Below are 144,179 nucleotides of genomic sequence, written 5' to 3' on the forward strand. Positions count from 1 at the left end.
GGACTACAAAATATACTTTTATGTAATATATGAAATGGTATGGTAAAAACCATCATAATGTACCCCCAGTTACTTCTGGAAGTTTCTCAAGGTATTCTCTTATACGTACTGCAGAACACATTTCTCTTTCCTTCCTCAGCTCACATCTCTCCAACCTGCCACCAGATAGTTGCCAATAATTCTACTTAGGCAGAATGTTGGGTATACCTGTTTCTACGCTCATGGAAAAATAGCACCCAAGAGTTCCCTTTTTTGCTATTTGAGTATAAAATATTGCCTTTGAACTTTCACAAATAAGTAGTTTTATAAAATCAAATTATCTACTCCTTTGTGAAAGGCATTAATATGAATTTGCTGTAATAATAAGCTGAGTGAGGTTTAAAATTTGAAACTCTAGTAATAAATGTTTTATACCAATATTTTTAAGCCCATTATTTATTTATTTTTTATTTTTTGCCACAACCCACAACTCACATTAAGAAGGAAGGGGTAGGAGGAGGAAGCAAGATGGCTGAGGAGTAGGAAACTGCAATAGCATTCGGTCTCAGGAGTTCAGCTAGATAGGTATCAAACCATTCTGAACACCTACAAACTCAACAGGAGACAGAAGAGAAGAGCAGCAATTCTAGGAAGAGAAAATCAACCACTTTTGGAAAGAATCTTCTTTTATTTTCATCTTTACAGTCATATTTCATCCCTTCATTGTGTTTACCCTTATTTTTTTTAAAAGATTTTATTTATTTATTTGACAGACAGAGATCACAAGTAGGTAGAGAGGCAGGCAGAGAGAAAGGAAGGGAAGCAGGCTCCCTGCTGAGCAGAGAGCCTGATGCGGGGCTCGATCCCAGGACCCTGGGATCATGACCTGAGCTGAAGGCAGAGGCTTTAACCCACTGAGCCACCCAGGCGTCCCTACCCTTATTTTTGTATATATATAAGTTTTTCTTTCTTTAAAATTTTGGGAGGTAGTTTCTTCTAAGAGACCAGAATACACCCAAAATCAAGTGGGTGGCTCTGTTCTATTCACTATATATATATATATATATACACACACATATATATAATATATAAAATAATGTTATTTATTAATTTATTATTAATTTAGTAATATCATTTATTAATCATTTAATATTAATTAATAGAATGTAATATTTTATTTATTTATTTATTTATTTATTTAAAAAATTTCCCCTCCTTTCTTCTCCCCCCAGTTTTGGGGTCTCTTCTGATTTGGTTAGCATATATTTTTCTGGGGTCTTTGTCACCCTTTTAGTATTTTACTCTCTCACTCGTATATTCTTACCTGGATAAAATGACAAAGTGGAAACACTCACCATAAAAAAAAAGAACAAGAGGCAGTACCAACGGCTAGGAACCTAATCAATATGGACATTGGTAATATGTCAAACTAGAGTTCAGAATGACGATTATCAAGGTGCTAGCTGGGCTTGAAAAAGACATAGAAGATACTAGAGAATCCCTTTCTGGAGAAATAAAAGAACTAAAATCTAACCAAATTGAAATAAAAAAAGCTATTAATGAGGTGCAATAAGAAATGGAGCCTAATTACTGCTAGGATAAATGAGACAGAAGAGAGAATTAGTGATATAGAAGACCAAATGACAGATAATAAAGAAGCTGAGCAAAAGAGAGACAAACAAATACTGGACCATGAGGGGAGAATTCAAGAGATAAGTGATACCATAAGATGAAACAAATATTAGAATAATTAGGATCCCAGAAGAAGAAGAAAGAGAGAGAGGGAAAGAAGGTATATTGGAGCAAATTATAATAGAGAATTTCCCTAATATGGCAAAGGGAACAAGCACCAACATCCAGGAGACACAGAGAACCCCCCCTCAAAATCAATAAAATTAGGTCCACACCCCATCTTCTAATAGTAAAACTTACAAGTCTTAGTGACAAAGAGAAAATCCTGAAAGCAGCTTGGGACAAGAGGTCTGTAACATACAATGGTAGACATATTAGATTGACAGCAGACTTATCCACAGAGACCTGGCAGGCCAGAAAGGACTGGCATGATATATTCAGAGCACTAAATGAGAAAGATATGCAGCCAAGAATACTATATCCAGCTAGCATTGAAAATGGAAGAAGAGATAAAAACTTCTAGGACAAACAATGAATTCTGGAACACTGAAAAGTAATTTTAAAAATAAATAAAAACATTTTTTTTTAAGTTTGAAATAAAAAGAAAGAAAGAAAAAAAAACAAGCTTCCAGGACAAACAAAAATTAAAAGAATTGGCAAACACCAAACCAGCCCTACAGGAAATATTGAAAGGGGTCCCCTAAGCAAAGAGAGAGCCTAAAAGAAATAGACCAGAAAGGAACAGAGACAATATACAGTAACAGTCACCTTACAGGCAATACAATGGCGCTAAATTCCTATCTTTCAGTATTTACCCTGAATGTAAATGGACTAAATGCCCCAATCAAAAGACACAGTGTATCAGAATGGATTAAAAAAAAACAAGACCCATCAATATGGTGTCTACAAGAAACTCATTTTAGATCCAAAGACACCTCCAGATTTAAGGTGAGGGAGTGGAAAACAATTTACCATGCTAATGGACATCAAAAGAAAGTTGGGGGTGGCAATCCTTCTATCAGATATATTAGACTTTAAGCCAAAGACTATAATAAGAGATGAGGAAGGACACTATAGCATACTTAAAGGGTCTATACAACAAGAAGATCTAACAATTTTAAAAATCTATGCCCCTAACATGAGAGCAGCCAATTATATAAACCAATTAATAACAAAATCAAAGAAACACACTGACAATAATACAATAATAGTAGGGGACTTTAACACCCCTCCTCACTGAAATGGATAGATCATCTAAGCAAAATACTAACAAGGAAATAAAGGCATCAAATGACACACTGGACCAGATGGATATCACAGATATATTCAGAACATTCCATCCCAAAGCAACAGAATATACATTCTTCTCTAATGTGCATGGAACATTCTCCAGAACAGATCACACCCTGGGCCACAAATCAGGTGTCAGCTAGTACCAAAAGACTGAGATCATTCCTTGCATATTTTCAGACCACAGTGCTCTGAAGCTAGAACTCAATCACAAGAGGAAAGTTGGAAAGAACTCAAATACATGGAGGCTAAAGAGCATCCTACTAAAGAATGAATGGGTCAACAAGGAAATTAAAGAAGAATTGAAAAAATTCACAGAAACAAATTAAAATGAAAACACAACTGTTCAAAATCTTTGGGACACAGCAAAGGAGGTCCTGAGAGGAAACTATATAGTGATACAAGCCTTTCTCAAGAAACAAAAAAGGTCTCAAGTACCCAAGCTAAACTTACACATAAAGGAGCTGGAGAAAGAACAGCAAAGAAAGCCTAAACCCAGCAAGAGAAGAGAAATCATAAAGATCAGAGCAGAAATCAATGAAATATAAATGAAAAGAATGATAGAAAAAATCAATGAAACTAGGAGCTGGTTCTTTGAAAGAAATAATAAGATTGATAAACCCTGGCCAGACTTATCAAAAAGAAAAGAGAAAGGACCCAAATAAATAAAATCATGAATGAAAGAGGAAAGATCACAACCAACACCAAAGAAATACAATTATAAGAACATATTGTGAGCAACTATACACTAGAAATTTGACAATCTGGAAGAAATGGATGCATTCCTGGAGACATATAAACTACCACAACTGAACCAGTAAGAAATAGAAAACCTGAACAGACCCATAATCAATAAGGATATTGAAGCAGTCATCAAACATCTCCCAACAAACAAAAGCCCAAGCCAGATGGCTTCCCAGGGGAATTCTACCAAACATTTAAAGAAGAATTAATACCTATTCTCCTGAAACTGTTCCAAAAAAATAGAAATGGAAGGAAAACGTCCAAACTCATTTTGTGAGGCCAGGATTACTTTGATCCCAAAACCAGACAAAAAGCAGAATTACAGACCAATATCCTTGATGAACATGGATGCAAAATTCTCACCACAATACCAGCCAATAGGATCCAAAAGTACATTAAAAGGATTATTCACCAGGGCGCCTGGGTGGCTCAGTGGGTTAAAGCCTCTGCCTTTGGCTCAGGTCATGATCTCGGGGTCCTGGGATCGAGTCCCACATCGGGCTCTCTGCTCAGCAGCGAGCCTGCTTCCCTTCCTCTCTCTCTGCCTGCCTCTCTGCCTATGTGTGATCTCTGTCTGTCAAATTGAATAAAATCTTTAAAAAAAAAAAAAAGGATTATTCACCATGACCAAGTGGGATTTATTCCTGTGCTGCAAGGATGGTTCAACACCTGCAAATCAATCAACATGCTACAATACATTAATAAAAGAAAGAACAAGAACCATATGATACTCTCAATAGATGCTGAAAAAGCATTTGACAAAGTACAGCATTCTTTCTTGATCAAAACTCTTCACAGTGTAGGGATATAGGGCCCATACCTCAATACCACCAAATCCATCTATAAAAAAAACACAGTGAATATAATTCTCAATGGGGAAAAACTGAGAGCTTTCCTTCTTAAGGTCAGGAATATGAGAGGGATGTCCACTATTACCACTGCTATTCAACATAGTACTAGAAGTCCCAGCCACAGCAATTAGACAACAGAAAGAAATAAAAGGTATCCAAATCAGCAAAGAAGAAGTCAAACTATCACTCTTTGCAGATGATATGATACTTTATGTGGAAAACCCTAAAGACTCCACTCCAAAACTGTTAGAGCTCATACAGGAATTCAGTAAAGTGTCAGGATATAAAATCAATGCTCAGAAATCAGTTGCATTTCTATACACAAACAGCAAGGCAGAAGAAAGAGAAATTAAGGAGTTGATCCCATTTACAATTGCACCCAAAACCATAAGATACCTAGGAATAAACCTAACCAAAGAGGCAAATAATCTATACTCAGAAAACTGTAAAGTACTCATGAAAGAAACAGAGGAAGACACAAAGAAATGGAAAAACATTCCATGTTCATGGATTGGAAGAAAAATATTGCAAAAATGTCTATGCTACCTAAAGCAACCTACACATTTAATGCAATCCCTATCAAAACACCATCAATTTTTTTCAAAGAAATGGAACAAATAAAATCCTAAAATTTATGTGGAACCAGAAAAGACCCAAGACCCCGAATAGCCAGAGAATGTTGAAAAAGAATGCCAAAGTTGGTGACATCACAATTCCAAACTTCAAGCTCTATTACAAAGCTGTCATCATCAAGACAGTATGGTACTGACACAAAAACAGGCACGTAGATCAATGGAATAGAATAGAGGGCCCAGAAATAGACCCTCAACTCTATGGTCAACTAATCTTCAACAAAGCAGGAAAGAATGTCCAATGGAAAAAAGAGTCTCTTCAACAAATGGTGTTGGGAAAATTGGACAGCCACATGCAGAAAAATGAAACTGGACTATTTCCTTATACTACACATGAAAATAGACTCAAAATGGATGAAGGACCTCAATGTGAGAAAGGAATCCATCAAAATCCTTGAGGAGAACACAGGCATCAACCTCTTCGACCTCAGCTGCAGCAACTTCTTCCTAGAAACATTGCCAAAGGCAAAGGAAGCAAGGGCAAAAATTGACTATTGGGACTTCATCAAGATCAAAAGCTTTTGCACAGCAAAGGAAATAGTTAACAAAACCAAAAGACAACTGACAGAATGGGAGAAGATATTTGCAAATGACATATCAGATAAAGAGCTAGTATCCAAAATCTATAAAGAACTTATGAAACTCAACACCCAAAGAACAAATAATCCAATCAAGAAATGGGCAGAGGACATGAACAGACATTTCTGCGAAGAAGACATCCAGATGGCCAACAGACACGTGAAAAAGTGCTCCACATCACTCGGCCTCAGGGAAATACAAATCAAAACCACAATGAGATACCACCTCACACCAGTCAGAATGGCTAAAACTAACAAGTCAGGAAACAACAGATGTTGGAGAGTATACGGAGAAAGGGAAACTCTCCTACACTGTTGGTGGGAATGCACGCTGGTGCAACCACTCTGGAAAACAGCATGGAGGTTCCTCAAAAAGTTGAAAATAGAGCTACCTTATGACCCAGCAATTGCACTACTGGGTATTTATCCTAAAGATACAAACGTAGTGATCCAAAGGGGCACATGCACCCGAATGTTTATAGCAGCAAAGTCCACAATAGCTAAACTATGGAAAGAACCTTGATTTCCACCAATATATATATATAGATATATATAGATAGATATATAGATATAGATATAGATATATAGATATAGATATATATAGATATAGATATAGATAGATATATAGATATAGATATATCTATATCTATATATATGTATATGTATATAATGGAATACTATGCAGCCATCAAGAGAAATGAAATCTTGCCATTTGCAATGATGTAGATGTAACTAGAGGGCATTATGCTGAGCGAAATAAGTCAATCAGAGAGACAATTCTCATGTGATCTCTCTGATATGAGGAATTTGCAAGGCATGGTAGGAGGTCATGGGGGATAGGGAAGGAAAAAATGAAACAAGATTGGATCAGGAGGGAGACAAACCATAAGAGATTCTTAATATCACAAAACAAACTGAGGGTTGCTGGGGGGTTGGGGGTTAGGGATAGGGTAGTTGGGTTATGGACATTGGGGAGGGTATGTGATATGGTGAGTATGATATGTGTAAGCCTGAAGATTCACAGACCTGTACCCCTGGGGCAAATAATACATTATATGTTAATAATAATTTTAAAAAAAGAAGGAAGGGGTAGTGGATGGATAAAACAGTTGAAGGGTTAAAACAAACTTCGTTACAAATCACAGGAATGTAAAAAATACAGCACAGGAAATATAGCCAATAATATTATAATAAATGGTGACAGATGAACTAGACTTACCATGGTGATAATTTTGTAAGGAATATAAATGTTGAATCATTACATTGTATATCTAAAGGTAATATAGTACTTTATGTTAATTATATTTCAATAAACAATACCTTATACTGTGACTGAGTACGTACAGGTACACAAACATTCTCCACCTATATATCTTTATAATTAGAAGTTTTGTTGAAATTACCATGGATCCACAAAATACTCATATTATCTTCTTAGAATTAAAAAAAATTAAATTGATGTCAGCCCACCAAATTGATTTCCTTAGACCATGCTTTTTAGCAATTTTATGGTTCTGGACAAAAATGATTCTTTCAATTGTTAAGTAAATAAAATGTCTGGAGTTAAAGAAATAAATTTTGAAAGATGACCATCCATTGGTTTTTAGAAATATGTGCTAATTTTGCTGAAAATGTTAACTTTTCATCTATAGGCAGGATGCTTTTGGGGCTAGCTCCTAGTTTTTCTCTGATTTATAGAAGTGTGACAGAATAACAAAGAACTTTCTAAATTATGATTTCTTTTCTTTCTACAGCTCCCATGTGTGAATGTAAGTGTAGCGCATCATTACCCTGAGGACCTCACCAACTGGAAGTTACAGTTTTCACCATCAGCTTACCTTATCCTATTTGGTCTGGTTCTTTTCCTCAAAGAGTGGAAACTTCTTTCTTCCACATTGCTTTTGTTGCAGAGTTAAGCAAATGGCCAATAGTGGCTTTGATAAAAAATCCACAAAATGTTCCAACTGTTCATCTTCTTCTAAGAAAGGTTCATTTTTGGCATGTCCCTGTAAATCAAGGCTTTCTCCGATTTCTGTGGTGGAAATGTCCCAAGCATCAAGCATTGGCAGCTCAGAGTTTATGGTTTCCTCAGAGAGGGAAAAAGAAAACCAAGCCAGCATAGATAGTTCATCTGGGAAAGATATGGTAAATATTGAAGATTCTCTATCCCAGCATAAATTGGCCTCTTATTTCCTAATCCCAACCTCAGATTCATCTGTATCCCTTGGGGTCTTGTCCACTAATTCATTGCCTTCTTAACTATTAAAGGAACATTCTTTCTTACATAAGAGGTGAGCAAAATTGGTTAATAATTTCTTTTATGATATTTCCATCTACTACCAAATTAGTTATTTGCCAGGATCATGAATAATTTGGAATGTTATTCCAGCTTCTTTATTTTTTAATGGTTTTTGCAGAAATGAATTGGTTTTCCAGTTGGATTAAATCTGAATTTTGGGGCATTTTCTTCAACTGATGCAGAATGGGATTTATGGTTGTAGTTAAATATGGGGTGATTATTATTTAAGACAATTCCTGGTTATCTGGATGGGATATCCAATATACTTTGCAAAACCAATTTGCATTAATTACAATCTATGACTACCTGGTTGGACTGGTTTGGGTGTCTTCCACCTTTATAGAGAAGAGGCAAGGGTGGAAGATTGCAGAGAGCAGTAAGTTTTAGAAAAGTTGGGTTCCCAGTCCTCAGAGTTGCATATTTTTCAAAAATTCACCTTAAATTATTATTTCTAATTTGTATTATGGTATAGTTATTGCCATATAGGCATCTCTGAGTGTCTTGTTACTATATTGTTTTCATTCAAAGGATATTTTGTGAATGTTTGGTCAATAATTTTTTATATATAATCTACTGGGGATGACTGTTATGTTTTGAAACAAGAGTAATTGAGAAAGCTCTGAAGTTGCCTTCCCTTGTGATTTTAAAGAGTCATTAGGTAAGTTCTGTTAGATTTGTGGTGCAGGTTATCATGTAGACTTGCCTGGATTCAGGGGATTAGATTGAATGACTGGCTTCTTGTGGTCCCTTTTAGTGTAATGAGCCAATGAATCATATAGGGCTTAGAATTTGGAAAAGATAATAAGTATCATGGCACACATTAAAGACTTGTCAGATTATTGAAATTAGGATTTTTATTTTGTCAAGATATGAGCACATTATATTTGTACTACACTTGTATTATATCTTAATTTTTTTTATTCCTTTTGGTGTAAGCCCTCAAAAACCTCAAATGTGGAGAGAAAACCATCTCAACAACAGTGGAGTCGGGGCAACATTACAGAAGGAAAGGTTCCTCACATAAGGATGGAAAATGGAGCTGCTATTCAGGTACAAAGAAAGCAAAGTGAAACTGCTAGGAACGTCTAAGGCAATGGTTAATGGCAAAAATGATTTAAAAATTAGTCTCTAAGGAAAGGAAGGGAAGAGAAAATTTACGAGTTTCAAGTATGTCAAAGTCTTTACAAAAGAAAATGCAGACTATTTTTTTTTAATAGAGGACCAAATAGACTTTAATTAAAGCAGAGGGCATTTTTATTAGCAAAATGAGAACATTTTGGTCTTTAGGTCTTGCCTATTGCTGAGAGCAATCTCGGAGTCTTTGGGTAGACCTCTTCAAGACAGATGACTTGAGATGGTTTGGCTATTCATTTCTTTGATGACTGGTAGTGGGGCCAGAATTTCCCTCATGGACCCCTCCATTTTTTCTAGTCTGTGATTGGATGGATACCAATATGACTGTCCCAAGGACTCTAATTATTATGGATTGAATGTTATTATCCTTTTAGAAATTACAATGTGTTCTTTTAACATCAGATTAAAAGAACCACAATAAGAATAACTACAAGAAGAAAATTGCATTAATGTTAAATAACTTTAAAATTTTGTTTCAAGAGATATTTGACAATTTACTTGAAGGGATCAGAGAAACTTCCTGAATAATTCTGACTTGAAAAGTTTGATTTTCCACTTAAAAGGCCTGTATTTTTTTAATCCACAAACTTACTGAGTTTTAAATTTAGCTATAAGAGCTTTTATAAAAACAAAATGCACTCATTGTAAAATGGTAGGAAAATATAGATAGAAAAGTGAAAAAAATAAAAATTATGAGCCAAACAGAACCAATTTTAACATTTATTACCTTTATTTTTCCTGTGCTTATATAAGTGTTATTCTATTTTTTCTTTTCAGTTTTTTTCCTGTTTTAAATTATGAAATACTTTAAATATATATAGATTTTAAAGAAATAAACTTAACTGGTATAATTGAAGTTTTCCTCCCCCCATGAAATGGACAGGCTCATTGTAAAGTTTTTAAACACTTCAGAATAGTATAAAAGAGGAAGTTATATTCACCCCAAATTCTACTACCCAGAGATAACTACTCTCAATATTTAGATGAGCATCTTTCCAAATACCAGTGTCAGTACCCTTACACTCACACGTTTTCATAATGGGACCACATCATACATGTTTTCACACTCTACACTATATCATGGACTTCTATATCAATAAAAATAGACCTACATTACCATTTTTTAGCATCCCCTTAAGATTATTACAAATAAGAAGTCATTTTCTCCGTATTTTCGCCATGATGTAATGATGTCAGAGCAGTTGAAGAAAAAGAAAAACTAGTTATAAAGAAGAAAAACTAGTTATAAAACAGTTGGGCTATTTCTATATCCATTCCTCATTTTAAAAATCCAATTTAAGTGGTATTAAATGACTGTGTCCAGGTTGTGGTTCTGTACGTTTAAGAGGAAATGGGAGTTTAGTTTTCAAAGGCCAAAAAAGTTGGGGAGATGATTATAGAGTTTAGATCTTTTTGTTCTGTGGAAAACAAAATGGATTAATGGTCTTTTAAGTTGGGATTTTACTCAGTTTTCATAATGTGTAGTTGGGAGTTGGATATAAATACGATTTAAAAAAAGTGTTTTGTCTTATTTTAGTCATCTTAGTTTTCTGACTTTGATTCTCACTAGTAAGTAGCAGTAGGAAGAAGGAGCCAAAGTAATTATAAATCATTGAAAGTAGTGCTTTAGGGACCATCCCTTGGTCAGGATGTACCCTATGTGAGTCTAGGAATCGCCATTCAAAACACTCAAGACCATAAATCTAAAGCTCTTCCTCCAGGGTTCGACTCCACATCACCAGTCCATCCCTTCTCTTACAGGTGTATATAGGTAGAGGGTTCCTGACTGGTTGGCATGCTGACTGGATGTATTGATTAATTCATTCATTTACCAATTCACTCATTCATTCCAAATTTGCACTACTGTTCCTTTGGAATGCCTTCCTTGCTTTGCTCGGATTATAAGAAAAAAGTTCTCGGGACGCCTGGGTGGCTCAGTTGGTTAAGCGGCTGCCTTCGGCTCAGGTCATGATCCCAGCGTCCTGGGATCGAGTCCCACATCGGGCTCCTTGCTCGGCGGGGAGCCTGCTTCTCCCTCTGCCTCTGCCTACCACTCTGTCTGCCTGTGCTTGCTCTCTCTCTCTAACAAATAAATAAATTTAAAAAAAAAAAAAAAAAAAAAAGTTCTCAATGATTTGCCTTTGTTCCCTCACATGCCAACCTCACAAACTGCCTCTTTTGTAATGTTTTCCCCTATTCTCCCAGCATTTTAGCTCTGGTCTCTGGCCCCAAAGTTGTTTTGTATTTTTTTTTTTTTTGAACTTAAGACTTTATGACTTAAGTGATAACCTTGTATTTTGAGCAGATTACAAATTCTGAGAAAACAGGAAGTGTGCTTTATCCTTTTTTTGTACAAAGTATGTATCACAACGAACTATCTAAGGCAAGTCTAAGATGTTGAAGCTGAACATTTTCCCCCTTTTCCTTTCCTTTCCTTTCCTTTCCTTTCCTTTCCTTTCCTTTCCTTTCCATCCTTCCTTCCACTTCCCCCGCTATGTGCTAAGCATGAATATTTTATCTACAAAATTTCAGGGTAAGCTTTTTAAAGGAATCAAAAGGAACAGCTTCTTAAGAAGCTTCCAGACCATCGTGGGAGAAAAACATGAACTGAAGTGTTTGTAAGAGAGTAATAGTAGTGCTTGAGGACCAGAGCATATATGCTGTGAGGTTAGCCAAAATAATGGAACAGCCACCACAGTGCAGTCAGTCAGGGAACCCCTTCATGAAGCAGGTGAGTAATTTGTTGGGCATTTTCTTATGAAAGTAAGACAGGAATGTAAGCAGCGGAAGATATGAAGATGAGCAGCTTATGTATCTATTGTGCGGTAAAGGTGAAGTGGTTGCAGAGAAAGAGCTGCATCTCCAGTAAAGACTTTGGCTGCTGACCCAGCAGAGGCTTCATGTAGTGGCATTCCTTCAGCTCTTCTGTCCTGTCCTAATCCCCAGGCGTGATGTGTCCTGGCTCTGCTCTTATTAATGTTCTGATACTGATTTGGATCAAGGAGACGGACTACCCGCCCCCCACCCACCGCCCAACCAAACTCACAAGAAATGGAAGTATAAATGAATTATTTGTTTATTATTTTACAATGTGAACCAGGATGCTGGTGTTGGCAAAAACAGTGCATTCCTCTTCTTCTTCTTCTTCTTCTTCTTCTTTTTTAATAATATTAACTTTTATTGAGTGCTCAATATGTCCAACACTATGCTTTTTTTAAAAAGCTGAAATGTAGTTGAATACAATGTTATATTAGTTTCAGATGGACAATTTAGTGATTTGACAATTCTGCTCATTTCACTCTGCTCACCATGATAAGTGTAGTTACCATCAGAAGTTAAAAAATAAGTGGAAGGATTCTTGGTCTGGATAGTGTTACTATGGATGGTTTTTATTTTCTTCACAGGGCTGACTTGCATTAAAATTTCTGTCAGATATTGCTCTTTCTAAAACAAAAAGAATAAAACAACAAAAGCAATTTTTGATAGAAATAATGAAGATGAAGTGTTACTTGGTAAACAGAAAAGCAGTATTCAGTGGTTAATATGTGTTGATTTTATAGTATAGCTCTCTGAATTTAGGGATAATTTCTTTGTTGAATGTATTTTATACACATAAACACACAAATATGTATGCATTAATATTCCATTCCTCCTTTTTCTTATGAAGACATTTCCTTAATATTGTAGTTTGTAAGAGATTCATTTTTATACTTTTGAGGTTTTCCATATTTCTCCATTAGGATTTTTATCATTTTCCTCCAAAGGACATTTAACGAAATTTGTCAAAACTTATTTTTGGTTAATTAAGATGTGTTTATTAATATTGCAAAGATGTGGTATCTCGTATTTGATTTTACCCTGGAGCAGAAACCCTCTTCCCTTGGGTAGATATCTGTCACTCTTATGTGTTCAGTTTTAATACGTGATGAATGGCAGAGAGAGACAAAGGAGCTCTTATTTTTTATCCAGGAATTCTATACGTTTGGAAAAATATTGGGAAAAGGGAGCTTTGGAATGGTCATTGAAGCCACAGACAAGGAAACAGACACTAAGTGGGCAATTAAAAAAGTGAACAAAGAAAAGGTAAGACTTACTAGCAGCACAGCACTGAGGGCTCAGTGCCTGGGGCTGGGGGAGAGGGAGGCAGGAGGTCTCCACACTGACACAGCTGAGCCTGAGGGGAGCGCTGTGGCTGTTGCCTGGGGGAACTGCGGCCATTTCCCTGGCCTCGGGAAGGGACCCGTTCTTGAACCCCAGTAGACAAGCGCTGTCTGGGAAAAACAAATGAAGGACTAACTAACATAACCCATATAACCAAATAAGGGCAAAGTTTTCTGGAGTGGGCTGAAAGTGAGGGCCAATTCTCTGTCTGTGTAGTTGTAGGGCTGTGAGATGGCCTAGTCAGAACTCAGTCTCGCCACTGTCTCCTGATGTATGTGGTTCTGAACCACTTTTCTCCTATCCTTTCCTCTCCTTTGATTCCCTGTTTCCTCATGTGATTTTTTATCTCACCTGCTCTTCCAGTGTGAACCAATTTTTCAGCAACTATGAAACATACTGTTTAGTTGTAGCCACTGTATTCCTCCCTGGATCTCTCCTGGAGCGGACAATGACTGGCTTTCACTTTAAGGGAGATTCTAGCTTCTTAGACTTTACATCTTGATCATTTCATTAACTTAAAAAAAAAATCTGTGCCTGGAAAAACCAAAACACAAAATATGGTGTTTTTTCTTGGACTTGTGATGATAAATATTATATTTACAAAATGAAATAGTAAATCTTATGTATTCTTTAAAACAACTCTAGTAAATTACATACCATTTCTTCCTAAAGTTTAATAAGGTAACATCTCAAGGGAGATCTAGAGCCTTACTAGTAATCTTTAGCATCTAGACTCGTGGGGCTACATGGGCTGTTATTTTCTTTGCCCCCTTTGGTGTCAGGTTAGGGGCCAGGTTTTAGGTTTACACAGCCAGGTACCTGCTTGCAACTTTAGGAAGTCATCACCTTGCACACACATATTGATGACGAGCATTTACAAACACTAATACAGTTAAACAGATTTATACAGTCAATATATGAATTGGACAATATATGACTGCATTATATGCAGGTCAAGCCATTTGGAGAGGGAGGTATGAACAAAATGGAGACTGATGTTAGGAGAAATTGTGGTAACTTTACACATCTAGTCTAGATAAGAATTCACACCTCACGGTTACTTTTTCCGCTGACCTAGGACAACCTTAAAATGTGACTTGCATCCTCCTGGGGCGGGACATAGTGGGCAGGTGGTTTCCTACTCACTCCTGAGATAGTAACGGTAGAAGGGTAGAGGTCTTTGGAAAAGGGGAGTTTGCCCTGCGATCCATCCCTTTCCAGTCCTTTAGGAATTAGTCTGTATTCTCCAAACTTGCTGGGGGCCTGAGGAGGGGAGAGGAGGGTTAAGACCTCTCTTACCCCTTTCAGGCATGTTTTTGTGCGGATGAGGGCAATGCTTTTCTTCAGATAAGGATGTTAATTTAGATATCAATAACAGTGATGATTGGGGCGGGGGTAGTGGTGCTGAGAGTAGAAAAAGCCCTTCCAGAATTTCTTAGATGACTCTGTAGAAAATCAGTTACACCTTGATTTGTGCTCCTTGGGCTGTGCCTGCCTTCACATTTTGCCATCAGGTATGGTTAAGGGGTACATGCAAGGAGATAAAGCCAGAGTTAGACTGATCTGCAAGCAAGTGCTCTTTTTCTCTCTCTCTCTCTTTTTCAGGTGATTTTGAAGCTGAGGGTATCGGGAAGTGATACATTGCAGGGCCACATGTAGAATCTCACTGCCAATTATTTCTTATATATATAAATATATAGACTTTATATACAAGTACATATAAATGCAATCAAAACAAAACAATAACAAAGCAGAAGAAAAACATTTTGTTTTTATCTTCTCCAAATGATGTCCCTGGAAAGTAGATTTTGGTTTTATTATGCTAACATCAAAGGATGAACATGATTTTGAAGGAAATACCAAAAGGCATATTCAAAATTGGAATAATTCTGTCAGGGGGACAGAGACCATGTTGTAGTTAATTTATAGAAACAGTCCAAGAAACAGATGTGGCTTGAGGCCAAATTATATATAACTTCAAATTGGACAAAGGAAAGAAGGACCATAATTTAATCTTATCATGGAAATAAGTTATATGTTATCTTTTGAAAAAGGAACTTCTCCAGAAAATGTTGGAAAAAATGTAAAAATAACTGTAACTGTTATATGAGGTATGTAGTAGTGACATTCATATGTGAAATCTATGCGTCCTCATTATGAAAGGCTGGAAGCTCTGCTGTGAAGTTACTCGAACGGGAGGTGAACATCCTAAAAAGTGTGAAACACGAACACATCATACATCTGGAACAAGTGTTTGAGACGCCTAAGGTGAGGCTTGATCAGGGGCTGCATTTCAAAGTTGTTACTATCACAAACGAACATCGTTCCCTTCTGAAGTAACCCCTGTAGGGCACAGTTGCTCATGTCCTTGGCATGTGTCTGTCACTGGAGATTGATGAGGGCATTCTAGAGGGCTTTTATTATTGATTATATAATTAGGTGTCTGATGATTAGATTGATGTCTTTAGTGATGTTTCTGAGTGGCTTATTGCAAACAAATGCTTAGAAATGAAACAACTTCGTGCACAACCAGATAGTGATTAGAGCTTCCTTAGAGATGGCTTTCCTTTCGCTTTGGTCTTTGGTTTCTGCATCAGAGTCTTCTGGAATATCGTCATCATTTTGCAAGGTTAGCTTTCTAATAAAGTTGGCATGGCTATATCTGGCACTGTGCAGAAGATATATTATCATATGTGTTTTACCAATGTGTTTAATTGTTCTTCTTTCCTAGATGTTCTCATTCTTCTCTTTAAAGGTCTGTAATTTTCATTTTCAGTTGTTGTGAAGCCTGGGTCATATGCCACTCTGCCTCCGGATAGTTTAAGGCCCGTGGGTTTGGGTGTTTCTCTGCTTGGAGGCAGATCATATGTGGTTAGGCATGTGGACTGGCATCAGATTGCCTGTGCTTTCGAATCCTGGCTCTACCTCTTATTAGCCATGAGACTATGACGTTACTCAACCTCTCTGTACTTCAGTTTTCTCGTCTGACAAATGGGTTTAATATTAGTATCAACTCATTTGGTTGTTGAAGGATTAAATGGGGAAAATGGATATAAAGCATCTGTCTCTTTAATTGTTAGCAATTGTTCTTTGTTTCCTTTGTCGGTCTCTAAGGCAGAAATAGTCAGTTTGGGTTATGTATTATGCTTGATTCACTAGGTGTGTTTAATAACTATGAAAGACCAGTTTATCCCTTACGGGAGTAGTATGCAGCAATGGTGCCGAAAGCCTACTCCGTTCAGTCTTTAGAGTTGTTATTTTTTTAATCCCCTAACCTTCTTAGAATAGTGTTGCTCTTTATCACCAGTTTTAAGCAATTTGATTTCATATACCTTGCTATAGCTTTCCTCATGTTTCTTGTGCTTGGGGTTCATGGAGCCTCTTAGATCTGTGAGTTTATGGTTTTTCTCAAATTTAGGAAATCTTTGGCCATTATTTGTTCTAATATTTTTTCTGCCTTCCCCCACTGTGGGGACTCCAAGTACCCGTTAGATTGTCCACAGCTTACTGATGCTCTATTCACTTTTGTCAGTATTTTTTCTCTTTGTTTCATTTAACAGAGTTTTCATCACAACATCTTCAGATTCAGTCATCGCTTTTCCTGTAACATCGTGTGTGCTATTTCTCTTTTCCGATGGAAATTTGATTTGATTCTTTTGTATATCTTCCATGTTTTTACTTAACATGTTCAGTATTTACTCTTCCTTCTTAAGTATAGTTGTAATAACTTTTAATGTTCTTTCCTACTAATTTATCATATGCATCATTTCTAGGTCAATTTCGATTGACTGATTTTTTTTTCCATTATGGGTTATATTTTCCTTCCTTTTTACATGCCTGTTAGGTTTTGATTGGACACTAGGTATTTTTATATTCTTATAACTACTCTTGAGCTTTGTTGTAGGATATAGTTATTTGGAAACAGTCTGATACTTCTGAAGCTTGCTTTAAGCTTTCTTAGATGGTACCAGAGAAGCCTTTGATCTGGGGCTATTTTTTCCTTACTAAAGAAATAAGACCCTTTGAGAGTACTCTACCTGATGTCCTGTGAATTATGAGATTTTCTACTCTGGCTGCTTTGAATACAAGCTCTTTCTGGCCATGTATACGCTCTAATAATTGTTCTCTCTGTTCCTCTTGCATGGTTCCTTACCCGGCTTTGGTTGTTCCCTCATACACATGAACTGAGCAGTACTCTGTTTAAGACTTGTGGGGGAGCCTCTGCAAATCTCTGGAGCTTTCTCTATGTACAGCTTTCTCCTCTTTGGTACCCTGTCCTGTGAACTTAAGTTGTCTTGGCCTTTCTGGACTCCCAAGTCTCTTTCCTCAATTCATGGAGACTGCTGGGTTCTCTTTATATTCCTTTTCACTGCCCCATGGCCTAGAAACTCTCTCCAGACAGTAAGCTGGGATGATCATGGCGCTTGCTTTGTATGTGTCCCTTCTTTCAGGAATCATCGCCCTTTGCTGCCTGAGGTCTAATGTGTGAAGATTGTTGTTTTATAGATTATGTCCATTTCTTAAGTTGTTTCAGGAGAAAGGGTCAGTCTAGTCTCTGTTACTCCATCTTGGCACAAGTGGGAGCCCAAACCTAGAGTAGTTTGAAGGAAAAGGAAATCATCATCTGTGGCTGGTTTGTTGGTTTGTTTCTTTTTTAATGCATTGCTGGCCCTTGGTTCACCAGATCAGATCTGCCTCCTCCCAACCCCAACTCACAAAAATGCCTAGACCTTCTACTGAAGCTATCTGAAAGATGAATGGAAATTGTTACTTGATTGGGTAGGCCATGGCATTAGTACTCTGATCTACTCAGAATTTGTTTTGGTTTCTTATGAGTCTAAATGTTCTCCAGATCTACACAATTATTTCTAGTTATTATAAAGACTTCCAAAAAACTTTTATTGACATAACTTTTATCAACTTGCATATTTAAAATTGACATCAATTTATATTGTAAGCACTGCTAAAGTCACTTTTCTTTCCAAATAGTTCGCTTACTATTTTATGTACCTATGATTCCTACAGTGCTCTCGGTGGAAAAAATATGACATAGTTCAAAACTCATTTATGTGTTAGACTTTGCACAACTCTTTAGTTACTTTTGAAATTCCAAAGCATCCTGAGGTGTAGGGTATCAGAGTTTTGACTATTGGAAGACAGGGTGTTAATCTTTTGTTCCTGTTTGCATGCTTGCTGATTGAACACGGAAGTTGCATTAGTAGTGGCTATAGAATAGAATCAGACCCCAAAATCTTAAAAAACATTTACAAAAATTTAGCACCAGAGGATGGAATGGAGACATGGAGGGTAGTCTATGAAAGGTAAGAAATAAGTATGAAAGAGGCTTATATTTTAGTTGACTGTGAATCTTTTTGACTCAAGAAATGACTTGACTTTTGGAAAACCTAAAATGATCTTAATATACATCAACAGGGACAGCAAATATGGAAGAGATATTTCATCCATGGGTTTTCCCCACATAAACCTAATTAGTTACCAAGTCCCACTGTTTCTTCATCTTAAGTATTTTTCATGTATTCCCCTTCTTGTGTCCATTCTGTACGTCATACCTACACTCCATAAATAGGTCAGCCTACTACAGGGTGCAAGTTGAATCTGGTCTGCTGCCTATATTTTTATGGCCCACAAGAAAAAGTAATATTTGATGACATGTGAAATGTATATGAAACTAAAGTTTCAGAGTATGTAAATCAAGTTTTGTTGTCTTGTTTATGGCTGCTATTACGCTGTAACAACAGAGCTGAGTAGTTGCAAAAGAGATTGTATGACCTGTGAAGGCAAAAATATTTACTATCTGGATCTGGCCTTTGGAGAAAAAGTTCACTGAGCCCTGCTGCACGTTACTGTTGGAGTGTCCATTTAGAAATGCAAAACTAATCATTGCACACACCTTTCCCCCAACTCCAGACACCAACTTAAAAGACTTCAGTGGCTCCGTATTGCATATGGGAAAAAAAATCCAAACTTCTCTGCCTGACATCCGAGAGTCTTTACAACCTGGCACCAGCCTGTCTTTTGGGGCCTCACCCCTCACCACTCTACTCTTCTCTGCCCCACCAGACTCCTAATGCTGTTAACACGGAGATATTCATTATTCTTTTAACAGCCAGTGCTGTGTCAATCTTTGGAATCTTTGCAAATACCATGTGTTAAACCTTTTCTTACCCGCATCCTTTACCCATAAATCTCCATTCAGTTATCCAGACCTGCCTTTGATATCACCTCCTCAGGGAGCATTCTTTAAGCAGAGGCTTCTTTCCTCTGGAACCTCGTGCCGTTTTGGCTATTCCTCTCCTGTTAGCACTCACCACGCGGTATTGTATTTATAACTCTTCTGTGAACTCCGTGAGGGTAAGAACTATGCCTTATGCCTCCTTGTTCCTCTAGTATACTGCATGGCATGTACATGACAGTAAATAATTTTGAATGAATAGATTGATGATTTAGGTTGTGATCATATTTCTATGATATGTGTGCAATATATAATATTTTTTTAAATCCTCAACTACAAAAATTGCTCTCTCTCTCTCTCTTTTTATAAATCTATAATGTCAGAAAATGTACCTGGTGATGGAGCTTTGTGAGGATGGAGAACTCAAAGAAATTCTGGATAGGAAAGGGCATTTCTCCGAGAATGAGACAAGGTGGATCATTCGAAGTCTCGCATCAGCTATAGCCTATCTTCACAATAAGGGTAAGAAGAGGGTCTTCCAAGCTCACTGACCCCACGAATACAGGTGGTGCTTTTGTTTAAGGGTGATTGTATTCAGGGTTCAGAGTCACAGAGATGATCCGTACTGAAATAGGAGATTTCATTTGAAAATTTTTCTAAATTTTTTTCTTTTTAAAACTTTAATTAAACATAAAAAGCATATTTTAATTAGAAACAAGGCAGGTATAACAATTATGTTTTACACAGACAAGGATGAATATTTCTATTCAACAGTTTGGAAAACAGATAATCTTGTCAAATCAGAAGTAGACCGGTCAATAATAAAAATGAAATTTCAAAACACTTATATTGTTTGGAGCTGTTGAATCACTATATCATATACCTGAGATTAATATTAGAATGTATGTTAACTGACTGGAATTTAAATAAAAGGTAAAAAAAGCTATATATTCTAGCCAGCTATATATTCTAAGCCTGTATATAATATATATACATAAATATATATTAATTAAATAAAAAAGTTTAAAATTTTTATAGAGTTAATTTTTAGAGCAGTTTTAGATTTGCAACAAAACTGAGCAGTCATTGCAGAGATATCCCATATACCTTTGCCCGTACACGCACAGCCTCCACCTGTTATCAACATCCCCACCAGAATGGTTCATGTCTTACCAGCCACGAGCCCACATTGACACATTGTTATCACCCAAAGTCCATAGTTGACGTTAGGGTTCATGTTGGTGGTGTATGTTCTGTGGGTTTTGACAAATGGAGAGTGACATGTATCTACCGTTATGGTATCGTACAGAATAGTTTCACTACCTTAAAAGCCACATCTAGAAATTAGTCTAATTCTTTTCCTGTTTTTTGGTGTTATTGCTGCCGCTTTTCCTCAGGCTTCTTTCTTTCTTCAAGGTTAGTTCGTCTTACGTGTGAGTTTAACACCTTCTCATTTTACACATGAGGAAAAAGTTTGTTCCAGAGAGGTGAAGTGACACGGGGAGGGGTGGCAGGCTAGTGCTAGAAGCCAGCAGCCATTCCATGGACATTTCCTGAGCCCCTCCCGCATGTGGTGGGTCCTGGAATTAGAATGATACAAAGACAAGGCCCCCAGCCCTCAAGGAATTCAGGCTGGTGGGAGCTGGAGTATAGAAAGCAAACTGTAATTCACTGTAATAATTTCTCTAATGGAGAGCCACATAAAGCACAAGGAACATTAGGATCGTCAGTGCCTCATTTGATTTGGAAAGTCAGGGAAGGATTCACGGAGGAAAACAAAATTTGAGCTGAGGAATACAAGCTCAGACAAAAAAGAAGGGAGGGCCTTCTAGGCAGAGGCAACAATATTTGCAGGGACAGGAAACCCACGGCTTCCTATGACGCTAATGTCAGTTCTCTCAAATTAAGCTATAAATTCAGTATAATGCCAACCAAAATCTCTGCAGGATTTTTTCATGGAACCTGATAGAAATATTCTGAAGTGGGCAAGAATAGCAAAGAAAACAATGAAAAAGAAGAACAATGGAGGAAGACGGGAGACTTGCTGTGCTGTATTTATGTAAGAAGAGGTCAGCAGCACACATTGCACAAACCCATCCTGGGAGCTGTGTGAGGGAACTGAAAATGGTTGGGGAGGGTGGCCAGTCCACCGCTCTTCAGCTGTGTTTCTCCAGCAGCGATACATGTAACTTTTTACATGGAGGTAAATGATGGCTCTGGATATGAACTGAATTAGTTACTTGCAACAGAAGTGCTTGGTGCCTGATTATTTGCATGCATGTAAAAATCCTACCTGATGTCTGACATGTTTAACTGGAGATTTGGGGTCTGAGGGTTTCTGTTTGTTTTTCATTTTAACATATAAAAACTAGGAAAGTATGAGTTCATGTTATAGAAAAATATATTGAAATAAGTGTAGTATAGTATGTATACACGTAGCCAAATTGCAGTATATTAAGTGTTTAGATTGACAATAGAATCTGCATGGAAGTAAATAAGTAATCCTCTACTTGAAGACCTAAGGGTATGGGGAACCTTACTGGGTTTGTAACTACTTTTGTCTCTCTCTGCCTGGGAATGCCTGAGCACGGGCAGGATCCTCCTCTCCATTCACCAGGCCACTGGTCACAAAGAGAAGCCTTCAAGGCAGCAGGGGTTTGGGGAGAGAGGAGGGAGTCAAAGAAAATGTCTCCTTGAGGATAAACTTGTGAAGAAAAGGGATTGGAATATAAGGGAATGGAACAGGGCAGAATTATGCTTGGCCCTCCTTGAAGTTTTTAACAGTGGGACATTAATTTGTCATATATATTTATTTGTTCTATTTGTGTCCCCTCTATTTTTCCATTATTCACTATTCATTTGATTTGTTGTTTATTTTCTTGGTAGATATAGTACATAGAGATCTAAAACTGGAAAACATAATGGTTAAAAGCAGCTTTATTGATGATAACAATGAAATGAACTTAAACATAAAGGTAAGGTATAAGAAATCATGGTAAATATTTGCCTGTAAACAGTTTGATAGCAAAGTGGCAAAGTACTTCCTCTTTTTAGATACATTTTGGAAGCTTTTGAGCAGCAAAATAAGTGGCTTGTGCTAAAAAAAAATTAAAATTTTGCAAAAGAGGTTGCAACTGACAAGAATAATTTTACAAGTTAAGTGGTGCTATTGAATCTTTTTTAACGTACATATTCATTTGGATAGCCCTAAATCATTAGTTAATAGCAAGCAAACAGATGCTCTGAATTCTAATTAATTTCAAAATTATGCCTGGTAGTTTGATGTAAATGTGTTACAGATTTAGAAAAAAAAAAAAACACCTTGGCTGTGCCTTTGATATTAAATTAACACTAAAGTCTGTATTTCTCATTGAAAATTTTCCTGGGTATTAATATTTATGTCCTAAGCACAATTAATGTGCCAAGTGTTTATTCTTTAAGATTTTATTCAAATTAAGTGTTTCTTAATGTCAAATAAATGATAGGATACATTATTTATTACTTAGCACTTTAATAGCGGCTGCTTTCAAAATATATGAATGTGTTAATTTAGGAATAAAATGTTGTCTGTGAATAACTTGCTCTGTTGTAGAAGCTAAATCCCTATGTAATATAAGTGGGTTTAACAGCATTGTTGTTTTACCAAAGTAAATAAATATTCTTGAATATTTTCATTTTAAACTCTGTGAAGGGCAGAAATTATGCATGTTTTATTCACTATTGGTACCTGAAAACATAGTATGTGCTCACTTAGTATTTGGTAAATGAAGGAATAATTGCACTCCAAAGAACCGAATTAATCGTGAAACCTTTTATATATTTGAGATCTGTGTAGATTTTCTGTGGAGAAGGATACATATTATAATGCTCCAAGTGGAATAATTGTGAAAACTCCTGGAGAAATGGATTTTTCTATTTAGAAAAAATAGTGGTATCACATATTGATAGGAACATTTTCTTATTCCAGAAGTCCCTGGAAACTTTGCATTCAGTGTCTGTGGACCAAGAGCCTATCTTTGGTTGTATGATCAATAAATGTGCCTGTTTTTCTGCTTTCAGCCCAAGGCTGTTCCAACCTGAGAGACAAGACCAAGGGCACATACTGAATATTTAATAACCGTATGTGTACTGGCCCCGATTTGGAACTGAGCAGAAAGAATGCAGTTGTAGCAGCAGGCCTCCAGTGGATTTGTAGCTCTGCGGCCACTTTTTTCCCTGTTAATTTGCTTCTTGTAGTTTTTAATAGTGTAGTAATTGTTTTAATTAATAAACTCTAGAAACACAGAGGAATTCATAGTAAAGAAAAGATAGTATTTACCAGAAATAGTGTCTCATAAATAATTATAGAAAGAGGCAGCTTCTGTGAGTGCTGACAAGGATAATGATTGCATTTGTAACAGTGCTTTAAACTGGAACATAGCTTGAGTGTCAGAAAAAATAGGTAATAAACATACTACAGCCAGAATGTATTTTACAATGAAAGAGGTTTTCAAAAATAACTTTTTTTATCTGAAAAAGTTAAATGCTTTCTTTCGACATATAACTTCCTATGTTGAACTGCTAAGTTGAATTAGAAAGAATGAGCAATCAGTATCACGGGTGTTTCCTCCAGGTGGGAGAAACCAAGGTTCTCTTTGTCACTGTTCTGTTTCTTCTTCACAAAGAGGGGTGGATGGGAAGTGATAGCAAGGTCCTTAGTGGTAGTACAAGCAAAGCCCCTCCATCTGCTGGTATCTCTGAATTAAATACAGTGCAATTACAGTGTGTTGGAACTCCTACCTTTGAATGAGTAAACTCTGGGACAAGGAAAACAGGTGACTGAGTTTCTTCTTCCAGGTGACTGATTTTGGCTTAGCAGTGAAGAAGCATGGAAGGAGTGAAGCCATGCTGCAGACCACATGTGGGACTCCTATCTATATGGGTAAGTTAGTTGATTTAAAATGATCTTTCTATATAAAGAGATAGAACCATTAATGTAGATTAAAACTTGAGCAACTTGAAAGAACTCCTAAAACTCAATACCAAAAAACCAATTCGATTAAAAAAATGGGCAGATGACATGAGCACACATTTCTCCAAAGAAGACACACAGATGGCCAACAGACACATAAAAAGACACTCAACATCACTCATCATCAGAGAAATGCAAATCAAAACCACAAGAAGGTAACACCTTACACCTGTCGGAATGGCTAAAATCAACAACACAAGAAACAACAAATGTTGGCAAGAATGAGGAGAAAAGGATCCCTTGTGAACTGTTGGTGGGAATGCAAATTGGTGTAACCACGATGGAAAACAGTGTGGTGGTTCCTCAAAAAGTTAAAAATAGGAATGCCATATGATACAATAATTCTACTTCTGAGTATGTGAAGAAAACAAAGACCTAATTTGGAAAGATATGTGTACTTCCATGTTCACTGCAGCATTATTTACAGTAGCCAAGATATGGAAGCAACTTATGTGTCCATCACTAGAGGAATAGATAAAGAAGATGTGGTATGGATGAGTGGTATTACCCAGCCATAAGAAAGAATGAAATCTTGCCTTTTGCAACAACACAGATGGACCTAGAGAGTATTATGCTAAGTTAAATAAATCAGACAGAGAGGAGAAAATACCATATGACTTCACTTAAATGAGGAATCTAAAAAAATAAAACAAATGAACAAACAAAACAAAACAGAAACAGACTCGTAGATACAGAGAACAAACTGGTAGTTTAGGGGTAGATGGGCAAAATAAGTAAAGGGGATTAAGAGGTATAATCTTCCAATTATAAAATAAGTAAGTCATGGGGATGTAAAGTATGGCATAGAGAATATAGTCAATAATATTACAATAACTTTGTGTAGTACCTAGACTTTTCATGGTGATCACTTAATAATGTACATAAACATAGAATCACTATGTCATATATCTGAAACTAATATAATATTGTATGTCAACTACAATTAAAAAAAAAACAGAAAAAAACCCACAAGCAATTTGATTTTGCCCATAATTTGACTTACTGGCCCTGATCAAGATACTTTTTCTTTTCTTAGATCAAATAATCTCACTGTTTCAGCATTTTTCTCCCAGTTCTTATCTTTAAAGATTGTAGTTTTTATTGTTTTCCTTTTTCAGGCTCTTCTTATAGTTGTTTGTATCTCTTAGGTAATCATACCCCAAACTTAATTATTGGTCTCATTAACTCATGCTGAAATCATGTGTGTGTTTTGCTTCTTTCCATTTCTTATCCAATTTTATTGCCTTCAGTTGGTACATCCTAAAGCTACTGATTAAATATATTTTGTAAAGCAACAGTTTACCATTTTTCTGAGTGAAACTTTTAACAGCTTTACTGAAGTACTATTTAAATGCCATAAAAAATGTACTATTCAGTGATTTTCCTACATTCACAGAGTTGTACAGCCATCACCACAATTCAGTTTTAGAATAATTCTACCGCAGAATGTTGCCTCATGCCCATTTGATCTTCATCTCATTCCCATCCCAGCCCCAGCTAACCACGAATCTATATTTACCTTTTCTGGACATTTCATCTAAACGGAGTCATACATATGTTGTCTTTTATGTCAGACTTCTTTCACTTAGCATAATGTTTTTGAAGTATCTTCCTGTTGTATCTGTAGTCTGGCCCTTTATATTTCTGAACAGTTGTGTGTTGTATGGAGATGGCACATTTTGTTTATCCATTAGCTGATGGACGTGTAGATTGTTTCCAGTTAGTGGCTATTATGAATAATGCTGCTATGAACCACTGTGTACAAATTTTAATGTGGACACATTTTCCTTGCGTAGCTACCTAAGAGTGAAGTTGCTGGGTTGTAGACTATGTTTAACTTTTTAAAAAAATTTTTATTTATTTATTAGAGAGAGAGTGCAAGTGGGGGAGCAGAGGAGGCAGAGGGAGAAGCAGGCAGAGGGAGAACCAGGCTCCCCGCTGAGGAGGGAACCTGATGCAGGTCTCCATCCCAGAACCCCGAGATAATGACCTGAGTCCAAGGCAGACCCTTAACCAACTGAACCACCCAGACACCTGCATCTTTATGTTTCATTTTTTAAGAAACTGCCAAATGTTTTTTCAAAGTGAATGTAGCATTTGACCTTTCTACTAACAACTGTATGAGGGTTCCAGTTTCTTTGTATCCTTGTTGACTCTTGATAATTACCTTTCTTTCTAATTATAACCACTCTAATGGGTGTAAAGTAGTATCTCATTGTGGTTTTTAATTTGGTAATTTAATTTTCCTAATGACCAATGATGTTGAGCATCTTTTCATGTAGTTATTAGTCATTCATAATCTTCTTTGATGAAATGTCTATTCAAATCTGTCCCCAAGAAATGATTATATATTTTTCTCTTTAAATTTATTGGTGAAATAATTGCATTAATAGGTTTCGAAAATGTTGAACCATCCTTGCACTTTTAGATTAAACTCCACTTGGGTTAATAAACTGCCTTATTCAATTTGTCACCACTTTTCTTAAGAGTTTTGAGTGTTGATTTCTTTCTTTTGTGCTGCCTTTGTCTTTTTTGATGTCAGTGTTATGCTAGCCTCATTTAAAAAATAAAATGGCATGCTCACAAATCACTTAAGTAACAGAAGTTATCTGTTATATTAATAAACTACTAATTTGATGAGATTTCCCCGAAAAATTTTTTTGGCTCTGATACGTTTTGGTAGATTAAGTTTCTATTATATTTTCAATTTGTATTGGGTTATTCAAGTTTTCCACACCTTTGTGAGTCATTTTGATAATTTATATTTTTCTAGAAAATTGTGCATTACTTTGAGATTTTAAGTTTTATTGGCATAAATATGCATATATTATAATTTTCTGATTCTCCTATGTATCTGTGCCTATCCCCCTAATAACTCCTAATATTTTTTAAGATGGTCATGTGATGTAAGATTAGCAATATGGCCTGTAACGTCACCTGGCTAACTCAGGAGTCCAGCTCTGCCACTTAGTCTGGTGAGCCCTGGGCAAACAATTTAACTAATTTGTTGTGGTTCTACAGCTGTATAATGGAGATTATGTCATCCATTTATCAAATTGTTGAGGGTCTACTTTGTGTCAGGACTGGTCTGGGTATTGGGAATACAACAGTGAACAAAGCATAAAAATGTCATGTTGGTGCAAACATTAAACAAAATAAAAAAAGTAAAATGTCTGCTATTACCTGGGATGTTAGAGAGAAGTGCTAAGAAAGAAAAATAAAACAGGGAAGCGGAGAGGATATACTTAGGATGGTAATAATATCTTTCTTATCAGGTTGACAAGAGAATTAAACAAGAAAATATATGTAAAGTGCTTAGCACAATACCTGACAGTGCTCAATTTAAGCTCTTGTAATAATACAAACCATTTTTTTCTTGATCAAATTTGTTAGTGGTTAGGACAATTTATTGGGCTTTCAAGGAACCAGCTCAAGTCTATTATTATTTGGTTGACTTTTTCATTAATTTCTGGTTTTAGGGGCACCTGGGTGGTTCAGTGGGTTAAGCCTCTGCCTTTGGCTCAGGTCATGATCTCAGGGTCCTGGGATCCGAGCCCCACATCCGGCTCTCTGCTCAGCGGGGAGCCTGCTTCCCCCTCTTTCTGCCTGCCTCTCTGCCTATTTGTGATCTCTCTCTCTCTCTCTGTCAAATAAATAAATAAAATCTTTTTAAAAAATTTCTGCTTTCATTTTTCTGGATTCATTCTATTTTCTATTTTCTTTTGGTTTATTTTTTAACTTCCTAAGTTAAATGGTTTTAAAAAATGGTTATTTTTTTACTGGTTATTTATGTTCAGTCTGAGTATTTCTTTGCTCACTCTGAGTATTTCCTTGACCATTTTTTTTTTGCTAGACAGTCTTCTATTATTCATTTCTTAATAGTCTATCATTTTAGTTTTAGTCTTTAATCTAAGAATTATTTAGAAGTGCTTTTATAATTTTCCAGGTGGTTAGAATGTGTTTGACATTCATGGGAATATGTGGTAGTTTTCCTAGCCTTTTGGTTTTTCTGTCTGGTTTTCTTCATTGGCCTAGGCAATTGTGACTTAATGGTTTTCAACTTCTAGGAGTTTTTTTTTTTTTCTGTGATTGAACACATGGTTGGTTTTTGCAAATGTTGCACCGGATATTTAGAAAGTATGTATATTCCTCCTTTGTTGATCACAAAAATTTCTCTGCGTATGTATTTATAAAATCGAATGTGATACCTTTGTGATTTAAACTTTCCATGTTGTTAATTTTGTTTGCCTCTGTTGATTTCTGAGAGAGTTATTAAAGTCATCCACCAAGATGAGACTTTGACAAATCTTTTTGTACCTTTTAGAGATTTCTTTAGAAAAATCTTAGTTTATTGAAATATAATTTCCATATAATAAAATGCACAAGTTTTAAGTGTAAAGTTTGATGACTTTTGACAAATGCATATGCTTATAGAATCACCTCCCCAATGAGGTGACGGAACATCTCTGTCACCCCAGAAAATTCCTTTGTGTCTCTCTCTGTTAGTCTCCCACCCAGACCGGAGCAACCACAGATGATTTTTATCACCAAAGCTTAATTTTGCTTGTCTAGAGCTTCATTTAAATTGAATCAGACAGCATACATTCTTGTGTCTGTCTTTGTCTGTTCCATGCCATGATTTTGAGACTTACCAGTGTCGTATCTGTAGTTTATTCATTTTTCCTGCCGGGGAGTATACCTAGTTCTGGTTTTGTTGTTGTTGTTTTTCCCCCTCCTTGATGTATTAAGTCTTGAAACTGTTTTATCTTATTTGGGAAAAGGCTACTTTAGATTCTGTTCATACCCTCCTGTTGGCAAAAGACATCTGGTCTGTAGTTACATGGGGAAAATATATCCAAGCACCCTGAGTTTTATGCCTGCTTATTAGCTGTCTACACTGATAACAAGTGAGAGAACAAGAGAAAAGACAGATGGTTTGTAGAGCTTTGCTGACTTCCTAAATGGCTCCCTGGCACCGTTACTCTGGCCTCTGCTTCCCTGTGAGAGCTGTGATGGCAGCACACACGGAGACACCCCCTAGTCGTTAAGATGGCTCTGAGAGACTGAGGCCGCCATCCCGACCCCGCAGTGCGGGCACCCAGTGTGGACACAAGTCATAGACTTGCCCTTGTCGGAGACTCATTACCACAGAGCCACCTGAACTTTAGTGATTCAGTATTTAAAGAGTTTAAGTAGAGGTAAGGAATAATAGTTGCTTAGAGGAAAATGCTAATTATTTTTCAATGACTTGGAAATGAGTAACTCAGTTTTTTTAATTATCTATAGTTGAGCCTTTACTCATTGTTTCTTCTTTTTACTTTTTGGTTCCTTTTTGTTGCTTTTTAGTTCCTTTGACAGGAGGCAGAGGAAGTGAAATGCCATTTGCTTTTAGTAGTTATAAAAGGAGTGTGTGTGTGTGTGTGTGTGTGTGTGTATGGCAGGAGAATGAAACTCTTCTAAAATAAAAACACCTTTTATGTGGGAGGCACTTGGTAGCTGTGTAACGTGAGGCAAGTCACTTCCTATACCTGAACCTTAGTCTCCTCACTGGCAAAGTGAGCCAAATGCCTACCTAACCATCTCAGAAGTTTCTTCATGTGATTTACAGAAATAACATAATTTACAAAAAAGTGCTTTTGTAAACATTAAAATTCTATTGAAATATATACACCTATATTTCATTTTTATGTTTATATCTGTTCTATTCTTTCTTTTTCCTTAAAGAAAGATGTTTGCTCCCTAGCCATAAAGGCACAATAGACTATTCCTGAAATATCATATGTGACATTTTAAAAGCCATCTAAAAAGCCAGCCATTATAAAGTTATCTAATCATTAAAATGTGCTACCTTAAAGTAAATCGCCCCCCCCCACAACTACTTTGAGGAGATTGTTTAAAGGAGCCGTATCGTGAACACATTATAAAGTATGGAGCACAGAGTTGGGGAGTGAGGAGTACCTGGATCCTGGTTCTAGTTGGCTTTTTGATCCAGTTTTGCTGTAGGAGCTTTCTCTTTGTCTTAGTTTTCTCATTTAGAAAATGTGGAAATTAACTCATATTCTCTCATAGGAGTGATATTATTATTATTATTATTATTTTACTATAATGATTTTAACCATTTATCTTAGTTTCTCTGTGAATCCAGATTTCCACATATTGGGCTTGCTTTAAATTATATCCACTTAAGGCATATATTCGGTTCTATTTTGGGAAAAGAACTGAGATACTGTTGTCTTCTACTATAACTACACAATCTTTGCAAAATCATTTCTTAACAATTTCAGAGGAATGGAGAGTAGTACATTTAGTTACACAGTTTATGCCATCGTTCCATTAGAAGCTAAATGACAGGAGTGAGGGTACAGTGGCATCAATTGTTAAGTCCCGTACATTATTCATTTAACATCTGCTGTTGGTTCTCTTTTTCCCTGTGGGGGAATAAATTACAACACATCAGCACATTTTTCATGCTTTGTGTTTAAGCGTTTAAACTTCATTTATTGTATTATTAATACTATTTCACTTCTGCTTATTTGGCAGCCCCTGAAGTTATCAATGCCCATGACTACAGCCAGCAGTGTGACATTTGGAGCATCGGTGTCATAATGTACCTTCTGTAAGTAGCCTGCTAAACGTGCAGTTTAAAATGAATGGATGGTCTCTAACAGCAGACTAGAATTACATAGACTTTAAATGAAAACTCGACAATAGAGTTTTTAAAAAGTGACTGAAAACACAATTGGGAAGCCATTCTAAAAGCTCTCTTATTAGTTGTCAGCTAAATCCATTAGATAGTTTTTAATACTATAAACTTGTAACATACAGCTTTGCTTTTCATTGACCTCTGAATGCTGCAATACCTGGTGCGCTCTGAGCCAAGTGAAAACTTGCTTAACATCCCCACCCCTCTGATCTTCTGCTACAAACCAGGAAGTTTCTTTCTATTTTCTCGAGAGAGTCACTTATAGCCCATGGGGTAGAGAGAGGTACTGGGGCCTGGTACTTGGCTGCCCTGGGAACCGGGCGTATGTGAGGAGTGAACACTAACTGGACAGGGGTTCCGCCCAGGATCTGGGGACTATCCTATGGTTCCCAGTCCTCTTACTGCTACTGAAAACATCGCTGTTTTGGGCTCACCCTCAAGATTCCATCAAACCCCACGTCCTGTTCATTTTTCCTTTGCAGTGTCCTCACCTCTTCCTTCATTTCTCTTCACTTGTATCATTTCTCCTTATGATCCATCTTCTAGAATATTACAATGTCTGTCTGACTGTTCTCCCTGCTTCCAGTCTCCGTCCCCCATTCATCCTTCACATTGCTGTCGGGATTGTCTTTCTAAATCACAAATCTGATTGTACTGTTTTTCTGATTCACAACCTCTGGTAATTCTCCCTTGTTATAGAAGAATGTCAGAGCCTCCCGGCATGGCACAGTGGCAAGCCTCCCACAACCTAGCTCCAGCATGCCTTTCCAATCTCAGGCTAACTGCGTTTCCATGCACCTGCCATATGCTTTAGGCACTCTAGGCCATTCTTTATGAGTCACATACCCTGTATCACATGTCTGAGTCTTTGCTCATGCAGTCCCCTCTGCTTACAATGTTTTTTCACTTCTCTATTAACCTTTCTCCTGGGCCCTCCAGCTCAAACATTAACGCCTTCTGTTTCCCTAATTCCTATCTACCCCAGCGGAGTTCCTGCATTCATTATGTACATACATTCCCACACTCCACAGAGGATTTAAAGCAACAGACAAAAATGCATGCGAAACAATAACACTGAAAGAAAAACAATAATATTTCATCAGGAAAGTTGGCACATGTGTGAATTTGATAGAATTGTTCACTTTCCTGTGTTCTCATAGCACTTTTAAAAACTAGGTTATATTATTGTAATATAATTATTATTGAGTGTTTCCTTTGCTGCGCAGAAACTTTTGATCTTGATGAAGTCCCAAAAGTTCATTTTCGCTTTTGTTTCCTTTGCCTTTGGAGACATGTCTTGAAAGAAGTTGTCATGGCCCATGTCGAAGAGGTTACTGCCTATGTTCTTCTCTAGGATTTTGATAGATTCCTGCCTCACGTTGAGGTCTTTTATCCATTTCGAGTTTATCTTTGTGTTGGGTGTAAGAGAATGGTTGAGTTTCATTCTTCTATACATAGCTGTCCAATTTTCCCAGCACCGTTTATTGAAGAGACTGTCTTTTTTCCACCAGATATTTTTTCCTGCTTTGTCGAAGATTATTTGACCATAGCATTGATGGTCCATATCTGGGCTCTCTACTCTGTTCCACTGGTCTATGTGTCTGTTTTTGTGCCAGTACCATGCTGTCTTAGTGATCACGGCTTTGCAGTAAAGCTTGAAATTAGGCAATGTGATGCTGCCAGTTTTGTCTTTCTTTTTCAACATTTCCTTAGCAATTCGGGGTCATTTCTGGTTCCATACAAATTTTAGGATTGTAATATAATTATTAGAGTATGTGTATGTATTTTTTTTCTGTTTTTGTTCTCCTTGCTCCAAAGTCCCTGAAGGACAGAGAGTTTATATTATTCATCTTTGCATCCCTCATATCTGGTACCATAGTAGGCATGAAGCCATGCTCAATATATGTTTGTAAAATTGAATTAAAACGAATTGTCTAAGAGGCGTTCTGAAAAGTTAGTGGCCATTGTTCTGCCTCGTGGTGAGTATGAACATTTTTATGCTGATGCAACATTAGTTTTATGGTCATACTGGAGATTTCACTGTGCACTCCCTCTTCCAGATCATTTCTAAATATTGACATCAGAGTAGTTACATTTTCACAGTGCTGTGAAATGGAATACACAGGCAGTAGGAACTGGAAGATGTGATTGTAGCTGTAACTCAGATAGTCAACACACATCACTGCGTAGATTGCATAAAGTGTAAACGTATTCACAAAGTTTTTGATCATTGTTTTGTGCTAATTAGAATTGTACCGTGAAAATTCTGAGCCTTAGTTTTTAATTAAAAGTATCACTATTTTAAATTAGTGTTTTATACTTGTAAGAATTTCCAGACAAGTCAAACAAAATATATGTAATCTATTATTACACAATTCATGTGATGTTTGCTGCCTGCTTAGTTTGAATTTGTTGCTAAAGAAAGTGAGAGTGTAGTACACATCTAAAATTTTTTCTCCTTCTTAAAGATATAATTTTAATTTTTCTGCTTCAGAGCATGGCTGCATGTCATTGTAATGACATCTTTTTTCCTTTACAGTAGACTTTTACTTAGCTAATCAGTGCCTATTCATTAATTTGCCTGAGCCTGGTGTTCTTATAGATAATTTCTTTCACCAAGGGCACAAACATATTACCTTCTCCAGGGGGGTTATTTTCTTGTTTATCAGTTACCCCTGATTCATTTCTGCTTAATTGGACAATGATAACATACTTTCTCAAGGTGAAATTAACATGAATACTCTTCACGGGTACTATCCTCCGCTGTTGTGATTCCTAGGACATAGGCAACTGAAAATAATAGAAAGGCTTTAAGAGGCATTTTTCATGTCTTGGATTCCCTTTTTCTGGATGTGCAGAAAATTGCTGTCATAAAATTTCATATGCTGCTGATTGACCAACCATTAGATACATTTTGTGTAAATAAAATTGCAAAGGACAGAAAAAAGTGGGACTTTTTTTAAACACAGCCCTTGAGCTATAGCTGCATGTTAGTCAGGCAATGCAGGAGCAGCTAAGAAATTGGTGAATGTGCATATCACTGGTTGTTAACAGACTCAATGAGCTGGACTTTTGCTGGCCTGTACTTGTTATAATAGATAATAATTGTCCTTAAGACCATTTTTCTGGCCTTTTTTATTGCATTTTAAAACTAAACACTAGTGAGGCAAATAAAATCAGAGACAGGAGGGTCAGAATGAACTGGAGAAATAAAAAGTATTAAAATAAGAGATTGTACTTGGACAAGTAATAAGAGATTACTTACTGAAGTACAGGCTTACCAGGCTCATTGTGAAATACTTATCTCCTAGCAAGACGCTATTGCAAATGAAAAGCTCTGTTTTCCAGCCTAGGTTGATAAACTCCAAGGATGAGAGTAACTTTTTCCCTAGGAAATCATCATCATCATCATCCTCATTATCATGTTAAATATTTATCAAATTTAGATTAATTGAAAAATGTTCATGGCAAAGATTTTAAAAGAACTTTAAAATAGAACTTTAAAAATCAGTAAAAATCTAACTGCTTGGAGACTTAGAGATCATTATACTTATGTACATAATAGACTAGCATTTGGGAAGTATAATGGGGTTATGCCATTTTATTCTTTAAGTCATGAAGTTAGAAAAATATAAGAGTTGAACAACAGACATACGGTGTTGCCTCTGTGACAAGTCCAGGTCCAGCTTCTCTCTGGTCATCATTGGGAAGATCCAGTTGTTGGCTACAGTGTTGTACTTAGTTTTTGGGGTTGACAGTAAAGATAATGGCTAACATGTGTTGAGAATGTACAATGAAGAATTGAACTTGGTTTTTATGCAAGTTCTTGTAGTTTTGGACCGGATTACTTACTGAATAACAGGCTTACCAGGCTCATTGTGAAATATAGTACAATCCTTCCTTAAAAAAAGAAGATTGACTGATTGATTTTAGAGAGAGAGTGTGTACACATGTGCATGAGGTGGGGAGGGACTAAGGGGGATGAGATGGACAAGCAGACTCCACACTCAGTGTGGAGCTGTCTCTGGGCTTAGGGCTCAATCTCATGACCTGAGATCATGACCTGAGCCAAAATCAAGAGCCAGAAGCTTAACTAACAGAGCCACAGGCGCACTAATACAATACTTCCTTTTACAAGATCTTGAAGACACACGGTCCCTGTGCTACAGAATGTGCCTCAAGCCCATGTTTACTTTATACATACCGCCAATGGTTTTACTAATGTTGGTCATTATGTATGCTCAGCTTTCATTCCAGAATAAAGGGTCAAATCAGTATCATCATCTGACTTTCCTCATCCAGACTGTCTTCATTTTGTATACCATTTTTGAAGAGTTGTAGCCTTTTTAGTGGATTTTTGGCTTTGACTCAGAGCATATAGACCACAGGGTTATTCTTACTAACGTTGGTATAGTGTTTTACCGTGGATAAAGCCCTTACATGGTTATTAGACTCTGAAAATGCCCAAAGGACTCTGATAACTCAGTATATTTTCCCTTAAGTCCAGTTTGAATTATGTACCTTAAGCATCACCTTACCTTTGCTCACATTGAAGTGTATCTCCACTATTATTTGTGCATTTAAAATTACACATCCGCCTGTATTTTGGTCCTATTTGAGCTATTTAGGTTTTTCCCCATCTGGAAGACCTTTGGGTAATGTGGAGATCTGGAGATTTCAGTGTATATAAGGTCCTATCACTGATCTTGCAAAACCTCCTTTGCTCCCATTTCTACATCCAGAGAGAGATAACCATCTCTAGCTACCCTTTACTTAAATTTGAAACACCACTACTTCCAAGTCCTATGGAAACTTAATTTTTGATAGCCTCATTTTGATTATTAAAAAACATCTAAACAGAACAATTGCTTTTGTTGTAGATTATGCGGAGAACCACCCTTTTTGGCAAGCTCAGAAGAGAAGCTTTTTGAGCTAATAAGAAAGGGAGAACTACGTTTTGAAGATCCAATCTGGGAGTCCATAAGTGATTGTGGTAAGTATAGATCTGTCATTATTTACTAAAGCAAATGTATGCAAGAAGAAACTTGGCCAATAATTCAAATACTCTCAATCTCTGTTTCATCATCAAATTTACTCATAAAAATAAACACTATTTACTTGTGGAAATGGTGATCTCTTCACTGTGATTGTTGCAGTCAAAACTTCCAACAAAAACAAATTACATAATAAAAATTAAAGAGGAAATTGCTGATCATCTAGCCCATTTTTACTGTAGACCATTTATAAGCAAATCCAGGCAATAAAACCTTACTTTAGGCCTGAAACTTTATTTATTAGCCATTTATTCTGATGATATTTATTTTGTAATTGAAATCTTCCCCTCACATTATATAGACCTAATCCCAAATAGACTAGAAAATTATGGTATTAATTGTAGTTAAGATTTTCAGGATTTTCCCTTATTTGCAGCTAAAAGTGTTTTGAAACAGCTTATGAAAGTAGATCCTGCTCACAGAATCACGGCTAAAGAACTACTAGATAACCAGTGGATAACGGTACGTTACAAGATGACCTCCTTTTTTTTCTCTTTGACATGCTACCATTGCTTTTTTTTTTTTTTAATTTGGTTTTGTAGTTCGTAATCTTAAAACAGTCAATAAGTTTCATCTTCTGACAAGTTAAAAAAATTATTGGGTCTTAACACATTTCTGAATTGGGCATTTTAAACTATTAAAACTACTACCAGAGTTCTTTAGACGTATTTGTAGAGGTTTGAATGAACTCTACTTTGCTCTGTACCATGATGATATCAAGTCTGGTAGAAGAGAGCTGAGAAATGCCCATGATGAAAACAGTCTGTATATTGAAACAGTCTGTATAGATAAGTGACATAATCCCTGGAACAACAGTCCACCCTTCTTTCAACTCTTTGGATGCAAGGAATATTTGGGGACTTAGAAAAACCAAGATCTTCTAAGACTGGCCCGAAATCTTGAGTAGTTATTCATTTACATATTGTTTCCCCCATCAGACTACCTGCCTTCAGCATAGATCGTATGTCTTTTTTTTTTTTTAAGATATTATTTATTTATTTGACAGACAGAGATCACAAGTAGACAGGCAGGCAGGTGGCGGGGGGAAGCAGGTTCCCTGCTGAGCAGAGAGCCCTATGCAGGGCTCGATCCCAGGGCCCTGGGATCATGACCTGAGTTGAAGACGGAGGCTTTAACCCACTGAGCCACCCAGGCGCCCTAGATCGTATGTCTTACCAAGCTTTGTATTCCAGTACCAGAACATTACCTGGTCATAATGGGAACTTTGGAAGAACCTGCTCCTTACCCCTCAATATTTATCCTCTTTTGTCCTCTGGTAATGAGGATCCTCACTTGTAGCTGGAAACATTGTTATCTATCTAGTCTTTGTTGCTGGTTATCCCCAGTTTTTGTCAGTTATCATGATGGTGGAAGTAGGAGCAATTTTCAGGAAGTGCCCTTAAATGGGGAGCGTATGGCATTCTTCAGGCACATCTTCTTTCCTGGTGAATGGAATACAGATGTGATGGCTGGAGGTGGACTAGCCATATTAGACCATAAAGTGGAATCCATAAACAGGATGGCAGAACAACAAGATGCAAGGAAGCAGAGCTCTTAGCTCCCAGAGCTGCCGTGCCAGCCCCTTGCCTGCCCACCGCCAGACTTTTTCATAGGAGCAGGATACAAACTTCTGTCATCTTTAAGACACTATCAAATATGTTATGGGGCCTAGTACCAATTAATCTATACTCAATAACTGTTGCATGAGTAAATGATTCAATAAGTGAATAAGTCTGTAGGTATCTCTGAAAATGTCCTGGAACTGAGATTGGAGATTTCTAAAGACACATGGGAATTATTGCTAAGCAGTATTCATGTATGAAAAAATTATTGCACATCTATTATTTGCTAGACACTGTGCTAGGTACTGGAGATACCTGATGGGCTTACACTGCAGTGGCATTGTTGCAAAATGATGGCGGCTTGGATGGGGTGGTAGCAACAGAGTCGAAGAGAAATAAATGCAATACATTTTTTCAGGTGTAGTTGATGGGACTTGGTGGTGGCTGAGATGAGGAATGAGGATAAGGGAAGAATCAAGGGTGACTTCCAGATTTTGCTGTAATAGCTGCTGGGACCATGCTGGTGCCATTTACTGAGATGGGAAACACTGCAGGAAAAATAGCTTTTTATCCGGGGAAAGGTGGTGGATCAAGAGTTCCTGCTTGATATGCAATGTCTGAAATGCCTATGTGGCATCCAAGTGGAGATAGTAAATAGATAATCAAATATATGATCCTGGAACTGGGGAAGTTTGAGCTGGAGATATAAATTTGGGACTCATGAGTGTTTATTCACCATGTAAGGTCATTAGGCTAAGAGATAAATTAGAAAGAAAATAAGGAGAGAAAGGAGAAGAGGCCCCAGGACCCTGCAATTGGACACTACGATAACCAGAAGAGGAGAAGCCAGCCATGGGTGCTGAGAAGGGATGGCTGATGCAGAGAGAAGAAAATCGGGAGAGTGGTGACGGGAAAGTTAGATGAAGAATGTTTGAGAAAGTGAGAGCAGTCAGCTCCCAGGTAAATGCTGCTGAGAGGTCAAGAAGTGATGAAGAGTTTCTATTAGACCCTTGAGGGCCCAAATAAGTTTAGATACATATCAGAAACTTACAGTGATATCACTCCTCTTTTCAACTCTCTAGTTTTCCTTTGGTAATTTCTAATCATTTTTTTAATAATATTTTTTTCCCTCAAGAGCTATAAAACCAGTCTTCACTGGAAGCTGGGTTATATCTGCCCTCTTCTGTGAATGTGTTGATCTCTGAAATGATTCTGTGCAATAAGTATTTCTGGCCTGAAGTAATTGTGCAAACGAGCTAGCAGCTAGATCATTGCAAAACCATTCTGAGGAGATTTGTAGTACAGCAAAATCAAAAACTGTAAAACAGATGGTGTGCCTTAGAAATCTCTCTCTTTTCAGCATCACATAACATTCGGGCTTGGCCATTTAATTATTTGTTTTCTAATTAGTACAACTTTATTTCTGGCTTTGGTCATTTTTCCAGAAGTCTCCATTTTTGAGCCTCTTAACATTTGTCTCTATGTAGTCTTTGCCAAATGGATAGAGAAGTGACAGATAGCGTGTACTATATCGGACTACCCTAAGGAGTTCAGTGTATGAAGTTTAGAATACTGGCATTTTATAAACTTCTGAAAGGCAAAACTCTTTTCTACTTAACCACTTGAAGTCTTCCTGTAATTCATATCCCCTGTTTGAAATAATCTAAAAAGAATACATTACTTCTCTCAGTACCTGGCTGCTTTATAACCAGAGCTTATCTTTTGCAATATCTAACATGTAGTGACATTTTTTTCAAAGAGCTTTATTGGATAAAAAGTTTTTATGGTTCAGCCTATGTATTGTGCAATTTGAAATATGGTCTGTATGTGCAAAGTGTTCTGAGAAAAAGAGTCCTAGTTTCTCTAGGTACATTTAAGTGAATGGAACTTAAAATAAACACATTTGTCATCCTGATTTCAAAAGTCAAAGATTAGATGTAAGGAAAACCAGCCAAGAAATGACTTTCCTACAAAGGAAGGGTTTGATGATGACTCCCACAGCCAGGAGTGCGCCTGTGATCCTCTTGGGTCTGTTTCTTCCTTTCTGTCCTCTTTCCTCTCAACAGTGGCTTGGAAGTTTATTCCATCTTGTAAGGCAATTACAGTTGCTTCTTGGTATCCCTTCAAGTCCCCTTATGACAGCTAACAACAAGAATTTGCATGTTCAACAAGTTTCCCAGGTATTTTTAATGCCTACTTATATTTAAGAACCCAGCTATAAATTAAGGGAACATTTTTTTTTTCCTACGGCTTGTCATAAAGTAGTTTCCAGATTTGAGGTCTTTCGGTTTTATTCATACATTCAGTAATTCCTTTGACAGATTGTGTGTGTGTGTGTGTGTGTGTGCGCCTACCACGTTGTGCTAGGTAACAAAATATCATTAAGAATATATAGGATGTGGTCTCTGATATAAGGAATTTATAACCTGGTAAGAGAGACAAGCTATGTATAAGATATAATCAAGGAAGAAAATGATAAATGGCATAAGAAGACCAGAGACACAGAGGCAAGCAAGTGTAAAATCAGGAAGTTCAATCCGACTGGCAGAGAAAATACTCGAAGGAAAGAAGTGGGAAACAAACTTTTAAAAAAGGAAAAAGAATTGTGAGAGGACTTGAATCTCAGGCTAAAAAGTTGTAACTTGCTGTCATAGATGGTAGAGAACAATGTACACACTTTGAAATGAGGGAGATTATTGTTGTAGTGCATCAATCTTGCAAGGAGCCTTATTTTAAATAGGGCAACTGTTATTTAAATGTCTTTATTGATATTAACAAGTATCTTTGGATTTTAATCCCAAGGCACTCTTGGGGTTCAAAGATGAATAAAACGCAGTCTCTCCCTTCAAGTAATTTACCACAAAGTACAATGTACTTTTTTATATGGTCACACTTTGTGAAGGCACTTGTCATCAAGGTGTGGGGTCTAATCTCAGAAAGGTCTTTCCTAGTGTGTGAACAAGGCCCTTCTTCATTAATTTACAAGTTATTATCCAGGTTTTTGTCATTAGCTTTTGACCATTAGTCTTTATATATACACTCTACATAAGAGACTGTAACTTTTCTGATGCCTAATTGTGGGGCATTTTTTCCAACTGTATATTTTCAACCTAACTATGTCAAAACTCTTACCTTTATTTTACTATATTTAGTTATTCTCAAATTGTGAATTATCTTATGTATATGAATATGTCAAAACCCTATTTAATGAAAGTTTTTATAAAAATTATGTTACAAAGAAGTTCATGAACCAGGAACCTTGGAGATTTATTCAATATCCAATGATAGGTAGATAGTTAATAATTCAGTAAATAGTTATCACATAACTACTATATGCTGCGGAGGACACAGGGATGAGTCTGGTACAGCCCCTGCCCACTGGTTGCCCACAGCATAGTAGAGGGTTTAAAATAAAAACACAGGCAGTGAATGAGTATATAATAATGTGTGTACATATAAACATAAATACTATATAAAATATTATAGATTTATATATTTATATCACACATATGATGTTATATAATACATACATATTTCATATATAACATAAATGTGTATGTTATATATTAATATACAATGACATGTGTTCTATAAAGATAAAATATATATTTATATATTTTATATATAATGTGCTATCTAATACTGTAATATACAGTATGATACAATGTACAATATAGTGTTATATAACATGGTACTATATCATGTAGCAGTAGTACTAGGTTTTCAAGAAGAGAGCTATCATTCCCTTTAGGGGATTACTAAAACTATTTAAAGTGAGGGTAGTATGTGACCTGGCTCTGACAGAGTGGGTAAAAGTAGCAGTGTTATAGCTGTGGTAAGAAGGATGGGAATTCTAGACAGGAAGAACTTTACAAACATATATAGAGAAAAAAAATGTGCAAGATATTCAGAGAACATGAAGTATAGTAGTAATTCTGTTTTTCTAGAACCATAGAAGACATGTAAGGAAGGAGTGGGAAATTAAGCTGTAAAGGTAGGTTAGGACTGTTTTACTCTAGACTTTGACTTATCTGGAGGGGACTTTGTGTTTGACGTGTTTGACAGTGGGTTGCTACTGGAAGGCACTGCAGGACCTTGATCACAGCTGAACCTACTCAAGTTTCTCCTTTGTCCCTCTGACCCTGATTTTGGGTGGATCTGGATGAGGTCTGTGGGCTAGATTCTGAGGAGAGAACACCTATTCTAATGGAGTGTCCTTCCTGCGAGAATAAGAAGCTGGAAACCCCCTAGGAGTACATTTAAGTTAAAGGTCTTGAGGGAGCCTTACACACAGATTATGGCTTAAGGGCAGAAGAAGGATCTTGATGGAGAGATAGTAAATTAAGAGCCAGCGTCTCAATGGAAACAGAATGGGCATTGGAGCATGTTGGGGACAAGCAGCAAGTTGTCTGAGATGACTCAAAGATCAGCTCCATCAGTTAGTGGGCCAGTAGATGTATTGCTGGCAAGACAGAACTTCAGGAAGAATAATCTGGCAACAGTGTGTGTGCTACAGCTTGCTTGGTGCCAAGCAGAAGCTGGAGCACTGAGGTGCCTGGGCGGGTCAGTTGGTTGAGTAACTGGCTGTTGATCTCGGCTCAGGTCATGATCTCAGGGTTGTGGGATCAAGCCCCACATTGGGCTCCACATTCAGCAGGGAGTCTGCTTGAGATTTTCCCTCCCTCCCTCTTCACTTATGGCCCCCCCACTCTACCCACCCCAACACTCTCTCTGTCTCTGTCTCTCTCTCAAATAAATAAATAGATATTTTTTAAAAAAAGAAGTTGGAACACTGAAATAGGACTTGGGTGAGATGATGAAGACAAGAACTTGGGCAAAGGGAGTGGTACAGAAAGGTCTGGGAGAATCAGATGTTAGGAAGAGAATCAACAGTTTAGAGTACAAGGACCCAAACTGTTTTTCAGGTGACTGGGAAAGACAAAAACAAAGTCTAGAATTTCTGGTTTCATAGATTAGAAGAAGAGTGAGGTTGTTTTTTGGAACAGTATATTCAAATATTTATGCTTGAGTAACTCTGAAAAAAGTATTGAAAAAATGGTGAATCTCCCAAGATATTTTTAGGTAGAGCCTAAAAATTTTTCACCTTAAATTTAATTACTTGCAAAAGATAGAATTTCCTTAATATTGATAATTAAAAATAAAACTAATATTGTTTTTACATGCATAGGACATTCATCGTACCCATTTATAAAAGTTTGTGATCAGTCTCTTCTTTAACAGGAACTATAGGTTATTCATTCTTTTCTTTGAATTTCTTTTTCTATTCCACTTCTTTCACAGAATTTTATACCAATATATATTTTTGTTTTAAAGGTTTTTGTTAATAATTCTATCATTTGTCTCATTTTGAAAAAAAGAAAAGGTTCAAATATATATTTAATTTTTTGTTTTTCTTTGCTGGATTTTTAGGTTTCTAAATGTTTAAAAACTACTTAACAATGACTTATCATTATGATTATTAGTACTAATTGATCAAGAGAACATAATTATATTTTGCTGTAATTAATAAGCATCACAAATACAATTATATTGGAAATGCATCTCTGTAGTGATGGAAAGAGTTGCATTTCCTCACCCCAAATACTTTATTCATCCATGATTTACTATTACTTATTGTTAGAAAGAGACAGCATTGTTTCAATTGTACTGTTGTTTTAGCTTTTAAAGATATAGACACCAAGAACCCTATGTAAATAACTAGATAGGAATGGAAGGAGTTTCAACATAGCAGTCACTCAGCTCTTTAAATCTCTGAGTTAATTGTCAAAACCACCCAGGGAAAGGCCTGCTAGCGAAGATCTGGTTCCCACTAAGATATTGAATTAGCACAGATTACTGCATCTTCTCTGAAGATTAATCTAGAATAACTTCGGAGAAAAACCTCAGGACACCTGGATTCGGAGAACGGCATGAGAAGTCCTTGGGAAAATGAAGGATTCATTTTGAGTTGGGGTGTATGAAGGGTAAGGCAACAGCCTGGAGCCAGGACAGGATGTTAAAATAGGAAGACAAAAAAACCCCAAGATTCCCTTTTGCTTATCTTCCTTTGCCTTGGGACGTCGATGTCTGTGCCCTCACAGGGGTCTGAAGAAATAAAATCCAAGCAGCACTGAAGCCCTGTTTTGAGTGAGAAGCTAAGAAAAATGGATGAGAATTGACTGGTTTTCCACATTGACTCCTTATCTGTTGAACTCCAAATGCTAGGACTGGCGGATTGTATTTTTAGAAGTGCCTCATCCGAAGGTTGTTTCTCCAGGGAGAAGGTTGATGAGGATGAAACCCTAGACTGAGGAATAGCTTCGAGCGGACAGGTTTTTGGTGCCTAAGTTTCTTACCCCTTACTCTTCCCTGAGCTTCTGGACTGAGGACCTGGATATGACCTTAGAACCAAGCCCTGTCCTCCCAAGGAGCCAGTACTCCCTGGGGAAGATGAGATCACAGGGCAAGTTTCAGACACCATTAGGAGAGTTTCAAAGAGACAGTCTAAAATTTTAAAGTCAACAAACTGAGCATACTAAAAGAGATAAGGGAAGATGTTAATAATATGGAGCAAGAATATGAAATAATACAACAGAACCAAGTAGAACAATTTAGGTATAATAGTTGAAATACAGAATGCAACTATATAGGGTAAAGAAGTGAAATGGGTGCAGCTGAAGAATGAATTAAAAAAACTAGGCGGTCAGATTATGGCACTTTATAGAAGGAAATGGGAAGATAAACAAATTGAAAATATTAAAAAGGTAGAAAAAAAAGTTAAGATATGTGGAATTAAAAGTGCCCAAATTCCTATAATAGCAATTTGAGAGAGAAAAGTAAAAAAAGGTGAGGAGAAAATCTTTAAAGAAATAATAGAGATAAAATAATCAGAATTAAAGAAGAAAGACTTCAGCTTTCAACAGATGATAGAATACTAAATAGGAGAGATAAGCAAAACTGACAAAAGAGGTGTGATGAAATTTAAGGAAATTCAAGGCAAAAAACTCTAAAATCACCCAGAAAGAAATAGCAGAACATATAAAAAAGAACAAGAATCACATTGACATCTTACTTTTGGGGAACAACATTGGTTACAAGCATAAATAGGGTAATACTCTAAATATATTCAAAGACCAAGAACTTTAACTTGGAATTTTGTATCCATCCAAATTAGCATTCAAATGAAACAAATTATAAAAATATTTTCAAATATACAAGACCTCAGAAGGATTGACACGTAAAATACTTGGTTGAAATAATTAAATAGGAAGACCAAATCCAGAAGCTGCTACCAGAGCTATGTGCAGTTAGAGTCTTTAAATACCTTGATAAATTTTGCTGGTGTCAAAAAAGCAAAACTAAAAAATCGCAAAACCAAAGAATAAGAGGAGAAATTATCTCCGTAATAACAAGAATCAAAATGCAAAGCAATATCCATGTGATGAGCATAGAGAAGGGAGAGAGAACATTGATCCACTGAGAGGGTGTTAAATGGAAGATGTAGACATCAGATTTTTTTGTAATTTTTTAATTTTTTAATAAACATATAATGTATTATTAGCCCCAGGGGTACAGGTCTGTGAATCGCCAGGTTTACACACTTCACAGCATTCACCATATCACATGCCCTCCCCAATGTCCATAACCCCACCACCTTCCCCCTACCCCTCTCCCGCCAGTCACCCTCAGTTTGTTTTGTGACAGGAAGAGTCTCTCATGGTTTGTCTCCCTTCCGATCCCATCTTGTTTCATTTATTCTTTTCCTACCCCCTGAACCCCCCACATTGCATCTCCGCTTCCTCATATCAGGGAGATCATATGATAATTGTCTTTCTCTGATTGACTTATTTCGCTAAGCATAATACCCTCTAGTTCCATCCACGTCATCACAAATGGCAAGATTTCATTTCTTTTGATGGCTGCATAGTATTCTATTGTATATATATATATACCACATCTTCTTTATCCATTCATCTGTTGATGGACATCAAGGTTCTTTCCATAGTTTGGCTATTGTGGACATTGCTGCTATAAACATTTGGGTGCACATGCCCCTTCGGATCACTACGTTTGTATCTTTAGGGTAAATACCCAGTAGTGCAATTGCTGGGTCATAAGGTAGCTCTATTTTCAACTTTTTGAGGAACCTCCATGCTGTTTTCCAGAGTGGTTGCAGCAGCTTGCATTCCCACCAACAGTGTAGGAGGGTTCCCCTTTCTCCGCATCCTCGCCAGCATCTAGACATCAGATTTTTAAAGTGGGAAAGAATTAAAAAACAAAGAATGGGGCAAATTGAGGCAGCAAACATAAATGATAGAAACAAGTCCAAATATAAAAATAATTACAAATAAATGAGTTAGAAAGACCTATTAAAAGACATTGTCAGGTTGGATTTTAGTAGAATGTAACTAGGTACTATTTACAAGAAACACATCTGAAGCATAAGGACAGAGAAATACTGAAAAAAAAAAAAAGAAGAAGAAGAATGGAAAAGGACATACCAGGCAAACAGTAACCTGTGTCACTGAATTAAAGCCTGTCTAGCTGAATAAGTATCAGTTAATACTTTAACACAACACAACAAATCATCACTAGAGATAAAGAAGGTCACTTTATTATGATAAAAATTCAACTGAACCAGATTATATACTAATTTTAAACATGTATGCAACGAATAAAATAACCTGAAAAACATGGTATTTCAGAAGTTGACAAAATTACATGGAGAAATTGGCAAATTCTTCATTGTGGGAGACTTTTTAATGTACTTTTCTCAATTACGGATAATGTAAAGTTAATGAAAACAAAAACAAAGGTACAGAGATTTTAACAACACAGTCAACAAGCATATCCTAGTGAATACATATACAGTTCTGCACCCAACAGTTAGGGAACATATAGTTTTCTTAAGCGCATGTGGAGCATTTCTAAAAATTGATCTTACACAAGTCCATGAAGCAAGCAAGCAAGCTTCAATAAATTCCTCACAGATCATGTTCTCTAACAATATGCAGCCACATCAGAAGTCAATAGCAGTGAGAGTAAATATCTGCCTGTGTTTGGAAATCACATCACATGCTTCTAGAGAAGTCCCGGGTTAAAGAATAAATACTAACGAGGAAAAAAATGAAATCCTTAGAAGCGAATGACAATGAAAATACAACATGTCAAAACTTGTAGGATGCTGTAAAGTGTGTTTTGGCAGATGTTTGTAGCCCAAAACATTTATATTAGAAAAGAAGGAAGGCTAAAAATTAATAAACTACCTATCCAACTTAAAATTGCAGGGAAAAAAATCCAGCAGAATATACCCAAATAAAGTAATGGGAAAAAAAAAAAAACTAAGTGAAAATAAACTAGAAAGCAAAGGTAGAGGAGAAAAGATAACAAGACCAACATTTGAGTCTTCCGAAAGACCGAGAAATAGAAAAAACTTTGGCAAAAGTAATCAAGAAGGAAAAAGAAAAGACAAAAGGAAGAGATTATATATGAAAAAGAGAATTCAATCATAGGTAAAGCACAGAAAAAGGATTATGATTTAAAAGATAAATTTAAAAGTCAAGGGAATCCTACCAACAACTGTATACCAGTAAATCTGAAACCTTGGCCGAATGGACAAAATTTCTTGTTCCAGAAAAGTTTTACAGCTTCATAAAACTGTCTCAAGAATAAACAGAAAACTTGAATGGTCCTATAATTATTAAAGAAATGAAGTAGTAGTTTAAAATCTTCCATAAGGAAGATGATGAAGATTAAGAGTACACTTACCATGATGAGCACTGGGTGATGTATGGAAGTGCTGAATCACTGTATTGTACACCTGAAACTAATATAACATAACACTGTATGTTAACTCTACTGGAATTAAAATTCAAAACTATGTGTGTGTGTGTATATATATATTTTGAATTTTATATATATACACAAACACACACATATACATATATATGTATATATATGTTAAATAATAATAAAATCTTCCCTAAGGAAAACACCAGACTCAAAATTCAATGATTTTACTGATAAGTCCTTTAAGACTTTCATCTCAAATTTGTAACTCACCTCCCACCCCCAACAAGAGGGAACTTTACTTATTCAAAAAGTCTAACATAACTCTGTATACTATAGTATAACAAAACTAGACCAATGGAAGCTAAACCTGTGAAAAAGGAAAATGATCCATTTTACTTATTAATGTTGATATAAAACCTTAAACAAAATATTAGCAAATTGGATCCAACTGTGTATATAAAAAGATAACACATCATGACCAAGTTGGATTTTTGTTCAGTACACAATGATGGTTTAACTTCAGAAAAACGTCTATAAATATAAATTCCCACATTAACATATTAAAAGAGAAAAAGCACACCGTCATTTCAAAGGAAACAATAAGACTCAACAAACATTCACAATTTAAAAGGGAAACTTCTCTAACCTGATATGAAAGATTATAGCAAATATTCTAAATAGGAAATATGAGAACTTCCTTTAAAATAAAGCAGTAGTGGGGCGCCTGGGTGGCTCCGTGGGTTAAGCCTCCGCCTTCAGCTCGGGTCCTGAGCCCTGCATCGGGCTCTCTGCTCGGCAGGGGGCCTGCTTCCTCCTCTCTCTCTGTCTGCCTCTCTGCCTACTTGTGATCTCTGTCTGTCAAATAAATAAATAAAATCTTTAAAATAAAATAAAATAAAATAAAATAAAGCAGTAGTCAAAGGAAGTCAGCTTTCAATATTTTTTTCCAAGATTGTGGTTTTTAGTTAACTTGAGACAAGGAAAAGCATTAAAGACATGGGAATTGGAAAGCAGAAATAAAACATATTATTTATCGTAATATACAAATTATTAGACACATTATTTGAAATAATAGGAAAGCTGAGTAAGATAGCTGGATTTATTATTGATATATAGTTAACCCTTGAACAGCATAGAGGTTAGGGGTGCTGACCCCCTGTGCAGTTGACTCCCCAGAAATTTAACTACTAATACCAGACTGTTGACTAAAGCCTTGCTGATGACATGAACAGTCAATTAACAAATATTTTTATGTTATATGTACTATGTGCTATATTTTCATAATAAAGTGAGAGAAAAGAAAATGTTATTGAGAAAATCATAAGAGAAAATACGTTTATAGTAACCTACTGTATTTACTGAAAAAAATCTGCATATAAGTGGACCTGCACAGCTCAAACCCATATTGTTCCAGGGTCAGCATATATCAGTATAGAAGTGTATCAAATCAACACATGTACACCTTAAACTTACACCATGTTGTTACATGTCAATTATATTTCAATAGAGCTGGGAAGAAAAATTGGTATACAATGTTCAATTACATTTCTACTCACAAGCAACCAACAATAGAAAATGTAATAAAAATGAAGACTTGTAAAGCAGTATCCAAGAATATAAGATATCCAGAAATCTAACATAAGATTCCTAAGACCTCTTTGGCTAAAGTTATGAAATTTTATTGGAAGACATTGAAAAAGACTTAAAAATGAGTAAATTGTGGTGTGGTCTAACAATGGAATATTGTATAGTAGTGAAAGTGATTAAACTGCATGTAGTAATATATCTGAGGCTATGAAATTTATCTTTAAAATCATCATAGTTTTGTTAAATTATAATCTACTCATTCTAAAATATACAAATTTTAAGTATATAGCCTGATGAATCTTTATATATGTATGTATTTGTGTAACTACCAGCCAGAACAAAATATGGAACATTTCCATCCCCAACCAGAAAGTTCCATTGTTCCATTTTCCAGAGTGATTGTACCATTCACCAGTGATGTGTGAGTTCTAGTTTTGCTCCCCATCTTCTTCAATGCTTGCATTGTCATTATCTTTAATCTAGATACTCTGGTAGATATGTAATAGCATCTCATTGTGGCTTTAATCTGCATTTCCTGAATGACAGATGAAACTGGTCATCTTTATTTATGCTTATTGATTTTTGGATATCTTCTTTTGTGAAATGGCTGTTCAGGTCTTCCCCATGCCCCTCCATTTTTCTATTTGGTTTTATGTCTTTTACTTATTGATTTGTAGGAGTTCATTATTTTAGATAAATGAGTGCTCTGTGGCACACAAATAAATATATATACAATAACAAGAATTGGAAGAAAATGACTTAAGAAAAAGAACGTGGAAAGGATTACTGCAAATCCTTGCTCAAGGAGATGACTTTTGAAAAAGAATAGATCACTGGGAATTGAGGGTCTCGAAATGGATTCCCTGCAGACTCCATCCTTGCCCACACATCTTTTTGAAAGCCTTCATGTACAGCCAGGTGTACACAGTTTGAAGAATGTTCATTTGGGATATATTGAGTTTGTTTTTATTTTTCCAGCTTTATTGAGATATAAGTGATGTATAACATTGTATAAATTTCAGGTGTACAACATAATGGTTTGACATATGTATGTATTGTGAAATGATTACCACAATTAGTTTAGTTAAAACATCCATCAGCTCACATGGTTATAATTTTTTTCTTTTGATGGGAACTTTTAAGATATGTCTTAGCAACTTTTGAATATACAATATAGTACTGAAGACTCCACAACACCTCTAGCTAGAAATTCTTGGCAAGCAGTTGGAAATACACTTCTGGAACGAGGTAAGTGACTACACTTCTCAGGCTGCTTCCCCTGAAGAATAGGAATATCAACACTAACCTTGTATATTCGTATAGTTGCTACACTTATCAAAGAAAATCACTGAGATGACTTTTAGGAAAAATTTTGAAGTGGCATGCAGTGGCTTACTTCAGTGGTCATTATTATCTTGATATGCTTCTGCCTAGCACTCATCGAGTCCCATTAGGATCAGTTTGGTGGTTTTACTGGGTCCTTTTAGTTCATGTGGGTATCTGCAACTTACATTGTTTCTTTTCCTACTGTAAGGTACATTAATTACTAGTCATATAAAGGTAATAGCTGAGATTACACATGGAAGTGATTTAAATGGTAAACAAAAAAGGAAAAATAACTTTTCTTCCTCCAGTCCCTCATTCCCTCTTACTAAAGATAGCCTTTGTTAAGTCTCTATGCATTCCTTAAAAAAAAAAAAATTCTACGCATTCTGATGTATATACCTTACACAATAGGGTTCATTTTTTTAATTTTATTTTTTATTTTTTTATAAACATACAGTGTATTTTTATCCCCAGGGGTACAGGTCTGTGAACCATCAGGTTTACACACTTCACAGCACTCACCATAGCACATACCTTCCCTAATGTCCATAGCCCCACCCCCCTCTCCCCACCCCCCTCCCCTTAGCAACCCTCAGTTTGTTTTGTGAGATTAAGAGTCTCTTATGGTTTGTCTCCCTCCCGATCCCATCTTGTTTCATTTATTCTTTTCCGACCCCCCAAACCCCCTACGTTGCATCTCCACTTCCTCATATCAGGGAGATCATAAGATAGTTGTCTTTCTCCGACTGTCTTATTTTGCTAAGCATAATACCCTCTAGTTCCATCCACATCTTTGCAAATGGCAAGATTTCATTTGTTTTTATAGCTGCGTAGTATTCCATTATATATATACACCATCTCTTCTTTATCCATTCATCTGTTGATGGACATCTAGGTTCTTTCCATAGTTTGGCTATAGTGGACATTGCTGCTATAAACATTTGGGTGCACATGCCCCTTCGGATCACTACGTTTGTATCTTTAGGGTAAATACCCAGTAGTGCAATTGCTGGGTCATAAGGTAGCTCTATTTTCAACTTTTTGAGGAACCTCCATGCTGTTTTCCAGAGTGGTTGCACCAGCTTGCATTCCCACCAACAGTGTAGGAGGATTCCCCTGTCTCCGCATCCTCGCCAGCATCTGTCATTTCCTGACTTGTTAATTTTAGCCATTCTGACTGGTGTGAGGTGGTATCTCATTATGGTTTTGATTTGTATTTCCCTGAGGCCGAGTGATGTGGAGCACTTTTTCATGTGTCTTTTGGCCATCTGGATGTCTTCTTTGCAGAAATGTCTGTTCATGTCCTCTGCCCATTTCTTGATTGGATTATTTGTTCTTCGGGTGTGGAATTTCATAAGTTCTTTATAGATTTTGCATACCAGCCCTTTATCTGATATGTCATTTGCAAATATCTTCTCCCATTCTGTCAGTTGTCTTTTAGTTTTGTTGACTGTTTCCTTTGCTGTGCAAAAGCTTTTGATCTTGATGAAATCCCAATAGTTCATTTTTGCCCTTGCTTCCCTTGCCTTTGGCGATGTTCCTAGGAAGAAGTTGCTGTGGCTGAGGTCGAAGAGGTTGCTGCCTGTGTTCTCCTCAAGGATTTTGATGGATTCCTTTCTCACATTAAGGTCCTTCATCCATTTTGAGTCTATTTTCGTGTGTGGTGTAAGGAAATGTTTCAATTTCATTTTTCTGCATGTGACTGTCCAAATTTCCCAACACCATTTATTAAACAGACTGTCTTTTTTCCATTGGACATTCTTTCCTGCTTTGTCGAAGATTAGTTGACCATAGAGTTGAGGGTCTATTTCTGGACTCTCTATTCTGTTCCATTGATCTACGTGTCTGTTTTTGTGCCAGTACCATACTGTCTTGATGATGACAGCTTTGTAGTAGAGCTTGAAGTCCGGAATTGTGATGCCACCAACTTTGGCTTTCTTTTTCAATATTCCTTTGGCTATTTGAGGTCTTTTCTGGTTCCATATAAATTCTAGGATTATTTGTTCCATTTCTTTGAAAAAAATTGATGGTGTTTTGATAGGGATTGCATTAAATGTGTAGATTGCTTTAGGTAGCATAGACATTTTCACAATATTTGTTCTTCCAATCCAGGAGCATGGAACATTTTTCCATTTCTTTGTGTCTTCCTCAATTTCTTTCATGAATACTTTATAGTTTTCTGAGTATAGATTCTTTGCCTCTTTGGTTAGATTTATTCCTAGGTATCTTATGGATTTGGGTGCAATTGTAAATGGGATTGACTCCTTAATTTCTCTTTCTTCTGTTTTGTTGTTGGTGTAGAGAAATGCAACTGACTTCTGTGCATTGATTTTATATCCTGACACTTTACTGTGTCAGGATATAAAATCAAGTTCTAGCAGTTTTGGAGTGGAGTCTTTTGGGTTTTCCACATATAGTATCATATCATCTGCAAAGAGTGATAGTTTGACTTCTTCCTTGTCAATTTGGATGCCTTTAATTTCTTTTTGTTGTCTGATTGCTGAGGCTAGGACCTCTAGTGCTATGTTGAATAGCAGTGGTGATAATGGACATCCCTGCCGTGTTCCTGACCTTAGTGGAAAAGCTATCAGTTTTTCACCATTGAGAATGATATTTGCGGTGGGGTTTTCATAGATGGCTTTGATAATATTGAGGTACGTGCCCTCTATCCCTACACTTTGAAGAGTTTTGATCAGGAAGGGATGCTGTATTTTGTCGAATGCTTTTCAGCATCTATTGAGAGTATCATATGGTTCTTGTTCTTTCTTTTATTAATGTATCACATTGATTGATTTGCAGATGTTGAACCAACCTTGCAGCCCTGGAATAAATCCCACTTGGTCGTGGTGAATAATCCTTTTAATGTACTGTTGGATCCTATTGGCTAGTATTGTGGTGAGAATTTTCGTATCTGTGTTCATCAAGGATATTGGTCTGTAATTCTCTTTTTTGATGGGATCCTTGTCTGGTTTTGGGATCAAGGTGATGCTGGCCTCATAAAATGAGTTTGAAAGTTTTCCTGCCATTTCTATTTTTTGGAATGGTTTCAGGAGAATAGGAATTAATTCTTCTTTAAATGTTTGGTAGAATTCCCCTGGGAAGCTATCTGGCCCTGGGCTTTTGTTTGTTTGGAGATTTTTGATGACTCTTTCAATCTCCTTACTGGTTATGGGTCTGTTCAGGTTTTCTATTTCTTCCTGGTTCAGTTGTGGTAGTTTATATGTCTCTAGGAATGCATCCATTTCTTCCAGATTGTCAAATTTCTAGTGTATAGTTGCTCACAATATGTTCTTATAATTGTTTGTATTTCTTTGGTGTTGGTTGTGGTCTCTCCTCTTTCACTCATGATTTTATTTATTTGCATCCTTTCTCTTTTATTTTTGATAAGTCTGGCCAGGGGTTTGTCAATCTTATTAATTCTTTCAAAGAACAAGCTCCTACTTTTGTTGATTTGTTCTATTGTTTTTTTGGTTTCTATTTCATTGATTTCTGCTCTGATCTTTATTATTTCTCTTCTCCTGCTGGGTTTAGGCTTTCTTTGTTGTTCTTTCTCCAGCTCCTTTAGGTGTAGGGTTAGGTTGTGCATTTGAGACCTTTCTTGTTTCTTGAGAAAGGCTTGTACTGCTATATATTTTCCTCTCAGGACTGCCTTTGCTGTGTCCCACAGATTTTAAACCGTTGTGTTTTCATTATCATTTGTTTCCACGAATTTTTTCAATTCGTCCTTAATTTTCTGGTTGACCCATTCATTCTTTAGAAGGATGCTCTTTAGTCTCCATGTATTTGGGTTCTTTCCAAATTTCCTCTTGTGATTGAGTTCTAGCTTCAGAGCATTGTGGTCTGAAAATATGCAGGGAATGATCCCAGTCTTTTGATACCAGTTGAGACCTGATTTATGACACAGGATGTGATCTATTCTGGAGAATGTTCCATGTGCACTAGAGAAGAATGTATATTCTGTTGCTTTGGGATGAAATGTTCTGAACATATCTGTGATGTCCATCTGGTCCAGTGTGTCATTTAAGGCCTTTATTTCCTTGTTGATCTTTTGCTTGGATGATCTGTCCATTTCAGTGAGGGGAGTGTTAAAGTCCCCTGCTATTATTGTATTATTGTCGATGTGTTTCTTTGATTTTGTTATTAATTGGTTTATATAGTTGGCTGCTCCCATGTTAGGGGCATAGATTTTTAAAATTGTTAGATGATCTTGTTGTACAGACCCTTTGAGTATGATATAGTGTCCTTCTTCATCTCTTATTATAGTCTTTGGCTTAAAATCTAATTGATCTGATATAAGGATTGCCACCCCAGCTTTCTTCTGATGTCCATTAGCATGGTACATTGTTTTCTACCCCCTCACTTTAAATCTGGAGGTGTCTTCAGGTCTAAAATGAGTTTCTTGTAGGCAGCATATTGATGGGTTTTGTTTTTTTAATCCATTCTGATCCCCTGTGTCTTTTGATTGGGGCATTTAGCCCATTAACATTCAGGGTAACTATTGAGAGATATAAATTTAGTGTCATTGTATTGCCTGTAAGGTGACTGTTACTATATATTGTCTCTGTTCCTTTCTGATCTACTACTTTTAGGCTCTCTCTTTGCTTAGAGGACCCCTTTCAATATTTCCTGTAGAACTGGTTTGGTGTTTGCAAATTCTTTCAGTTTTTGTTTGTCCTGGAAGCTTTTTATCTCTCCTTCTATTTTCAATGATAGCCTAGCTGGATATAGTATTCTTGGCTGCATGTTTTTCTCGTTTAGTGCTCTGAATATATCATGCCAGTTCTTTCTGGCCTGCCAGGTCTCTTTGGATAAGTCTGCTGCCAATCTAATATTTTTACCATTGTATGTTACAGACTTCTTTTCCAGGGCTGCTTTCAGGATTTTCTCTTTGTCGCTAAGACTTGTAAATTTTACTATTAGGTGATGGGGTGTGGACCTATTGTTGTTGATTTTGAGGGGGGTTCTCTGCACCTCCTGGATTTTGATGCTTGTTCCCTTTGCCATATTAGGGAAATTCTCTCCAATAATTCTCTCCAATATACCTTCTGCTCCCCTCTCTCTTTCTTCTTCTTCTGGGATCCCAATTATTCTAATATTTGTTTCATCTTATGGTATCACTTATCTCTCGAATTCTCCCCTCGTGGTCCAGTATTTGTTTGTCTCTCTTTTGCTCAGCTTCTTTATTCTCTGTCATTTGGTCTTCTATATCATTAATTCTTTCTTCTGCCTCATTTATCCTAGCAGTAAGAGCCTCCATTTTTGATTGCACCTCAATAATAGCTTTTTTTGATTTCAACTTGGTTAGATTTTAGTTCTTTTATTTCTCCAGAAAGGGCTTTTATCTCTCCAGAGAGGGTTTCTCTAATATCTCTCATGCCTTTTTCAAGCCCAGCTAGAATGTTGAGAATCGTCATTCTGAACTCTAGATCTCACATATTACCAATGTCCGTATTAATTAGGTCCCTAGCCTTCGGTACTGCCTCTTCTTCTTTTTTTTGTGATGAGTTTTTCCACCTTGTCATTTTGTCCAGATTAAAATATATGAAGGAGCAAATAAAACACTAAAAGGTTTGCAAAGACCCCAGGAAAATGCACTTTAACCAAATCAGAAGAGACCCCAAATCGTGGGGGGAGGGAGAAAGGGGATAAAAAGAAGTTCAGAAAAAAAAATTTAAAAAGAAGACAAATAAAGAAAAAATATAAAAAAGAAAAATATATATATATTAGACTGGTGACTAGAACAGGGTTACCCACTTAATTTTGGGAGTATTTTGGTCTCTTAGAAGAAACTACCTCCCCACATTTTAAAGAATGAAAAACATATATAAGGGTAAACACAATGAAGGGATGGAATATGCCTATAAAGATGAAAAAAAAATTTTTTTATTTCTAAAAAAGGAGTTGATAAAGTAAGTTGATTGGGAGAATAAAGAAAAAGAAAGTGGAGAGAATTTGCTCGGGCTAGAGACTAGAACAAGCCCGGACCTAGATTTAGGGTATATTTTGATCTATTAGAAGAAGTTGTGCCCCAAATTTTTTAGAAGAAAAAACTATATGGATGAAAAAAATAAAGTTAGATACAATGAAGGATAAAATATGAGTATAATAATGAAGGTTCAAAAGAGATTATTATTTTTTTTTAATGAAAGTTATTGTTAAGATAAACTCATTAAAAATGTTAAAAGAGGAAAGGTTAAAAGTTTAAAAAAATTTAGCAGAAGAAAAAAATAAAATTAAAAAAATTAAATTAACTGAAAGACTTAAGAATCATGGGGAGAAAGCCATGAATTTCATGCTTTGCTTTCTCCTCCTCTGGAATTCCGCTGTTCTCCTTGGTAAGTGAACTTGGTCTTGGCTGGATTTCTTGTTGATCTTCTGGGGGAGGGGCCCGTTGTAGTGATTCTCAAGTGTCTTTGCCCGAGGCGGAATTGCACCGCCTTTACCAGGGGCCAGGCTAAGTAATCCGCTTGGGTTCGCTTTTGGGACCTTCTGTTCCCTGAACGCTTTCCATAGAGTTCCGGAGGACAGGAATGAAAATGGTGGCCTCCCAATCTCTGGCCCAGAGGAGCCGAGAGTTCAGGGCTCCACTCCTCAGTGCGCCCTCAGAGAAAAGCGCTCAATCACTCCTGTCTCCTTGGTCTCCAGCTGCGCTCCGAGCTCACCCAGTCTGTGACCGGTTCAAGGTAACCCGGAGCTGAGAGCTCACTCCTCAGTTTCGTCTTTGTAGCCGGCTTCCCCACTCTAATACCTGTGAGCTCTGCGACACTCAGACACCCCCGATCCTTCTGTGACCCTGTAGGACCTGGGGCCATGCTGACCCCGCATGGGCTTCACCCCGGTTTAGCATCTGGAGCGATGTCCCTCAGTGGGACAGACTTTTGAAAGTCCTGATTTAGTCCTCTGTTGCTCCACTGCTTGCTGGGAGCTGGCCCCCCCCACGGTCTATCTTCCTATCGCTTTGGATTCACTTCTCCGCTGGTCCTACCTTTCAGAAAGTGGTCAATTTTCTGTTTCTAGAATTGTTGCTCTTCTTCTCTTCAACCTTGGATTTTTAGGTGTTCACAATGGTTTGATAAGCTATCTAGCTGATCTCCTGCTACCTTATGTCGTCTCAGCCTGCTACTTCTCTGCCGTCTTGACTCCTCCCTGAATAGGATTCATTTTATGCAAGCTATTCTTTTCTACCTAAAATATTTTGGAAAGATTTCTTTATTTTTTAAAAAGCAGCATTGGATCCCAAATTATGGATATACTATTATTTTCTAAGTACTCCCCTATGAATATGGAACATTTAAATCATTTCAGATTGTTTCTATTACAGTAGTGCAACCAATGTTCTTATAAATATATGTTTGCATGCTATGTTATCAGATAAATTCTTAACAGTGGACTTACTGGTCAGAGAGGGTGGTATTATATATTTTGATAGGTTATTGCTAATTTACCTTCCCACAGAAAGCAAGCAAATAAGAAAGCCTGTTTGCCCACACCCTCACCAACACAGAGTATTACCAAACTTAAATTTATGTCCATCTGTTAAGTGAAGATTGGTATCTCATTGTTTTGATTTGGGTTTTGTTAATTTTGTGAAGTTTGGCATCTATTTATTTATTTATTTTACAAAGTTACTATTCCATTTTCCTATTGAAAAAATTTTATTCCTAAGTATCAACTATACCCAAGTAAAAAAAACACAAACTTATTCTTTGGAACATTATAAAATAAAGAGTTCTGGCTATTTATAAAAAGTAGAAATGATGGCCAGAAGGTAAAGACCTAGAATGTCCAGGTCTCAACTGTACTCAAGTAACAAACAAACAAAACAACCCCCCCCCCAAAAACAAGAAAACAAACAAACAAAAAACACAAGCTTATTCTTAGGAACATTATAAATAGAGTTCTGGTTATTTACAAAAAGTAGAAATGATGACCAGAAGCTGAAGACCTAGGATGTTTCCTTTTAGCTTTGTCATTTTTTAAAAAAAACAATTTTATTTATTTATTTGACAAAAGAGAGAGAGGGAGCACAAGCAGTGGGGAAAGGCAGAGGGGGACGGAGAAGCAGGCTCTCCACTGAGCAGGGAGCCCAGATGGTACTCATTCCCAGGACTCCGGGATCCTGACCTGACAGACACTTAACCAACTGAGTCACCCAGGCGTCCCTAGCTTTGCCAACTTTATGTTTCATACTACTCACCCCAGCTCATAAATATAATTCATTCATGCATTCAAAGCTACTCATTAAACACTTATTGTTTATAAAATTATGATAGTCACAGTCCTTGACAGACAAAGTATGTTAAATAGGGACATATGTTTAGGTCTCCAATTTTTGTCTCCACCTAATACTAAGGTATTAAGTCAAATCTTAGTTTTTTGTCAATGCTTCTCCATAAGTGTTCATTTTTCCATTTTTCAAAATAAAACAGTCTCAACTCTCTGTTAGTTAACCAAGTAGAAGTTTAGTAACCAGAAGGTTGGTGTTCTACTTCTGAAAGCCTCAGATTATTGACCTGTTACTGTTGCCATCTTGCCATTTACTACTTCACAGTTGATGAGTTCAGTATTTGACCCCTTATTACAGCCAGTAAAGGGAATTCAGAGGTTAGTGTCCTGATAGTGAAATGACATACACTTTACAGTGTCTGCCCTAAGAATTCTGCCCGTTTTTGTTGGTTCATTTGGAATTTCTGTTGAACCTAGAAGGATCATGACACATAGCCCTGGCGCACTTATTCATTGGTCAGTCCAAGTGTTTGATACAACTCCTCCTCCAGCTGCTGGCAAGGAAGAAGGGGGTAGTCTAGTAATTATTGACTGGACTTGAGGGAAAGTCTGGAATTGAGATCACCATTTGTGCTGTTTGATATCACACATGAATGTAGGGCGGAAAGTGTTAAAAGATTTCCAAGTAGTTGGGTGTTTCTGGGGGGATAATGTCCTATTCTGAATCCTTTCTCTTCTTCACAATCTCTTTGGAGTGAGAAATAGGGTCATTTCTTTGAGTACAAAGGCACTCTACTATGGGCATATAGAGGATCAGTCATCAAACTCGTATGTGTATTAAGTGCATTTGAAAGATTGCTAGAGATGCAGATTCAAGATAATACGGTGAATCCTTGCCTTTGTATAGTAGCACAGGACCATAAAAATAACAATGGAGTTTGAAACAGCAACAGGATCTTAATAATCATTGGGGGAAATTACAATTGTTCCATGCCCTTTAAAATTTTTTGTTAAATAATAAAAACTAACTGTTGGTTATAATACTTAGAAAATGAAAGAAAAGAAAAACTGATTTTTCTTAGTGCATTATAATTTAAAACATTAGAAATATTAAGAACTAAAGTGTCTTTTTTTTTTAATAAAAACTTAACAAAATTAGTTTAAACAGTGCTTACCTTCTTCTCCTTGTCCTGTAACTTACAATACAGAGGGGAGCACCTTTTTTTAAACTTTAGTGAGTTCTAATACTATTCTCCAAGTTTGGATACCTTCTGACATTTTATCCTTTGTGCTTTCAATGTCATGAATTATCTCTGAAAATTTTTAAAAATATCACCTTCTTTGTGGGCATCACTTTCTCCGCGGTGCCTCTCTCCTTTCTGCACACCACTCTCCTCTCATTTTATGTTCATGAGTTTGCCTGCACCAGCTTCCTTTGGTTGCATATCTAGGTTCTCAAACGGTGGCAGCAGCAGAGTTTCCAAGGTCAGCTACTTCTTCTGTTACTCCCTTGACCTTTGATTCGGATTTCACTTCCAGCACGACCACTTTCATTTATTTGCTGCACTTTCATCTTAGCTGGCAGATGGGGAGGCAAGGAGGCAACACAACTGCATACTTTGCTGCCTGTGTGTGAAGTGAGTAGCAGATGCTGGGTGGCCCGTCACCAACTGACTGTGAAAGAAGTGACAGGATTCGTCACTGATCACATTGCACATCTGTAATTTACATGGTAACTGTGGCTTGAAGAGCTGGCAGTGAAGTTTGAACTTTATGTAATTATTGTTAGTATACTGCAGTGACTGAAATTTGGTCTGTGTTGTTGGGGGACTGCGATTATTTAACTAAGTCATGATGGTTGAAATTCATGTGTATCAGGACTGTGCAAAGCAAGGACTGCCTAAACAAATAGGCTATCACAGGGTACTAATGGGACAGCATTTCATTAATAGTTACAATTTTGTTGGGTATGTCGGTTGCACAGTGGGCTCATTCTTTTTAAGGGATTTTTGGAAGTGACTTACCGAATGGAATGTTTAATTTGCTATTTATGCCCGGATGGGCTAAATTATGCTGTGGTAACAAATGACCCCCAAATCTCAGTGGTCTTGATGCCTTCCTTTGCAGATTAGCTGGGATGAGGGGAGGAGGCTTTATTTTACTTTGTCCTCACTCAGGGACCCAGGCTGAGGGAGGCTCCATCCCTATGTTCCTATAGTTACTAAGGTAGGAATAGGGAACATGATAAATTGCATGCTGTCTCTTATAGTTTCCACCCCAAATTATATATACAATTTCCAATAACATTTCACTGGCCAAAATAAGTCACATAGTCATATCCCAAAAGACATGGGGAAGCAGAATTCTAGTGGAAAGGAATGTTAGGTGAGTATCATTAGTGACTAGTATGGTATTCAAAGAGTTACCTTATAGAAGGTTTACCAGGGAAGGGCAACTGAGGACTGGAAATAAAGGCATAGACAATATTAGATTGTCTGTCTGCTAGTGAAAGAATCAAGTGGAGGCAGAGTTTTGTGTATTTGCATTCCAGGAGCCTGGATATTGTGAGTACATGAAAATTAGGGTCAAAGGTCAGGGTGAAACCAGAAAGGTGTAATAGAGTCAAGATGGATCCTAGGGATCAAGCAGGACTATTGGCAGAGCCCTGGAGGTCAGAACTCTCAGAAGGAAGATCAAAGACTACCATTCTAGACAATACATACTCTTTTATGGTCTGAGACTCCATCTATACTTCCTTTGAGTTTAAGTTGACAACATTTTTTAAAGTTCTGGGATGCTTGACAGAGTTGACTCTCAAACTGAGCCTTGGAGGAAACGTAGGCTATGGGTTAGCAGAAGGCATGGTAAGGGTGTTCTGGGAGCAAACGGGTAGAGGATGCTATGGGTTGAATGTAACCAAAACCCAGATGCTATGAAAGTGGTAATATAGAATTTCTTATAACAGGATGAAATAGGAGAACCACGAGGAATTAATTGCATAATGATCCTCAGTTATTACCATTATATACTTAGTGTGTGTCTATGTCTTTAACCACAAATATGTTAAAGTCTACAGACCCTCGATGGTGTACTCACATGTCTGCCCTTAAAGTGCTCTGTTTCATAGTGTTCTGGGTCACTGATGCTTAATGCTTCAGTCCACCCACATGCCAGATTAACATAACACTTCATAGCTGTGCCCACAGCCCACACCTGAACTTCCCATTTTAATCTAAATGTGATCCAAACGTGTCTAAACTTTCTCTACTATAGTAGTCTGAGTGAGGAGCAGAAATATTTAAAGCCTACCAACTCTAGCAGGAGCCATTTGAGACTGTGTTCATGTATTTCTTGGCATTAAGTGGAATATTATATTTGAGAAAAATACTGTTAATATAAAACAGTCAATTTTGGTATGGTGTGGTCACATTGGGGATTAAAGCGGTGTGCTGAATCAGTTACAATCATGACCACTTTATATTTAAATCTTCCAGTCCACTAAAAAGCTTTCAAATCAAACACCTATGTTCTTGGACACAGTGTTTAACTACTTAATGAGTTTAGCTTTCCTACCTGGAGATTTCGATGTTCTATAAGTTTGCCCTTAGTGTTGGGCCCACTAGACAGGGAGCAATATTTTTCATTCTTTCTGCTTCCCTGTTGGTTTTCTAAGAATTGCTCTATAAGAGGGTCTTTGGATTCTAGGGAATTTCCATGTCTAGTGTCCTTTGCACGAGCATGTTGCATTGTTCCTTCAAACCTGAATATTTCTCCCAACCCTAACCTGTTGCATGTGATCTCAGTCAAGAGGCATGAGCTGCATCAGCACAGGAGGAATGCTCCAAAGGGCAGCAGAAGTTTCACTGTTTATTCAGCATTATAGTTTGTATAATGTATTACTAGAAGATGTAAAAAATTTTTCAGTTTTCTAAACTGTTTCTAATGCCAAAAATTCATTGTTAATGTTAGGGCAATACACTTTCTTCAGCAAGACCAACCAATGTGTTAGAAATGATGAAGGAGTGGAAAAATAACCCAGAAAGTGATGAGGAAGACACGACAGATCAAAAGGACAACTGGTCCATTCAAGAAAAGCTGAAAGGTTACCAACTCGGCAGCCCTAGAGGAAACGCCCAGGATATCAGTAGCACCTCAGATGAAGAGGAGGAGAAACAGGTAGGAGGAACCAAGAAAACAAGTAGGAAGAACAATTGTTCCATTTCTCCAAACTTTAAAATACTCTCACAACACTTGGAGCAGTTTTTGCAATGCTGTCTTTTTTTGTTGTTGTCAGTTTGTAAGGAAGGACTTACAGGACAAAGCAAGCAAAGTTCTCTCCTCCCTTCAGACTATCATGATGTAGCACGGTAGCCCACATGTTTATTTTAAGGTCTGTGATTATAGAGGGCAGGGGTCTGCAAACTTTTTCCATAAAGGAACAGAGGAGATATTTTAGCCTTGTGGGTCATAATAGCCTGTGTCACAACTTCTCAACTCTGATGTCATAGGATGAAAATAGGCATAGACAGCAAATGAATGAGCATGGCCACGTGCCAACAAAACTTTATTTACAAAAACAGATGGTGTGTGATATTTGGCTAACGGGTCAAAATTAATAATATTTGTGCTTTACCAGGCTCTACAGTTTGGAATGGGTTTATGTATTACCTAGAAAAAGATTTATTACATTATCCAGTTATTTGTTTCCAATTTTATGATAACTAAAACTGTTCACATGGGTTTATCATTTTGCCTTATTAGATCTGAATAGAGCTTTATTCTTTCTGGTGAATAAAATTTAGTAATATTTTGATTAATTCCAGATAGTGTTCTACTAAGTAGATATGCTAACAATTTACCCAAATCCTTCTTTCTTTTGTTTCTATGTTTATGGAAAATGTTTCTGTGACCTTGTTCTCTTTCTTATCTTGAAATCTAGTGAACATATTTGAATTCTTTTTTAATAATTGAGTGTCCCTCTGGTGGGGGCTGTGTTCACCTCACGGCAGCCCCGACCCCGTGAGGAGCTGTTACTTTCTGGCTCTCTAAGGAGTAGCGTGGGCAGAGTGCCGCTCAGGCCTCAGAGGGCTGGTTCTGAGCTGCTCCCAGGAGGGTGCATGACTGGTCCGTCCCTCCCATGCTAACAAGTCCATCAGAAACCTACAGAAAGAGACTTGGTTGGTTTTGACTCACCGGTTGAGAACTTCTTCATCTACTTGATCGCAAATGTCTAGATAATAAGTTTAACATTTAATGACTCCGATATTTTGAAATAATCAAGTATTTACCATAGTATAAACATGAGTATGTTGCATTCCCTTTATCCTCTCTGGTCTGTTAACAACTTCTGAAATGCTTCAGAAGCTACTAATGTTACTGGAAAGGTTCAGTCAACGGTAGGCTATTAGTAGTTAAGTTGGGGGGGGGGTCAAAAGTTATATGAAATTTTTCAGCTGTATGGGGGTCAGTGCCCCAACCGCACCATGTTATTCAAGAATCAACTGCATATATGTATACATTGCATGTGCATATGTGTGAGAAGGTGTGTGTGTGTGTGTGTGTGTGCATCTGAATATGTATGTATAAAATGCCAAGTCAGCTAATAGAAAAATCAAACAGTATTCAATAAGGAATGCAAACATGGGTTTTTAGGGTATTATTTTCAACAATATAAAATACACACAGCTGCCAAGCATTTCAGAAGTTGTTAACATTTAACATTTAACATATTAAGTTCTTTCACGGGTTTTTATAAGTATGTTACTTTGCTAATTATATTGAAGCTGAGCTTGTGCTAAGAAATTACTTCTTTTCTTTCAAATCTTCATTAACAGTAGTAAATAGCGGAGTATAAAGTTCTCAGGTGATAACTGAAAATAGAGCTTGCCATTTACTCTTGAGTCCACGCAGGATTCATATTGTAATTAATATTCTTAAGAGTGAAGTTTTAATTTTACTAAAATTATTCTTTGAATATTAAAATATTTCCCATGAGGAAAATTTTGTTTGTTAAAATTAAATTATATGAATGATTTAATGGGATATTATAATAATTTATACCTACTAAATTAAGGAAATTCTTTTTCCATTAAAAATTTTGAAATTTGGCTTTAATTTAAGTGGAAATCTGCCAGCAATTCCTGTTTTCCATTGTATCACTGTTCTCTCTTCTGAAGAATCTCATAAACCCATTTAGAGCTCTGATTTTGTATTTTGTTTTTTTTAACAAGCCAGGGTAATCATGCTTTTTAGCTAAGTGGCAGAGCTCTTGGAAGACTAGCAAAGAAAGTGAGGATTTGTTATAAATCAAACACTTGAACTGAGCATTTTCCTCTGTCACACCATTCCTGAGTTCCAAATGCTGTGGTCATGATGGAAAAATACAGTCTACCTCTCCTCATTGTTCATGCTTGGACTAAGATATCACACTACACTCTTCCGGACTTGTCTTCCAATAGTTGGCATTTGGCTATGTCCTTTTTAATTTTTCTTATTATGAAAATTTAGCCTAATTTAGACATGTTCTTTAAGGATAGAATCTTTAAGGATAGAAACGTTCTCTTGTGTATATCTTGTGTTTTATAGGCTGAGTACATCTAAGTAGTGTTTTATGTCCTTAGTAACCCTCTAAATTCCCCACAGTGGGTTCTTAATCTATTCTATCAAGTAGACCCAAGACTTCAACTCCTAAAACAGCATTTACTCATCTTCAAATGAGATGCTTGGCAGACCATTGCTTATTGCAAGAACATGCCTTTTAACATTATGTCCTTAGTGATTTCTTATAAGTAGTACAATACTTTCATTATTTATTAAGCTCAAAAAACAACTGAGAAATGAATATCTGGTAATTAAAATGCACTTCCACATAACCATGGAGAGAGGGACTAAAAATTCCAGATGTATATTTACATTATGGAATTCTTGCTTCATAAAGGAGATACTTTATCATTGTTAAATTATTTATTGAATACAGTCTTGAATGTACTTGTTTAGTGAAAATGGAAAATTTTTCTGATAGTTTCCTTTTGTGATCCTTTTTCTCCACTGAAAACATGGCCTTTACAGTGTCACAGGAGATGGTACATGAAGCAGATACTTTCGTATAGAAAGTAGAAATTCAAGGTTGCTTAGAAACTTTGAAAAGTTATTTTGATCAATGAAATGTATTCATGTAGCAGTTCTTCAAAGACAAGAAACGTTTGAATTTAAATAACATTGAAATTAAACAGTTGAACTGTGGTATGTTAATACATTTCTATGAGAAAGAGTCAGGTTTTCTTGGTATTTTCGTTGAGTAGGATAAAAATTTTCTTCTCTTGACAAATTAAACCTTAGTTTTCTGAGCCCATGTGAATCATGTGCAAATTTGGTGGTGCTTCCACAACTTTGGCATACTTTTGTAGTCCAATATTGAAACCTTGCAATCTGGCATGCACTTAAAATATAATGGTTAAAAGCACACGCTCCAGATCTAGGCTGCATGTATTCAAATCCTGGCTTCACTGCTTATAAACTTTATGACCTTGTACAAACCTCTTGGCCTCCTGTTCCTCATCTGTAAAATGGGAATAATGATGGTATCAATCAGGGATTAAGTGAAATAATGCATGTGACACTCTTGACATGGTAAGCACTTCGTAATGTTAGCCTTTATTGCTTCTATTATTATATTGCTAACGAACGTGCATAGAATATTACAAAAGTTTCATGTTTTTTTCCCTGTCAGTTTCAAGTCTCCTTTGGGTATATCTCCTTTTGGGTATGAATAAACCAAGAAATATCATTTTCAAAGGTCATGAGGTGCTGCTCTCTCTCTCATTTGCTCTCTGTGTTTTTTGAGGTCCCTAGCGTACTGTGATAGATTAGATTATTTTTCCCAATTATTTAACCCCTCTCTGTAAGGGATTTGTACATTCACAACCTTTGCCATGTGACATTGCAGTTCTCCCTACTAGAGTAAACGAAGGATATTTTCTCATCCCACTAATGTTGGTTTTAACTAGATGACTTACTTTGGCTGATAGAATGTTAAAAGGTAAGTATGAGTAGCATTCATGTGATTTAGCTTGCTCTCTCGTATTTCTGCTACCTGCTTTGAGAAGAACATGCCTGTGGGGAGCCACAGTTCCTGAAATTATGAAGATTTGTGGAACAGACCTCAATCCAGGACAAAACCTGAACTCTGGTCTAGCCAACCCCTACAGCTAACTGAGCCTTTTATAGTCATTTGTTATGTAGTTGTACAGAAAGGAGTTAACATAGCAGACCTAAGCTGGTCTCCTTGGAAAGGCCTATTTACAAAGTTGGCCCTTGGGTGGCTTCTGAGAACTTGGATTTGGTTGCTATCATTATCTGATTAAGAATGGCCCACTCTTCCAGAACTGCGCAGACAATACAGTTTATGCTGCAACCCGCTTTTCTTCTGGGGGTCCAGGATTTTGGTAGGTGCTGGGCAGAGACCACCAACATGACCAGTTCCCAATAAAAACCCAGGGTTCCATCTCTAAGACCTTCTGTGGTTGGCAACATTTGACATGTGTGGTCACAGCTCATTGCTGGGGTAATTAAGTACATTCCATGTGACTCTTGAGAGAGGACCCTTGGAAGCTTGAGCCTGGTTTCTGCTGGACTTCACCTTAAGTGCCTTTACCTTTGCTAACTGCGGTCTGTAATAAATTGTAGCAGTGAGTACAACTACGTGCTGAGCCCTTTGAGTCCTCCTAGTGAATCATGAACCTGGGGGTGACTTGGGGGACCTCCCAAGCACTGTAAGGTAACTGCAGCAATAGATGACTAATACAGGTACAAATAACTGGGCTAACATGAATCCTGACATGTTGTTTTTGACCCATGCTTTTTATAATGCCATTTGCTAGTTTGGATTCATAGGATTTTGTCCCTTCTATTCCCACTAGAACCTTCTGTGTAGACTTAGTTTGCATCACAAGCTTAGCCAGGCTTCCACAGATGAAGGGAAGTATTAGTGAATCCTTTCAAATCATTTTCCTCCTCTCCCAAGCCTGGCTTTTGCTCAGCTCCCCTCAGGGACTATAGCTGTTAGGCTATGCTATGCATCTTTTCCCTATGGAGAACCAACCCATTGGGTTGGGTTATAACAAATATTGCTTTAATTCCACATATATTAATTTGGGTCTATTCATCTGTTATCCTGCATTTAGGCCATAATTGTCACATGTATTATGTATTATAGCTACTTAATTACAAACCCCACAAAACAATGTTTTAATTTTTGCTTTAAATAGCCATATATATTTCCAAGAAATTAAGAGGACATTTTGTCGGTTATATATACCCAGGTATTTACCATTTCTGATGTTCTTTTTTCTTTTCTGAAATCCAGTTTTCCATCTGGTATCATTTCTCTTCAACTTGATTCAGTCTCCATTTCTCTGTTAAATCTACCTGGTGAATATTTAATTTTAGGTATTCTAAAATTTCCGTTTGATCCTGTTTTATTACTTCTAGTTCTCTTCAGAGATTTCCTGTATTCCTAAAAGAATATTTTCCTTTATATTACTGGTCATAGTTATGATAACTGCTTTAAAATCCTTGTTTGCTAATTCCAACATCTGGGTCACCTCAGGATCTGTCTCTATTAATTAATATTTCTGTTGAGTAGTTTGGGATTGTATCTTAGACACTGGAAATGTTAATGTTGTTCTGACTCTGGATTTGACTGTATTGCTCCAAAAAGCATTGATGTTTCTGTTTTGTCAGAGTAGTTGGTTGGGTACAAATTGCAAATTGTCTCTTAGTCAGCAGTTCAAATCTTAGGTCAGTTCATTTCTCTTTCACTGGGCAGAATTTAGGGTGCCCCTTCTCTGGCTATCTCCTTTAAGGGATTCCCTCATTACTTTCTTGTGTCTGTGGTTGCTCTGAATTCAGTCCTCTAATTCTTTAAACTAGAGAGAGGAGATTGTAAGTGTCCAAGGTTGGGAGAGTGGTGGTGAGAACACATTGCCATTGAAGAGGCAACATTTGATATATAACAGAAATAATGGAAGCCAGAAGGCAATGGAGTCACATTGTTAAAGTGCTAAGTGGAAAATGAAACAAAACTAAAAAAACTGCCAACTTGGAATTCTATATCTAGGGATAATTTTCTTCAAAAAAAAGATAGAATAAAAAATATTTTCAAGTATGTAAAAGATGAGAGAATATGTTACCAGCATGTCTTAATTATAAGAAATACTAAAAGAAAATTCTCCAGATTAAAAAAAAAAAAAGATCCCAGATGGAAATCCTGACTACAGGAAGGTATGAAGGGCAACAGCAAGGGTAAATATGTGAATAAATGTAAAATAATGTTGACTTCTTGAAATAATAGCAATAATAATGAATCTAAGCTTTCATCTCAAAAAGCTAGGAAGAGAATAGCAAATTAAAGCACCCTTCCCACAAGAGGACATTGTGAATGATTTAGTCCCAATAAATTAGAATATTTACATGAAATGGTCAGATTTCTTTAAAAAAAACCATCAAAGCAGATATACAAAAATACAAAATCTGGATAATTTTATATTTACTTCAAAAATTGAATCTCTAATTAAAAACTTCCAGTAAAGAAAATTTCAGTCTCAAATTTCTTCACTGGTTAATTCCTTTAAGTATTTGCAGACGAGAAAGCTTGTTACACAAACTCTTGAGACTATTTCCCAACTCGTTTATAAAGGAAGTATAACTTTAACACCAAAAATGACAGGGATATTATAAGAAAAGAAAATTGTTAGCCAATATCTCTCATAAATAGATATAAAAATCCCAAACTCAGTATTAGCAAACTGAATCCAGAAATATACAAAAAGAGATAGCACATTCTTGATCAAGTATACAGGTATACACATATTCCAGGGATGTCTATTTGGATTAACATACAAAAATCAACCAATATAACTCACCCCATTAATAAGTAAAGGAGAAAAACCATATGGAAAAAAAAATTTGATGAAATTCAACACTCAAACACGAGTAGTAAACTAGGAACAGATGGTAACTTCTTTTACATATTAAGGGATTTTTTTTTAATTTAAAAAAATCTCTAAAGCTAATATCATTCTTTTTTTTAAAGATTTATTTATTTGAGGGAGAGAGAGGGAAGGAGAAAGTGGGGGTGGGGACAGAGAGAGAATTTTCAAGCAGACTCCCTGCTGAGTGGGGAGACTGATATGGGGCTCAATCTCACGACCCATGATATCATGACCTGAGCCAACATCAAGATTCAGGTGCTCAATCAGCTGAACCACACAGACACCCCAAAACTATTTTCATTCCTAATGGTGACATATTGAACACTTTCCAACTGAAGGTAGGTGAAAGGCAAAGATGCCCTTTGTACTTCTCTTTAATATTGTACTAGAGATCTTAGCCTACGCAACAAGAGACATAAAATAAAATTATATAGTTGGAAAAGAAGAATAAAGCTATCTCTATTTGCAGATGACATGATTGTGCACCAAAAAAATCCCCTGGAGTCTACAAAATGTGAATTAAACAGTTTTCAGTGTGTAAGATCTATATACAAAAATAAAAAATATTTTTATACACTGGCAATGAATAATTAGAAAACAGAACATTAAAATACCATTTAAGACATCACAAAATGTGGGGCACCTGGGTGGCTCAGCAGGTTAGGCCTCTGCCTTTGGCTCAGGCCATGATCTCAGGGTCCTGAAATCGAGCCCTGCCACGGGCTCTCTGCTCAGCAAGGAGCTTGCTTCCCCCTCTCTCTCTCTGCCTGCCTCTCTGCCTACTTGTGTGATCTCTCTGTGTTAAATAAATAAATAAAATCTTTAAAAAAAATCACAAAATGTAAAATACTTGGTCTTAACTCTTACAAAATATATGTAAAATATTTATATCAAATATGACAACACATTGAAATTGAAGAAGACTGAAATATTTGGAAAGAAATACCATATTTATGGACTGGAAGCTTTGATACTGTTAAGAGGTCAATTCTCCCCAAACTGACTTATAACTTTAAAGCAATCCCAATTGAAATCAAGAACTTTGCTTTTCTGTTAGAAATTGACAAGATGCTTCTAAAATTTGTTTGGAAATACATAAGACCTAGAATACCCAAAAATCACTCAAAAGAACAAAGTTGGAGAACTTACATGATGTGATTTCAGCACTTACAATATAGCTACAGTAATTAATACAATGTGGTATTGTATCGAGGAAACAAAATACAATCTAGAATTGGCCCCCACTTAGGTAGTCAGTTGATTTTTGACAGAGATTTCAAAGCCATTCAATAGGGAGAAAGATAGGGTTTTTTCCCCAATAAATAGTGCTGAACTAATAAGATATCTATATGAAGAAAAAGGAACTTTGACCCCCCCCCAGCTTATACTGTACACAAAAATTAGTTTGAAATGGTAGTAGACCTAAATCTAAAAGCTAAACTGTAATGCTCATAGGAGAAAACTTAGGAGAATATCTTCCAGCCAGTGATTAGTCGAAGCTTTCTTAGAACACTAGGCAACATGTTAAAAAGTTCTTCAAAGTACATGCATTTTCTTATCTAAAGCATATTAAGAAGCAAAATAGGCAAGCCACAGACAGGGGAGAAAAAAATTTCAATAGATCTATCTAACAAAGGACTTGTTTAGAAAATATTGAGACAGTTCTTACAACTCAATAATAATAAGGCAACTCCACTTTTAAAATATGTATAAGATTTGAACAGACATTTCAGAGTGGAAAATATATTAATAGTCAACATATGAAAAAATGTGCAACATCAATAGTTATCAGGAAAATGCAAATGATAACAGGAAAAGCTACAATGATATATCATTATATCCTTTCTAGAATAACCAAAATTTAAAAAGACAAGTTCATATTTTAGCAAATATTAGAGCAAGTGGAATTTTCCTGTATTACTTGTGGATTGCAAAATGGTACAGATTCTTTGGAATACAGTCAGGCAGTTACTTATAAAGTTAAACATTTACTTACCATTTATCCAGAAATTTGAGTTCAAAAAAGGACTTGTAGAATATATTTATAGCAGCTTTATATATAAAGAGCCCCAAACTGGAAAGAGCCCAAATATCCATTAATAGAAGAATGGATAAACAAATTGTGGTATATCCATACAATGGAATACTACTTGATAATAAAAAGGAATAAACTACAATTGGTGATTCACTGATTGGTGAATCTCAAAACATATGTGGTAATACCATGAGACTCTATAATTATCTCAATAAAAATTTCTTTTTTTAGAATCTTAATACAAATTTCAATTTAATAACATGTTAAGCAAAGAAAGTCAGACATAAGAGTACACACTGTATGTTTTGTTTACACAAAGTTTTAGAGAAGTAATTATGTTAACAAATATCAAAACACTGGTAGCCTCAGGATGGGAGGAAGTTGAGTGGGATGTGTCCCCCAGGAAATTTGTGGGGAGTTGTTCTATTTCTTGATTGGGGTGTTGGTTATACAGGTCTGTTTATCAAAACACATCAAACTGTACACTTGAGATTTGTACAATCTACTGTATGTAAATTGTAGTTTAACTAAAAAAGAAAAGAGAAATTTATATCTCTCTAATTTGCAAGTTAGATTTTATTTTCATTAACTCCCTACAAGGCCCAGCTATTTATGTAGGTAGCCTTATAAAAGAAATCTATATATTTGGAAGTTAATTACTCTTCCTCCCTTTGGTTTTTTCTTTCCCTTCCTTCTTCCTTCTGAAAACCACAGGAATGTGAGAGAAAGTGGGTGACCATTGCAAGCAGAACTGGAGCTGAAAACTTGTATCAGAATGTTCTGTCACTTGGACCTTGTGCAGGCCTATAATTTGAATGTGTGACTCCAGAAATGGTTGCTATGGTGATAAACCACTTTACTTAAATAGCATGTATTTTACTCAAAATTCAGAGAAATGGTAACAGTTTCTAGTAATCATGTACTGGTATTAACTTGCAGGGATATGCCTAGAGCTTACAGATTTTGCATCCATTATCACCAGATGAGTTCATCAGGTTAAAGTTATGCCAGTGAATAATGAAATACGTATATTTAGCCCAATTTTCTTGTTACATATCTCCCTTTGCACACATGGAGCCCCTTTCCAAGATTAATAATATGAGCTGGAGAAATCAGGCCAAGGGTGCTGAATTACTAAGAGATGGAACTGGAGGGAACTTGTAAGGTCATCTTTTCCATCATCCCGCCTCTAGGAGGACTGACTATTCTTCAGCCGTCCCAAGTGGTAAGAGTCTGTCAAGGATGAAGAACAATTGAGATGCTGCTTGCGCCAGCCCCTGGTGTAACCATCCTGATTGCAGCAGTCAGAGACACCGTCTAGCTCCACAGAGCTGAGCTCTGTCCCCTCTGCATTCTACTGAGCGTGATTACGTATGTCCTCTATTCTTTGTATTTCTAGACTGAAGAGCTCTCTTGTAAAGAAACCTCCATCCATTAATCATATTAGTAACCTGTCTGTAAACCTTCTCTGGTTCCTTTATCTCTGTTCAAGCTGATTGCAGTGCTTCAGGTATGAATTCTTTATGATTTTATATAAGGATAGATGGATTTTTTCTTTGTTTCTAAGGTGCTTTCTGATGATAGTCAGGTTTTCTTGATCACTGTGTAACAGTATGTTACACTAGCATCTAAAGAGAACAATCTACAGTGATTTGTAGATCCTTTCTTAGACTGATAATGATGGCCAACAATCACATAATGATCATTTGGACTCTTTTCCCCCAGAACTGAATATTGAAATTCCCCTCTCATCTTCCTCCCCCTTTGTGCAATCTTACGGGAGATCCTCACCTTCTATTTGCCTTTTATGACCTGGAAGATCTTAGTAATTCTTATAGCCTTGGCAATTTCACTTTTCATTTCTCTGTCATGTTACTTAGAAAACTGTAAAATTGCATCAGTGACAGCGTAGATCCCCGAGGATTCCCCTCAAGTAGGAGAGTGGAGAAAGAGAAACCTAAAATTTAGATAACCTGTAACCTCCAAAGGAAATCCCTGAAACATTAAGATTTGTTTACATTCTTAGAGAAAAGCCTTGAAGCTGGAATTTGCCTTGGCCATTTGCATTCAAGGAGATGAGAGGCTTGGCTTTTGGTGACAAAAGCTACAGCTCAATCTGCCCGACACCATGAGGGCCAGCCTGCATCCGTGTTTTATTAGCATCAGAGCACAGTTTCAGTAGGGTGCTTATTTAATAGAGGAGACTCAGAGTCTTCAGGAAAACTCTTACAATTCTGATTCCTAAACAGTGGCATCCTAAACTTAATGCAATTACAAATTAGCAAAGAGAAATGGTAAAGTGTACATGTGCACACATACACACACACACACGAAACACAGGGTACACATGTATACACAGAAGCTTCTAAGCATTTGCAATAAACATTTGCATAAAGGTGAGTAGATTTGCATTGATGTTACCAGAAAGTAAAGGGACAAATATGGACATTTGTTCCAGTGCAGCCAGTTTCAGGACAACTCGGAGTTCAATTAAACTATAGCTGACTATATTACTTTTAATATGTATTAAATACCAAATTGAGACAGAAATAAGGAAATAGATACTCATATGTTGCTGGTAAGAGTATAAGTTGGTCCAGTTGCAGTAGAAGGCAACATGGCAGTAGCTTTCAAAATTACAAATCTGTATACATTTTGACCCAGGAGTCTCACTTCTAAAATATCCATCTTGTAGATATACTTACACACCCACAAAATGACACAAGTACAAGATTATTCACAGCAGCACTATTTGTACTAGGAAAAGATTGGAAACAACCTGAATGCCCACTGTGAAGGGACCAGCTAAATAAATTGTAGTCCCTTCAAACAAGAGAAGACTGCATAGCCAAAAAGAAGAATGAACACCCTTTTTATATATGGACATGAAAGGATCCTCAAGATAATCATTTAGTTGAAAAAAATCAAGACAGTAAAAGAGGGCTTACAGTGGGCAACCTTTTGTGTAAAAAAAGGGGGAAAAATCATGTCAATATATGGATTAGACTGAACCATATGAAATTGCCATTATTGGGCTGTTTTTGACCTGTAGAAATGACTACCAATTCAGTTTGGTTCCACTTAATATTTGCTTGAAGATGCATGACCTCTCTCTGGAAATGTACACTGTAAATTGATAATATTGGTTATCTTTGATGTGGGTCAGAGCTGAGTTAACTGGGGGGCAGGGAGGAGATTTTTAACACTGTGAATATTAAATCATGGGGGTGTGCCACCTATTTAAAAAAATACATCACTAAAATTAGATATGAATAAATAAAGAAATGTAGCTGAGAAATATCATTTTCTCATCTTGCTCTAGCATGAAATTGAGAAATATTTCTGCACCAAAGCAAGCAAACATTTTGGTCTAGCTTCCTCTTCCCTTCCCCTTTGCCAGAAAATTCTGAGGATTATCTTAAGATATCTTATCCAAGAAGAAAATACCAGAGCCTCTAGTCATTTTGGAAAAACTAATCTACATCACTACCCCCACCCACAGAGACTGTTTCTGAGTATTTCTTCCTGGTGATGCAACTTCTAGTCTAGTTAGCAACCCAAGTCCATTAACAAATGGAACTATGGAGAAGAATGGAAGTGTTAAGCCAGATATGAATATGCACACATTAAAAAGAAAATGCCAGGGTCTCTGTTCCTACACTCTAGAGAGCAGTAGTTGTAGTAGACATGTTGAAAAACATTTCCTCGACTACTTGGATGATAGTTCCAAAGGTGGAAATGTCAAAAGGGAGAAGGTTACACTGAGATTCACCTTTTAATAGGATTTGTATGTCAAGTGAATTAAACTTTCATGAATTGAAATTTCCAAGATAGGTTTCCTGTCTCAGGGATCAGTGCTGCACACAACAAAGCAGCTTCTCTCCACTGGACGCGGGAACATCGGGGGAGTTGACTCTCACCCCATTGCTGCACATGGGCGTTCTCAGCGAGAGGGTAGGCTGGATTGCCAAATGCTAATGCATTTTCAGTATTTTCTATTTCATGAAAGGATACACAAAGAAGCAACCTAGAAATTTTGTTGGAAAAAAATCTATGGAGAAAAGGACTTTTTTTACATTTCCAAATGTAGACAAATTAATTTTTCAAGTACAAATAATACGAGCTCAAGAATTAGCATATGCTGTAATGAAGCCATATACGAGTGATGGTCTGAGAGGCACATATTTAAAGGCTGTCTGCGTACAGCACAACATCAGGTGAATTTTCTCCTCTAAATATAGCTACCAAAACCATAAATGACCTGAAGTTCTGCTGGAGCCCTGGGAGGTCACTTGTTCATCAGGCAAATCTATATTAAGTGCCTACTACTGTATATAAAACATGGCCACTGGTATCATAAGAGCCTGAGTGATCAAAGAAACTAGGTTTATTTGTAGTGTGTTACCTGTAATCTTTTCACATCCTTTGAAAATTGCTAACCTGATTATTAACTCCTATGTAGAGTAACTTTGCGTTCATCAGAGTGTTAGACGTATGTACCCTTTCCAGACCGTTCTGCGTTATGTGAGGCCTACTGTACCTACTCTCCCGGGTCTCATCCCCCACCCTGCTGTGTCCCCCTCTCCTAAGATACTCTCTGCTCTCTCAGAACTCTGTGCTCGCCTTAATTTCAGGAGAAGTGATCACTTCTAAAATGGGTCTAAGGTCAAAATGGACTCTCCTTCCCTCAGAACAGCAGAATCAAAGACCATTTCCTCTGCCAGGGGGTGAGGTGACCTGAGAAAACACAATTGCCTATTGAGATCCCTTCTACCTGGTTTTTCCTTTAAAGAAGCACTTTGAAGGCCACTATCTTCATGCGTTTCCGAGTAAACCCACGTAGTAAAGGTGCAAATGCAATTTCCCCATTGACCGGTGAGGTATGGAGACTCCGAGAGCTCCATGGACCTGCCCAAGGGGAGTGACTGGGGTTAGAAGCCAGTCCACGGAGTCCGGGAATTGGCATGGCAGAGCTGGCCTAGAAAGCTAGTCAAGATGCAGTGAGTATGGTTCTGTCCTGGCTGACTTCCTTGTGCAAACATTGCCAGACGTTTATTTTTATTTTGCATGGCAGAGGATCTGAAATTGTGCCTCTAGTCTGCGCTACACCAAACACTAAGCAAGCCTCTTTTCTTGAAGGTGCTAAAGGAACTTACTCTGACATTTAGTAACAGCTTTGCAGTGTGATTAGTTTACGTGTCCCCTCTGGAGAGCCCTCCAACTTGCAGATGCTGGGCAACTTTGTCGTCCCTTGCTTCTTTGAACTGGTGTCTGTTGCTTCCTGTCTGAAAAGTAACCCGGGCCTTTTCTTTTATTTGCAGTCCACTGCGTATGAAAAGAAATTTCCTGTGACCTATAAGAAGGAAAAGGTGGACAACTTGGACACGAAGTATACAAGTTCCACGTCTAGCAGACACCTTCCGGCAGGATTCAAGGGAGAACCAGAGAAATCCCCCATGACTTCAAGCCAAGCAAGGGCAACCAAGTACATTGCTAAATCCAATGCCCTGCCCAGGACCAAAAAGAAACTCTAAGTGTTCTTCACCGATGGGTAGTACAAACACAGAGCTGCTCTTTCTGGCGCCAAGACAAGGAGATGAGAGGGGAGAGGACAGGACTATGTTGAGCTTTGAGCCTTTTAGCCCCACTGAGCCCTGCCATGGGTCTGCGCCAGCTGAAACACGAAGTTAGGTGACCCCGGCAGCCTGATGTGAAAGGCCCACCGGCCCCGGGCTTGATGGGGCTGCAGCTGAAATCAACCCAAGAGGTTTTCAAGAGTTGTTTAGAGGAGCACAGACCCTCAAAGCAAGGCGGTGGGCATGCCTGCTCAGTTTCACTTCAGATTCTTGCATTTAGGCACAATTATTTGTAGGAGAAAATGAGAGCCAAATATGGCAATGGAGGTTCTGAATAATTATGTGCACTTGGCACTAGAAGATTTTGTTAGGAAATCACTAATAAACTTGCCATAGGCATATACCAGCAGAAGCGCTTCAGCCATTCACATGTGTTCTTGTGATTTTAGGTTGCTATAGAGTATTTAAGACAACTTATTTTAAATGTAGAAAAATAGGAGATTTTGTAACTGCTTGCCATTAACTTGCTGCTAAATTCCCAATATATTGATTGACTCAATAAAAAACAGATGTTACCCATGCACGTTAGTTTGTATGTTAACAAGAGGTGGATAGAATAAGGTCCTTGAAGCCCTTGTGCAAATTAAGAGTTTGGCCTGCTTCTGCAAAGGTAGGCACATAGCTTTGTGGGGAGGTCATGAAGCTGGGTATGGGGGAAAATACATCGTTACCCTGTGTGTTACTGAGTATTTCCTTTCCACCTGGGCAAATAACTTAGCCATTCGAGGTCAAATTGGGTAAAGAGGGCCCTCCAAACAAATTCTAAAGAAGCAATTTGCATTTACTTTCCCCTCCATAAAGTAATAACTTATTTGCAGCCCACCTCCCCCCATGGGATTGTCTTAGACCTCCCAAGTGATGCACAGCAGGCCTGCTGAGTACACACTAGTTGCATATAAATCCACTCAGGGGCAGGGGTGGGGGCAGTAATAGAAGTCCTTCTCGGGATTATTGTGGATGACACTGTTGTACTGGTGAACAGGGCAAAGGCCCACTTGCCTGTGTTATTGGCCCTGGCTGAGTGGCTTGGTCAGAGCCTTCTCTGTGTGCTTCCCCGGGGTGGGGGATCCACCAGCTACAGTGCACCTGCTTTAAATGGTCTAGACTGTATTTTAAAACTGGAGTTGGCATGGCTCCTTCCAGGTCTTTCACCCTTACTGGCTACTACCTCCAGTCCTATCAGGAGCCCATAAGGCATCTCCCGAGCTTTACTCCTTCTCTCAGGGTTTAGTGAGCCAGTCTTCGAGGAGTATGTTCTACTTACCTGCTGAGAAGCCCGGCCTCATTAGCTAAGTGGAGATTTCCCTTCCGTAGTAGTCCTCCCGAAGGCAGCGGTAAGAGCTGCCTGCTGGTCTTCTTGCCAAAAAGCCAACTGCGACAGTGGCTTTGATTCTTCTTATCCCCTGAACCTGAAAATGGAATATTCCCTGTATCTAAAATGCTCTTACTTTTGTAGTGTAGTCTTTTGTATCACGTGCTAGAGAAGTTTGATGTTAAATTTAATATTCTCCAAATTTCTGTCCACATTTCTCTTTGGTCTTGAGTTAGTGATTCTGCTCGATAAGCTTGGCCAAAGGTCCAGAACTAAGCACCAAGTGAAAGGTGATGTCAATTAATAACTTGTTATTGTGTCTACACCTTTTCTCTTCCCAGCACCAAGCCAGGCCAGCCATCCTTCCTGCCATAAAATCATTTTATCAGCTCTCATCTCTCTAGACCTTCATTTTATTTATGTAGAATCATTTTGATAGAAGCTCAGCTCACTCTTTCAAAAGGGTGATAATTTTGATTTGTTATTTATTTGTATGGAACACCCGGGCCTGGCCACGTTTGAGCTTTCCCCCTCAACTGTTTTACCTCTTTACAATCTGGGGTTTTGTGGCCTCACTCTCTTCATTTGCTTTCATGGCTGTGGAAAAAAAGCAGCTTCTTCTGTTGCAGAATGGTTTTCGGTGACCAACAGGCCAAATCCAAGGCACTGCTAGCCATCACCGTGAGCCCTCCGGGGCATTGCATGGAGGGATGGGCTTTGCATGACCCAGGGGGACACTAGGACAAGACAGAGCAGGCATCCTTGCCGAGGCACGTAAACGCTGATCGCACTGAGACTTGAATAGCAGATAAGTCAAGACAGGAGATAAAATTGATAAACACAGGCTTGGGGCTGAGTAGAAGTTCAGCTGGGGAGAACAAAAGATGCTATCAGAAAAGGGCTTAAATCAGAGGAGCAAGGGAGACAGGTGGGGGGACAGGAGCAGAAAGAAAGTATAATTACTCAAGAACACTGGACACCAGCCACATGGTTCTGCCAAACCGGGAGCAGGCATCAGAGGAGGGCTAGGCTGCAGAGTGCAGGCCCAGCCAAGGGAGAGCCTGCCCTCCACAGCCCATGCCCAGACACACCCCAATGAAGACCCAAGCCAAAAAGACGAAGACCGCGGGGCAGGGGGGTGGGGGGGGGGCGGCGGCGCTCAGCGAGGATGCACTGGTGGCCACAGGACAGCCCTTACCTTTTGAATAGGAATGCTATTAGAGGGGAAAGGAGAAAAAGACCAAAATACGTTGTGCTTATCACTGAACTGCTTTGTTTAAATAATTCTATTTGACTCCAAATTGTAAGTTCCAGGTTAGATACATCAAAAGCAGCCAGTCTTGAAAATGAAGCTTTTTAAATTCCAGCCCTGCTGTTGGAATAGAGAGAATAAAGGCTTTGTTCAAACATGCATTCCCAGCAGTAAGCAGAGCTTTGAAATTGGCCGGGGAGGTTGTGTCCTATAATGGTTGCACTTGGCTGGAGACCAAGAAGCTGTGGCCTCTGGGAAATGCCCCTTGGCTGGCTGTTTTCCATCTGCCCCTCTGAGCAGCTCTGCCCTGCTCTGCCCTCTCCGCTCTGAGAGCCCCATCTCCAGGGACCGCATTTGTGGTCTCCCTGGGCTTCTGTCAGTGGGAGGCCCCCATAGGACATCAGAAGGCAGGAGAGCCCTGGGCCAGTCGCTGATTCCCTGGGGCCTTCTGTGCGGGGCTGCTGGAAATTCACTGTATTCTCTCTCTGTGGGATCCTACTGGCAGGGAGGAGGGGTTATTGCCCCCGGTACTGTGTCCAGCTTTGTGGGTCCCCTAACTCCCCCAGTCCCTTTACAAATGATCTCTTTGTGAAACTCTCCAAGATCCCATTTGAGTGTACCATAGGTCTCTCCCTGGGACCCAGAGTGATCCAGACCCTCTCCTTGCCAGTTCTGTCTTTCCTTGTCCTTTGACCTGGGGTTGTGCTGTCTGTGGCTGCCAGGCTTCTACCGTATAGCAGTCAAGTGCAGAGCGAGAAGCTTAGCTGAGTTCTTCAGGAAGCTCATGGTGCACCTGGGTGGTCCCTGGGGGTCGAAGGAGGGGATGGCAGAGGAAATTTCCCAGGGTCGAACCTAGACAGAGCAAGATAAATCTTGCATGACCCGACCGAATCTGAAATTGTCTACACCCCTAAGGTTCACATTTAGGTTTAAATTCCAATCGTGGCTCACGGATCCTAAGGCAAGCAGCACTTGCAACAGCCTCGGGGACCTCTGGCCTGGGATGCAGCCATCCTCGCTGTCTCCCAACTGAACTGGAGGGCTGGGCAGATGCTTCTAGGGGAACCAGCGTGGCCAGGAAGCGCATGCAACTGGAGGACAAGCCTTCCCCCAGGACCACTCCTTTCATCTCTGCCGGAGCTCAAGTCACTTTACAAAGCATTTTAAAGTAAAATGTTCACTCTTCAAAGGTCTCCCCCAGTTCAGTTTTACTCTCCAGGATGCTGTATTTTTCTGAGGGAGGTGGCTTAAAATTGGTTTTGATTTCTGTGCATTACATTGTTATCACTTAATTCTCATTGGCGAGCCAATTTTCTTGGCTTTTGTTCTTCAAAGGAAGGCCATATTCAGTGTCTGTCTTGAATTTTTGTGGCTTCCTTCCTCTGTATAATCAGCTCTACTGTTTCCTCTGTGCTGGTTCTTTGCATTGCCCTCAAGTCTGTGGAGCAGCCGTCAGGCATGTTAGGTGGATGCAGTAAACCCAATGTGAAGACCTCAGAGGACTTCCTCCCCAAAACATGCAACAGTTTCCAGCCTGGCCCAGAGGACAGGGCCACGGACCATTACCGCTGCGTCCCCCTCTCCTAACGGTTCTGCAACCTCTTCAACTCATTCATACCCCTGGTGCTAATGCAGACATTGCACTGAGCTCCCTGCCCTTGGGGGTCGGACACACAGTCTTTGACCCTCTCACCCATAACAGGCTCCGCCAACAAGATCCTGACACCACGGTGTCATTTAGAAGAGATTTTTCCCATTGCCACAGGAAGTCCTCTCCCTCCCCAGGGCAAGTGCAAGGTCTGAGTGTTGGCATCTGCAGTCCGACCCTGGAGGCAAGGCTGGTGGAAGATGAACCAAAGAACACCTTCCCCAGACCCTGAGGAAAAAAGCCTCACACGGAGGTGGCAACTAATATTTCCTGGTCCAGGCATTGGTTTACACTTAGTATACTAGAAATCAGAGTCCTCTTAGAAGATGGACTTTGAGCCATATTAGTGGATGGGATCTTGTCTTTTAACAAAAGCCCATCTTCAAGTAATGACATAAACGAGCAGCAACATTCACAAAGCACTTAGCACATGCCAGACACTCTTCTAAGTATTTTACATGTGTTCTTTTAATCCTTACAGCAACCTGTGACTTTGGTACTGTTGTCTCTACAGAGGAGTACATTAAGGCACAGAGAGGTTAAGAAACTTGTCCAAGGTCACACAGCTCAGAAGTAGCAGAACAGAGTTTTGAACCCAGCCGACGGGCTCAAGTATGTCACCGTTGCACTACATGCCTCTCAAGGTCTTGGGAGTTTAGGCAGAGGCTGCTGTCAAGTTCCATCTCGGAGCTGCAAAAAGCCAGCGGCTCATGAACACTTCCCAGCAAAAGCCTAGAGTAGTCCTGTTGGCAAGTTTGGGGTCAAGGTTTCAAAATGGAGTAGGGTTATTTTGCGTCTTGGTGAATTTGAGTAAGGTGCAACCACACCATACCACAAAGAGCTGCATTCTGAAGGACTCTGCGTGACAAAAATAAATTCTAAATGCTTTGGTCAGGGGGAGGAGTCAAGATGGCGGAGAAGTAGCAGGCTGAGACGACATCGGGTAGCAGGAGATCAGCTAGATAGCTTATCTAACCATTGTGAACACCTACAAATCCAACGGGAAATCAAAGAGAAGAAGAGCAACAATCCCAGAAACAGAAAATCGATCACTTTCGGAAAGGTAGGACCTGCGGAGAAGTGAATCCAAAGCGACGGGAAGATAGACCCCGGGGGGAGGGGCCGGCACCCGGCAAGCGGCGGAGCGACGGAGCACAAAATCGGGACTTTTAAAAGTCGGCTCCACTGGGAGACATCGCTCCAGAGGCTAAACTGGGGGGAAACCCAGGCGGGGTCAGCATAACCCCAGGACCCGCAGGGTCACAGAAGGACTGGGGGTGTCTGAGTGCCACAGAGCTCGCAGGTATTGGAGCGGGGAAGCCGGCTATAGCGACAAAGCCGAGGAGTGAGCTCTAAGCCCAGGGTTACCTTGTGCCGGTCGCAGGCTGGGTGGGCTCGGAGCGCGGCCGGAGGCCACAGAGACAAAAGCGACCCGGCGCTTTCCTCCAGCTCCAACAATTGACTGCTTTCCTCGAGGCGCGACCACAAGCCAGGGAGGCGGGACTGTTGGGCGCTTTGCTCTGAGAGCGCACTGAGGAGCGGAACCCCAAGCTCTCGGCTCCTCCGGGCCGAGAGATTGGGAGGCCGCCATCTTCATTCCCGTCCTCCGGAACTCTACGGAAAGCGCTCAGGGAACAAAAGCTCCCGAAAGCAAACCCGAGCGGATTCCTTAGCCCGGCCCCTGGCAAGGGCGGTGCAATTCCGCCTGCGGCAAGGACACTTGAAAATCACTACAACAGGCCCCTCCCCCAGAAGATCAACAAGAAACCGATCCAAAACCAACTTCAGTCACCAAGAACAGCGGAATTCCACAGCAGGAGAAAGCAAATCCTACCTGGACAAAATGACAAGGCGGAAAAACTCACCTCAAAAAAAAGAACAAGAGGCCGTACCGAAGGCTGGAGACCTAATCAATACAGACATAGGTAGCATGACAGATCTAGAGTTCAGAATGACAATTCTCAAGGTTCTAGCCGGGCTCGAAAAAGGCATAGAAGATATTAGAGAAACCCTCTCCGGAGAGATAAAAGCCCTTTCTGGAGAAATAAAAGAACTAAAATCTAACCAAGTTGAAATCAAAAAAGCTATTCATGAGGTGCAATCAAAAATGGAAGCTCTCACTGCCAGGATAAATGAGGCAGAAGAAAGAATTAGTGACATAGAAGACCAAATGACAGAGAATAAAGAAGCTGAGCAAAAGAGAGACAAACAACTACTGGAACACGAGGAGAGGATTCGAGAGATAAGTGACACCATAAGACGACACAACATTAGAATAATTGGGATTCCAGAAGAAGAAGAAAGAGAGAGGGGAGCAGAAGGTATATTGGAGACAATTATTGGAGAGAATTTCCCTAATATGGCAAAGGGAACAAACATCAAAATCCAGGAGATGCTAAGAACGCCCCTCAAAATCAATAAAAATAGGTCCACACCTCGTCACCTGATAGTAAAATTTACAAGTCTTAGCGACAAAGAGAAAATCCTGAAAGCAGCCCGGGAAAAGAAGTCTGTAACATACAAGGGTAAAAACATTAGATTGGCAGCGGACCTATCCACAGAGACCTGGCAGGCCAGAAAGAACTGGCATGACATATTCAGAGCACTAAACGAGAAAAACATGCAGCCAAGAATACTATATCCGGCTAGGCTATCATTGAAAATAGAAGGAGAGATAAAGAGCTTCCAGGACAAACAAAAGCTGAAAGAATTTGCAAACACCAAACCAGCTCTACAGGAAATATTGAAAGGGGTCCTCTAAGCAAAGAGAGACCCTAAAAGTAGTAGATCAGAAAGAAGCAGAAACAATATACAGTAACAATCACCTTACAGGCAATACAATGGCACTAAATTCATATCTCTCAATAGTTACCCTGAATGTTAATGGGCTAAATGCCCCAATCAAAAGACACAGGGTATCAGAATGGATAAAAAAACAAAACCCATCAATATGCTGCCTACAAGAAACTCATTTTAGATCCGAAGACACCTCCAGATTTAAAGTGAGGGGGTGGAAAACAATCTACCATGCTAATGGACATCAGAAGAAAGCTGGGGTGGCAATCCTTATATCAGATCAATTAGATTTTAAGCCAAAGACTATAATAAGAGATGAGGAAGGACACTATATCATACTCAAAGGGTCTGTCCAACAAGAAGATCTAACAATCTTAAATATCTATGCCCCTAACATGGGAGCAGCCAACTATATAAACCAATTAATAACAAAATCAAAGAAATACATCGACAGTAATACAATAATAGCAGGGGACTTTAACACTCCCCTCACTGAAATGGACAGATCATCTAAGCAAAAGATCAACAAGGAAATAAAGGCCTTAAATGACACACTGGACCAGATGGACATCACAGATATATTCAGAACATTCCATCCCAAAGCAACAGAATATACATTCTTCTCTAGTGCACATGGAACATTCTCCAGAATAGACCACATCCTGGGTCATAAATCAGGTCTCAATCGGTACCAAAAGATCGAGATCATTCCCTGCATATTTTCAGACCACAATGCTCTGAAGCTCGAACTCAATCACAAGAGGAAATTTGGAAAGAACGCAAATACATGGAGACTAAACAGCATCCTTCTAAAAAATGAATGGGTCAACCAGGAAATTAAAGAAGAATTGAAAAAATTCATGGAAACAAATGATAATGAAAACACAACAGTTCAAAATCTGTGGGATACAACAAAAGCAGTCCTGAGAGGAAAATATATAGCAGTGCAAGCCTTTCTCAAGAAACAAGAAAGGTCTCAAATACACAACCTAACCCTACACCTAAAGGAGCTGGAGAGAGAACAACAAAGAAAGCCTAAACCCAGCAGGAGAAGAGAAATCATAAAGATCAGAGCAGAAATCAATGAAATAGAAACTAAAAAAACAATAGAACAAATCAACAAAACTAGGAGCTGGTTCTTTGAAAGAATTAATAAGATTGATAAGCCCCTGGCCAGACTTATCAAAAAGAAAAGAGAAAGGACGCAAATAAATAAAATCATGAATGAAAGAGGAGAGATCACAACCAACACCAAAGAAATACAAACAATTATAAGAACATACTACGAGCAACTCTATGGCAACAAATTTGACAACCTGGAAGAAATGGATACATTTCTAGAGATGTATAAACTACCACAACTGAACCAGGAAGAAATAGATAACCTGAACAGACCCATAACCAGTAAGGAGATTGAAACAGTCATCAAAAATCTCCAAACAAACAAAAGTCCAGGACCAGACGGCTTCCCAGGGGAATTCTACCAAACATTTAAAGAAGAATTAATTCCTATTCTCCTGAAACTGTTCCAAAAAATAGAAATGGAAGGAAAACTTCCAAACTCATTCTATGAGGCCAGCATCACCTTGATCCCAAAACCAGACAAGGATCCCACCAAAAAAGAGAATTACAGACCAATATCCTTGATGAACACAGATGCGAAAATTCTCACCAAAATACTGGCCAATAGGATCCAACAGTACATTAAAAGGATTATTCACCACGACCAAGTGGGATTTATTCCAGGGCTGCAAGGTTGGTTCAACATCCGCAAATCCATCAATGTGATACAATACATTAATAAAAGAAAGAGTAAGAACCATATGATACTCTCAATAGATGCTGAAAAAGCGTTTGACAAAGTGCAGCATCCCTTCCTGATTAAAACTCTTCAAAGTGTAGGGATAGAAGGCACATACCTCAATATTATCAAAGCCATCTATGAAAAACCCACCGCAAATATCATTCTCAATGGAGAAAAACTGAAAGCTTTTCCGCTAAGGTCAGGAACACGGCAGGGATGTCCGTTATCACCACTGCTGTTCAATATAGTACTAGAAGTCCTAGCCTCAGCAATCAGACAACAAAAAGAAATTAAAGGCATCCAAATCGGCAAAGAAGAAGTCAAACTATCACTCTTTGCAGATGATATGATACTATATGTGGAAAACCCAAAAGGCTCCACTCCAAAACTGCTAGAACTTATACAGGAATTCAGTAAAGTGTCAGGATATAAAGTCAATGCACAGAAATCAGTCGCATTTCTTTACACTAACAACAAGACAGAAGAAAGAGAAATTGAGGAGTCAGTCCCATTTACAATCGTACCCAAAACCATAAGATACCTAGGAATAAATCTAACCAAAGAGGCAAAGAATCTATACTCAGAAAACTATAAAGTACTCATGAAAGAAATTGAGGAAGACACAAAGAAATGGAAAAATATTCCATGCTCATGGATTGGAAGAACAAATATTGTGAAAATGTCTATTCTACCTAAAGCAATCTACACATTTAATGCAATCCCTATCAAAATCCCATCCATTTTTTTGAAAGAAATAGAACAAATAATCCTAAAATTTATATGGAACCAGAAAAGACCTCGAATAGCCAAAGGAATATTGAAAAAGAAAGCCAAAGTCGGTGGCATCACAATTCCAGACTTCAAGCTCTATTACAAAGCTGTCATCATCAAGACAGTATGGTACTGGCACAAAAACAGACATATAGATCAATGGAACAGAATAGAGAGCCCAGAAATAGACCCTCAACTCTATGGTCAACTAATCTTCGACAAAGCAGGAAAGAATATCCAATGGAAAAAAGACAGCCTCTTCAACAAATGGTGCTGGGAAAATTGGACAGCCACATGCAGAAAAATGAAATTGGACTATTTCCTTACACCACACACGAAAATAGACTCAAAGTGGATGAAGGACCTCAATGTGCGAAAGGAATCTATCAAAATCCTTGAGGACAATGCAGGCAGCAACCTCTTTGACCTCAACCGCAGCAACTTCTTCCTAGGAACATCGCCAAAGGCAACAGAAGCAAGGGCAAAAATGAACTATTGGGATTTCATCAAGATTAAAAGCTTTTGCACAGCAAAGGAAACAGTAAACAAAACCAAAAGACAACTGACAGAATGGGAGAAGATATTTGCAAACGACATATCAGATAAAGGGCTCGTATCCAAAATCTATAAAGAGCTTATCAAACTCAATACCCAAAGAACAAATAATCCAGTCAAGAAATGGGCAGAGGACATGAACAGACATTTCTGCAAGGAAGACATCCAGATGGCCAACAGACACATGAAAAAATGCTCCACATCACTCGGCATCAGGGAAATACAAATCAAAACCACAATGAGATACCACCTCACACCAGTCAGAATGGCTAAAATTAACAAGTCAAGAAATGACAGATGCTGGCGAGGATGCGGAGAGAGGGGAACCCTCCTACACTGTTGGTGGGAATGCAAGCTGGTGCAACCACTCTGGAAAACAGTGTGGAGGTTCCTCAAAAAACTGAAAATAGAGCTACCCTACGACCCAGCAATTGCACTACTGGGTATATATCCTAAAGATACAAACGTGGTGCTCCAAAGGGGCACGTGCACCCAAATGTTTATAGCAGCAATGTCCACAATAGCCAAACTGTGGAAAGAGCCTAGATGTCCATCAACAGATGAATGGATAAAGAAGATGTGGTATATATACACAATGGAATACTATGCAGCCATCAAAAGACATGAAATCTTGCCATTTGCGACGACGTGGATGGAACTAGAGGGTATCATGCTTAGCGAAATAAGTCAATCGGAGAAATATAACTATCATATGATCTCTTTGATATGAGGAAGGGGAGATGCAAGGTGGGGGGGTTTGGGGGGAGGTAGGAAAAGAAAAAATGAAAAGATGGGATTGGGAGGGAGACAAACCATAAAAGACTCAATCTCAAGAAACAGACTGAGGGTTGCGGGGGGGAAGGGGGACGGGAGAGGGTGGTGGGGAAATGGACATTGGGGAGGGTATGGGCTATGATGAGTGCTGTGAAATGTGTAAACCAGATGATTCACAGACCTGTACCCCTGGGGATAAAAATACATTATATGTTTATTAAAATAAAAAATTAAAAAAAAATATTAAAAAAAAAAAAAAGAGAAAAAAAAAAAAATAAATGCTTTGGTCATTGTCAGGAACAGTCTTTGGAAACCTCTGAAGTGTTTTGAGACCAAAGAGAGAAAAGAGGCCCCGTGGGCGTCCGCACAGTCCTGTCTGCGCAGACGCGAGAAACTGATGCTCTCCGGGTCCGGAAGCTGTAGCTCCCACAACACCTTAAACCTGCGGGGTTAGGGCTCACGATCACGGTTCCGTTCTCACTCGGCATCACCAGGTAGCGGGCGCAGCTGCGCAGCGGAAACGGGTGCCGAAGTCCGCGCAGGCGCATTGCTCCGCCTGCCTCTCGCGCGAACTTGTAGCTTTTGCCATCCTGAACACTCTAAGCTTCTGTTTCCGTCGTCACGCTGCCAGCACCTGGTTCAGGGAGCACAGACTGTTTCTAGAGGCTCAGGCGCATGCCTCTGGTGCAAGGTGAGGGAAACCTCTGCTCTGGAAAGAAGCCCAGCAGCCAAGGTTGGCGCCTCCTGCGCCGGCAGCAGTCTCTCAGTCGGCTGTCCTCCACTTGGTCCCAGGAGGAGAGAGGCAGTTTCTATCCTAGGTGCTGCCCTGGAACTTTGGAAGAAAGGCTTCCTCCCAAAGCCCACTGACCCAGGTGATCTTTTACAAGAGGGTCTTCCCTCTGGAAGAGTTACTCGGTTGACTTAACCCCCTTTGCCCCATCAGTGGGAACTTCGTCTTGGAACCTTGATGCTTCAGCCTCGGGGCCTTGTCTGAACCTCATTACCCCCCACCCCCACCCCCGACAGTCTGGAAGCTTGGCGGGATGTCTTGCCTGTGGTAAACTCTGCTTGCCTGGAGGAGGACAGCAGGCCAGCCAGTGCTGATGTCTCCAGGGTGACCAACACCACTCTCTGCAGCAAGGACCAGGAGTCACACAAAGAATGTTCACTAAATGGAACTGGATTGAGAGACTCAGTTGTCTGTTCCAGAAATATTTATTGATTGACCCTTGGCTATTGCTAGGCACAGTAATACGCACTGGACATGAGAAGGTAAGAGACAGTCAAGGTCTTTGTCTTTGAGGAGCTTGCAGTCTTGGTGTGGGACAGATGATCGGGAGCTATGCAAATATGTAAAATAATTATGTACTGTGATTAGCACGAGGAAGGAAGTAAATAGAATGCCAAAATAGATCATGACAAGTTAGGAGCCTTCTTGGGAGCCTTTCTGAGGAGGCTTGAAGGCTAAAGGAAGGGAAGCTTTAGGCAGAGGGAACCCAGGCAGAGCTGGGTGGACTCAAGGACCTTGACCAAAGGCCAGGACGGTGGGGGGAGGAGGGAGGGGCTGGGGCCAGGCCCTGCAGAGCCTTGGTGGGGGGTGGGGTCATAGGAAGGAACCCATTTATTCTAAACACAACAGGGAACCCCTGACAGGTTTCCAGCTGAGACATGACATCCGATTAAAGGTTCACCCTGTCTCCTGTGGAACAAATGACTCCAAGGAGAACAAAAAGAGAAGCAGGGAGATTGGTTAAGGGACATTGAGTAAGATGGTAGCAGAGAAGATGGGGAGGAATGGGTGGAGGTGAAATACGCTTTGGAGATAGATTGATAGGATCCAGTGAGGGATGAGACGTGGAGCGCGAAGAAAACTGGGCAGGGGACCAAGAAGGCATTTCAGCTTCAGTAACCAGACTGATGGTGGTTTCAGTCACCGAGGAAGGCCTAGTCAGGGGTTGGTCATCCTAAGTTGAGATGCTTTCGGACTTTGAAGTGGAAATGGCCTCTTGAGGTGGATTTAAAGGGCAGAGTGGGTCACTGTGGCTGGCAAGGAGGGGAAAGGCCATGAAGAGAGAGCCAGAGTTATAGGGAGTTTTTCACTAGGGCTTCTGGACACGAGGCAGAGCCCCTGGACTGTCTGCATGGTTCCTTCAGCCCAGCTCCCCCAAAGCAGGACCTCCCCCCTCCAGCTGCTGAGAAAACGCTCCCTGGGATGGGGGCGCACTAGAAAAGTCTCCCTGTTAACTGACACCTGCTCCTCACTGGTCCCTCTGAAACTCCTTCTCTCACCTAACAGCCCCTCGGGAGTTGGAGGTGACCCCACAGCCCCGTGAGCCTTCTCTGGTTTAAACATTTCTGCTGCTCTTGGACTCCTCCTCAGATGACATGTTTCTTGGGCCTTCGTTCTAGTGCATCTGGCTGTTTTTCCAAAATGAACCCAGGCCTTCAAGTGTGGCCTGCCATCCCCAGTCCCCTGGACACTGGTCCCTATCCCAGGGGCTCATCAGGTTCCTGTTAGCCAGAGTTTGTGGACAGTCTGGTTTGAGTTTACTAGCAGCGCCTTTAATGATGAGGCAGCCCTGAAGCACATTTCTTTCCCTATCGATGGCCTTGTGGCCGACTCTCAGTGACCACAAAAGTGCCCTTGCCCCGCGGGATACCAGCAGGGAGCCACAGAACAGGCCTGGGTTGGATCTGGGGCCCCGAGTCCTGGGATCACCCAGGAAGACAGACGCATTTTCCTTTAGTGTCTGTCTCTCTAACCACTGCTGAGCTACGGGGAGGGGAGGAGGCGCCACACGAGTCACAGGCCTACTCACCAGCAAAGGCACGGGAGGCTTCACTACTGTGGGGATGACACTGAGGACCCTCCAAGCAGGATGGGCATGGGGGTCCTCTGTATCTGTGTACCCAAATGTCTGCTGGCCTCCCCCGCCATGGGGACACAGCAACATCTCTGCCTCAAGTAAATGGCCCTGAGCCCTCCCCGGACATTACCGACTCGCATCTGAGTCTCGTCCAAGGATTCCCTTCCCAGACCCCTCCAGCCTTCCCAGGCATGTTCGCATGTGTCCTTGTTCACGTGCTGCCCTTGGCCAGCCAGCAGAGGCTCAGGTAGAACCCTTGACACTAAAGCATCACTTCTCATGGCCTCGCTTCCCACCTTCATCTCCAGAGCTTCTGCTTCCCCAGCTTCTCTACAGCTCCTGGGGTGCCGTGTGTCCAAAATGATGAGAGCTGGGCCCTAATCCTAGGTTCCACCCCAATGTGACAGAGCAACCAGGCCTCGGGTCCTGGCGTGGCCCTCACTGCAGGGTGCCCCCCTTCCCGCCCCTGTGTGGGCTCAGCTTCATGCTGTGGGTGGATGTGGGTGGCCGGGGGATGCTGAGGTGCCTGTGCTGCAGGGTGTGGGTGGGAGTAGGTGTGTGTGGGAAGGAAGGTCACGTACACTGGAGGAAGTATGGAGGGACTCAGCTGGAAGGGCCCCTGCAGGATCACTCAGGCCTTTCTTGGCCCTGCTGCCAGGTCTCGGAGCACCTCTGGAAATCCTGACACACACACAGGTCTGCTTCCTCTCTGGGGTCCAAAGCAAGTATGGGATTTGCAGGCAATTTTCGAATGTCAAGGAACGTAATGGAAAGAGCCTATGAGCCTGTGATGAATGGCTCTGACCACACTCACACCTAAAGGTTTTGGTTGACGAAATCCTTCAAAACACAGAGCCCATAGAAGCAATTTAAAAAGGCATCTTTGGAAGTGCAAAGGGTGGGATGTAGCCCGACCCCTCACTGCACAGCAGGTGAAAGGGCTCAGTGAAAGGGCTGTTCTGACTGCTCAGTGCCCACTGGACCAGAAGCCAGGAGGTGGATGCTGAGTGGGTTCTCGGGATCCTGTGCCCAGGATGTTCCCTGTGGGATGAACCTTCTGGATCCCATGTGGGGCTAGATGGGCACTGTGCCATGACCTGGTCCCCCCACAGCTCTAGCAGTCCCTCACCCAGTAGCCTGCTCTTCTTTTCGAGGGGGCAGAAAGAGCCTAACCCTAAGACACCATGAGGGCGAAGGGCCTGGCAGGAGACCCTCAACTGGCCCGATGTCTCGGAACACCCTTTATCAATCATGTGGGGCCCCCTTCCCTGCCTCTGGGGGATCAGGGAGATTGAGATGTATTTTAATCAGACAGTTTTTACAGGGATTTGTTGAGGACCAAGGTGAAGGTGGAGGGGTCTACTGTTCCCCCACGTAGGCAATGGGAAGAGCCACATCAACCCAAGACAGTAGGCATATTTGCTCGTCCATCTTGGTTAATGAGGGCACAGTCTCTAGCTGCTTGTTTTTGCTTTGGCTGTGACATAGTTGAAGGAAAATGGAGACTTCTACAAGGTGCACAGAGGCACAGTGAGGTTCCTAGCTTTGCTGAATGGGCCATTATGCAGGATATAGGACCACCCAGAAGGAGAGCTCAGATGCTAGCAGAAACAGCTTCAGATTCTGCCACAGAGGACCCTTTCCTGGAAGTTCCTGTGGGGAACTTCCGGGAGGGCAGGAGCCCAGGGCAGCGGTGGAAGATGTGATCGAGCTTATTTAAAAGAAATGAAAAATAAAAGCCTGCTGGGACCAGATGTTATTTCCTAAGTGCTTCTCAGCTCCCAGAGATCCTAGCTGGTGAAGAAATCACCAGGGGAGACAGGAGGAAGGGGAGCTCTACCACCAGTGTCTTCCTTTCTCCCAGCTGGGGCTGAAGGTTCTACATAACACCCCTCCCTCCAACATACACGTGTGAGCACACTCATATGCAACTTCTGTGCCTCACTGCTGCAGGGGACAGATTTGAGCTTACCCTCATGACATGGTCACACCTATAAAACTCATAGTTACTTTCTACCCTTCCTGTCCAGGACCCGGGTGCCCAACGGTCCTGCCTCGACTGGGTATCACTCAGGAACCACAGCTCCCACCTCACTTAAGCCCCTGGGGCCTCTCTGGAACATTCCATGGGTGGCTGACTTGAGAAGGAAAGAGTGAAGGAAGCAAGGGGAGGTGCCTGTCCTGTTGGAAGTCTGGAAATCTCAGTGGCCCGAGTGCCCAGACAGTGGGCTGTGTTCGGCAAGCTGAATTTCCCTCCAAGGCTCAGTGATCTGCTTCCACTTCCCAGGGTGAAGGAACTCACAAATACATTTCAGACAACTTGCTGTTGGCACCGTGTTTGAACTGCATTTTTACCATCAGTGAATATAACTTTAAACACATTGTAAAAAAGATTCCATGAGTCCTTGAAAACCCTTCTGTGTTCTCTCATTCTTGCCTTGATGGTGCATGGTCAGCTGTTCAAGGAACACACATTCTAGGATTTGATCCCCAGGAAAGGTGTCTCTCTGTGAACAGCCATGTGGGGAGGGAGTGGTGGATAAACTCCATGGCAGGCACAGGTAGAGACGTTCCACGTTTGAACCACCAGGAATGCCCCCTGGGTGGTGGGAAGTCCCACCCTGGACACCCTGGTGTTGCAAATACATGTCACAACACAGGGCAGGCTTAGCCGACAATGATGAGGCTGAACTGGTCAAAGTCTGTGGTGAAAAGGCCAAACTAACACTCGGGATCATGTTCTTCCAACCCTGCAAGCGTGTATTGGTGTGGGAGCTCTGCCAGACTTCTCACGAGGGCTCTGTGTCAGAATCCTCCGAAGGTTCTGGAAGCTCACTGATGAACTGAGTTTATGCTACATGAAGGGAAAATGTTATTGGTTCAAATTCCTCCTGGGTGGGGAAACATGCTTTGTAAAGCATCCCTTGATGGGTCCTTGGTTTAGAAGAGCTGGCCAATGGGCCTGTATCCAGTTTGAAGTGTCGGGGAGAGAGGGGGTCTGGGACAGTGTTCATCTGGGAGAGGAGGCAAGGGAGGAGCAGCCGGATGGTCAAGATGGTCAAAGCCCTTCATTTGCAATGTGACCTCTCTGTGAGGATAGCTCTGTTACAGGACTGAATGGTACACGCCCTCCCCAAATCATATATTTAAGTGCCTGATCCCTACTGTGATTGTATTTGGAGGCGGGGACCTTGAGGGAGGTCCCTAGGTTAAATGAGGTCATCAGTGTGGGGTCCTGGTATGATGGGATTAGTGCCCTTATGAGGAGAGACACCAGAGAGTGAGGATGTGGGATGTAGTAGGCTGCTGGCTGCAAGCAGGGAAGAGGGTCCTCACTGGCAGCCAGTCCTGTGGGACTTTGACCTTGGACTTCCTAGCCTCCAGAACTGTGAGAAAATAGCATCTGTTGTTTGAGCCACACCATCTGCTGTAGTTGGTTAGGGCAGCTGCAGCTGACTCTTCAGGCCCCTGCCTCTACCAATCTCCTCTCCTCCCAGATTGCAAAACACCTGAGTGCAAGGGTTGGGGAGGGGCTGGGCTCTGGGCTCTGATTGCCCCTTTTGGGGGGATGCAGGTGGACCCCAGGGCAGTGTGAGAGGTGGTGGAAGCCGAGAGGCAGAGAAGCACCAGAAGCCCAGAGAACTGGAGACCCCTTGGTGGGGCTGTGGACCCCCACAGGTGTGTAACTGATTTTGAAGCAGCAGAGGTCTCAGCTGAGATGGGGGAGCACACATAAATGTGGGCGTTAGTCAACAGAAGGCATACAGCAGGAAGTGTTGGTGGGGAGGCCCGGGATGAAGGAAGACAGGAAAGGCGGGAAGGGCGAAGACCTGCGAAAGTGCCGGCCTTGGGCCTGGTGGCAAGAAGAGGTGGCTGCAGCTCATCTGAGAACCACCACTCCAAGGCGGGAACCAGCTTGGGTGTCTCCAGCTCAGGACTGGAGCTGCGCTCCTCCAGAAGCTCCAGGCCCCTCTTCCTGCCCCTGGGACCTGGTGGCTGAGATGAGCCCCCTGTGAGGAAGCCTGTCCCTAAATCCCCGGGTTGTGGAACGGAAGGTGAAAGGTGTCCCTAAATCCCTGGGTTATGGATGCTTCCTGTTTTGATCTGACTGCCTGCCATCTTGGGGTGGTAGGGGCCTGCCTGGGGCCAGGGGAAGTTTAACCTTAAGATGAATGGGAAGCTGCTGCTCAGGAGGGAATTGGCAAGAGCTGGACTGGGCCCCCTGAGGCCGGGGGCCAGGCTTCCATGGGGGACACAGGACTTCAGAACTGGAGGGGTTAATTAAAGAGGGCTTGAGAAATCCATAAACACCCAGCAATGACTGGCAGGTGCTAATTTCTTCTTTGGTATTCACAATGACTTTCTGTTAATTAAGAAGAGAGAGCGAGCCCAGGGGAGGGGCGGCCAGCCAGACATTCTGGCAGAGGCAGGCCAGGCAGGCTGCCCATCCGGGGCCTTCTGAGGGTGAGGGGTGGCCAGGACACAGCTCGACTTTGAGGCCCAAGAGCAAGGCAGATCGGCCTCCGGCCCAGGACAGCCTGGCCCTCAGGGAGTGTCCTTGGGCGACAGGCAGCACTGTGCCTGGGCAGGCTGTAGTGTTTAGGTTTCTCATTAAACCCCCTGAGGAGGACTGGGGACACACAAGGCTTGGGTGGGGATTTGGGCTCTCGCACTTTCCAGAGAGTCCTTTTCAGGCTTGGGCAGTGGCAAGGTGGGCAGCTTTCACTCCTGGTGGAGATGAGGAGGATGAGGCCGCGCTGGGTCTGCAGAGCCGCTGCGCTTGATTGGGTGTGGCTCTGTTTGGGGGCTGCAGGGCTCTGGTTACAAGGTGGAAACCACCCCCAGCTTCCTGCATCTGGTTCCCCTTCCTCCCACACTCACCACCCTCCCTGCCCCACCGCCCCCTCCAATCCCCCATCCAAACAAACCCCAGGCTGAACTAGAGCTCTGGGGCAGGTCAGTCTGGACGGCTGGGGCCCCCGGAGACAGCTTGGTGTGTGCATACATGTGTATGTGCATTAGTGTGTGCTCGGCATGCTTGTGTGATCAGGAGTATGTGTCTGTTGCCTTATCTAGCTGTGCTCTTGTGTCTATCATTGTGCAAACATGCGTGTGACTGTGTGTACATGTCTGCTTAATCCTGATTGTACCACTTTCAAGCTATGAGTCTTTGGGCAGCCCGCGGGACGTCTTGGACTCATTTTCCTCATCTATGAAATAAAAATAGGATAATGCTTACTTCATAGGCTTGCTGTGAAGAGCCCATGAACATGTGTGACACAGTTGGAACGTTTAGCCCGGAACCTTCTCACCTCTACTTCTCTAATTGCTTGGTGAACTCTTACTCATCCTTCAAAACATGGATGAAGGCCCGGCTGCATCAGGTGCACAGCAAGGGCAGGATCTACTCTTAGAACCCTGGGCTGAAAGGCAAAACGCCAGTCCCTCTCTGCCCAACATCCACACGGCAGAGAAAGGGCTCTGCTAGCCTGGGCTCCTCACGCTCCACACAAAAGCGTACACGTGAGCACACTTCCATGTATCAGTGTTTTGTGCACACCTGGGTAGTGATGCAGGTAGACAAAGAATGGTGCACTCCCCTGTCCACACGCAATCCACGTGGACACAGGAGCTACAAATCCTTAGTGTCCTCAGCGTTCACAGACTCAAACACATGATCTCTGCATACACACATAATGTACATAGATGTATGCATTATGCTGTGCACAAACAGAATATAGAAGCATAATTTATACACACACTTTGTACACCTGTAAGGCACATAATTAGGACTCACAGTACATTGTTCACACATACACAAGATTTACACTTCGTACACACAAGTTTGTGCATACACAGAGCACATACATACACAGAGTGCCTCCATGGGGACAGGCAAGGCACATACCAGTCAAGGATGAACATGCTCTTTATACATAAGGCAGTGCAAGGACATATGTGCACAGAAGCTACCCAAACAGGCCCGTGCCTGTCAGCCTGGGGACAAACCACCCTGAGCCAGTGCCCCTCCCTTTAACCTTCAACACTGAAGGCTGCAAGGGACCCACAGATGGGGAATTAATTGGTGTCATTAACATGTGGCGATGATAATGACTTCCCATCGATCCCAGTGGCAGACGTATGGTCACCCCCAGGTGGAGCTGGGAGCCCAGGATTGGGGGCCAGGCCTCCTTTGCGCAGGAGGAGGAATCCCGGTTCCTCCACCAGTTCCCACCGAGCATAGAAGGAAGGGGGCCTAGAAATCCAGGGGAGATTAGCCACTTGGCCCAGGTCTCCTGGCCTGCTGGAGGCTGGGGGTCTGGAGAACAGGAATCCAGCCCCTCCCATCTGACTTTCATCTCCCTTCCTGCCCCCTTCCACTGCCATTTCCTATTCTCTACCTCTCCATCCTCTCTGTGGGAGAGGCCGCTCCGTCTCTCCTTGCAGGCTCTAGACCCTAGCTTTCTCCTGTGGGGCTGGCCCTATTTCAAGTGTCTGTTCTCTGTCCTGGAGCCTTTGGTGAGCCCGAGACCATAGGTGAAGGGGCTCAGCTGTACGGAGGGGAGGGCTGGAATATGGCAAGAGCTGTCAAGGGAAGAAGAGACAGACGAGCAAATTCCTATTCCTCCTTTAAGATGCTGCCTCCTCCGGGAAGCCTCTCCTAACATGTCCCACCTCTGAGTCCTGGGGCCCCTCTTCTGCTGCTTCCTTGGTTTCACTCCATTCCATCCCTTACTCCTGGAAGTATGTCTCTCTACTCAGTCCCTTCCTTGCTATGGTGTGAGCCATTTACTGACCTAGCTTTGTAACTACTTCAGACTTAGTCCAGAATAAGCAAAGAGCAGATGCCTGACACATGTTGGATAAATGCAGATATACTGAGATGGACAGACGTAAAGGCTGAGACCAGAGGTGGAGAGACAGAGAGGGATACTAGAGAGCATGCTGTCCAGGACGCAGCAGATAGACAGGCACATACTCTGGACATCAGACATCGTAGGCTGGCCTGGTGCCCAGGGTTGGGTGGAGAGCCTGGGTTCTCTGTGGCCCCCTAGAGGCTTTGTGGTCCCCCTTGTTATCTTGGAGGCGGGGCTACCTCCTTCTGTCTGGACCTTGAAGGAGAGGACGGTAGCCACGGGTCCTGCAGCGGGGGGTGCATCTGGAAAGCAGAAGGGGGTAGGTTGGGGCAGAGGACATTTTAATGGGATCCAATGACTGGGTTTCAGACTCAGGATTCGGGCCTGGGCAGAGAGGCTGAGCTCATTCCCAGTAGCCCCCCGGAAGCCCAGCTTGGGTCAGGCCTCAGGGGACACCCTAGACTGCCTGGTTGCACTGAATTTGTTACTGTCACTGCATTTCCAGGGTTTCTAATGAGCTGCTAATGAGCTGTCAGCTAATTATGAGAATTAAATGGGGCAGCCAGGCCAGGCTGAGCTTTCACTGAAAGCTTCAGGAGTATCAGGAGGAGAGAAGGTTCCTGTCATCGGCCTTCTGGCCCCACATGCCTGATTTGACCTCACCCCCCCCCCCATGTGGAGAGGCTGGAGGTATTTGCCCACAGAGAGAGAGGGAGAACCCCAGCAACCCCAGAATAAGGCTGGTTCCAGCCTCACAGCTGGGAGGGGCTGTAGCCTGGATGGTAGCCCTCTCAGGGCTATGCGTGACCTCCAGCAAAGCCCTCTGGGCCTAGTGTGTATCTTTCTGTGAAATGGCTCTGGAGGAGGAGAAGGGGCAAATGTGATGATCCTTACAGGCCCTTTCTCCCATCTCAGTTTCTTTCCTTCAAAGCTGTGGCTATTTGAGGGTGGGAGGGGGGTTGTCTAGGTCATGTGAAATCATTAGTGAAGCTGAATAAGGAAATCTTTAACCGGGGGCCCCTGGCTGGCACAGTCGGTTAAGCATCTGACTCTTGGTTTTGACTCAGGTCATGATCTCAGTGTCATGAGATCAAGCCCTACGTAGGGCTCTGTGCTCAATGGGAAGTCTGGTTGAGGATTCTCTTCCTCTCCCTCTGCCCCTTCCACTCATGCTCTCTCTCTCTCTCATTCTCTCTAAAATAATCTTTTTTAAATAAGAAAAAGAAATTTTTACCCAGCTGAAGTGAATCCATATGTTGATGAAGACAGGTACAAGAATGTTCATAATAGCCTTATTCATGAAAGAGGCAAATTGGAAACCACCCAAATGTCCATCAATATAAGAAGGGGTAAATAAATTGTGATATAGTCTTACCCTGGAGTAGTACACAGCAATGAAAAAGAACAGATTCCTCATACAGTCTTTCTTTTACATGGTTCTGATATGTATGGATTTTGGTCACCTCAGTTGAGTTAAATAGTAGTTTCCCAGCAACACAGTTCGAATTTTAGTTATCATGGTATATTAACCGTAATTGCATAAAATTCAAACTAACCTGCTAGCTTTTCAGTCCACAAGTCACTACATAAATAGCAGATTCACATCACAATGTGGGACCAGTCATGTCACTTCTTTCAAAGTCTGTCACGGACGGGCCACCAGGCACCTGCTCTTCAGTTCACACACAGACAGCAAAGGGCGCAGTCGTGTTGCCTCTTCATCTCCACGTTATAAACCCGTGGGATATTCTACAAAATTGGTATGCAAAAAAAGACGTATAGTCCACAAATATGTAGGTGCAACAAAGAAATAAAAATTAATAATGATGACATTGACATGTGAATCCAACATTACTGGAGCCACAGACGGAAGAACTGACTGGTGCTTTGTGACCGTGAACTCAGCACCATAAATGAGGCATGCAGCTGCGACAGAAAGGATGAAGACGTCTCCGAGAAAGTGATGCTCACAAAATAACTTCCCATGAAAGGAACTTTCAGAGAGATCTCATAACATTGGAAGCACAAAGGAGAAAATGTTGGAAGCTGATCCAAACATAGAAAACAGTAGGACAATTCACCAAGGCACAGAAAAGACCAGAAGAGAGGTTCTGTCTATATTGTAAGTTACACGACAAGAGGCAGGAGACAAGCACGATTGCAACTGCTCTTGGTAAGTTTTTTAGAGAGAAATGAAGCACTTGAATTCTCAATGTTTTAAATTACAGCATGCTAAATGAATATTAGTATTACTATATTTAAAAGATTTTATTGATTTATTTGAGAAAAAGCATGTGAGCAGGGGAAGGGGCAGAGGGAGAGAATCTCAAGCAGACTCCTTGCTGAGCATGGAACCCAAGGTGGGGCTCAGTCTCATAGCCCTGAGACCATGATCTGAGCTAAAACCAAGAGTCAGAGGCTTCATCCACTGAGCCACCAGGGCGCCCCTAGTGTTATTATTTTTAAGTTTCTCTATACATTTTAAGTCCACAGTAAGAGAGTTTTTCTGATTTGATTAAAAAATTTTAAAAGTCACAGAACGATCGTAACTTCCCCACTGATGATTAAGATCCCTTTGCATAATTCCAGCCTACGCAGGAGCTCACAGCCACTCACTGCCACGCAAAGCAAGGGCGCTGCTGGTACCCACAATGGCGTGGATGAACCTTGCAGACACGAAGCTGGGGGACAGAGGCAGATGCAGCACAGTACACACTTTATAATTCCATGTCTCTAAGCGCAAAAGCAGGCAAAACTAATCTGCAAGGATAGAAGCTGGACTGGCTATTACCGAGGGGCAGGTGGGCTGTTAACTTGTAGAGGTCATGAGGAAGGTCACTGGGGTGCTGGAAATATCTGGATTTAGGTGGTGATTAGAGGCATGTATAAATTTGTAAAAATTTCACCAAGCTATACACTTAATATTTGTGTACTTTACCATGTATAAGATAGTTTTAAATAAATAATTTTCTTTTTTTATTGGAGAAATTCCATGAATGCCTTGGAGTTTTATGTGGGCTCCGTCTTCTAAAATTTGGCAGTATTTGATGTGACTGGTCTTTTTCTCCTTCCTCAGGCTCTTTCCTGTCTCACTTCTGTGACCCAGCCCTCCTAGTGTTCCTCCTTTCCCCTGGCCACTCCTTAGTCCCCTCTCCCTGGCTTCTGAGTGCTGCTCATCACCAGCCCCCACCTTGCCTGTCACTTGCGTGCCTGTTCTACCCAAGGGCACCACCTTTCACCTTGGAGCTCAAGCAGGTCCAGAGCCTTCCTTGCCCTCGCTTTATCTAATGTGGTCAGTGGTTTAACCTTGACGCCTGTCTCCTTACCCCCTCCTAGGAAGGAAGGAAAGAAGGAGGAAGGGAGGGAAGGAAGGAAGGAGGGAAGGAAGGAAGCAAGCAAAGGGAGGGAGGAATAAAAGGAGGGAGGGAGGGAGGAGGGAAAGGAGGGAGGAAGGGAAGAAGGAAAGGAGGGAGGGAGAGGGTGAGGAAAGAAGGAAGGGAAGGAAGACAAGTCTGGCTGCTGGGGAAGAGGCAGTGTGCGGACAAGTCATAAGGTGCAGGAGTTGCTCATGGCAGATTTGGGCCTGATCCCAGCTCTAAAGAAGTAACACCCCATTAATGCCTTCCTGGCTACCGACATGTCTCCCTGATTGAGCCTGGAACTCCACACTATTAGCCACAAATGGCATTTTGAAATGGCCTTTTTTTTTTTTTTTGGGCGAACCCCAAAGACATTGCTAAGATTTACATTTTCAAATATATGCTGACCTTTTTTTCCTCTTTCTTTGAGTTCATTTGTCATCAGTGTATAATTGAATCAATATATTTCCCGATCAGCCCCAAGATTGAATAAGGTCACGGGGAGCCGTGTGTGGGCATTAGACATCATTATTTCACTCTGAATGAGCGGCCATGGCATGGAGCATTCCAGGCACCAAATGAAATTCTATTAGATTCTATTACACTTTTACAATTATAGAGACGTTCCAATATTACAAGGGGAAATGAAGTCATAATAAAAAAGCCCAGAGGTGTATTACAGAGAAATGGGCACACTATTTTTCTAGTTAAAAACTTGATGGAGGGAGCTTGACTGGCTTTCGGTTGGCGAGATGTGACCTTGTTCTCAAAGCCCCTCGGCTGCCTGCTTGGGCCCTCCCTTCCTGAGCCTCTACCAGCCGGAGGATGGTTGGGGCCAGAGCCCAGGGAGCCAGCAGACCCTCTCTGTTCAGACTGAATCCAGCTTCTGGGCCCTAGGAGACAGAGATGTGCTCCACAAAAATGTCCCACCTGGGGAAACAGGGAGCCCAGATACTGAAGCATTCTGGGAGGGAGTCCCAGTGCATGAGGAGGGGCAAAGTGGCCTGAGTGGGTGTGTAAGAGGTGGCATGGGACCCTCTGGGGGCTACAGGGCTGTGTGGACTTGGGGGCTGCTGCCCCTGCGGGACGCCCTTCATGTAGGACTGGGTAGCCAATAGCCACATGGGGCAACATTGGTATTTTGGGGTGCTCCCTCCCTCCTGGGGATTACTCCGCTCATACAACAGTGCTACAGCAAGCTAGGGTTCCCCCTGATCTTATCCTGACTCTTCCAGAGGGAGTTCTACCCAGCCCCTGAGCAGAGAGAGGATACCACAGGGCGGGTAGGCTTGTTCGGCTTCCAGAAGAGCCAAGCAAAGGAGACCTTGAAGCATGAGGAGGATGGGCACAAAGGCATCAAAGGGGAAGAGCCTGAGGCTCAGTGGGGAGGAGGACCAGTGAGATGGAAGGCCCAGAGGTTGGTGGGAGTGGGAGCGGTGCCTGAGGGAGGGGTAAGAGTGGAGGCCAAGGCAGAGAGCCAAGGCTGGACAGTGGGCACATGGCCTGGGGCAAGGAAGAAGGGGCTGGACCTCAGCCTCTGCCCCAGAGCTAGAGGAGTCTTGGGAGATCTGAGGGCAGGGTAGGGCCTGGCCAGGACTGGGCTGGTGGCTGCCCAGGAGGGGCTAGCTGTATGGTGCAGTGACAGCTGGATGACCAGCCGTAGTGAGACAGGAAAGAGATTCAAAGGAAGGGGTTCAGAAGCGTCCCTGGTGCCTGGGTGGGGCTCAGACACCCAGTCCACACCCAGGGCCATCGTGGGAAGAGGACAGTGGTAGAGCAGCTTGGGAACAGGCCCAGGGTTGTCCCTTTCTCCTGGGCCCTGCCCAGGTACTGCTGAACATTATCTGGTGGACAGATGAATGGATTTCAGAAAGGGTTTTTAGAAACGCGGGGGTAATGGTTTAGTTACTTTTCACTTCTCTCTCTCTGTGGAGGTGCATATCTTCCCCCCTACACATGTTGCGCTTGGCCATGTGCAGTAAGCAGAATTCTAAAGAGGGCCCCTCAAGATTCCTGACCCTTGGTTATTCAAGGAGCACTACTCTAGGCACCACTGTGAAGGGGTTCTGCAGGTGTAATTAAAGTCCCGAGTCAGCTGGGTTTAAAATGCAGCCACTATCCAGGTGGGCCTTTTAAAAGGTGAGTCCTTTAGAGGCAGAGCGATTGGTCTGGTCAGCAGCAGAAGCAGAAGTCAGAAATGGCAGAAGCACAAGAGGGATTTGTAGCACCGTTGCTGGCTTGGGGATGGAGGAGACCTCATGAGGAGGAATGTGAGCCTCTAGAAGCTAAGGGCAGCTCTGGCTGAGAGCCGGCAGAGAAGCAGAGCCCTCAGGTCTACTGGCACAAGGAACGAATGATCCCACCAGGGCAATAGCGGCAATGAGCTCAGAGGAGGATCCTGAGCTCTAGCCGAGCATGTCGACGGCCGGCACCGTGACTTCAGCCTGAGTGGAGACTTCGTCACACCAAGCCTGACTTCTGGCTTCTGGACAGTGAGCTGTCTGCATGTGTGGTTTTGAGTTGCTAAGTTTGTGGTACTTTGTTACGCAGCAGGAAAAGGCTAACACGCCCTGTAACTTGCCTGGGTGGTGGAAGGGACAGTGTGTGGTTCTGGGATGAGGGGCTATGTTTCTGCTCAGTCTCTAGCCTTTGGTGGTGTGAGAAGCACATGCCCGTTGGCCACCTCCATACCCTGGGACCACGGACCATGTTCCCTTAAGGAACTCTGTGATGCCCTGGCCGCCCTTCCTGCCGCTGGGGAAGGGAGAGGAGGTGAGCAGCACTCTGATCTCCTCAGAGGCCTTTCTCTCTTCTACCAGCGGAGCCAGTACCTGGGTAAAGGGCCTTCTCCAACCTTCCTCGTGCAAGCCTGGTCTGGAACATCCAGCACTTCCCATGGAACATGGGCCACTGTGCTCTGGTTTTTCCCAGCTTCGGGCCTCAGCCCAGACCAGGACCACCCTCTAACCTTTTACATTTTATTTTGAAATAACTTCAGCTTTACAGAAAAGCAGCAAGCATGGTACACATAACTATATTTTTTGCTGAACCATTTGAAAATATGTTGCCTTCATAACACCCCATCAAATGTCCCCATGTGTTAGAGTATATTTCCTGCGAAGAAGGAACTCTCCTTCATATCCACCAGGTAGCCAGCAAAGTCTCATCGACGGGTAACCACCCTTTCATCCTGCGCGCCCACTTGGGTTTACCAGCTGTCCCAATCACACTCGTTACAGCAAAGGGATCCAGGTTTTCTGATCATGTGTCTCACTTCATCATTTATTTCCTCTCCTTTAATAGAGAGCAGTTCCTCAGCCTCCCCTGACCTGGTCACCTTTGAGACGACAGGCCAGGTATTTGGGGGACTGTCCCTCAGTCTGGGTTTGGGCAATGTTTCTCCAAGTTCGGTTCAGGCTGTGTGCTTTGGGCAGAAACCTGACAGAATTGATGTAGGGTCCCTCTCCCCGTGTCTAGTCCGGTGGGCATGGTTCCGACTTGTTCCATTAGTGATGTGCACTGGGATCCCTTGATGAAAATGGTGTCTTCCTCTTTTTTCCCTTTATAATTAATAACCATGTGGGAAGGTACTCCGAGACTATGTAAATATCCCATTCCTCATTACGTTTCCAATTTATTCATTTATGTCAGGATGGATTCATGGTTTCCTATTCTATTCGATGGGTTATAAACTGCCACTATCATCATTTATTTTGATGTTCAGATTGCCCCAGATTTGGCCAGGGGGAGCCCCTCCAAGCAGGCTTCTCTTTCCTGTTGCTATATCCCTGTCACAATTTGAGCACACTCTTGCTTTTTGGCACAATCAGGTGTCCTGGGTTCACCCTGTACTTTCCCTGCCCCCGTCCTAGAAATTGCTCCCACCCTGGATCAGCCATTTCTCCAAGAAGCCCTGCTTCGTTTCTGTTCTGTCTCTGTCTCTATTGAAAACTCCCAAGTTCACACTGATCCCTCTAGTCCTAATCCAGGGTTTGTTCTAGTTCACCCCTTTTCCTAGTTTGTACCTCCCTTCCCCCACAGTGCAAAACCCAGCTCCCATTCGCCTCAGCATGTTTCTGTGTTTGGCCAGCGCCCCCCCCACCCCACCCCCCCATTGCAGGCAGGCCCTCCTGCCACCCCACTCTCCCACACCCACACTCTGCCTGCCTCACCCTGTCTGCATTCTGACCCACGTGGCGGGCCACCTTCCTCCTGGGAGTCTTGCTCTGGGCCACTGTGACTTGCCCTGGCCGCTGGTGCAGACCCTGACCTTGCTTGGCCTTTTGGACAAAACTGCTCATAAAAGGAAGAAGGAGGAGGCAGGGAGGAAGAAGAAAACAGTGGAAACCCTCTTCCAGTCCCTCTCACTTGCCTATGATGGGAGGCCGCCCCCTTTCTTGTACGTCCCATATGGCAATGCCATTTTGCACACCCTGGGATATCAGATTGGGGAGTGGGTTTTTTTGTGCTCACTCTTCCTCTCTATACCCTCTACTTAACCCCTCTGGGCCTCAGCCTTCTCATCTGTGAAATGGAGAGAACCTCACACATTGTTAAGAGGATGCAATGAGGGTGTCTGCGTGGTCCAGTCAGTTAAGCATAGGCCTTCGGCTCAGGGTCCTGGAATCGAGCCCCATGTTGGGCTTCCTGCTCACGTGCACACGTACCCACACGCTCCCTCTCAAAAAAATAAATAAAATGTTTAAAAAAAAAAAGGATGCAATGATCTAGGCCTTCTGGGGGGGCCTTCTGGGGGGGGCCTGGCACATGGTCTTATCACAGCTCCTGCCTTCCCCTCCCTCTCCCTCCTGCTCCTAGCCACTGCTCAGGCAGAAGTGGAACTGGACAAGCCTCCAGTCTACCCTTTCATCTTCCAGGCCTTGTTCAGCACCTCTTAGACCACTTCCCATCCCCACTGGAGCCAGCTGAGTCCTGACAGGTGTGGACCTTGGCTGGAGGGCAGAGGCAGGCCCTCTGCCTGAATGCAGACCTTGGCTCCAGCCCCCGGCTGGGGCAGACCTAGGACAGAGCCAATGATCTCCTGGGGCCCCTCCTGGCTCCAAGGGAGTCTACAGAGCTGCCCCGGGTGTGTGCTCATTGCCAGGGCTCAGCCCTGTCTCCCCGCTCCCCCCAGGCTGCAGGCCCTCCAGGGCTCTGAACTGAAAGTCTTCCCTGCATCTCTGAGATGAGAGCAATGCTCAGCATGGCTCCGTAGCCACGGGAAGGCAGTCTGGGATTTTTAGGCTATTTAGAAGGTCTGGTGGCAGCTGTGTCATCATGGAGGACATCTGGACAGAGTCCAGGGAAGCGAGAGAGGGCTCAGGAGGCTGAGCAACACCCCTGGGGCAGGGGCTGGAGTCCTTCTGGCCACATAGGCTGGGTCCCGGGAAGCCAGCCGTCAGAGTGGAGAGCCATAACTCCAGGCTGAGTCTCTTCGTTTTTCTGGCTTCAATCCCCTGTGTTTCTAGATACTTCATGACATGAAGTTTGCTTCCATGCTGGACATGAGCCCTCTGAACTGAAGCCCCTTTGGATGCAGTGTGGGTGGTTCAGATGGGATTTTGGGGTCCACCTGAAGGATGTGGATCCCTGTAATTCCTGTGGGATTCCTGGAGGGAACGGCGGGCCCCCTCCTCTCCCTGGCCTCCTCCTGGTAGGGAAGGGTCTCAGGGCAGAAGCACGTTGGGGGGTGGGGGGGCCTTCCCTAGGGGCTGTCCCCTACCCCTCTCATGGTCTGCAGCCCAGGTCTGGCTGTGCAAAGGCCTGGAGCTCAAGGCTAATTGTGAATTAGGAGCCCAATTATGCCCAGCAGAATTGGCTCCGCGCTGCCTCCTCTTCCCGACAGACATGTATATTAATAGTTGGCACTTATTGAACCAAATATGAATATTCATCTTCATTTATATTTCAAGGCCTTTCCTCCTGGAGGCCCGCGGGGCTGCGACCAGCTCCAGCCCCATCACGGAGCTGACAGCTCGCACTCCTGGGCCCTGACTCCTGGCTCGGTGGGGCCCGCGGTGGCGGGCCTGGCTCCCAGCTGTCCACAAACACTCATTAGGGGGCCGGACCCAGCGAGCTGCGGAGAATGTGTAATCGCGCCGCGCGCTGCTAATTAGGGAGCTGATGGGGCATTGAGGGCGAGAGGACGAATTCTTTAAACAGAGGACGGGAAACTTGAAGAGCTGTAATTACTTGGAGCAGAGTTCATTTCAGAACTTGGGAGCCAATGAGTCTGATGACAGCCCTGCTCGCAGGAGGGCTGGGTGGCAGGGACAGCAGGGGAGGGAGGGATGAGCAGCTGCCCGGGCACCCCAACTCCAGACCTCCACGCTGTATTTTGTCCAACGCTGTTGTGCTGGGTGGGCGCCTCCCCGTTTGGGACGGCTTCCTCCCCTGGGCTGGGAGTGCTGTTTAGGAGCCGGCTCCTCTTTTCCCAGAGTGCTCCCCTTGTTGGGCACTCCAGCTCCACCCAGGGTGTTGGGTCTCCATTGACAGCCACCAGAATGGTGGGTCACCATCCAGGCATCTGACAGCCTGTGTTACTCTTTCCTGGAGCCAGCAGAGATGGGGTAGAGGAAGCTTCTGGGTCACCCCAGGCCCCAGACCCTCATAGCAGGCGGTGATTTCTGGGTGTTCCCCCACCTCATTGGCCTCCCCTGCTCCAAGGGCCACAGCCCCACCATGGGTCTCCTGCAAACCTCTTGGTCTGAAATCCGCCCTCCCCTCTGCCCCCACCACGCTCAGGAAACCCCTCCATGACCAGCCTGGGGGATGCCTGGCCCTGTGTCTGTACTTCTACCCCACAGCAAGCTGCTCACACCGGCCATTCACTTTGATGCAGCCTGGGGGGGGGGGTCCGCACTCTTCCCCCTTCCCGCTTAAGGTCCATTGCCACCCAGGTTCCCTTAGGACAGCTGTGGACAGGAAGAGTGCCAGGCCCATGGTCATCAGTGGACATGGGAGATTTGAGGTGGATTTTCCTGTCTCTGCTTCCACTGGGGTGAGACAGGACAGCCATCATGCATGTCTACCCCCACCCCCACACAACTGGCAGCAATTGTTAGGTCTGAGTCCCTACTCTGAGAGGACCCACTTCCTCAGTTAGCAACAGGTACTGCCTCCCACCCACTCCCCCACCTCATTTGGGCAAGGCAGTGTTTGGTTTCTATCCTGGTGGCCTTTACAGTTACTGTTACTCAAGAAGCTTCAGACTCGGACTGCGTTTTAAGGTATGCGGCCCCCTTCTAGAAGACAGTTGTCAGGCCTCGTTCTATACCTAGCAGCTGCTAACCGCCTGCTAACTAGTGAGGGCAGTGGTGATGACACAGGTGGCTACGAAAGCTTCCTCTTCCGGAGCGCTTCATGTGCCAGGGGCTGGTCTCAGCACCTCACGGTCAGGCCTCACAGAAGCCCTCAGTGGATGGTGGTAGTATTTCTTTCCCCTGGTTTTACAGATGAAAAAGTGGAGGTTCAGAAAAGCTGTGGCTTGTTGGTAAGTGGCGGAGCAGGAATGATTTGAACTCCAGTCTGTGTGGCCCCAAAGGCTACGCTCCTCACCTCAGACTCTGATTGCTCCTGGAAGCCCAGGCCCGTGGGGCTCAGGGCTCAGAGCTCCCAGAGCAGAGGCCTAGAATGGACTTGGGGAAGAGAGAAAACCCTATTTTGGTGAGTGGAGAGGACAGGATCAAGAGAAGGTCATGTCATTCCTCAGGTTCCTCTCACAGATCTGTGGGGAGTCTGGGTAACATTTTCCTTGCTTCTGTCTAAATCTTGCTGTCCTGTGCTGTAGCCACTAACCCCGCGTGGCTATTTAAATGAACTACAGTTAAATTACACTTTGGGGGGCACCTGGGTGGCTCAGTCAGTTATGCGTCTGCCTTTGGCTCAGGTCATGATCTCAGGGTCTTAGGATCCAGCCTCATGTCAGGATCCCTGCTCAGTAGCGAGTCTGCTTCTCCCTCTGTCCCTCCCCTTGCTCATGCTTGTGTGCTCTCTCTCCTCTCTCTCTTTGAAATAAATCTTTAAAAAAAATTACGCATTGGGCTCCTCAGTTATGCCCAGCCCCATTTCCACGTTCAGTAGTCAGATGTAGAATATTAGCCCCCACTGTTCTCCGCCGCCCCATGCTGAGTGCCAGTGGCCTTCCCATCCCCAGGTAGGAGCTGGAGTGGGAAATCTTCAGGAATCTCCCCAGCGCTGCTCTTCAGTGCCTCGGAGCATTGAAGGAACGCCTGGTGGGGACAGGGCGGGCAGGGGCTGTGTGGGAACGTGCCCCACCTTTACACCTGCCTGCATAGCCCCATTCAAGCATCAGAAGCTGCAATTAGCAGGTGGGAGCCACTGCTTAAACCCGCTGTCCCCTCCTCCTGGAGGCTGGGCAGCTCACGGCAGCTCTGGAAAAACCTGTGAGGAGAGATCAGAAACAGAAGCGTTCAGGCTGTGGCTGGCTCTCTCCTCTCTCTCGGCGTGAAGTCTGTGCCCAGGCCTGCCAGGCATGGCTTCCAATTAGAGAAGCGAGGCCAAGGCTACAGGGCAGCGCCCAGCCAGCACCCGCCAGGCCCCCTCCCCACTAATCAGTGCCTAATTGACACAGGGTGGGGGGGCTCACTAGGCAATGCTCCCCTTACTTCCGCCCAGCCCAGCTGCTGCTCCTCAGGAGGGGGCTTAGCCTTTTGTCCCACCAAGTTTGAAACCATCTGGACAGAAGTTGGCAGCCCCGTGTTCACAGCACTCTGGACTTTCTTCACGCCCCTGGGGCAGATTGCTGGGATGGAATGTTCCCGCAACCTGTGCTGAGCTGGGTGGGATGGAGCAAGAGGTGGTGTACGGGCAGCAGCGGGGTGGTGGGAGGGATGTTCCCTGCCGGAGTTCAGAGTGGACACGGAGGCACCCTGAGGCCCGTGCCTTAGGATATTTGATCTGGGAAGTAAGGAAGGGTCAGGACTGAGAAGGGAGCTGGGGCACAAAGGGGGGAGTGGAAGTGGGGGCAGGGGTAGGAAAATTGCCTGGAAGGGGTTTTTCCTCCCTGATGCCTTCTCATCCTTGGAGCTGATCCACACAGAGGAAGGGCAGGGAAGGGAGCGGACACGGCTGTGGAGCACTCTCATCTAGATCTCAAGCTAGTGTCTAAGTGCTTCCCCTCCATTTATCCCCACAGCTTTGGGGAAGCAAGCAGGGCAGGATGGTCTTTCCCATTCTGCAGAAAGGAGAAATTGAGGCCCAAGGTGGGGAAGGGATTTGCTTAAGGTCGCACAGGGTCACAGGTGGAGTTGAAACCTTACCCTAGTCCTTTCCCTCCCTCTCCCAGGGCTACAACAACCGGCTGTGGTCCTGGGCTGCCCAAAGAAATGTCAGGCCTTCACTGGCCTTGGGGAATATTCCTTATTGCTCAAGTGGCCACACTGGGCTTCACATGGCCTGGATTTAGAGCTGTGGCTGTTTTATTTGGAGTTTTAAGGGAAATGGCACAGATGAGAGAGTTCAAATTGCTCTATTAAACTCTGAAAACCACTGCAGAGGAATTGGGTTCAGGCTGCAAGGGTAAAGAAGTAAGTACCCTAGATGTTCCCCCACCGCCACGCCCCCCAGGCCTCTAAGGAAGGCCCCTCTGTCCGAGACAGCCAAAAACCAACAGGGAAGGGAGAATTCTGGAGATGGATGAGTGGATGGAAAGGGATTTCATTTGGGACATTAACTTCTCTGTAAGAACTTAATGATGGTAGAAGGGTAAAAGGTTCAGATTTGGGGGAATTTTCTTTTTTTTTCCTTTTTTAAAAAAATATTTTATTTATTTGACAGAGAGAGAGAGATCACAAGTAGGCGGGGGGGGGGGGGGTGGTGCGGGGAAGCAGTCTCCCTGCTGAGCAGAGAGCCCAATGCAGGGTTCGATCCCAGGACCCAGGGACCATGACCTGAGCCGAAGGCAGAGGCTTTAACCCACTGAGCCACCCAGGAGCCCCTCGGGAGAATTTTCCATTGCTGCTGATATATATGCTATCTGTGGTATTCCTCATGCCGCCCTGGGATGAACTAGCTGGTACAGTGAGCCTGGTTATAACTGAAGGTGGGGAAATAGAAGGGAGGGTGTATTTTGGGCCTAAGTGTAGGACAGCCTTGGGTTAATCACTTGCCGCCCTGTTCTAACCTATATAGCGGCTCCTGGGGGCTGGCACTTTCCAGCAGGTATTGATGGATGGGCCAAGCTAGCTGGCAACAGACGGCATCCACGGACTACAGACTGTCCCCCCTCAGGTGAGGCAGCCCTGCCCCTGCTAAGCAGACCAAAAAGAGAAGAAAACCAAAGTGACTGGAGGGAAGGAGGGGCTTCAGTCTCCCTTCTGACTCCCCTTGTGAAATCTTCCTCTGACCACTGTCCTCCCAGCTCCTTCCAAAGCAGGGCTTTGGGGGTACCTGGATGGCTCAGTTGAGCATCTGCCTTGGGCTCATGTCATGATCTCGGGGTCCTGGGATCAAGTACCACATCTGGTTCCCTGCTCAGTGGGGAGTCTGCTTCTCTCTCTGCCTCTGCTCCTTCCCCCTGCTTGTGCTCTCTCTCTCTCTCTCAAATAAAATAAAATCTTTCAAAACGAGGCGCCTGGGTGGCTTAGTGGGTTAAAGCCTCTGCCTTCAGCTCAGGTCATGATCTCAGGGTTCTGGGATCGAGCCCCGCATCGAGCTCTCTGCTCAGCGGGAGCCTGCTTCCCCCTCTCTCTCTGCCTGCCTCTCTGCCTACTTGTGATCTCTGTCTGTCAAATAAATAAATAAAATCTTTAAAAAAAAAAATTTAAAAACAAGGAAGGGCTTTGCCAACCTGCTTGTTCAGAACCCAAGGCATCCATGGGCATTCATGGACCCCAGTCTGGTTCCCGGCATCTTGCTAACCCAGGCAGGATATGAGCTCTGTGTCCTGTGGTTGCCTCTCCTCTCATTGCTTCTGGTTCCATGTCCCAGGAGGGAGGTGGGCCCATGGCCTCTCCTGGGGCATGCCTCTTGCCCCACAGGCCCTCTGAGGTGTTGATGCCACATGTACATTTTGGAAAGTGACAGGCCCACAGGCGCTGAAGCTCGCTTTGTCCTGGGCTCCTGACCAGTTGTTCAGAGCCCTGCGCTGGGGCAGGAGGCCTCACTGAGCTACTGACAGAGCAGGGCTCTGATTTCCATTCACTACTGCTCCCTCAGGATACCCTCCGGGAAGAAGGCTGGGCAGGGTAGGATGCCGGCCCTCCTGGGTCCCTGGCAGAAACCACTTCCAATGGCGCCACCATCTCACCCTCCACCTAGAGTGATTATTAACATATTAATTAATATTTAAAAACTCATTACGCCTTGATGATGGCTTCCTTAAGCTGCTGCTCTATTCATTGCTGCCACCCAGGAGCAATAACCACACTTATGTGGCAAAATGGAGTCATTCTACTTAATTACCGGGGAGGTTTACAGGCAGACTTCTCAGCCCACAAATAATCAGAGGGTTGATGTGATATCTTCTTTTTAGAAGAAGAGATCTTTTCTTTTAAGTCGGATGTGCGATAGTTAGAAAGTTGTTCTTGCATTTGAGATTAAATCTTCCCACCAATAGCCTACTTTCCTCTCCTTGTGCCAGGCTGCAGCACCAGGCCTCCCCAGGCGTGGGGTCCAGGGGGAGCCTCTTGGGGCTGTGCGCCCACCCCACACCCCAGGGCTGCAACGCCGGACAACCCCACACAGACGGAGGTCCCAGGTCTGGAAACCCTTCTCCGTCTCCTCTTGGTAGGGCTCAGACCCTAGCGCTCTGTCAGTCCTTCTGGATGGGCTGTGCCTTCCAGGGCTTCTGTTCCCTGGGGGTAATCCTGCCTGGCCCCAGGCACAGCCTCCCTCCTCCCTGTCGCCTGCAGGCTTCTTCCTAAACTGCTTCTCCCCAGGGCCCAGCCCCGCAGTGGCTCATGCAGCAACAGCACACGCTGCTAGTGTTCAGTCTGTCGGGACAGTTGCAATTGGTCGGGGGGATGGAAGAGAGGCCACAGGCCCTGCTTACCTCCTTCCTGCCTGGGCACCTTTGGGGATCTTAGGATTTCTGTCATCTTCCAGAGGGGTGGAGGGCATAGCTTGGTGGGGAGCTGTTGTGGCATTTGCCTCAGCTGCCTCCCTCAGGCTCCTGGGAGGCCCTCCTGGTGGGGTCAAGCCTCAGGTGAGCTGGAAGTGGATGCTGAGGCCACGGCAGAGGGGGCCCAGCAGGGTGTCTGTCTAGGAGGTCAGCAGAATGTGTGAGTGCTGGAGCACAGTGCCTACCTAGGTCTGGAAATAATCACACTCATGAGCCATCTCCTCTGGGTCCCCGAGGAAGCCTTCGGAAACAGGGATGGACTGGAATGGTGGTGTGAGATGGAATCAGCTGACTGTGCCTTGGAAATCACGGTAAAGTGACAGGCAGGGATGGCTGGAGCCATGCAGAGCTCAGCTGCTCTAAGGGGTCCCCTGTGGCCCTCAGGGCAAGGCCGGCAGAGGGCAGCAGCCACCAGGGGGCCAGCTCCGGCCTTCTAAAGGAACAGAACTGGGGCCATGGACACATGTGCTCGTGTGGCCCAGTCACCGCTACGGCCTCAGGGTCACTGTGGCTCTTAAAGATGAGGGAGGGGTGAGGGGGATTGACAGTGCAATTTGGGGTCAGTCAGGGTAGGTTTGAGTCAGGGGCCAAGTTTAGGAGAGGGGCCCAGATCAGGGAATGGAATTGGAGTTTGGTTTCAGGGGGAAGGTATTTTGTCCTAGACGAGGGTACATTTGGGGTTTCCGTATCTGAGAGATACTTTTTAACTTATCATCCAATCTGGGGACCCAGACATGTCAACCCAGAGTCTACTCCAGCTCCCTGTGGGGAACACCCAGGGATTTCCTTCTCTTGTTTCCAGCCTAGTGTTCTGTGCTCTATCTCTCCTGCCTTGTCCCAGAGCCCCCTTCTGTCCCAACTATTTCTTGAGACAAAGGGTGTGGGGGACAGAGACCTGTAAGCCCTGAGCCTAAAGGCCCCTGGTCACTTAGCCTGTGGTCAGTGTGGGCTGCGCGGTGCCATCTCCAAGCATGGTGATTCTTGGACTTCCTCTTCTCTCTCCCTCCCTGCACACAGCCGAGACCGCCAACCCATCCCTGCCATTTAGCTGCAAACCCTGTCCCCTGCTCAAGCTGGAGCTTGGCTCCAGATCTTAGGAAAGAAAACTTTGGACTCCAGTTGGCTGCACTTGACCTTAAAGCTGCTCCTGCTGCCTCTTGGGACTTAGACAAAAGCTCTGTGACAGGTCCCAGATGTGGGCCACTCCTGTCTTTGCCCTCCCCTGCCGACACCCCCAACACCCCACCCCTACCCCATCCAGCTGAGGCTCATGGCTTCCCCCAGCTCCCTTATCGGCCACTCAATTAGGGCGATCCTGCCCTTGAATGGATATCAAAACTTGTCACCTTGGGGCTGTGTCTCCAAACTTGACACGCAACATTTTGTGAGCAAATCATTCTTGCTCTCGGTGTCCCACATGGGCCTATCCCTTTCTTCCTAAAGGCCAGAGCCGTGCTGGGAGTCGTGCGGTACAAGCTAAAGGGTCTGGAGCCACGAGAGCAACAGGGAGCACACCGGAGGCCCCACAAGGGAACGGTCAGATGTGAGCTGTAAGCCCTGAGCTTCCCTGGCAGCTGGGTGTCCCTGTGGCAGGTGCACAGGCCTGGGGGCGGGCTCAGCCCAGGCAGTTCACAGTCCCATGTGCTAATCCCAGGTGCAAGTCTGCTTCTACACACATAGTCCCACTTGGAGCTCTTTCTATTTCATTCTTCCGTGATTTCTCCAGAAAGGATCTTGTTCTTCCCTCATGCTGCCTTGCCTCCTGCTGTGGGAATCTGGGCCATGTTCACTCATTGTACCTCCTGGGGTAGGGTGGGCAATGGGAGGGGGGCACAGGCTGGGAAGTCCCACAGTCCTGGATGCAAATCTTGCTCCCCCGCTTACCAGCTGAATGGCCTTCAGCGAGTCGCATGACTGCTGGGAGACTTGGTGTCCTCATCTGTAAAGTGGGAACAATAGCGTGTCCTATCCAGCAGTTCAGCTCTGAGGATGAAGTGAGACAGGGCCTGTGAGGGGAGGTGCGCGTGACAGGTGTTCAGCGGACGGCTGATGCTCTTAGCCTGCGTGTTCACAGCATTGGGGCAGACAGGGCCTCTGGACTGGGCCCTTGGCAGCAGCTCCTGGATGAGGAAGCCCACTCAAGTGGGCTTGAGCACCTTCTAAGGGAGCTTCTAAGGGAGCACCTTCTAAGCACCTTCTAAGGGAGGTGATTCCAGGAGAAGCCTGTGAGGAGTGCGCAGAGGGAGAAGGAAACTTGGGGTGTCAGGGGATGAGGCCTAGAATTTCAGTTTCAGTTCCCCAGAGAGCAGTGTCAGTCTAATCTGCGGGGGGAACTCTGGGGTGAAGCCCTGCTTCTGGTTGTCCTGACCAGGGTTAAGGGAGCCAGGCCCCTTTCATAGTCCAGGCCTGCCGGGCATTGGCAAAGGCCCACCTAATGGTTAATTTTATGGGTCAACTTGACGGAGCTGGTGGATGTCCGGAAGGAAGGTAAGACATTACTTCTGGGTGCATCTGTGAAGATGTTTGCGAAGAATAAGTGTTTGAACTGGTAGACTGAATGAAGAAGGCTATCTTCACCGATGTGGGCGAGCATGTTCGAATGCACTGAGGGCCCAAACGGAACAAAAAGGCAGAGGCAGGTGCGTTTGCTCGCTTGCTTGAGCTGTGACACCCATCTTCTGTAGCACGAGGGGCTGATGCCCTTCCCCAGCCACCATGAGGGGCGCTGGCGGGCCTCTGAAGCCAGTGGCCATCTTAGGAAAAAGGAATTAGAGGGAAAACACAGGAAAGAGAGAGACACTTGTGATAGCTTGACTCGGAAAGACTTGAGGATGAAAAAGTTGTTGAGTTAGCCTGAGAGAGACTTTCAAGCTGGACAACGCTGAGCTGTCTTTCACTGGGAAGCCAAAGGATGTCTCACGCTCATCTCATCGTCTGTGGGGATTGGGTCTCAGCAGCAAGATGAGATGGAGAACAGAAACTAAACAGCTGTGGTTTTGCACATCTGAATGTAGAACACCCTGCAGTTTTGTACTCACCCAATTCAGTTCTGTCTGTCTTCCCAGCCGATCCCTTACTGTCCCCAAATAGCTTCGGTTCCCTAAAATGCTGCCCCCGTAGAGGAAGGTTCTCCAAGGGGCCATGTGCCTGGCCTAGAGTTGTGGCAGCAAGAAGGTTGACAGCTGGGATGGAGGAACGTGAGGAGGCCATTTCATAGAGCTGGTAAGTCCTTTGTTTGAGAAATGGATGAAGGACAAGATGAGGCATGTCCTCCGGGGCACAGAGCCAGTGCCGACCCTGTGGGAGCCTTGGGGTGGAAGCAGGGGCCTTCCTTCACTGACAGCCTGCCCTCCTTTGTCTTGGACTCCATCTCAGAACACCACAGCACCAGCTTCGCCCCACCCGCATGCCAGAGACCTGTGTCACCCTTGACTCTGCCTCCTCCGCGCTCTGGCGACCGACCGTGGGCTGGACCCGCCCACCCCCTTGCCTCAGTGGCTGGTTGCGTGAACTGTCTTCATATCCTCGCTGTCCTTCTTCCACTCCCATCCCTGCAGGGTCACCAGAGGCTCACTGTGTCCTTTAGCTGAAGCACAGTACCTCCTGTGTGGCCTGTCACTGCTCTCCTCTCCCTCCCCATTTCCTTTCTGGCCCAGGATCATAGTGGCTCCCCACCATTCCAAGCTTAAGGTGCAACACCATTCTTTAGAGATTTTCTTAACCCTGCTCCCCACTGAGAAAACAGCCCATTGGTTAAGCCCTTCTCACAGCTCATTTGGAGTGTGCTACCTGCTTTCTGCCCGAATGTGGCTGACAGGACCTCCTCCCTGGGAGGAGGTCCTGTAAGAATGGAGAGAATGGATGTAAAGCACAGAGATCCAGCACCTAGGACACTCTATCCCAGGAAGACATACACACCCTACTAAGTCCTGTTGAAACCTCATTTATCTCCTTCCCCACTGCCACTCTCCTAGGCCAGGTCACTGTCACCTTGCTCCTGACCATCTGAGTTGTCCACCTTGTCTCCCTGCTCCAGTCTCATCCTCCCCTCTTCTGCTGGAGCTCCCTCTCATCGTGATGCCCCTTGTGTAGAACCTGCACCCCCTGGCCTCTCAGCTTGGCCCACAGGCCCTTCCTGACCACCCCTGCCTGTCACACACATATAAGCCCTTCCAGTGGGGACTGTGTCCCCAACTCCCTGGGCTGCCCTCTGCCCGTGCTCTCAAACCACAGGCTATGGATGGGATTTCTGGGCCATCTCTCCCTCTAGACTATTAATATTCTGTCTTGCTCCAGTAAGTGCTCAAAACATATTGTGGAAGGAAGGAAGGAAGGGATAAGAAAGTATAGTGACATCTTCTCTGTGCCAGGCCCTTGGCATATGATGTGCTGTTTGCATAAGAGTTGCCAGCCTTTAACCCCTCTAATACAGACACAGTGGTCTTATGACTAATATGAGCCAGAACTTTCTAAGTGATGTTAAGATTAGAAGGTTGGGATTGTCATCGGCTGGAATTTGGATCATAGCAGGACAACTTTAACTTGGTCGCTGCAAGTCCTCTTAGGGAGGCTCTGGAGATGCCTGGAGTCCTGTGGCTCCAACGTCACACATCTCTGAAGCCAAAAGTGATGGAAGGGAGAGGTGGGGGAAGTCTCCAGGACGGCCCTTATCCTGTGGACCCTGAGCTCATTGGGGTGGGGGGGTTTCATGTCCAACCAGGCAGCCCAGAGGCACATGGGAGATGTGACCAGGCAGGTGTTAGGTGAGAGGGAACAGCGAACCCCATCCCCCAGGCCTCAGCCAGCTGGGGGATTTGACTCCCAGCCAAAGGGATATGCAGTAACTTGGACCTAGGCCTGAGCACTCCTCTCCATGCCTGGAATGAAACAAAGCCTAAGACTGAGCCAAACCTGTGAGAATAAAATAATGGTCAAGCCTCTAGAACCAGACTGTGGAGGTTTGAATACCCGCTCCAGTCCTTACTAGCTATGTGACCCCAGGCACGTGACGTAACTGTGGGTGCTCAGTCTTCTAACCTGTGAAATGGACCTGATATGGTATTTACCTCACACATTTTAAGGGGGAAATGTGGAAAGCTCTTGCAAGAGCGTGGGCACATAGTAAGTGCTGTCGAGGGTTTGTTGCTGTTTTCATATGTATTTCCTGGGAACTCAAGAGAGAAGAAAGGGGACTATAATGGGCTGCAGGGAAGAAGGGAACAGGGATTGTAGCTTTGAAGGATTAATACAATCTCCTGTGGAGGAGAAGAGCATGGAAGGGTATCCAAAGCTGAGGGCACAGCCGGGGGTGCCTTTGGGGGATGATGAGGGTGCAAGATGACTGGGGCCCAGACAGGGAGTGGGCCTGTGGTGGGAGATGAAACCACACTGCGCAAGGTTGGGAGGGGTGGGCTCTGTCCTCTGGTGCTGACATGCCACCAGAAGGCTGTTACCAGGAGTAAGGCGTGGGCACCCCTGTATTCTGGCAACAATCTGAGGTGGCAGAGAGGATGGGGCCATTGGGTAGGGGTTAATCAGGTAGGAGGGGGGAGCAGAGAGGCCAGTTATGAAGCTCGGCCCCAGGCCTCAGTGGGGACAGGGCCAGGAGTGAGCGATAAACGCAGCCCCCTGAGCTGGGATCCAGAGGGCGCCTCAGTGCCTAGGCCTGACCCCTCTCCTGCTTCTTTCTCCCTTTGTCCAGAGCCTACGCCGGGGCTCGGCCACTACTCAGGAGGTCCTCCCTCAAGGGCCTGGGCTTTCATCCCTCCCAGGTTGCAGACTGGCAAACCATTTGTTCCCACAACTTCCAGTCCATCAGTGGCCCCAGCGAGACCCCCAGCTCAGTGTACTCTGAGGGCTTCCCCACACAAAGCACAGCAGAGGCAGAAACAGGTTCTGAGGGCCCTGACAGGGCAGGTGTCCAGCTACAGCACCGACACCCTCTGGGGTGGTGGCTGAAAGCCCACTGGGCTTTGGCTTCTGCTCCCCTCTTCAGGGACCCATATTACTGAGATGCTCCTCTCTCACCCACAGTCGCCCCCAGGCCCATTTTACAGAGGGCCATAGACCCTGTGTCCAACAGGAGGCAGCCACCCAGTCAGGAGAGCAGGAACCTTCTTGTGCCCAGGAGGGTATTCTTGATGGCCCCCCCTATGGCCTGGGCTTCACCCAGGTCTGTAGGTGTCAGCCTAGCCATGAAGGAAACCACGGGTGTATTGGTCTGTGTGGAGGGAGGCATCATAGAAGGGGGGCTCAGCTTGTGAACTGGGGGCTGATACCACCACTTCCTGACAATGTGATGCTGAGCAAAATAACCTTGCTGGGCCTCTGCTTCCCCATCTGTCAAATGCGGATAACAATACTCAATTAACCTGTCATAAGGCTATGAGTGAGTCAGTGCCTGCAAAGTTGTGGCACGTGCCATCCCTTTGTGTTAGCTCATCTTTCCCAGCATCTTTTTGTGCTCGATGGGCCTATGTGTGCCTGACAGTGTGTGAGTAATGAACCTTTGGAACAGAAGAGCATTAGGCGGAAATTGGGCCTGAGGAGGTAGGGGAAAAGAAAGGGGGAAGCAAAGAGAAAAAGGAAGCCTGCACCAGAAAGGCTCATCTCACCCCTCTCAGGATAGGACACAGAGACTTTCTGCAGCATCCCTCAAGGGCAGTGGTTTAGCCTCTACTTGCATCCTCGCAAGGATGGGGAGTTCATTTCCACCCTAGTCTGCTTGGTGTGTTGTTAGAGCCTCTGAAGTTAGCGAGTCTGTTTTATGTGACCTGTATGTCTCAGGCCTTAGCGAAACACTGGAAGCTCCATGGCCCCAGCCCCAGTTCAGGTCTCTGTAGACCTTCCTTTCCCAAGTGTTTTGGGTGGTTACCTGAAGTACCTTTTTTGATATGTGCTCACAGGGGCAACCAACTGAGCCAGAGTCCTGGCCAAGCTGTCACTGGTACTTCTGCCAGCACCTCGGAGCTCAGGTGTTTCCTGCTGCCTCTAATGCCCTTCACGTGGCACATGAAGCCCATGTCTGCAGGATCTCCCTTTCAAAGTGGGGGGGTGCCTGTTCCCCAGGTCATGCCCAGTTAGAGGTCCCACAGCTGGGTGGCTTCAGGGTACACATGTAGTGACTCTGTCTGTGATGATTTCCTCCCTGCAAACGTGTGCCCCCAGGCTGGCCAGGCCCTCCAGCTGCAGGGCCGTACCCCACTTTCCTGTGGGGGCTCTGACCTGACTGGGTTTGCCTGCCATGTCCAGTATCACCCTTTGGATGAGCTCTCACCTGGGGCCTGTTCTCTGTCAGGCCTCAGAGCCCATATAAATGGATTGTATTTTGAGTTGTATTTGTATCTTGAATTGTAAATTCAAGTCTTTTCCATGTATATTTCTTGGCTTTTATGTAAATCATGAAAGCAAATGTTTGCATAGTGAGGGGCCTTAATGTCTCCATCAGAAGTACCAAAAACAGGGGCGCCTGGAGGCTCAGTCAGGTAAGGGTCGGACTCTTGATTTGGGCTCAGGTCATGATCTCAGGGTCCTGGGATGGAGCCCTGCACTGGGCTCATGTTAGGGCTTCTTGATCAGCATGGGATCTGCTTGAGATTCTCTCTGTCTCCCACTCCCCATTCCCTCTGCCCCTCCCCCAACTCACTCTCTAAAATAAATAAATAAATAAATCTTTAAAAAAAAAGAAGTATCAGAGGCCACTCTTGTTGCTGCATCCCTGCTCCATTCATTCTCTCTGACAAAAAACTTGCCCCCTTGATTGCCCTCAGTGGGCCTCATTCTTCTTTTTGGACTGGTGCAGGGAAAATCAAGTCTTAATATCAGAAACAGTAGTATTTGTTGAGTTCTTACAATATGCCAGTTCTCTTATATCTGTCGGAACAATGCCTACTGGCTATGTGGCCTTGGGCAAGTAGCTTAACCATTCTGTGTCTCATTTTCCTGATCTGTAAAATGACGAAATAATATCTATCTCACAGGCTTGCAGTGCAGATCAAATGAAAAAAATCTGTGAAAGTAAAGTGTTCAGAATAGTTATCGACAAGTGTTCCAAAAGTCTTAGATCTCATAATCCTACCACTTAATGATTGAGGCTCTATTTATCATTCCATTTTCCAGACAAGGACACAGTCTGTGAAGGCGGTTTGACTTTCAGAACCCACACAGTTGGTTAAAAGAGGGGCAGGGCTTTCTTACAGTCAGCTCTGACTTCAGGACTCGCCCTCCTAATCCCTCTCCAAAGCCCCAAACATCCCACTGCTTCCCCCACGGCCCTCTCTGGACACATTCTCCTTGTATCTGGGCTTCCCTGGCTACGAGCCTCTGGTTCTTCCAGCCGTAGGCCTCGGCTTGCTTGTTACTGCTCAACGAGGTGTTATTTCTTCTCCTGTGAAGGCAGAAAGTGAGGTGAGGCCACAGTCACCAAATCGGGAAGGAAGTTAGCAGATGGGGAGGTGACTGGGGATGTGGAGAGTTGCTCTGGGAGCCCAAGCACAGGAGCAAAGCAGAAGGTTTCAGAGAGGCACCGGGAGTGGTGTGGGAATGGCCCGCCTGGGGGTCCAGAAAGCGCCAGTGATTGTGATTACATGGGGCATGGGAATGAGGAATCAGAACCCAAGAGAGGCAGCCTCCCTGCTCAAGGGGGTCACTGTCCTCTGGCAACATGGCCTTGCTAGACACAGTGACCCAAGCCCTGAGGCTCCCAAGAGGACCAAAGGCGGTGATGGGGTGCCTGGCCCTAAGTCCTACATGCGTGTTAATGCCTACAAGCCCAGGGAAAGTTCCCTTGAAGTATGACCTGGAAAATCTGGGAGCCTTAGTTTCTTTCACTGTAAAACAGAGATGTGTAGCCGAGGGTGCTCTCTGAGGACCTGCTCACAGCGAGGGCTCTTGTGAATGTGTTACCACTCAGCTTGGAGCCAGGTTGACGTTGGGAGGCGGCCTGGACTCCAGAGAGACCCAGGTTCCACCTCTGCTTCAGCCTGGGACCTGCTTTGTAGTTGGAGCACAGTCTCTCAGTGCGTCTCCCCCCAACTGGAAAAAGAGAGAAGAGGCTAGTTGATCACATGTGAGGGTCTTTCCAACTGATGTCCTGTAATCTCTACTTTGCTCAAGGTCTGAAGAAAGGCTGGAAGCAGCAGTCAAGAAGGCTTCTGCTGAGGGCAGGCTCTCCAGCAGCCCACAGCTATGAAGAATATTGGACGCCACCTCCCGGCAGGCACTTTTGCAGGCACTTGGATTCATGGGTAATAAAAACCAAGATCCCTGGTAGTTCTTAGATAGGCCAAAGATAGATTTGAGGGCACTGAGGTACTCCACATGGAAGGGAGGACCCTTGTTCTTGGAGGAAAGCAAGTTGGAATCCCTTTATCAATCAAGGGAAGTCCCTTCATTTCTCTCCGGATAAAAGACCCCAGTTTTTATAAACTGTGTTTGCTTAAAAGGAAGTGATCAGAGACCAGCCAGTTTCCAGGCTGTTGGAGGTGCTCATTTGCATATGGATATGCTATTTATAAACGTACTTCTATTCATTAAAGCAGGTTCCCCAAGGCCCTCGGCTGCTCAACAAGGTGTGGCGCCCGCGCGCCTTCTGCGGGGTAGTCCGGCTTGCCCAGGCACCGCTCTGCGCGAGCCCCGGCGGGGCGGCCGAAGGGGGCGGTCAAGCAGAGGGGGTGGGGGGGGGAGGGATATGGCACGCAGGCCGGGAGAACCGAGATGAGGTCTGTCCCGGCGGCGGCGTCAGGTGGTGGGGTCCGGGGAGCAACGCGGGAGAAGAGGCCTGGCTCCTGGGCTGCGCTCACGCCCAAGGGGGGCGGTACTGAAGGCTGGCAGGAGGGAGGTTGCAGCCTTCTCTCCTTGACCGTGGCGGTGGTGAGCGTGGCTGGGTGACACGCCCTCGGCCCAGCCCGGCCTGGGCTCCTGCAGAGAAAGTGCGGGTGGTCATGCCCTAGTCATCCCGGGAGGCTCCCGGCAGCGCGCGCCACGCTCCACCCTCCACTCTGCACCCTCTGAGCGCACATCCTTCTAATGGGATTAGGCTTCACACGGGTCAGGGAACAATTTATTATTCTGCTGGCTAGAGCCAAGTTTCCCTTTGAAAAATGGTTACTCCTGGAGTCGGCAATTACTTCAAAATAAATTTACCAAAGACAAAATTGTGCCTCTTGGGTCAGTAAACGACTTGCCTGTTTGGGGCTGAGGAGACAAGGTGTTTATTAAGGACCGCCTTCGTTTTCTGTGCAGGTTTTTCAGTTTGAATAATTGTCCAATTAAATATAATTTGGAAGTCAGTGCTAACCCAGTGCCTGGATTGCAGGAGAAAGAATCACTCGGAGGCGTGCATTAATAAATCCCCCGGAGCCCCATCGCTCCCCAAACCCCTCCTTTGGTTTAATTTTGAGAAATTTTTTTGTCTTCCCATGGCCTATATGCCTACCGTTTGGAAATGAGCTTCTTTCCCCAAAGAATTCCTAGGCCTCGCTTGCTTCCATCTGTCTGTCTGCTTCTCCCCAGCAAGCAGAGGCATGGGGTTTCTCAGCGGGGCTGATGTGCTGGGTGGGGCTGGGGCTAACAGCCCGTTCTTTGATGAGCCTGCGCACTTGTGGGTTGTTCTATCATCCGTCCAACACCTCCTGAGAGCTCATTCTGGGCCCGGCCCCGAGCTGGAAAAGCAGAAAAAGCAGACATTGTTCTGGCCTTCAAAGATGACTCAGCCCATTGAGAGAGAGGGACCCGGAAATGGACAGGCATAGTGCAATGTGGCTAGTGCTGCATCCTCCTCCCATGGGGACCCTGGGAGCAGAGAAGACCCCCTACCCACCCTGGCCAAAAGAGGCTTACCTGGAAAGGGGACAGCCAAGTGAAGCCTGGAAGACCAAGAGAAGACAGGCCCAGGAGGGGAGAGGGTGCAGAAACCCAGAAGTGGGGGAGCATGGAGGAGAATGAGCCCACGTGCTTTGTGGTATGAGGCACAGAGGCATTGGGGATCGGGTAGGAGACAAGACAGGAGAGGGCTGGAGCTGGGGTGGTACCTTGAGCCGAGTGAAGGAATATGGAGTTTATCTGGATTTGAGGGTGATGCAAGGTGGGGACTAGGGCAAGCCCAGCCGGGCCCCGGATTTACACAGGATCTGGCACAAGATTTATAGAAACAGCGTAAAAGTCTTTTTTTTTTTTTTTTTTTTTGTAAAAGTAATTCTTAAAGAAGAACTCTGCACCTGCACAACTTGGGGAGGGAGCACCTTCTTAAACTTTGTAGCCTCATCTGGGCCCAGGGGCAATGCAAGCTTTCCAAGAGGGAGATACAGGACGGAGAGTTTTAAAGAAAGATCATTGGCAGCTGTGTGCTGGAATCAGTCCTCTCAGCCCAGTAGAGCCCCAGGTTTAGGGGCAGGGGCACGGAGACAGTTAGGAAGTGACTACAAGCATCCCAGGGAGAGGAGGACCACACTTTACTCAAGGGAAGAGCAGGGAGGATGGAGGAGGAGCTTCTCCTCTGGCGTCATTGTTAGGCAGACCGGAAGGGCAGGAGTCACTCACTGGTCTCACTGGGAAAGTCCATAGAGCAACGGGTTTCTCGGGGACGGGAGGGGTCACTTGGGGACTGGAGGGGTCACTGTGGGTGGAGCTGCCACCCGCATGGCCCGCAGATGAAGTCTGGGGGAAATGGATGCTGGCTGCCATGTTCCCTGCAGCTCAGCTCAGCAAGGAGACTGGCCATCCTGAGGGTAGCCTGCCTGCCGAGGCAGGAGGTCTGGGGTGGGCATGGTGCCAAGGTCAGTGTTAGTGACAGGGCCAGCCTCAGGGCTGAGCTGGTGACCGGGGTTCTGTTTGGCACACTAAAGCTGGGAGAAGAGATCACAGTGGCACGGGCCCTGAGTCAGAGACTCCCAGCCCTCCCTCCTCACACCCATCTCAAATATGAAGAATGGATCAGTGCAAAGCCTCCTTGAGGGTTGAGGTTGGGTTTGGTGGCCTTCTGATCCTCACAGCCTGGCTGCTTGGCCTGTGGCTCACTCAGGGCACAGGAACGGGGGGCGGGGGGCGGGGATGAGGTAATGACTTGGGAGGCCTCCCTCAATGCCACCCTCTTACCTGGCTGGCCCTTCTGGGGTTGGCCCCAAGGTTACACTCTATCCCATGCTCTCCACCCACCCTCCTGGCTCAGGGCAGCCAGAAGATGAGAAGGGACACGAGCTCACAGAGGGTGGAAACTTGCCCTGCCGACAGCCCCGGCACCTCCAGCCGGTGTTTCGGATTTTCCTCAGAAGGGGCCAGGGTCTCTGATGATCAAGCCTCTGTAGGGGTCCTTGGGGTCCATGGTGCATGTGGGAAGACTGAGGTCAGGAGATGGAAGGAGAGTCCCTTGGGGACATGCACGGGGAGAGCCGAGCCTAGCCGCAGGGCTCCCGTGGGCCACCAGGGTGGTTTGCCCATTGGTGTACCCCACTGGGACTCCTCTACAAAACACCAAAGACAGGGCGGCTTCTAAACTACAGAAATTTATTTCTCCCCATTCTGGAGTCTGGGAGGCCAGGAGGAGGGTGTCAGCATGGGTGGGGTCAGGGAAGGCCCTTTTCCATGTTATAGACTGCTAAATTCTCACCATGCCCTCACATGGTGGAAGGGGCTAGGGAGCTCTGTGGGGCCTCTCTTATATTCACTCCTCAAAGGCCCCATTTCCTAATACCATTGCCTTGGGAATTAGGATGTCCATATATGAATTTGTGGCAGGGGACGGAGGGGGACACAAACATTCAGACCACTGTGTACAGGAATTGTTACCCCTTTGCCAAGCCCAGAGACATACTGGGGAGGGGGGTGGCAGCCCCCAGAGTCCCCACAAGGGGACCCGTCCTCTGGGAGGGACTGGGAGAGGGCAGCTGAGGGCCCAGAGCGCTGCTGTGAAACTGTCCTAGCCAGCTGGATCTGACGGGTGAGACACCCTCACTCAGGGGCCTGTCCCACAAACATTCCTGCTGACGTGGAGTTTAGATTTTAGTAGGTGGGAAACAGCCACACGAGCAAGTAAGGCATAGAATACGTCAGTGGCACTAACAGCTATGCAGAAAAATAAAGGTGGGAGGGGGCTACACAGTGGACGGGGTTGGGGGGGTGCCTTGTTAAGTGGGATGGCCAAGAACGTTTCACTGAGAAGTTGATATTTGGGTGGAGACTTGAAGGAGGGTGTCTGCGGAAAGAGATTTCTGGGTGGGAGAACAGCCCTGCTGAGGCCCAGGGGCAGAAGCACATGTGGCCTGTTGAGCCAGGGCTGGAAATGGGGGTCCAGAATGGCAAGGACTTGGGGGTGGGAGAATCACGGAGGAGGAGCAGCAGGAGGCACAGAAAATGAGAGAACAGGCTGAGGGCAGAAGTGGGCACTTTCAAGGGTCCCTGGAGCTGTCCTACTACCCAGGAAGGGCCGGCCAGGCCCCATGTGCCAGCTCCCCAGGCCCGGTGCCTCCCCTGTTGCCCTCGAGGGAAGGGTGGCTCTCAGGAGCTCTGGCAAGTCCTGCAGGGAGCCACAGAGTGGGTGGCGAGGAGGGGGCGGCAGTCCCCAAGCACGCTGGGCCCGCCTGTCTGCCGCCCCCATTCTTCCACGGCCCCACCGGCGAGGAAGACATGGGATTTGTCGGCCCATATTCACAGCTATGGAGGTGATCCAGGTTGAAAGAAAATCAATAAGATGTGTCCATTTATGTGGCACAAAGGAAGAAAGGTCTGCAGACAGAAATAGGCCGGGATTCACGCGCAGGTGACTTAATAAGACTTTTCCCCAGTTTGAAGAGGACGGTAATTTAGATTTGCCTTTGAACGTCTCCTTTTTTGTGCCTCAATAACTCTCAGGATCAGCCTGCTTAGGAAGCAAGGGAAAGGAGATTGGCCGCCTTCTTAGAAGACAGGCCCGTTTGGGAAGGCCGCTTGCTCGGAGAAGTTCAAACACCGGCCTTGAGAAAAGATGAAAGTGCCTTGTCAGCACATCCTCGGCCCATTGATCATGATTGAGGCCTGGGCCTGGTGCATTTGGGCTGGAGCAGGACAATGAGAACAAGGCCGGGCTGCCAGGAGGCCTCCTCTGAGCCACGGTGGTGCAAGAGATGCTCATTACAAGCGTCGGGCTTAGTGGCCAGGTGGGGGCAAGAGGCAGAAAACCTCTGCAGAGTGCAGGCCCCACAGGCCTCCAGGCTACAGCTCAGCCTTGGCCTGGGAGGCGGGCTGCTCCTACCACAGGCTGAGGCTTCCCGGCTCCTGGGAGGTGGGACTCTGGCTGCCTCTTCCACCCAAGCTTGGCCCATGGGCAGACTCAACTTATCCCACAGAAGTCTGGAATGCCTGAAGGAAAGGGGGGAGAGCAGAGGCTAGCCTCCTTGGGGTTCTGCTGAGGAGGACACAGCAGCAGCTGCCACTGAGACTGGGCTTTGCCTGTGTAGTGGGACTATGGGCAGGGCCGGCTCCCTACTTCGTGCTTCCTTAGAGGACTTTCCCCACCTGGGCTGTTCACTGGTCAGGGAAAGCTGGGGTCCTGGGATTTGAAGAAGCTGGGTGGGTCCCAGCTCCAGAAAGAGGTCTCTGAGCCGATTTTCTGCCCCTCTTCCCAGACCCAGCTCAAGGATCACCCTTCCAGTCTCCCCATGAAACCCTGTCCTTGGCCTCCACAGTGCCACCTGCTTTCCCCTTCCAGACCTTGCCGCACTGTGCTGTCGTCGTCGCATCCCGACGCCTAGCTCCTCCGAGTAAAGACTGCCCCTGTGCACAATGGGTCCTGGCCTAGAACCAGTGCTGGACATATCTGCCGCCCTGCCGTGTCTGCACTTCTTCTGGCACAGTCGACCAGATGAGAGGTCAGGGCCAGTAGGGGCCACAAGTTGAGGGCAGTCCTGACCCCCCTAAGGCCATCAATGGGAGATCAGCAGCAGACACGGCGCGTGATGCTATTCTCTAGCCCCAGCCTGCAGACCTCCACCCCCATGCCCTGGGCCCCCTCAGGGTCCAGCAAGGCCAGGGGAGGGCCAGAAGCTGGAGTCAGGAGACTTCATCCCAAAGCCTGGTTTACATTTGACCCCAAGTAAGTCTGTCTTAGTTTGGGCAGCTATTGTAGGATACCAGAGACTTATAAACAACAGAATTCATTTATCACAATTCTGGAGGCTGGAAGTTCTAGATCGCGGTGCCAGCATGTTTGGGTTCTGGGAAGAGCCTACTTTCGGGTGGCAGACTGCCAACTTCTCACTGTGTCCTCCCGATACAGAGAGCGGAGAAGAAGATACCTCTGTCTCTTCATCGTAGGCCTGGGGACCTGGGCTAGGGACCAGGAAGGGGTGCTGGGTTGTCTGAGCTGAGAGTTGGGGTTCTCTCTCATTCCCAGGTTTCTCTGGCCTCCATGCCCTTGCACACCCTTCTCTCTACTGGAAGCCTCTGTTCTTCCACCACCTGGAGACTTCCTGTGGAAGTTCACTGGTACCTTGCTGCTGAGGGATCCCCCCGATGGACCTCTCTGACCACCCCCCATCAAATGCTCACACCTTTTCACTTTGACGGCCCATCCCTGCTGCTTATTCTCCAATGAGGCTGGAAGCATCCCAAGAGCAGTGTCTGGACCCAGGGCGCCGGTACGCATGCGGAACCGGGCACAGAGGCGGTGTACAAACTGACGGAGACCAAGTGAGTGGACAGAATCTGGTTCCTGAGCAGCCCAGAATGGAGCAGACGAGCCAGAGCTTGGGAGGGGGGCACAGAAAAGCAGTGTGTCCTAGGGAGAAGAGGAACACTGAGGGCCGCTGGGGACTTCAGTGACCCCTGTACCAACAGTCTTCACATGTAGGGTCCTCGCTGCAGGGGGCCATACCAAACAGGCTAGGGGCAGCCCTGACAAGGGGAGTAGGAAGGGACAGGTCCTGCCCCCTGGCTTCCTGGGAAGCCCAAGCGGGAGCCAAGAGAGCAAGTGGGGGATTGGGCCCAGAAGCCCAAGGGAGGCCCCCGGGGAGGTCTGAAGGCCCTGAGGGACTTCAGACAGGAAGGGGCTACAGAGACGGCAGAGAGGAGTGCCCTGTCTGGAGACGAGGGCTCCTCTTGACCTGGGAATTTGGAATCTGGACCAGGAAGGTCCCTTGAGGGATGAAAATGCCTGAATGACAGATGAGAGAGGACTAGAGAGGCTTCCTAGACTGGTGGGGCAGGCCAGGGTGAGGCTGCGCTGGGGGAAATGTTCCAGCAGAGCGGGAGGTCAGGCCTGGAGGTGGGAGAAGGCTCGCTGAGTTCCAGAAGGGAGGCTGCTGGGATCCTGCAGTGGCTGCGGCCACCTCGGCCACCTCACGGGCAGGTATGTTGACGTGGGCCTCTGCATTCTGCCCTCTGATGTCATTCTGTCAGTCTCTGTGCACTTCAGGTGGACAGTCCCCAGGTGTCCCTGGGACCGAATGGATGTCTCCCACATTCAGGAGCTGAAGGCCAGGGACACCATCTCCCTCCACAAGCTTTGGGCTTCTCCTCTGTGCAATCCACAGGGGCAGCTGCTACTTCCTGTCCACCCTGGAGGGCCGGGCTAGGGTCCAGCCTTCCTCTCTTTGTGGAGGGGGGTTCGGTGTCTCCGCCAGCAGGGGCAGATCCCTAGAGCCCCTCAGGGTGGGCAGATGAAAGGCACTGCCCCTCCTCCCCCAGCCTCCTGGCCAGTCCCTTCCCCTCTCCTCTCCTCAGCAGAACTGTAAGAATTATTATTTTTTTAAATCCTCATTGGAATGCTAATTTTGATTTTGAGTGTCTGTCATGGGCTCTTTGAAGTTTTTCAGACAAAATAAGTATCTCCTTAACAGAGGGGATTAGCGCCTACTTGTTTAGAATCCTCTGACTGAGAGTGACAAGCAATTTCAGAAGCTGTGGGCTTTAGGGAGGCTGCAGGAAGAGGGGCCGCCTCCCTCCCTGGTGGTCAGCTTTCCATAAATGGCTTAATGGGGTTAGAGTTTAACCCCTCAAACAGGGATCAGAGCCCCCAGCTTGAAAGCCAATGAAGAGTGAGGCCGATCTTGCTATTAAAATCTGGCAGGACTTGGTTAGAACTCTTTTATTCTCTTGAGTTTAAAGAAAACAAACCCACTTCCCTTGCAGGCTGTAGGGCCTGCTCCAGCCGGCAGTGCCCAGCTTCCTCCCCAAAATGCAGGCCTTCCAGCCACAGGTAATTCATGGCCCCAGCTCAGCTCAGGCTGGGATGCTCCCGGCTTTATGATTCTGTTCAATTCAGGAGGGCTAATGGGGCAATTTGTAAAGAAAGAAATATAATGAGTTATCACAAAGCTCAGCAAGGACTCGACAAACCGGGCACTTCCATCCATCAAGCATCCCAGCGTGCTTGCAGACCAGCCGGGCCAGGAATGGGGCGGTGGGGGGGGGGGGGCGGCTGGGAATCAAGCCTGATGTCTGCCTGGACTTGCAGAAGCCCCCTTCCCCTTCTCTCAGTCCCCAGATTGTGGCCTTTAAAAGCCAGATGGCTGGGAGTGATGGTGTGGGGTATAAAGAGGTAAAAGTGGAGGGGGGTGATACTCAAGGATTTATTTGCGAAAGCAAGACGATCATGCAGGCCATTTTTAAAAAGAGCATTAGTACCACGTGAGGGCTCGAGAAGCCCTGGGTGGGCTGCAACATTGTTTGGGCTGTCATTAAGCCTGAGGTCACGGATGGTGTCGGGCAGTCAGTCCATCCAGGATGTCATATGAAGTCAAACTGCGCCCGGCCTACACCTGTGGGTGGGCTGTGGGATATCCTCTGCAGAGAACAGGTGAGTGACAGGCTATGTCCCTTTGCTGAAATAACAAGCCATGAACTTGAATCACAGACCCCTAGACCCTCCTGCTCTTCTTTCAGATGTGCAAAATGAGGTCCAGAGAGGGGAAGTGAAGGGTCAGAGGACTCACATTAGGCAGCTTGTCACCTGTGTACATGACGGTCAAAGACAGTGCTGTTGAGTCTGGCTGGGGGCCGTGGGAAAGGTGGACTCAGAGCCACAGTCCTGGAGGCATAGCGTGAGGCATCTGGGCTCACCCTGCATCCTGGGATGCCTGGAGTGGCCCCCACCCTTCCCTGGCCACCTGTTCCTCTGGTCTAGCTTAGTCTAATGATCCTGGAGGACACTGATCTTGGCCAGCTTGGGAAGGAGGGCTGGCCCACGCAGAGGGGTTCTCTGGGCTGACACGCCTCTGTGCCTTCTCTCCTGTCCCTCATGTCTCTGCTGCCTGCACGACTGGCCTGGTCCCCAGGGATCTGCCCCCTCAGGAGGCCTTTCCAGAACTGCCGGTCTCAAGAAGGCCCTGTCAGCCACAGATGGGACAGGTAGACTGTCTGTAAGGACTGCTTGCTCCTGAACAGAGTGGTGGGGTCCAGACTGGTCCTCAGTGAGGTTCTCGGTGGCCTTCTGCCCATTCACATCCTGTCTCTTTTCCTCCTATTTTGGGGGGTAACCTGGAGATCCCTCAAGCCCAGGAGAAGCCAACCTGCAGGTTCCCAAGAGCAGGCAGCAGTGGCCTTATGGTTGATGCCATGGGTGGGTCTTCCTCATAAAGATGATAAATAAAAATAACGGCCTCCACTAATGCTCACTGTGTGTAAGTGCGATTCCAAACATAATATGTTAATTAACGTGCTAAATCTTATTAACCGCACAATGATAAGATAGGATCGATGTTATTCCCATTTTGCAGATTGGAAAACTGAGGCATGGAAAGGCTAAAGAACTTGTTCAAGGTCACCCAGCTAGTGAATGACGGTGTGAGAGTTCAGACACAGCCAAGCCAGCTCCAGAGTCGCTGCTCCAGCGGCCACTGATACCTGCCTGAGCCAGCAGAAGCCTAAGACCCACCCTTGGCACCCCATCGTAAGGCCAGGCTGAATGGCCAGAAGCTGAGACTTCCCTGTGCGGTGAGGGAGGAGGCACAGGGAACGGGCAGTGGATGGAGGGCGTGGACTCGGATTTGGGGAGATCCCAAAGAGCATGGAGCTGACCGGATCCACACCTACCGTGTGCCAGGCACCGTGCCTGGTGCTTCACCCATGGTAGCTGATGCACGTCTCCGTCAGCCCTGCCAGGTAGGAATTGCTGTCTTCCTTTAGCTGAGATACTCAGCAAGGTTAAGTAACTTGTCCATGGTCACACAGCTCACAAAGAGCATACCTGGGTTTCCAACCCAGCTCCATCTGGTTTCAAAGCTGGGTCCATGGACCCCCAGCGCGGGTGAGGGGACTGGGGTGGGGATGCAGGGAGAGAGGGAAGGAAGGCAAGAACTGAGAGTGCCTACCCTGGGCTGGATTGTGGGGCGGGGGGTGGGTTTGCTGTGGGCCGTTCTGCAGCTCACCAGCCCTGGGCGCCCCAGGAAGGCACACTAAGAGTCAGACAGCTGTGGGTAGGACTGGCTCGGGGGCCCATGGGGATTCTTGAGAGTGCTCACGTTCTTCCGTTCTTCCGTGTGAGGGTGCTGGCCTGCGGGCAGGCAGAGGGCTGCAGGGACAGACCTCAGCTCCCAGGTCTGTGCTCCCAGCTGCCTCTGGAGCCATGGGACCTGAACTCGTGCTGGTCAGAGGGAGGCTGCGCCCCACAGACCAGACAGGGGAGGAGGCAGAAGCCCCTTGCTGTGCTCCCTCCCAGGTCCCTAACACCCCCCCCAATACCCCAATCCCCCCCTCTCTTTGGGCACTGTCTCAGCACCCCCTGCCCCCGTGGCCTTTGTGTTTCCACGCCTCCTGGGTCACCAGTCCCTGTACCCCGGGTTCCCACGTCCGTCCTGGGAGCGGAAGGGTTACGGCTTCCGCTGCTGAGTGGAAGCTGCTGTTCCCCAGCGTTAAGCAGCTTTAGTGTCTCCTACCCCAGCCCTGATTTAAAATTCATAAATGCTAATCCTTCATAATTTACGGTTTAAAAGCAGCCCCACTCCCAGGCCCCGTGGCTACAGCTCTGTCAGAGTAATTATGCCGCCAAGCTGAAATTGGACTACTAACTGAGATATTAAACAGGGGGGGAAATCCTCGCGCTGGCAGCCGACCCAATTATTCCAAATAAGCAAACAGATTAGTGAGTAATTTTCCAGTTAAATTTGGTGATTGGTGCCAGAATTGTATGTTAAATATTCAGAAGTAAATAGATTAAAGATGAAATGTGCCCCCCTCCCTTTTTCCGGGCTTAATTTACTGTGTATATTAAAACTTTTTCATGAGGAGAAAAAAAGTAAAAATGATAATTAAAAAATCCAAATAAACCCCTCTGGGCCTCCCCAGTGCAGTTTGGCAGAGGCCAGAGCTGGGCCCAGGCCTCTCCAGCCTTCTTGACTTCCCAGCCCTCCTGGGCAGGGCCTACCACGTCCCCTAAGCCCAGATTCCAGCCCTCCCCAGGGAAGGGGGCTGCAGGATCCTGGGCGTCTGGGTGGGCTAGGAACCTCTCGGCCACATATGCTAGGCTTATATTTTTCTTTACCAAGAGAAATCCCAAATCTACTAGTCCTGAAGTCAGACAGAGCTGAGAAAACCCAGGAGCGGCAGAGGAGAAGGCAACTTGTGGACACGCAGGGCCCTTCCAGGCACATGGTGCCCTAGGCTCTGAGGTCCCAGGGCCTAGAGCTAGGTCCCTGACCACAGGGCTCAATCACCATGCTTCCCTGGCCTGTCTATAGCCCCTGGTCTGCTGTCCTGGGCTGGGGGGTTCCTGAGCCAGGGCATCCTCTTAACCCTCAGCACACAGCTGGTGTTCCCCCCACCCCCGCCCCTCCCCTTATCCTCTGGCACTCCTTCCTGGCAGCTCATACACTCACTTCACCTTCTCCTCTGATTCTCTACAGCAGCCCACCCACAGCTGTATGTCTGACAGGAAGTCATCTCCTCAAAAGGTAAATGTGGGAATGGAGGCCCAGAGAGGGCAATGGATTGTCCTGAGGCACCCAGGAATTCAGGGACAGAAGCACCTGGAGAACAAGGCTCTTTGGCTGTTTAGTCTGGACTCTCTCTCTCTCTCTCTCTCTCTCTCTCTCTCTGCCGCCCCCTAGAGGACCCAGGCTTTGGGCACAGGCTCACCTGGGCAAGTACGCAGGAGCTATGTAGGAATAGGCTGGGAACAAAGACGGAGCCCTTGTCTCAGGCCAGGAGTGATCTGGCTGAGTCTGTGGAAAGGGCATAGGGGGAGAAGATCATGGGCCCATCCTGGGACAGCCAAGCAGGGGGAACTGGAAGAATGGGCCCAGGGAGAAGGGTATGCATGTGGGGAGAGGCAGGTAAACCATGTAGGCCTGGGAGGGGAAGAAAGTCTTGGGACTAGGGCCTGGCTAGTTCCCCTAAGCCCTAGCCTCTCAGCATACCATTTCTAGGTGTGGGACCAACCTGAGGCACAGTCTCCTCCTGGGCAGCCTCTCTCAGGGATCCCCTTCCATCGGGTTCCAAATTCTAAAGCACTGAGAGGATAGTTGGAGGGAGCTGGGGAGCCCCAGGGGCCATGTCACCCTCTCCAGAGGCTCCCCCTTCCTTTGTTCTGTCAGAAGAATCTCTGCGGCCCAAGTCATGCTGAAAAGACTCCCTGTCCTCTTGGGTTGAAGGGGCCCCCCCTTTTCTCTCCTTCAGCCCCTTATAGCTGACACCAAGACAGCATCCCAGATAAACTCAAGACAGGCAGGCAGGCAGGACTCTGGACCCATAACCAGTCAGAAGGACACAGAAAGGATGTGATTCGTCCCCTCTATGGGATCTGCCTGGCTCAGCCTTCTCTGACCCACCCACTAGGCACTACAGGCCCTCAGGGCAAATCAGAACCCCCAAGAATCACAAAATACCCGTCAACTCCCTGCCCTGCCCGCCCCCCCGTGTGGCATCCTCTAAGGGTTCTTCACCAACCTACCCAATGAAATTGCTGCTCCTAAAGCAATGATTTGCAATTCTTAAAAAGTAACTGAACCCTTTCTTCAAACAAGTCTTTTGTACCAACAAGCCTATTATGCAAAGCAGATAACAACAGAGCTTGGCTTAAATATCTTCATTTGCCACTCCCCAACCCCCACGTTCTGAGTCATCTCCAAGGAACCCCTAGAATTCCACCAGAGGGCAGCCAACCGGGTACCAGGAAGGTGAACCTCTAGTTTGTGGTTCCCGGGTGCTCCTTTGGGGAGTCCCCAACAGTGGGTGCAGCCTGCTGAGTGTGGCCTTTATGCTTGGGGTGGTCAGGGACTGGGGACAGAGCCAAGTTCCTCCAGGTGCTGCTGACGTCGTCAGCCCCTGCCGCTGAGAGTGCTGGTCTGGCCAGCAGTCAGCTGCGGTCCCACTCTTTCTCAGAAAGTTTACCACCCACTCCTCTGAGAGTTCCCCAGAAGGAGGGGCCATGACTGGGTCTTGGCCTGAGGTCCTGAACCGTTCTGTCCCCTCTTGTGCAGGTAGAAGCCTTCTTCCCTGGCTTCCTCCCTTCAGGGACATGGCAGCAAAGTCCTTCCCTCTCAGCCCTTCAGGGAAGGTTGGAGGAAGAATCTGGATCATTATTCTCACATTCTGTGCTCTAACCAGAAACCAAGGGGGGTGTCGGGTACAGGGTATGCAGACCTCTCCAGTCCTTATCTAGAAAAAAAAAAAAAAAAAAGGATGGGGGAAGACAGAAGGAAGGAAGGAAGGACCCCCAAATAAAAAGAAAAAAAAGCCAGACCCTACTCACTGAGCACCTCAAGTGCATGGCCAGCACAGGGAAAAGCCCGTGTCACTTATTTGTCAGCCCTCTCATTTTGGGGACCCTCAGGTCTGCCAGATGACCTCTGTGGACTGAGAGAATAAGTCCCAACTTCTTCGACAAGTGCCTGGCCCAGCTGAGCCCCGGGCTGTCCCAGCCCTGAGAAGACACTGGCCACAGCCTGTATGTACAGACCCCCTTTCTCCTCAGGTTGGAGTTGCTGTGGGAACCAGCCACCTCCAGCTGCGCCCTCTCACTGGTCTGCTCCCAGCTGGGTCTCAGCATTATTTTCCATGAAAAGCTAAAGGTGATTGCTTTACTCACCTCAGCTAATTTGTTATTGCTGTTGCCGTTCTAAGGACTTCAGACTTCAGGGTTTTCGAAGTCACCCACCTCTGTGTTCTGTGAGTACTAAAACAAGAGCGAAGCACCAAAGGAATCAGAACACGCGTGTGAAGCGAGCTAGCAAGTGGCTGCCGGACCCGCCTGACAGGTTGTGGGCTGCCCGATGGCTTGATCAGCTCAGAAGTCCCAGCCCTTGACTGTAGTGACGGTGGGCCTGGGGCCCCTGCGACTGGGTGGGCGAGCCTGCCCGGTCACAGGTCTGAGCCTCTTGCAAGACCTCCAGGGGACATTTCTCCTACAGTGGGAAGCTCTTGCTGCATGGGTGGTTTTGGTTGTCAGAGAGCCCATGGACGGTGCCCATGCTGAGACGCACAGACGGACACGCAGACACGCACCTTGGGCCTACACATGCATGTTCCTACTGTACCCTACAAAGGCTCCCACTAGTGCAAGCATAGCCATATATGTACACACACACACACACACACACACACACACACACACATACTCCCAGTGTCCTCCATGGCTGCTGAGAATCAGGGCTCCCTGTCAAGGTGTATAGGTGAACTGGCTCTCCAGGGGAAAACAGGCCCGAATTGTTAGTGTTTGCCAATTTCCTTGACATAAATACTTCCCACCGTAGCAGATTTTAAGCTACTGATGGTTTAACGACTGACTTGCAAAATTCCTAAACATTTAACAAGTTGGCTCTTGGCTGACACAAATGCACCATCCTTTTGGGGCCGTGTGTCTTCCGTCCCAGGCTGGGTTGCTGTATGAGGGACCGGACACAACAAGCAAGGGGCCTGGCCAGAAGCAGGCTGGATCTCAGGGCAGGCGAGTCACTGGGCTGGGAGTGTGTGACGGAAGGGCCCCCTTTAGGCTCAGAGGGGAAGGGCTACAGGAAGGCGGGTGGCCGTGCTGTCATGACCCATGAGGGCACAGCTACCTCAAGAGCCCGTGAGCCCCACTGTGTCCAGTGGAGAAAGAAGCAGAGCCAGAGGACCACTCGGCTGGGACACAAAGGGCCACTAGGCCATCCCCTTTTCTTACTGCCCATACTCAGTCCTTTTGCCCTGAATCTCACCACAGAGTAATGAAGGCTTGGGTTGTTCTTATCCCACCTTCTGGAACCAGGAAACCTAGTTCTCACCAGTGGGAGGCCAGGCTGCCTGAGCCTGAGCTCCTGTTGACACCAGTGGCTGCTCCCTACGTTCAGTGGTCTTGGTGGAGAGCCAAGGCCCCTCCTCTGTTTTCTGGCTTCTGTTCGTGCCCTTGGTCAGGCTGGTGGGAGGGGAGTGGGCCTCCTTGGGCTGCAGCAGCCTGGCTCTGTCTGTCCTGATGTCCCCCCAGGGTCCATGCTCCCCAGAAGTGACCTTCTGGGGTGATCCCAGGGGCCTATCTTCCATTGCCCCAGGAGGTAAGTTCTCATGTGTGTGTATGTGTGTGTGTGTGTGTGTGTGTGTGTGTGTGTTGATAAGTGTAAGAGCAAGTGTGTGCATGTGAGGAAAAATCCTTATAAAAAATAGAAAAATTACAACTGCCCCCTTATTGAGTACTTCTTTTAACAAACAGGGAAGAGTGCAATGGTTATGAGCACAGACCCTGGGACCAGATGACCATTTACCAGCTGTGTGACTGGGGACAAGTGCCTAATCTCTCTGTGCCTTAGTTTCTTCGACTGTAAAATGGACCCACCATACAAAGTTGTGCTGAGAACTGAGTGGCCACGCGTGAAGCACAGAGGCAGTGCCCGGCTCACGCTAACCCTAACCCATTATTCCTATTCTTCTGCTTCTTGTTCTATAGCTCGTTCAACGTCAAACACTCTGCTGAGCACTTTTTTGGACTTATCCCATGTAATCCGGACAACAGTCCATGAAGTGGGTGTATTACTATCCTCCTTTTACAGCTGAGGAGTATGAAGTTCAGGGAGGGTGAGCAACTTGCCCGAATTCCCAAAACGGGTATGCAGCAGAGCCAAACCTCCATCTCTGAATTCCCAGGGGCACCTTGGTGAAGGTCCACATTACAACCTAAGCCACGGGCAGGCGCAGTCGTCTTTGTCGACAAACAAATCCACAGAGACCGAGCCATAGAGAATGTCCCTGAAATCGGCTATAAGCAACAATGATGTATGTATCTTTTGTATGTATCTGTCTTTTGCTCACCCCATGGTGGCCTCACCAGGAAGAGGACGGCGGACCAAACAGTGGGATGGTCGGGAAAGGGCCTGGCTTGTTTTATACCCCATGTGCCTCATCTGTCAACCCTGGGCAAACTGAAACTCAGTTTGCCACCTGACAACGCAGGCAGGGTGTCTTTGGGGTAGGATGAGACCCTCCATGGGGGATGAGTGAGAGCCCCCCACCGCCGGCCACAGAGTTGACCGTGGGCCTCTTCTTGACCCTGGCAGTCCAGAGCAGGCGGGGATGGCTGCTGCCTTGCCTGGAGCTGTGGGATGCTTACCTGTCCTTGCCCAGGTCTGTGTCCAGACCCTTGCTGGGTGAGGGCCAATGTGAATGAGGGCCCCCTCTGTCCCTGGAGTGGAGGGAGCTGGCCGGGGTGGCTGGGTTTGGGGGGTCATGCCCGAGGCACTAGGTGTAGGAGCAGACTGAGAATTCATCCCAGGAGGTTTGGAAACAGCACTGTGCTCCAAGCCCTTGGCACGTGCTCCATTGTCCTCTTGGCCTTCACATACAAAACACAACTGCAAAGATGAGATTCTAAGAAATTTAAGACAGCAATTATGGAGCATTACACCAGGGGCCAGGGGCCCTTCTAAGCATCGGCCACCGCATCCAGGCCACAGCCCTCTGTTCAACAACTGGGTCCCACAGATCTGCACCCAAATGCCTTCTCTTCTCCAAGACCTGCTTGGTCATTTCCCCCCTGACTGGTTGGAAGAGCCCCCATTCACCTTCAGGAGGAAGCATTGCTTACTGCCTTCTGTGACAAGAGCCAGCTTTCTCCCCAGCCTTGTCTGCCACCTCCTGTCCCGTGTGCCCAGGGCCCAGCTGTGCCCATCACACACCCACTTGGCTGCTCTTTTTTGCCTATCATCTGCCTGTTCTGACATGTGCTCAGTGTCCTTCCCTGGTGCCACCTGTAAGCTCCTATTCAAATCCTACTAGTTCATCTGGTTGTCACCAGCCTCTTGAAGTCTTTCCTGGTCTCCAGCAAGAGGAAAGGTTTCTTTCCTTTCCTGTCACTGTGCCTTATTCGGTTATAATCTATTATTGCACTTACCATGTTTGTGCCCTCATTTGATCAATATCTATGTATTGAGCACCTATTATATCCAGTTACAGCCTGGCTGATACTCTATGAATCTGACTCTCTCCCATGAGGGACAACCAGCCCCCAGAGTCACTGTTTGAGTTCTATTCCTCTTTGTATAGTCAGATCTTGGAAGCAACTAATAAGTATTTGTTGAGTTAAAGAAGGAAGGAGAGAAGGGAAGGGAAGGAGAGGGGAGGGGAAGGGAGGGGAACAGAAGGGAAGAGGTAGAATAGATTGGCCGTGTCGAGGGTAGAGGGGCAAGACAGTAGCATTCACTCCAATGCTGACATAGGTGGGAGGAGAAGAGTTTGGACTCAGTAAGGTTTGCTGCCAGAGCACTAGAGCTGCAGAGTAAGAACATTCTAGATGCGGGTGGAGGGAGCATTTTTTTACCAATTACTCCCCTACCCTATTCCCACCAATGAGTCCTTCAAGGCCAACAAAGAACCAGAGGTCCTCTCCTCCACATTGCTTCCAAAGTTCTTCCAAAGTTCTTTGGCCTTGAGAAATTCTCAGGCAATGGGATGGGATGTTTTGTTGTGTCTTTGAGGGGTGTGTACCTAGTTTCTGATTATAATACTCAGTCCATTCTGTGGTTTTAGGAAACATAACATTATACAGAATATGCACACATGTGCCCTGTCCACACATGCTCATGTCTCACACCTGTGCACATATATGCCACCCAAATACACACTCGTGCACACACGTGGGGGTGGGGCCAGGGATAGGACAGCTCCCATCACAGTCACCACCCCAAGTGACTGCTTCCTCCTGCTCCTGCTGGGCCCCTGTCTACCCTGACCCCACCTGCTGACACCCTGTGCCCACTGGGATTCCATGCACTTGATCCCTCCACGCCCTGAGCCTCCAGTGCCACCCCTTGTCCTCATCTGATCCCGACCTCACCTTGCACACCCAGCAATCCCAGCTTGACCTCATTCAATTCTGATTTTGTTCTGAGGTCATGGATGAGACCCCTGCATGGCCCCTGCAGACCGGGCATCTTCAGCGCAGGCCTTTCTCTGAGGAGGACTGCACTGCTGGGAACCCTGCGAGAAGCAGGCCTGGCCCCCCTTAGATGTGCTTCCCCAGCTCTAAATATGATCACCTTTTCTTCAGCTGCCTTCAATTGTTTGGGAAAGAAGGCAGGATATAAGTTTAAATCTAGGTGCGTGTGTATACTCAAGTCTCCCCGGTGGTTACCAATAAAGAGTCTGCTTTCCCCTGGCTCCCCTCCCAAGGCATCTAGACTCCCTCCCCTTCCTGCTAAGTCTCTGTGGTCACATGACTGACCAAACTTCCCTAAAGTCTTTTCCTTCCGTCTTCTCTGATCCTACCCTCCCCTACTTTCCTCCTACCTCTCCAGCTGCTCCTCCTCCCTCCCTTCTTTCTCCCCATCCTCCACTGGCCTCCTGAATGTTGGTGCTCCCCAGGTCCTTGAGCCAGTCCTCTCTCTCTCGCTGAACATACCTCCTTCTAATCCAGGGGGGGCTTGGCTTTCTTCCACTGTTGAACTTTACACCGAGCCTCCAGCCCTGACCTCTCTCCTGAACCCCGTAGCCAGCAGATTCCAGCCGTCTTCCCTCAGGTGTCCCATGTTCAAAATGGAGCTCATCACTTTCCCCCCACCCACCCCTGCTGGCCCAGACCATCCTTCCTCCCAGATTTAGCATCCTGGTGAATGCCACTACCATCCCTCAATTGTCTGGGAATTCTCCAGAAACCTGGCAACCTGCTGGGTCCTCCACTTCTCACTTTTTCTCTTCCCTCAAACTCAATACTCACCAAAGCCATTACTTTTACCTCTGTAATGCCTCTTGAATCTTGTCCCCCTTCTCCACCACCATCACCTGGCCAGTCACTCTCAATTCTTATGTGAATGACCAGAAGCTTTTCCTGTCTGGTTCTCCTGTCTACTTCACATTCCTCCATTCCAGAGCAACCTTGCTAAGAAATCAAATCATGTCCTCTAACTGTCTGAAACCTTCAATGGTTTCTCCACTGCTGACGAAGTAAAGCCCGCCATCCTTACCAGACGTCCAGGCTCTTCACAATTTTGCTGTTGCCCCCTGTTTCTTCTACCTCTGCCTCCCCTGACTCCCCTGCCCCCTACAGCTCTGCCCCATCACCCCACCCACCTGCTACAGGCCCCCACTTCATGCCTCTAACATATTGATGCAGGTCCAGAATGTTCTAAGTACCAGCAGACTTGGGGTGAGGGAGGGCAGAAGGGCCTCTGGTATGCACCATGCCTTCACTCAGCAATCATTTAGGGAGACTCTTCTGTTCCAGGCACTGGGGAGAGAGCAGTGAGAGTCCAAGGGCTGTGCACTGGAGGAGCTCGGTGTCCCCTGGAGGAGACTGAGACCCAGAGGGGCAGGCAAGTACAGAATAAAGAGGGCTGACTAAAGGTGTTACATCAGCGTGTGAGGACATCCTGACATGCTCTAGATGCCAGCTGTTGAACACAGTAGGAACGTGCGAGCGTGGATTTGGGGAAGCTGGTCTGGAGCTACTATGATGGTCCAGGAGAGAAATCACGGTGCCTGGATGGGAGAGGAGGCAGTATGAATAGAGGGTTGTTCACAAAGTGGAACGGACAGAACTATACGACTCATTCGCTATGTGGTACAAGAGAGGACTCTAGAATCACCTCAGGGTTTCTGCCTGGGCAAAGAGGGGATGGTGGCACCACCCAGGAAGTGAAAACAGAGGGCAGAGAGAACAGAGGTGGGCCCCAGCCCTCCCCTAGGTCCTTGGTTTTGATCATTGTTATTGTTGTTCTTTGAGTTAACAATTATGAGCTCTACTAGCCAAGCAGGTACGAGGGGATTACCTGCTTTATGTGATGGTATTCTCACAGTTCTCATCTCCCTTGAGGAGGTTATTATCCCCATTCTGCAGACGGGGCTACTGAGGCTTGAGAAAGCTCAATGATTTGCTTACACTGACATAGTGGCCAATGAAGGATCCAGGATGCTGGGCCAGGCCTGGCTGACCCCCAAGACCCCTTTTGTAACAGCAGTATTCTATTGCGTCCTGGGGTGTGAGGCTCTGTGGGGTGCCCTAGCCTCATATTCAGGGCTATTCCTGGGAGTTTCTGCTTCCTTTCACTGCCTCATTCTCATGAGTGGTGCTTGCTTTTCCTCTCTGTGGCTCTGGATTCCTGTAGTGCCTGGGGGTAGCCGTGGGTACTTGGGGGTGGGGATCCCCAGCTGGGGCAACAGCAGAGCCATGAGCTGTGCCTTACTCAGCCTCTTGTGCCCCTCAATGTCTGCCCTTCCACACTGAGCTGCGAGGCTAGGCCAGAGGGCAAGGTACGTGGTGGGGCTTGCAAAGACTGGATGGGTGAGCTGGTTTCTGTGAGTAGAGAAGCAAGGCAGACAGGGGGCGCCACAGAGCCCTCCGGGCGGTGGATGAGCTTGGGAGGTTGTACCTGATGAGCTCCCATGAGCAGCCAAGCACTGGAAAATCAATATCGTTTTCCACTTTCTGTGCTGGGCGACTCATTTTCATTATGTCTCCAGCTTCCTCTGTGCTGCTGGGGACTGAGATGGTTCTCTGGCCATGGTCCCAGCCCTAATCTCTGTACAGGCTGACAAGCTTGGTGAACACATGGCTCTGGGATCCATGGTCCGTTCTCCACTGCCTCGGAACCTGGGGGCTGTCCCTGGGCCTGCCATCTTTAGCTACACCCCTGCACTACACATGACAGCCAACCCTAACTCATCACCCACATTTTTCAGATAGTGGGGTATATGACCATTGCAGCACTAACACTTTATCATGTTAACCCTTACAGATGAAAATCTCTCCCAAATGTTCTCAGATCTCCCCTGACATTAACAACAACAACAACAACAACAACGACAACAAACCTGTATCTTTCTCTCTTTTTATTAAAATAATAAATATCTGTTATATACAAAGTTTGGCAACTATAGGCCATTATGAGGAAAAATTATTTCATGCAGGAGTCATTAATGAAGAAGGAAATGCGGACAGGTGTGCAGGCATATGGGGTCTGGAAGGATTTGCGGGTACGCACCAAGGGGGGGGGTGTTTATCGCCCTTAAGCCTCATCTCCTCCGAGAAGGGAGGAGACTCCGATCCCTGGTGCTCAGAAGTGCATAGTCTACAGTGGGCAGAGGAGGCGTGTAGAGTGAACTTGCAAGTGTGCTTCTGCATAAGGAGACAGCCCCTCCCGGCCAGCCTCAGGGCCCTTCTCTAGCTCCTATTCAGCAGAGACTCAGGAGAGTAAACAAAGAGCTCTGAGCAAAATGCGCGTCCTGGCTCTTACTTTGAAGAGAGGTCCCACACTCTCAGCTAGTCTATTTCATCTTTCAGGAAGAATTCATAAAGTTTGGCCATTGAGTCCTCGTGCTCC

At 44.0% G+C, this 144,179-nt stretch overlaps 1 protein-coding gene across 2 annotated transcripts; it reads left to right on the forward strand.

Moving 5' to 3' along the window:
• Positions 1-7,626: 7,626 nt before the first annotated feature.
• On the forward strand, positions 7,627-77,314 carry STK33 (serine/threonine kinase 33; the record flags this gene model as incomplete). Of its 2 annotated transcripts, XM_080817070.1 has the most annotated exons (12): positions 7,627-7,851; positions 8,942-9,055; positions 13,109-13,222; positions 15,464-15,568; positions 19,877-20,015; positions 22,380-22,468; positions 24,330-24,414; positions 31,045-31,120; positions 36,088-36,200; positions 36,638-36,723; positions 62,724-62,930; positions 77,102-77,314. In XM_080817070.1, the coding sequence occupies 12 exons, from the start codon at positions 7,627-7,629 to the stop codon at positions 77,312-77,314; spliced, it is 1,566 nt and encodes a 521-aa protein (XP_080673196.1). The 2 variants fall into 2 exon arrangements, with proteins under 2 accessions (XP_080673196.1, XP_080673197.1); XM_080817071.1 differs by lacking the exons at positions 7,627-7,851; positions 62,724-62,930 and having other exon boundaries at positions 8,948-9,055.
• Positions 77,315-144,179: the final 66,865 nt, after the last annotated feature.

This window comes from Martes martes (assembly GCF_963455335.1).
Source record: "Martes martes genome assembly, chromosome: 10".
NCBI classification, from domain to species: domain Eukaryota; kingdom Metazoa; phylum Chordata; class Mammalia; order Carnivora; family Mustelidae; genus Martes; species Martes martes.